The sequence below is a fragment of the Micrasema longulum genome, unplaced genomic scaffold (genome assembly GCF_059751315.1).
Source record: "Micrasema longulum isolate JH-2025_06_02 unplaced genomic scaffold, ASM5975131v1 h1tg001731l, whole genome shotgun sequence".
Lineage (NCBI taxonomy): Eukaryota > Metazoa > Arthropoda > Insecta > Trichoptera > Brachycentridae > Micrasema > Micrasema longulum.
In genome coordinates, this window is record NW_028278909.1 from 1,986 (window position 1) to 146,164 (window position 144,179).

The following is a 144,179-nucleotide window of genomic DNA, read 5'->3' on the forward strand; positions in this document are numbered from 1 at the left end:
TTTTGTGGATTCAAGTAAGCGTTTGTTTTCCTGGGTAGCTTAAATATTTACTATAATATTATGTCACACCACAGTCATATTATATCTGTCCAGTGACAAGTATTTTCATTATTTTAATAACCATTTTAAAAACATCGATATTTTATCTTTATGCAGAAGCAATCGTAAAGGTCTATAAGTTTATTAAAAAAATATATGTGAATTTTAATGGAAATTAAATTGACGGATTAAGCTTTCATAAATTTTTCTTATCAGGCGTTTAAATAAAGCGAACTTTTTATTAAGAGAAAAATAATTTTGGGTTTCATTACAATAGGATTGTAAGCATACCGTAAAAATGCTTTCAAAATGTCGAATAAAAGAAATTTAAAGATCGTATTAAAACATGTTTTATTCCGTAAAACGTGATTATAAAGACAATTTCAAGAACTTTTCACTTTGAAACTTATAATCACTTTTCCTTATCCTTCTTAACAAATTGACAAAAAAGAATTTCTTCCGTCTTTAAGCCATAAAGTATGGATTTTACGTAAAGTAAGGGATCACTTTCAAAGTTTGACTGTAACCCACAAATTTTCTAAAGCCTTATTGAAATTTTTGTATCGAGATAAAGTTATGAAATTTCAATAAGTATTTTAAAGCTAAAGCTATTCTAAATAAAACCGATTAATAATTTTGAAACAGCTCAAATCGCTGTAAAATAAATGTAACGATTCTCCCATTTCTCTAAACATGGCATTTTCTCTCAAAGTAAATCAGAATTTCTATCAACAAAACTCTTCACTCTTGGTGTGAATTTGTAAACGTTCATACATTTATCGACTTGATGCACACAAATTTGACGCTTGTGAATAAATATTGAATCTATTTGCCATGTCACAGTTGCACGTGTAATAAAACATTTGCAATATTTCTATTTCCTTGAAAATTATGTGAAAGAATGATTTTATATAAAACTTACGCCCTTTCATCTGACATGAATCGCGAAATATTTTGTTACCACCTTTCCAGTTAACAAAAATCAATCTGTAAATAACATTCTTTATATTCGGTATTTGTTTTTTTGAAATATTTATTTTTTTATTTCTATTTTGAAATTCTAATATTTTTTAATACATTTTTTTCATTTCTTCAATTTTAATTTTACATATGCATATTGTCATTATTATGTAAATTAGTAGCTTCAAAAGTGGTGTTTTTCTTCCTAGTAGGGTTTCTATGAATGTTGACTTACAATTTTACGCTGTTTAATTGTTTCGGTAACCTTATTCTATTATCACATATTTTATTTTATTTTTTGAGCGCAAGTTAATTAAAGATACTTAAAACACAATGTGTTGAGTATTTCCAAATGCTTGTAGACAGGCTGGATTTCTTCTCTAAGGTGTCATTTAGATCTAAATTTGATGCAACAGAGAAGGAAATCATAATTTATTTTACTTAATAATCCGAAAGGGTTGATAAATATTTTTTTTTTAAAAACATTTTTGTGAAAAAAATATGGAAGTCTAGACATTGACATGGCGTATAAACTATCACTCGTCGGTTATAGTGACCACTTTATACACTGTGAATAAAAAATTGACGATTTTAAGGCGTTCTCTAGTAGGTGAAATGGTTCAGCCGGATGAATCTTACCCACATGATAAAGGTTTCAGCTCTTTTACTTTACAAAAGTCAACAGGTGGAAGTGCTGAAGAAATGTAGATGTTTAAACATAGCGCTAACAAATTTCTCGTCCCAACTCAACACTGGACTTTTAATCCCATGGACTTATATGCCAAAAATGTATTACAATACAATCTGTATTTCAATAAATAAATTGGCAGAATGGTGAATATTACACAGTGTGTAAAGTGGTCACTTAAACCGGTCAGTGGCAGTTCCCTGTAAAAGTCTAGACTTTCATTTCCCTTTTTTTTAATGTTTTCCATCTTCTGTTGCAAGAAAATAAGATACGTAATATATTTTTCCATGTAATAAACGCCATATTTTGAAACTATCTAAGTATTCTTAGGCACACATATATGTAATATTTTTCAAGATTTTTGTTGCATTTACCGAAGTATTTAAATTTCAAAAGCCATTAAAAACGTATTTTTAAACGTTGACCGGGTAGCTAATACGTGAAATAGTTCAATCAGATGAATCTCACATAATTGAATTTTTCAATGCGTGCATTTTTCATAATATTCAAACTCTCGCTGATAGACGAACCACGGCTGATAAAGTGTTACTCACCAACATAATATCTGATAAAATAGATTCCCCCAAATCACAAGGTACCACAGAGACAAACGCGTTATACACAACTTTTCCACATACCTAAATGCAGAACAAATTCGTCAAAAAACGCTACGATTAACCGTATTATGGATACGTATAACACGAAATTTAACGACATAGAGATATTTACTAAAAATATTAAATTTATTAAAACTGCCATAGGCAATAAATTGTCTTTGTCCGCATTCTCCTTTCCGTTGCTCTCTATCCCTGAATAAATATAAGTTTTATAGTGAGAAGATCTTTTAATATAATTATGTATCCCCGTACTGCGGGCCAACTGTTTTGACACCTACTATTTTAAATTCAAATTATTTCTATTAAACTTGTATGTTATTCTTATTTGTGTATTATGTAGGTGCATATTATATGTATTTGTATGTTCATTTTGAATCAACGTTCGCGTATTGTCGAACCTTGTTTAATTGTTGATATTATATCGTATTTACTGCATTTTGTGGTTACCTACCGTAATCGTATTGTATTGGACTCGTCGCACATTATTCATTCAGTGTGTATCACTTTAATTTTAGAATAAAATGCTAATTTTTCAGAATACGGTTTTGAAATCTAACATACTTTTAAAAAATACAATTTATAACATTTCTTGATTTAAATTTTACCAAAAAGGTTTCAAACTTTTTACCAAGCTCTTTCTTGTTCCATTTTTAATATATTTACAAGTTTTAAACAATTATTATTTAATATTTACGCACCCTCTCCCTCACTCATTTACGCATACACACATTTACATACACATGAATACAAACGTCACACACATACAATTACGTTAACTCTTTTCTTATATATTATGTGTCATTAGATTTACAGTGGATTTTTTTCAATTGGCTTATTGTTAATATTTTTTTATGTATAGCTGTAAAAATCCCAAATAAAATAAAATAAGATAGATAAAGTAATTAATAAAGTAATCAGCTCTTTAACTTCACAAACATTAACAGAAATCTTGATAAAATATGCATATTCAACCAAATGTAGAATGAAGATATTAACCGTTTTTAAGCCATAAATATTATGTATAATAGTTGATAAAGGCATAATATTTGCGTTCTTTTACTTAACCATAATATTTTCATTTTGAAGACCATTTTCAACGAGTCTTTAATAACTCACTATTAGAAAATGGCACAAAGTTGTGGTAGAGCGACACTAGCCACGGGCACACAACCCGGTTCCACCTCAAATAATTTATTCGTCTTTGTTAGGTTATCAATACATCTCACACCGCACACCGCATCTGAGGGCGTAAGTCTCCTTTGCGGTGTTCACATACACGGAAAAATTGCTTATTAGAAAACGATATAATTACCCAAAGGAGCTCTTTTCAATCTGACAACTTTGGCATATTTGTACTGAAATATGGGTACATTAAATTGAGGACTAAGGATTTTTAACCAGTCATTGAAGAATTCATTTCCCCGATACTAATACTCGTACATATTTATTTAATTGATTCAGGAGTTGACCGGTGCATATAGCAATCAAATTGGTAGACGGGTGGTAAGGGGTACGTCGCATGAGTCACCCTCACGGCTCTGCCAATTGGCAACAATTCAAAACACTCGCTCGTTTCGAAATCTGGATTTACGTTTTATCTCTTTAAATTTTATCTTTCGCAATGAAAGTTCTCTCAACAAATGGTTTATGATTTGTTCTATGATCAGAAATATTTCATATCGTCTTTGTGTTATAAGTATGACGGAATGAAATATTTATTTTCTTGTAAATGGGAGGAAATCACTATTCGAAACCATAAATACTTCCATAAAGCCGTTGCCGAAGAAGTAAAATATAATCAAAAGGGATATTTCGTAAGTACGAGTATTAAACCTTTGTGGTCAAACATTTTATTAAATATAATTGAATAGCCGTGTTTGTGTACTACTTAGAAGCTTTTAAATGTCTATCTCGCCTCTTTTTTGGAACATATTTTTTTTTTAAAGTTAGAATGCCAATAGAAATTTATAAAAATATAAGATACATATTATAAATGCATTTCATAATGTCTAATTAGAGACTTCAACTTAGACGCTAATTCCACCATACACTTTCACTATAAATAGTAGATAGTATAATTAATATCCCGACGAGTACGTGTCAAAACCGGTAGATATAAAAAAGTCAGTAAGTATAACAAGATATTTACTAATATTTATTTTCGGGACGTTTTGTGATATATCGAGTCAACTAAATTTATTGTTTGTATGTTTCACAAAAATCAACAGTGAATGTACTTCCTCCACATACCCAAAACCGTTTTAAAGACCGTGAGTCTTCCAATCTGTTCCATTCATACAAAAAAGTAAAAAAAATTGACAATAAATATGTTACTTTTTAAAAATTTTCAATATCATATTCTGCGATTCAAACTGAGTTTAACCAAGTATTTTCACATATAGTTTGGCAAATTATATGTAGGGTTTTTATCGGATATTGTCAATCCATTATTTTAAAATTTCTTAACTCCGACGCTTTTCATACAAATCGTCAAAAGACAAATCCCATGATCATGCATGTTGCACCGCTTATTCAAAGATGATTAATTACAAACATTTCATTAGGTCACAGTGAAAAAATTGTTAGTAGGTAGGTACTACGTTTGACATTTTCAACACCAAGGGTAAGCAACACCACTGCCTTTTGATGAGATAGGACGAGACAAAATATTAGCCCAGATACATTGGTCCCTGGACAGTATAAAACAAATAATTTACCAACCATTCTTCACATTCTCACAAAGACGACAATTTCACTTGTGTCGGTTACTAAAATAGTTTATATTAACAGAACTCAACTGTTGGAAAAAAAAAATATGGATGATTTAACATAGTTAGAATGATCAATATTATACAGTATATAAAGTGGCAATTTTAACCAGCCACAAGAGAATCGTCAGCTCTATAAATGCCAAAATTTTAATATTCCTTGCACTAGTTTACACACCTTAAAGTCGTATGAACGCCAGTCAGAATCCACCCATTAATAGGGCAATTTGCTTGCTGAATACGGCTTCTGCGGATAATATTGACTTTTTTTTCTGTTCATAGGCAGTTTAGCAGCTATCTGCTTTCTATTTATTAACTTTAACGTTGCATTTATATTCTGCATTATGTGATGGGTTAAACAACCCGTAAAGTAACGCAGACTACAATTGTAAAATAAATGAATATTATCTTACAATAGATATCCCCCACATTAGCTGTTTTTTTTTTTTTTTTTTTTATATAAGCTTGAAAATGTTTTGAAACAAATTAAAAAAATAGTACAATAATGTTCTTTCAAAGTTAAAGATTGTTAATTGCTACAATGGTAATTAAACTAACGAAGTATTGTAATATTTACCAATCCTTGAAGGGCCAACACTACTGACAAACTTTAGTGGCCTCATTTTACAAAAGAAAATGTTTACAATCACGATTTTTTTAGTGACAGTGGGAAATATATTGAGCACTGGAAGAGTTAAGGTTTGGTTTCCGAATATTAAGCTCCAGGCTAGAGGTCACGGGGTTGGGTCAAGGGTGTATTGAACTTTTTTGATTTGTTGAGTGTGTCGGGTTTAGCTATTTTCTATTATAAAATGCGTCAATCGGGAAGCCTACACGATGAAAACTTTTCTTCGTTAGACTTGATCTAGATCTGCTTTTGACAAGCTGGAATTGTAAAATTTTTACTGAAAATATCTGAAACTAAAAGGTTTTTCAAATATCTATAAACAGACAAACGACTGAAAAGGAATTTTAGAAATATTGGTCCAATGTTTGTGTTATTTTGTCATTAAAACAACACAACCTTAAAAAACTTTTTTTTTTCTTATAAAAAAATGGCTCGTAATAACTCACGCAACTATCCTTTAAAAATATTCTTCTTATTAAGGAATTATTATAGTTTTAGATTTAAAAAAAAAATTAAACTCAACAAATGATCATTTAAAGTATGACTCGTCAAAATAAATATCAGTACAGGAGTAATTGTAAATCAATGTAATTTATTTGTTCAAAGCGTTTTTTTCTACCCACAAAAATGGCTTAAAATAAAGCAATAAAAACACACTCGTGATATGGAAAATAGTGTATTGCACTTTATATTGAATTTTAAAAAAGTGAGAAAATTGTGTTTGTACTTTCAGAATTTTCTTTATTTAAAAAAAATGTATACATTAAATATTTTGTATATTTATAATATTCCATAGAAAAAGTATAAATAGAATTTAACGTTATGAGCCTAAGAAAAACCTTTTTAGAGGTCACTCTGTTTCAGACTCTGTAAGATAAAGCAAAACATACTTAAACCCAAACTTTTTCGGGTAAAGAATTATTTAAAGTACCTATATTTCCAATGGCTTATGAACAGCAGAGTCACTTGTTAATATGACCGAGAGTCTTCAACGGCTTGCCGCAGAAGCTCAAGGAATCAAAAATAAAAACAGAAATAAAAATAATAATCATATACCTATAAGAACAACTAGATTTCTGCCTCGATACCGGGCTATCCAGTGAGGCAGTTAATTAGGGAATAAAATTACTTGTGAAATATATTTTTTTTTTTAAATGTAAACCAACCAACTTTGGGTTGTAATAAATTTATGTATACAAGATGTATCTGCCCATTAATTTAATTTGTAGTAGTTTGTTGTAATAGCTGTCGTTTTTTAAAATAATATCAGTAATCTCTTACTTCTGTTTTATGTACTTCATGGTTCTAACGCTCCTATATACCTGCGTGAAAAAATTCAACGCTTATCAGTTCATGGTTTACCTCTTCGTTCTAATTGTCAAAGCACTCTTTTAATACCTATCCACAATTTCTATTTCTTCTCTAACTCATATGTGGAATCATCTCACATCCACCATCAAAGATATTGCTACAGTATCTCGGTTAAAATCACGTCTCAAGAAACATCTCCTTTCTCTTCGTTAATCTCTCCTCACTCTTTTTTTTCTCTTTTTTTCCCTTTTTCCATTGAGTAATGGTATTGTTTTAAGGTAATTTATACACAAATACATTTATTTCTATTTCCAAATATATTTAGCTTTCTTCATTTTCATTTTCTATTGAATATTTTTAATTTGAATTATAAAAAAAAAAACTTTAATTTTATTGGTTGCTTGGCAGAAATTGCCATTTGGCAATAAGCTCGCCAATGTACAACAAATATCATGTTTAAAAAAAATCAATTAATAAAAAATAAAATAAATAAAGGTATTTCGAAAACATATCGATTAAATTTATTAAGTAAAATTTTTTAACAATTTTTACCAGTCTGTTTTTTGAAGATTTTTTCTTTTGGCAATAAGTCAGCAAAAGTGCATAAATCTTTTAACTCAAAGTTTGAATAAATAAAATAAAAAATTCAACAGTTTCTATTTCCATCTCCGCGCCCAGTCACGTATTTTTTGTGCACTTAAAACGTACCTGCGCACCAGAGATTATACACGTCCGCACATAGGCCCGCCCTGAGAGACGCTAAACGGCTCACAAATGTGTGAGCAGTGTACCAATTTCGTTGCCCATGCGCACACCAGCGTACTGGTGAACACGTTGGCCAACGCGTAAAGCTACCTCAAAAAGGCCAATGTGGTAAATCGCAATAAAACAGGAAAGTAATTTTTCTGCCATTCTGTGGGCATATAATAAACTGTTTGACATGTTTGAAACTAATATTAATAAAACAACATTACCGCATATGTATGTGTGTATAAAACAGTTTAATTGGTTTGTATTATTTAGTTGACATCGACCCTCCACAAAAACGTTGCCAAGAGAAAATTAAATCTGAAATTAGCCCCTTTAGATCCAAGCCACAGAATGAATGTAGTGTGTGAACACTATTGTTTTTTGATTTGTTTGCACTACGAGGCACTCCACACACAATTTTGTCTCGCAGTTTAGCAACGCTGAAGTGCTGTTTGACCTTCATGGAAAAAATATAATTTTGTAATTATTGTGCATAAAATGTTTTATGCACGAAATAAGTAAAAAAAAAAAATAAGAAAGTATTATTGTTTATAATGCGATAAAGATGTCCAAATATAATTATTAGATTTATAAAATGCTTGAAATATTCCTGTAAGTCTAGCATTGATCTGATTTTTTATTTTTTTTTGCACTACGACAAACCAGGAGGCCCAATTATAGTGATGAATTACAGCACAAAACACCGAAGCTTAAAAAAATCACTTTTTTTTTGTTCTCACCGGGAATCGAACTCGGAACCTTCCGTGCATGAATCAAGCGTCTTGACCACTACACTACGGGGGCCACCTTAATAAAATCTAATAGAAATACATGTTTATTTACAAATTTCTGTGTATGTAGTTAAATAGTCTACACGTGTTTTAAACCACATTTATTAGTATTGGTTACTAAAAAATAATATTTTTCATACTTGTATACTTCGTTATTTTAGTTTAATCTTGTTTTAGCTTTTTAAAATCAAATTTGTTTTCAAATACGAAAATTTCACATCAAACGTGATTGACAATTTAAAAGTGTCGCAAACATACAAGCATTTTTATTATTTTCATATTGAAATTTGCTCTTTTGGAAATGCGATGAAAAGATATTTGAAATTCGCTAAAACATTGATAAGTGTCAGAAAACATTCTCCAACTGTTTTCTTTTGATCCTTTGAAGCAAGCTAACATAATCGAACAGACGAATAGACGGCTTCAAGGATCAAAATGTTACCAACAGGGCTTGTAATATGATGTTCAATGTTTCATTGCAAAATTATCAAACAAGTCAAGAAGTGTATTTAATAATAATTATATTATAAATAAACATATTATTAAAAATCACAGAAAAACAGCAATTATCTACATATATAAAAGGCGATGTTCGCATATATGTCCTCGATAGACTAAATAATTACTAGACAGATTAGCGTATGTTTTTTTTAAATAATGAACTTTGCCACTGGCATTTTTATAGCTCTTAAAATCTTCAAATTTTGAGAAAAGCAGTTATGAACGTAAAAGTTTCATCAGGGCTTGTTTTGGCAAGAATGCGTATTCTAAAAATATGGGCAGTAAGTTTTTTTTTGTACATGAAAAAATATTTTACTTGAATGTTTACGAGCAACATTCATTTTCGTGAATCCCAATCAGATATTTTCCTTAAAATCTATATAAGTTTTACCCATTTATTTAATTTAACTGGATAGTTTATACCAGAGGTTCCCTAACTTTTTTGTGTCGTAGACCCCTTGCCATGTTTTTTGGTTTTTGGTAGACCCCCTACTTACCTGGTATTGATTTTTCATAAATTTCTAACTGTAGTGAAGTTTAGTGTTAAAAATTTAAAGTTATGACAAATGTTAAGTTTTATGCATTTATTAATTGAATTTAAATTAAAACTACTCTAAATAAAATTTTGTATAAAATAAACTAAGAAATAAGTCAATGTTTTTAGTGGGAAGGATGAACCTGATGCTTTAATAATAAATTATCAACATTTGGCGTCAATTTTGTCTAGTTTAATCTTAAATCTCCTCGGCCAATGACGTCCAGTCTGTTTCTTTTTTCGTTAGGAGATTGGTAACAGCGCTGAACCCCCTTGTTACTAGGTATGACGATGGAAAAGAAATTAAAAAATTCCTCGCTATATTTCATAATACAGGATAAGTAACGGGTATGTTTTTTTGCAGCGAGAAGTACAGAAGTACTATCAGTGTATGTTGAGATCCACTATCGGGACCCCTATTTTCATTTCATGGACCCCCATTTTTTTTTTCTTTCTTGCAGGTTGTCATAGACCCCTGGGGGTCGATATAGACCACTTTGGGAATCACTGGTTTATACTGATAAATCAATACTAACTGGCATTAAATACATTTTGAAAATCGAATTTTTATATAAAGCGCACCCCTGTTGGTAAAAGTGTTTGACATTTGCAAAAATAATTCCTAATTTAAGTATTAATTATTTAAAGTTATAGGATTTAATAATAAACAAGTACCTGGGTACCTACTTTAAAAAAATAATAATAACCAAATTTTTTTTACGTGTATCCAAACGGTTTTTACATGCTTTCAAGACACAATCAGGCATTTTGGTTTTGAATCAAATATCAAACTCACGTCAAAACCTGGCTGGCGATTTAGGAACGACAAAATACGCGATGGGCATTACTCATCGTTTGGGCATGAATTAAGTGTCATAATTTTAGAGGGCTCAAAGTGCATTATGTATATTAATAGATAATTGGTTTAATTTTAAAGAACCTTACTTGTTTCATTTATCACGAAAAACTATTATGAAGCAAAGTTTTGTATTTATCTTAAGAGGAAACGCAGTATGATTTTTCTTCATACTAAAGTATTTCCGTATCTCTTATTTGGATTATAGCTCTAGAACATTTTTTTTGTGCACACTATAGATATTTACTATTTGCGTACCCCTATTGGTTTGTTTTTTTTGTTGATAAATTGTTTATTATGGGAACTAAAACCATCTAAAATGGCGTAAAAACGCCCTGTTTTATCTGCTGTCTTTGTTAACAAATATGATCACTATTTTTGAAAAACGCAAAACGCACCCATACAGAAAATTTCATTCTGATACTCCGTCTAAAAAAATAACAAAACCGGTTCTGTTTTCTCGAAACGTCGAGTTTGTCTATTTTATTATTAATATTTTAAGCGTTACGTTGTGGTCAAATATTTTACCTACTGTTGTTAAATACGTAACTACTTACCGGACTTTCCTACGTCTATCGGATTTGAGACGTACCCGTCTCATTCGGGACACCAATTTAACCTAATAATAAATAATCAGTTGTTGCACAAAAATTTATAAACCAACAGGACATGCATTTTAATTAGCAATCCTTACATGCCCTGATTAGGTTATGAAAATATTTTATGTTGTAGAATAAATAGTTGAGAAAAGAGGGAGGCGATAAAGGTAGTGGCCTGAGTATAATTGATATAGGGTGACAATTATAATGAAACATCGTTAAATGACCTATATTGAAAGGTTGTTTAATTGTTGATTACAGGAATATTATTTTTTAAAGTTTTTCGAATGTAAAATGTATGTCCATATTATTCACTTTTTACCCTTTATTATTTGTATGTTAAGATTTTAACTCCTGCATCTTTATTTATTTATTTATTAATTTACACGCCCTCCGGGCTTTTCATATATTAGAAATTACATTCAAGTGCAGCAGTGAAACATAAATATGTAAATTTAGTTAAAATTAAAGATAACATAAGAAAAGTTAAAAAATACAATAATAAGTAAAAATCAGGAAATGTACCAACATAGGTATAGGGTACATAGAAAAATATTTAATAAATTTACATATGAAAACATACACACATACATATAAGTTTATACATTATTATAGAGATACATGAGAAAAAAAAAGTAAATAAAGTACAATATAAAGAAATTTTATACAAACTAATTTATAACCTTTTGAATGCTTAACCTATATTTATATAAAGACAGACGAAATATATCAACTTCACCATACTTATTACCTAGCCGATGTAGTCTAGGTATTGGTGAATTTTAATAATAATTGTGACTGCCAGGAGATTCAAAAAATAACGTTAGCTGTCGAGTATTTCGAACTGGTACTTTTAAGCTGATAACACTAGTTAATTCTGGGACGTCCAATACGCCATTTGCTATTTTATATAAATTTGATAAATCATTTATAATTCTTATTTTACAAAGAGTTGACATATTTAGTGTACATAATAAATTATCGCAATTAATATTTTCAGTGGGTATATTACGTTTGTAATTGATGAATCTAAGGTTGTACTCTTTCTTACTTTAAAATATGAACATTGTAATAAGGTGACCAAATTGTTGAATTGAATTCTGAATTACTTCTAACCAAGGCGGTAAATAGCAATTCGAGGGTAGCGATGGAATTAAAATCCTTTACAGTTCCCTGCAAATATCCAAGACATTTCATAGCCTTATTATTGATGGTATTAATGTGAGGAATAAATGTCAATTTTTCGTCAAAAACTATTTCCAAATCTTTTATTTGTGTAACTCTTCCCAGATTGATATTATTAATGTTGTAATCGAATGTTATGGGTTTTTTACTTCTTGTAAATGATATTAGACAACACTTGTCGACATTTAAGTAAAGTTCATTTTTCTGGCACCAGTTGTTCAGCCTTACCAAATTAGACTGAAGAGCTCCACAATCGGTATCAGAGGTAACAGTTTTTGAAATTTTAAGATCGTTGGCAAAGAGAAGAACGTCTACTTTCTCAAATATCGACACAATGTCGTTAATAAACAAAGAAAACAGTACTGGTCCCAGGTGGGAGCTATTATTAATTGATTAGGTGATTTACAAATTCGGAGACATTGTTAGTGTGACGAAAGACGGGTGCGTCTCGAAACCGGTAGACATAGACAAGTCGGTAAGTGATTAAATACAAATATTTAATAACATTAAGTTATCTATTTTAGTTAGGCATAAAAGGTCGGACATGCTGTTGTCTTTTTCACACATTATTGGGGAAACATCTGCAAAACAGTGACAAAAAAACAATTTCCAAATACCAATTCATCAAAAACTTATGTAATTCGAAACACAAAAATAAAAATGTGTATTGTACATATTTAATTTGAACTAAATTTAATCTTTTTTAATTTTTTTTAAAATTTTTTTTTTGTTTTCTTACAATAAACATAATAATAAAACACAGTTTTAAAAAATAAAGCATAATTACATATTAACGAAATACATATTAATAGAGAAATAGTTAGCAAAATCCCACAAAGGCATGGCCTGTTCGTGGGTATACAAGAAAATGTTAATGAATTTCTGCTCCTATAATAAACAATGGACAGTTATAATATTTTTGTATAACATACGAAAGAAAAAATAAAGTATTCTGTAAAAGATAATATGTTTTTTTTACAGATATTAAAAAAGGAAATAAAAAATATTAAAAAAAAACACAAAAATATTCCTTATTATTAAAGGGCAACAAAATAAATCATAGAAAAAAAGAGTTCATATTTTTATTTTGAATCCAGGATAGTGCATGTTTTTAAAAGAAGGAAAACTTTTAAAGTTTGGAATCAATGAAATATTATCACTAAAAAAAGAATTAAAAATTTTAGGGCCTATAAAATATTCATGTCTTTGTGCGAGCCTCGTTTTACAATGTGGTATTTCTAACACACGATTCCTTCTTTGACTTGATCTATTTGAATTATTTGTAAATAAATGTTGGTTCTTAAATATATATTTTAAACATTGAAAACAATATATTGATACATTGATATCAAACTTTCGATTGTGTTCATCTGTTTATAGGTATATAAAAAGCAATGTTTGTATGTTTATCCGCGATAGACTACATAATTACTGGATCGATTTACGTGCGGTTTTTAGCAAAATGATGAGCTTTGTCATTGGTATATTTATATCTAGAACCATCCGAAAACCCATAAAAACGTCCAGTTTTATCAACAGGTTTCAAGCGCACGGTACACAAATATGATAATATTTTTTTAAAAAACACAAAACGCACTAATACAAAAAATTACATTCTGATACACTGTTTTAAAAAAGTAACAAAATCGGTTCAGTTTTGAGGTGCGGAAAATAGGTCCGCAAACCGTCGATTTTGTCTATTTTAGTTAGGCAAAAATGGTTCGAAATGCAGTCGTCTTTTTTGCATAGCATCGGGGAGGCAGGTTCAAGATAGTGACAAGAAAACGCTGTTCAAACATCTATTTCTTCAAATTCCCTGTGATTGCATATCCTCACAATTTATGTAATCTAAAACACAAAAATAATCATGTATATATATGTAAGATTAACTACTTGAGGGTTTGGTTGTAGTTTCTACCCCTGTTAGAGATTTACAGAGAAGACACGACGTTGCTGTTTAATGCGTATTTATTACATGGCGAATAAGATTCAGCGCTTGGTTGTGTAGCACGAGCGTAGCGGCGATGATAAGTAGAAGTAACTGCACTTGAACTACATGCTGGAGCTGAGTGAACTGCACTGATCTTGTTGGGCTAATTGAACGAGCTGACTGACGTTGGCTACGTCCTCTGGTCTTTTTATAGACGACGTTCCTTAGTAGTTCATTTCTTCATGGTAGGGACGATGTGAATGTACTGTAGAACGATGCCCTCCGATTTCGTGTGAAATACTCAGAGTTGCATTTTACGAATGTATTAGATTCGATATAAAATGGTGACATTGCATCGTCGGTCATTAGTCTATTTTAGGTGAACTCATTTAACACGTGTGTGTCATCGACTATGGACTATGGACCCCACATATACATATCTAATTTTAACTAAATACAAAAATTAATATCAATCTTTTGATTGTGTTCATTCAATATAAATATACGAGTATGTTCTCAAAACTAGCAATACCAGAGCATTGCGTTCAGCTCGTTCTGTATAAAACAATTATCACACTTGCCAAAATAAAATAATAAAAAAGTCCTAAATTGTAATATTAAAAAATATATATTTATAATCATAGGAAATACCGTATACTTTTTCGTGATTTATATTTTATACTGTAAATATTTACAAATTAAAAATAAACCCAAAATTGTAACACGTAACTCCCCTATATGTCCACACTATGTTTTTTTCTTCTACGAGAATGGAAAACGTTAATATAAATAGATGTTTTAAATTTATATTTAATTTTTTTAATTGTAATATAACATACCATATTTTTTTATGAATAAATAAATTTAAAAAAAGTTTAGTATTGAAAAACCACCTATAAGTTTTTCATCGAAAATCGATCGCATTAACTAGTACGCCAAGCGAATTAATCTCCATTGGAATCCCGTTTCAATATTTTTAAGCCGAAAGTACCTATCAATTAAAAAAAACATTCTGATCCTATTAATTTTACATTGGACAGAACTGTATTTTTCATTCCGCTATGATCTGAAAATAATAACTAAGCTAAGGGTAAGCATATTATTTATGGTGTAAGTTTTAGAGCTTCTTATAGGTCGTGGGTGGCCAAAGCGTCGACCGATGTCAACCGGTCGATCGCGTAGCCATTCCTAGTCGTCCGCCTGTCAATTTTATGTAGGAATTTAGGTACTTTTTGAAGAAAAATATTTGTAGAAAAATAAAAACCTTTTTTTTTTGGATCCACTGTACAATGCGAATTCATATTTTATACAATAAATGCAATATAAAAAAACATTGTTCCCGTTTGACAGATGACTATTTGACAGCATAAGCTATAAGAAGCTCTGAACCAAATAATGATAAGCTCACAAAGTGGTTACTTTGGCCACCCAAATGTATTTATTTTACTAAAACCAACAATTTAATCACCTATTCATTGAAATATTTTCTATAAATAAAATAAATAAAACAACGTTTTTAACCACTACTTTTTAACCACTAATTTAAATTAGTGGTTAAAAACATAGTTGTTTTATTTATGTTATTATAATGTAAATATATTTAAAATTAAATGTAAAAAGTATATATGTGAAAAATATAAGGTAGTATATAGTGTAAATAGTGAATATAATTAATGAAAATGTACATATGAAACAGATAATATTATAAATTAGGATACTAAGTGTATAATAGTGATAAATTATGTTAGAATAAGTATAGATGTAAATATTATGTTGTAAATATATATTAGCCTATGTTACATAGAACTAAATAAATAAATAATAAAAAAATTAAAAAATAACCACAAAGTTAGTGCTTCAAATATAAACTTTATAAATATTTTCTATTAGAAATAATAGCAATTTCAATTTTATTTATTCATATATATGTACATTACAAAATTAAATATCCATATTTATACATATGGAAATAACTAAAATAATAACGTAAAATTAGGTACGTATAAAAATAACACATGGGTATATATATCCAGAGAATAATATGTTAAAAATTGAGAAAATCTTGTGACGAAAAACTTCTTCAGAGACGTGAAAAATGTATATGTCCAAAGTAATATTGTTCAACAAAGAGATTGTCCTTCCAACCGGCATAACCATTGGAGGGTTGGTTCTGTATATTGGAACGTGAAACAGTCTACGCTGACGCTGTCTAAGGTAATTATCCGGAACATAAAAGCTAATGCTCCGCATACTTTCAGGATTGTCAATAATACAGGGCAACAATCGAAAGAAGTTAGTAGTTTAATACACATTCCTTCTGGTCTTCAAACTGCTGTAACCGAGCATACCCTCGAGGAACTTAGTGAGATAAAGCTATGAATAATATGTATCGAAACTGAAGAAATTTTTTTTGAACCCTCTCCACCATAAGAGAGTACTTCAACTCATACGGTCCCCAAATCATCAAGCCACTCTTGAGTCTACTTCGCACCAACGAGTTTTAAAGTATTCTCAGTACTCGTGTATTACCAAAAACCCTGGCAGTAGGCAAAACGAATCCTTCAAGGAACTACTACAAACTGTTTTAATCTGATCATAAAATGTCAGGGAACTCACAAAAGCGATGCCTAGATCTTTAACCTTCGAAGTCCGCATGAGATTCTGTTCATTCATTCCATAGCGGAAAAAAAGCGTTTTGTGGGCCCTGGTGAAAGACATAACTGAGCATTTTGAAATATTGAACAATAATTTATTTTGTCTACTCCATTCAGATACGTTTATTATATCCACCTGGAGAGTAGGAAAATCATCAAAAGTTTTAATAAAAATAGTATACCCGCTCTTTTTAACATTAAATAGACCCGAATTTGTTTAAAAAAAACCATTAACAATTTAAAATGGGGCAGTATCACGCACTTACCACACTGCATTTATGCCTACCTTTTTTATTTCCTTAACAGCTTCAAAAAAATCATTTATCGTATCATTATATTCACTTATTTTAGATTAGATAGAATATCGTATTAATTTATTTCGAAAGTGTAATTTAATTTATAATTTTGCTGTTGGTAGATAAAAAAATGTTTTCCAGTACGGGTAGGCAGTGAGAAAAGTGGTAAATATTTTTAGACGTTTTTCCGCCATAGATCCGCTTTATATATCTAAACCAACGCAGAACTCTTTTCCTAATGTTGTCGATAATGTTTATATCAGCCTAAGATTATGCACGGATCTCTACAGTTGTATTAATCACATAAAATTACTAATAACGAGAATAATCGTGTTTCTAGTTAAACAGATTTTCAAAATAGTAAGCTAAAAAGCCTTCAAACAAGTGAATAAATCAATTATTTCGAGTCATTCAACAAATCAAACGTGATTGAAGGTTGCAAATGGCATCAAACACCTGTTATTATTCGATTTCCTCGTCTCGTTCATTAACTATTAATGCGTTGATTGTGTAATTAATGGGAGAGTGCAATAGTAATCTCGTGCAGTAAACGTGGACATAATGATAGCTTGAAAACCCAAATTGATGACCTCCATTTCGTACTTTCATTTTGATTAGGGACCTTACTCTAACCAGAAAACGGGAATACGAGATGTAAATAGGACAATTTGTGGTTTTGAATATAACGACGTTCGCACTCGATTTCTGTTCGCGCGATAATGATTGCTATGGGTACTTCAAAGGAGGATCTATTGAAGTGGTCTGAACGATTCAAAGTAATAATTAAAATCATTATTTTGAAGTGTAAGGTTTATTTAACATTGGATCAGAGATACATACGTATAAACAAACTTTTATAACCACAAAAAATATTTTTTTAAAACAAATTTTCAATCAACAGTATGTGAAGAGTCCACTTAAACCAGCCAATGACAGGTCATTAGCCCTGTAAATGCCTAGACTTCCATACTTCCGTTTTGAAAAAATTTCCTTCTTTGTTGCATCAAATTTAGATCTAAATAACTCCCTGGGGAGGAAATTCAACCTTTCTACAAACATTTGGACACACTCAAACCATTGTTGATTACATTAAATTAATTTTACATTGAACAGAACTGTATTTTTTATCCCGCTGTGTTCTGAAAATAATAACTAAGCTTAGGGTTAGCATATTTATGGTGTTAGTTTTATAGCTTCTTATTGGTCATAGGTGGCCAAAGCGTTGACCGATGTCAACCGGTCGACCGCGCAACCATTCCTAGTCGTCCGCCTGTCAATTTTAAATGTTAATTTAGGTACTTTTTGAAGAAAAATATTTTCTTGTGATAAGTTTTTTTGGATCCACTTTTCAATGCAAGTTCACAGTTTATACTATGAATGCTATAAAAAAAACATTGCTCCCGTTTGACAGATGACTGTTTGACAGCATAAGCTATAAAAAGCTCTGAACCAAATAATGATAAACTCACAAAGTGGTTACTTTGGCCACCCAAATATACTGGTTATACTAAAACTAACAATTTAATCACCTTTTTATTTGAATAAACACTAAAAACACTGGTTAAACATTGTTTATAAATTTAATGGTGGTATCTAGCTCCTTTTGTTTTTTTTGTGTCCAACTTTTTCGATTTTTTTTTATTTATTAATGTAATATTTCTAGAGTTATTTTGTTTATTCTGACTGCTTTATTTTTAATATTGTTACCTACGGTGAAAAATGTTAAAATCAACGGAATATAACCTAAAGATAAATATATTCGATAAAACCTTGCACATAACAAAAGCAAGGTTCAAATAATTTTCAACTACAAAAAAAAAAAAAAAAAACTAAGTTGTAAAAGAAGAAGTATAAAAATTGAAAAATTGTTTTCAGGAGTTGCCTAGTTGGTTCAGCCGGATGAACCTCACCCACATGATAAAGGTTTTGGCTCTTTTACTTCACAAAAGCCAACAGATAGACGAGTTGAGGAAATGTGGATGTTTAAACATAAGCAGAATGGTGAATGTTACAGTTTATAAAATAGCCACTTTAACCAGCCAATGACAGGTCATAGGTCCCGTTACTGCCTAGACTTCCATATTACCATCTCAAAATGTTTTCCCTCTTGGCAAATAAAAATGTTTTAAAAAATTTCCTTACATTTTTGGTATGATCCTTTATATTGCTAATATTATATTCTATTAATACACATCTTTTCTTCTTTTTTTCCACGTCCACTTCTAAGTGGAGCATATGGAAATAACCAGACGGCTCTAGACTATCGCTAACCAGTACTCTCGTCTCTTCTCACGTCAATCTCGCGGCCCTAAGTTCCGCCAAATACAGCCAATAAATTGTCGTTGACGGCCTTCCAAGACAGGAAAATAGAGATACTTGTAAAGAAAAAAAGGTTAACCGTTAATATGCAGGATTTTTCTTCGTGAGTTGGAGGTGCTTAAAAGACACGAGGCTGGTGTTTAATGCTTGTTTTTAGCATTTTTTTTATTTTTTTTTTATTTATTTATTTACATCTTTTATAAAAAATACAATTTTACGTTTACTTTGCCTAGCAAACAATGGTAGATACCCCGTTTCAAGCTAGGCAATATACATTCTAATATATGATAATAGTTAACAAATTAATAGAGAGCACAGACTTATAAAATGTAAACTTACTCGTAAACACATTTTGATACATATACATACACACATACACATATATACACATATATATATACACACATATAAACACATGTACATACACACACACGTACATACACCCATGCGCATACACATACATACATTCATAAAACATAGACAATTTATTTATAATGCGAAACTTCATGATTGCCATCTGTATATATATTTTTAAAAATTATTAATTATTTTTATATTTTATTTTCGACATCCAGTAAGGATCTCCAATCCATGGTACGCATCAACCTTTCTGACTCCCTACGACCAATGAGATGAAAGAGCGAGGTCAACACCTTCCGCAACTTGACAACACTCCTGTCTTTCCACGATTCTGGCAAAATGTTATTGACCTTTTTGCCTACGTAATAGTGTTGTCTCGATGCCAGAACAGTGTTGACCCCTTCACTTAGTATCAGATCCCTATTAGAGTATCTTGTATTATGGTTGTGGTTGACGCTTGGGTAAATGTCTCTACTTATGTGTGTTTCCACTACCATTCTCAATATATATTGTTTAATAATATACAGTACTCTGAATTCTTTGAAGAGCAAGTCACTTGGATAAAGAAATGTTTCTTATTTAATTACCCGGATTAAAGATTTCTGTGCAATTGCTACCGGTTCAAGGGCGGTTTTTGTGCAAGCCCCAGCCAATTAGACCGTAAGTCAACACAGAATTTGCCAGTTTTTTACATACAATATAATACATAATTCAGTTTCCTTATATGAAATATTGCAATATTATATATCAAATATTGAAAATATATTTATAATGTTTGTTATATATTTATGTAAACAAAACTTTATGGTCTTATTTTTAATCGTCGCGGCGTATATAAATCTACTGAAAAAAATATTAAATAAAAAAAAATCGTGAAGGCTTGATTAGGTACAAAAACACAAACAAAACGTTTAATACTTTATTTTAACCAAACCCGAACCTTTTTCCATTTTAAAACATGATTGATGTTCTTTTTAAATAATAATAATTATCATTAAGTATCTTTATAACATAATCTCTTTTAAATCATGTTGAAGTTATATGGACGGGCATTAAATTATTATCTACCGCCTCCATTGGAAAATATTTTCAAGCACTGTACTCCTGTTGGCGAAGTATTAGCCATATTTAAATGAAGCCGAAGGGTTTAAGTTAAATCATCGAATGGCCATGGATCGAGCCTTCAGTTTGACCTATATCCGTAGCAAGCATACTGCCGGGTTATTGAGCACGTTCAATGTGTAACTTATTTCCTTCACTCAAATCGTGACTTTGATAAATGATCCAAATAGATAAATAAATCTGAGCTTTCTGCGTTATAATATAACGTGTTATGTTTGTTAAGATGATGCGGCATTATTGGGCAAAGATAATTAAGTAGATACATCCATTGGCGATGGAAAGCATTTCCCGGCCAATAACCTCCTACTCTTGCAGAGCAATTATCCCTTAGACAACACCTAGAAACTACAGGCCACTTGACTGGTTTGATTTATTACGCAATCGTGATTAAATTCCTTTGTTACGTCATCGCTGTATACACATCCACAACAATGTATCAAATCTTTTGTGTCGATTCCTGAGGCTTATTTATTGGCCATTGGTAATTTTCTTCGAAACGAAGTCTATTCATTCCGCCCTTTTTCATCGTTCATTGTTCAAAAATTTAAGTCCCGGAGTGTCTACTCTTTTGCGATCTTTATTGTTGTTTTTGATTACTTAAGGAAAAAATGTCCCAAATTGTTATTTTGGTAATTGTTTATTGACCTTCAACACTATTTTACTTTTGATCGAATATTATCATGAATAGGAAATGAAGTATTAAAAGTACGCTGATGGTAGATACAATTTATTAAACTAATCCTTTAATTCCCTTCACTTTCTTATGTTTATGTTACATATTTATATTAACATATTACAACAGAGATGAAGAACATTTAAGAGAAGGTTATTTAGAAGTCTAGGCATCTACAGGGCTTATGACCTGTCAATGGCTGGTTTAAGTGGCCACTTTACACACTGTGCAACATTCACCATTCTGCCCATATTTGAACATCTATATTCCTTCAATTCTTTCATCTGTTGATGTTTGTGAAGTTAAAGAGCTGAAACCTTTATTTATGCGGGTGAGATTCATCTAATTGAATTATTTCTCCTACATACTAGGCAACGCCTTAAAATGCTATTTTTTCAATTTCTATACTTCTTCATGGACCAGGTGGATTTATCAAGAATATTTTGAATATAAACAGCTCCTCAGGGAGTCGAATTCAGTCCTTGTATACAAAAATTTGGAAAAACTCAAAATATTGTTGACATATTTATATTATGATAACTATGTACTCTAGGCTAAATTTTGGTACAAAAAAAGAAATTTGCACGCTTGCAATTTAGCAAAAAGTATATACTTATTACCTGTTTTTAGCAATAAATAAAAAGTATTAAATATTTTCTTCCTTTATATATTCCAGATAATATTTTATCAAAAACCTTATGGCCTTATGGCCTTTCCACAAACCATGAAAATATACTACTGCACTATGAGGAAAAAAAATATTTACCAAATAATCTGTTTTGTAATTCACATGCTAAATATTAGTTTTTCAAAAATAAAGCTTTTTATTCTAATTTTTTTAGAAATATTTTATCGTGAAAAGTATTGAAAAGCAGAATCAATTAACAAGCTTGATTTTAAATAAAAATTTTATTTATATTATTTTCTATTTACTGAAACTTTAATGCTTCGTAGTATGAAAATGGAACATAAACTGTATTCTAATAAAGGTTTTTCGTTTATTTGTGAGGTAAATTATTTATGTTGGTAATCTCTCAACTTCAGAATAAATCATGTTTATGTTTCTAACAAGCTAAGAGATTTTGAACAATTTGATTGCACTGTACAGCCGTAAATCTTCTTCAGTTCAGAACTTTTTGTTTGAGTAGTGAAACTAACCTGATAACAGTTTAGAAGCCCCTATAACACGAAGTTGACGATAAGCTTATTCCACAGTATGCAAATGTACAAATTTTCTAAATTGTGATGATGTTTTCGTAATAAAATGTATATTCAAAAGTGACGACCATATCAATAAGGCTCATGTCACCCTATATAAAAAGAGTTAAATGCCAGAAATATATCACAGAGCGATTTTGATAAATGCAGCGCCTGATCTAACGCGATTTGGCACCCCGTCACTTAATCAAAAGGGATGGAAATATACACTTTTACATATTTTTGAAAAACATTTCCTTTCCGCACCTGATGGTACATAGAATACTCATTGGTACACCAATCACAGCGTTTCTTGATCATTTTTGTCACATAAAGGAAACATGAAGAGTCTTACACTTCAGGTGCCAGTCCAGGGACGATGAAATATTCAAGTGTTAAAACACCTTTTAACATAAATTTTTCATATCAACCATATCGAGAATTAAACTCGAGACCTCCGGATGGCAGGAAAACGAGCTGACCACTTCACCACGAGTCCGATAAAATAAATAAATACAATCTTATTGTTCTCATTTCCTTTGTACACACGTGATTGGTTCTTTGGGCCAAATGATTCTATCGTAAGTCCGGCTCTGCCTGTTGGATAAAAAATACTATTTTGTGTGTGAAATAGAACCAAAATCCTGGACCAGTCAACGGTTATTTCAGAAAAAAATCCTGAAAAAGGAAATCGAATGGAGAAAAGTTCGCCACGTATTGCTCTCATTTACTACTGTAATTGAATTAGTTTTGTAGTCATTTCGGCAAATTATTGATCATGTCCAATCAGTTAAATCACAGCCTGTAAAAAAATTATTTCCCCCTGTCTCAATCCAATGAAGTGCATATTTTGTACTTCTGGATTACCTTCTTTCAGCATAAAGATGCTAAGTTTACCAGATTACAGAGTGCTCCTTCGGAAAGCTTTTCTCGTTCGGCAACGGGCAACTTTTTTGTATATGTGGGCACCGCCAAGAAGACTTATGTGCTCAGATGCGGTATGTGGTATGCGGTATGTGGTGGGCATGTTGTGATTGAGTAAGTACTGAAGTGCAAGAAATTCAAATGAAAACATGATGAACAGTACTGAAAATAAAATCCCAGATCTAATCAAACCCTTATCCACAACCGAATGTGTAAAGAGCACCGTATTGGTAAAACAAATTCAGCGAATCTCAATCATCCATTACAAAAAGGTAAGGTGATCACCCTTACACTTCAAGTACCAGTTCAGGAACAGTGAAATCATGCATTGTAAAACTACCAATACACTGTTCCCTCGCAATATTTTTTTACTACCCTTAAATTTAAAATTATTAAAAATACAATTAAAGTTAACGATAGGTATTATAATATGAAATGTTATATATTTACTCTTTTTACCATTTTATTGTAGTCTACATTAACTTTGTGGTCAAACATTGTATCACATTTTAGTAAATAAATAATTATATATAGCCACTTACCGACGTTTATTTGTCTACCGGTTTTAAGACGTACCCGTCTCTTTGTCAGGACACTAATTACTATGTGTGATCTATCAGGATCTTGTTTTTTTTATTTTAAGCAATTACTACTACGATAAAGTTGTATAGCGTAATTAGTATTCTGACGAGAAGACGAGTGGGTCTAGAAACCGGTAGACATAGAAGAATCGGTAAGTGGCTATTTACTTGTACAATTATTTACATACATTAAAAAAAATATCATAGTAAAATTATTTTGCCGCGGATTCGCTAAATATCTTAGCGACTCGAGAAATTCGCACCTTGCCGCAAATCCACTGTTTAAATTAATCGAATTAAGCTAACCTAGTGCGCCATTATGGTGCGCTGATTCCCGGCCCGGGCAAGCGCCATTGTGAGATGATGGATTGCGCTAAGTTAGCCGGTGATTGCGCCTGAGGTATGCGCCATTAGTGTTTATTACTTCTGTGTTATGCAGCTTACGGTGACGTACCCATAAATATTTCCTCAGAGCGAGAATTCCAGCCAACAATGGACTGCCTCGGTACAGGGGCTGAGAACTGGAACTAGGAACTGGAACTAGGAACTGGAAACTTGACTGTCTGTACCGGCGGATGTTATTATATTAACCGGAAATTAGGTGTTATGAAATCATTTCTAGAAAATGTCATGAATCCCATTTACTCTCTCACTAAATTTATTCCTTTTTGTTATTATTTTGTTTATATTCGCATTTTTTTCAATGAAAGATAAATACTTCCTACTATTAATACTTAAAACATTTAGCAAGACGTCAAACATTACAAAATATCCTCTCCAGCATTTCTGTGCTGCGTTACTCTTTTATTCCGTAGCCAAGACAACTGCTTATTAATGAACTCGCCGTAGTAATTCCTGGGAAATGATAACCAGAGTGGTTTCCCGTTACCTTCTCTGGTAGATTTTAATGTTGGGGTTACTTTCCCTTAGCTGGTTAGTTTTGGTTTGGAGGCGCTAGAAACTCGGCTTTCATCCTCTCGTTATCTGCTGAGATCATAATGTTATAAGTGTGATCTCATTGCTCAGGGTTCGCAACGTGGACGCTAACGAGTTGGACTAGTCAGGATTGTTGCCGGTAAAATGCAACTGGTCGTTCCTAGTATTTTCAAGAATCACACCCTCCATAAAGATGTGCTTCACTGCAATCCTACTGACAGTTCGATCCCTGAAAATTAAATGTAAAAAATATGTGGTTTTTTTTTCAAATTTATGTACATATAAAAAAAAAACTTTAATGAAAATTTTAAAACGAATTTTATGTCACAGCACGAGTATTATGCTCTATTAGAGAGGTAAAAGCATTAAGTTTATAATGTCAAAATATAATATGTAAATCTAAAAAAAATAATCATGTTAAAATGAACAAAGATAATAAAAAGTAAAGTCAAGAATACAATATATTTAAGAAAGAAGTGAAAAATTACATCTTTAATTTTTTTTTATGTAACACCAATTTAAAACATCGTTTATATCTTTTTTGTATTTTTTTTATATTATCCTAAAAATATTATGAATTAAAATAAAATAAACTATTGTTAGACGTCACTTCCTATTATGTACACAAGAATAATTTATTTCTTTTACGTAATGGGAAACGTTAATGTAAATATATGTATTTGATAAATGTAAAAAATTGTATTTGGTTGTAATATTGTATTTTTATTTGTTTTTAATAAAAAAAATTAAAAATAATATATATAATTAAAACTTGTTTTATTAAATATAAAGTTTTTAACAATAAGCAAAAATACAGATTATTATTAAGTAGATAGGCACCGACATATTTTGTTTGTTCTATTTATAAGAAGTATGACAACCTAATGATGTTTTCTTTAAAAGTACTGGTGCGCTGGCCTACATAAAGGTCGTAAAAATGAAAATGTTTTCCTAGTGGTTCTCTGAATACTGATTTTCCTCCCTTTATTGCATTGTCAGCATCCCCTAGCTTTATCTACCAAAGGCTTTTTTACAAAAAAATATTCCTTGCACTGGCATCCTAACATTTATTATCATTTGTAGAATTGTAAAAGCTGTTGTGTTTTTTCTAAGCGAAAGACATTTCAACCCTTTTTTGTAACAGTTCAGTGCTTTGAGGGGTCTAGAGGAATCGGCAATTGATAAATGGATGGCGGTCGAGCTTCGTTGAAACCTTAACTGGCACTCGTTACTAGTAGATAAATGAAACGAATGGTAAAAAAACGGACCAATAATAATAAAACGTTTTAAATCAAATAAAGTATAATGGCAGTCGAATCATCCTACATGAATACTAGAAGCTCAGCATTTGTCTGTTTTTTTGCAAATGATACGTGTCCTCAGAGCCTTAAGTATGAAGAATTAAACAAGTCTATATGTTCTCATCTTATGTTTTGTTTTTACTTACTGCTTAGCGAAAATCAAAAATATTGAATTCCATGTATTTACTTATTTTACTGTAAATAGGAACTGAATTAGAATTTCACCCACATCAATAACAGTTCTATCACTATTATTTTACAAATAACAACAGAAAAAGCGAGTAATTTTACAATATATAAAGATATCACTCAAACCAGCCATTGAAAAATCATACGCCCTTTAAATACCGAGACCTTCACTTCCCTATCTTCAAAACATTTCTCATCTCTGTTGTAAAATGACTTTATAATTTTTTTTTTATTTTAATATTTGCTTTTTTATGATTTTCCCAGATATTTCAATTGCGGAGGCCATTTTCGACGAGTTGTAACGAGAATCGAACCTGGAAACTTCTGTGGGTAAGTCAAGCGTCTTAACCACTACATTATAGAGGCCACTAAAGCTGCGGTAGAATGGGGTTCAAACCATAGACCTCTAATCTTTGAGTTCGCGACACTAGCCACGCGATCACAACCCGATTAAATTAAAAACATGTAAAAACTAGTCGGTATTATAACTTGCTTATAGAAAGGATTTATTTATCCTTATTTATTTATTAATAGATATTTTGTCATTTAATTATAACACAATTGTTGGAAAATTGTATTAGTTAATAAGCAATTACTTTAACTCAATGCATGCGGGTTTAAGATTCAAACATTACTGTCAATTCAAAATTACATATTTTCGTTTACCTAAATTTTTACTGGGCTTTTTCCAATTTACATAACAAAAATTAATCACTTTGTGTTATGAAAATGCTAAACGGAACATTTGACTGAAAATTATTATCATCGCCAACGGGCAGATTGTCATAAGCACAGCAAGATAATGAAAATAACCTCACATTAGCTGGCAACCAACGAAAGCCTGAATATTTATTAGCCGTGATGCCAGTGTATAACGGCTACGCTAATACGGCCTACCCGTTACGGCTAACGGCCGATGGTACACGGTTTCAGTGTTCAGCGTCACGAGGATAGCGGCGTGGCCACGTGTTACTAAGCGACAGGTGACTTTAACGTGAATTCTAATTCCACTGACTCAATATTGTCTTTAAACCGATAGTATACAAAGATACAATACACGTAACAGCGTAACATCAAAAGCAATAAAAGTACCATCAAAATTAAACAGAAATGACAAATGAATACGTGCGTAGAATAAAATGTTAATTATTGTTTGCGTAACAATTCAGAAAACGATTGTACTTGCGAAACAATTTTTATTTGAAATTATCGTAACGAGTTGTAGAAACGAATTTAATTATTTTTTCCACGTAATCTTTTTCCATCAATATTTGAGGCTCGACACGCAAAGCGCGCGATTTTCAACCTGACGCCCTTAATGTGTTCGCTTTCGCCGGAAGTATGTATAGGTAGACGAAAATGGAGTAATCACTCTTAAAGAACGCGGTTGGTTTCGGGTATTATGACGTCACATAAACAGGAATCACGGGCTCGCAGCGCTGCTCGGGATCATTATACAGAATAATTCATAGTACGGGAAACCGTTTGGGAACACATGTAAACCCGTGTAATTTTTACCGACAAAATACACACATAATAAAAGACGCTGTTTTCCAACCTCGATTTGAATCCACGTTTCATAATTTCGCGTCAGGTGCGCTCTAAAGGGCTGTAAGCGCCGTTAATGCCGGCAGTATCAGTGCTACTAACGATATTTTATATTACGCTCGTGTTAATGATGTTTTTGGATTAAAATCTAACGAGATCCTCTTTCAATGATGCTCCGCTAAATTTACGGAAGGAATATTTTCAATTCCCCTTGAAATTCAAATAAATATTTTTAATCAAGTTGGATTTGAAAGTTATGGTGATTGTACTTAGCGATTATAATTGTCCATTTATCGGAATATCCCATAGTCATCTGATAGATCAATTGCAAATTCAAAAGTGGATTACGGTAAAAATGAATACCTTCATATCATAGAACATAAACTACTAGGGATTTAACATTTGTTTGAATATCAAATCAAGTTCTCTCGACCTCCGACATTCCAATTAATATTTTCAAATAATAAAAAATATTTACAAATGCGAGTAGGTTTATATTTATACTTTTATTTTGTGTAAGAGTCGACATGTATGTACCTAATACCAACATATAGATTTTGTTTTAAAGTTGTGTAAGTTAGTTCAACAAACATAATGTTATATTTAAGAAAATTTTAATAAAAAAGGTCTTGTTTCAATCGAATTATTATCACAGAGTTAAAAAAACATTTTAGAAATAGAAATATGGAAGTCTAGAAATTAAGCGGCCTCCATGGTGAAGTGGTCAAGATGCTTGACTCACACTCGGAAGGTTCCAGGTTTGATTCTCGGTGAGATTTTTCCTTAGCCTGGGTGTTCTATCATGCCTCCTGGCCTGTTGTGGTGCAAAAAAATAATGTAATTTTAAAAGTGTTACTAGGCTTATGATCTGTCAATGGATTGTTTAAATGGCCGCTTAATACACTGTTTAATATTCACAATTTTGCCTATGTTTTAACATCCTTATTTCTTCGATTCTTCCATCTGTTGATTTTTGTGAAGTTAAAGAGCTATAATCTTTATTTGTGTGAGTGAGGTCTTATTTCTTAAGTATTCAGTGCCGAGTTTCTATTTTTTCATAACACTTATTACCTACAAATTAAAATTAATTTAATATTTTTTTAATTCACTAATTGTATGATGTTATTGTCAGTCGTGGTACGAAATAAAGTTTTGCTCTTTGTCGTCAACTCTTCCTTCCCAGTTATGTGCAGCTAGCAGCTTGTACACATTACATCTAATAACATTAATATCTCTATAATATTTTAAATATTAGCTAACTTTTTTCGGTATTTCTCCGTTATACATGTACGTGTCAATTGAAATGATTTATTACTATGTATATTGTTAAATAAATTCAACATAAAAGATTACTGAATATATGGTTGTGTTGAGCACTCTGTACGTTTCACTCTCGATGCTATAGGTATATTCGCGAGCGAGAGAGACAAATTCACGCGTAACGCAGGCTAGGAGCAAAGTACCCTGTATCACAGTACGCCAGTTTTGCACGGTTGCTTTCGAGCCTTTTTTAAAAGCGGTATCTATGTTTACTCTGCAAACGCTAGCCAATTGTTTTTTTTTAATATATTTAGCAATTAGATTTTTTTAAATATCGTTTTTAACTTTCAATATAAAAGATTTAAGCAACTGTCCATGAATATTCCATTTTTTTGTTTTAAAATCTATATTTTTTTCCATAAGTATTGACTACACAGCACCTTGATACCTGAATGTTTTTGGTACAGTAAGGTTCAGGTTAAAAAGCTTTCGTTTCTTAAGAGGTAAACTCATCATTGTTTAAAGAATATTGCCTTAAATAGATAACAGTGACTTAGAATAAGCCAAAAGGTGTAAAAGGGAAATCGTTTTAAATTTGTCTCTTAGTTTGACAGAAATAGCTACTGTATCGTCAGCCAATCTGTGTAATCTGTTGCTTTAGACGGCGCCAAATTGAAAGATACTGTTTCGAATGAACGGGAAAATTTTATGTACGAGATCAAGAAACAAAGCAGGAAGGATTGAGAATATTTTACGAATAAATTTATTAATTTTATTTGGGCTGTATAAATTGTAACAATTCGAGACAATATGTATATTGTTTGGGTGATCCCGTGTTAGTTTTATTATTTTCGAAGTTTTAGCTACCATTGCAGAAAAAATAGAAAAACCTGTACAAGAATAACAGAATATTTTTTTTATTTCAATTCATTCATATTACCATTTTCTATATACAAAGACAACGCGCGACGGGCTGAAATTAAACTCAATGTGGTTCGCGACTCTTTATACTACAAAAATTATGCAGAATGTGCCAGTGGCGAATGATGATTTTAATTACAGGTAAGCTATAAAAAATATCATACATTTGTACCTATATAGGAGGTACATGTAAGTAATTTATACTATAAATTAATATTATATACTGTGGTTCTGTGTGATACAACAACTCTCATCCATGAAATCAACTCAAACGATGTAATTTCGTGATTTATTATATTATATAGATATATTATCCATTATTTTAATAAAAATAAAATATAATACATATATAAAAAAATAAATAAAAAATACCACTAAGAAGTCAATCGATATTAGGTATTTAATTGAAATGTCAACTGGACGCATTGTTCTAGTAATTACTAGTGTTAAAAACGGCCGCGTGGAGTGCTTTGTGTCCTGCAATATGACTCATGAAAGTAATTATGGTTTTGTGTCAAAAGTATCATCTCAAAGAAAAATAGTCCTTAAGAAACAATGTTTGAAATACTGTTTTCTAATCAAAAATCTTCAAATAATTTGTGTAATCTGCGAGTTTAATTTATGAGAAAAAACCCGCACTGGGGTTAATACATTCAAAATATAGTATTCTTATTTGTTTGAAAAAATAAGCTGGAATAATCCGGTAGTTTCTCAACTCACCGCAGGATTTGGGCGCGTTTTATTAAAATCTATATTTATATTAGGATAAAAATACAAACGATAGAAATGATTTAAAATAAATGGTAATTATTTATTTGTTTTTCTGTAAATTAAGTTACAATAAAACATTATTATGGTTAGTCAAATATAATGGTAAGCTGTGCATAATCGCTTCTATTTACGGTTTGCCCCTGGAATGTGCCTACTGTCTACTGCGACATGGTGCAAATTACTGTTATATTTTTTCTACCGAACGCACAATTTTTCTTGATGATGGCTCCTGCAATGGTAGCCGAAACGGACACGGGATTACCCAAAAAATTTGCATAGAGGCTGATAATAGTGACCTTCAAAATCTATGCACCAATTCAAGACAAGCTGTGTAATTATGAGGATACGTAGGCAGACTTTTCTTCATACAAACGTATTCCTGTATTCTACTATCGATTATGACACCAGAGCGATACGTTTTAACACATATCCTCCATCAACGTGTCCCTATTTTTTGTTTTAAATAAATAATAAAAATAGCATGATCGTCATTATTTTTTATATCTCTTTACAAATACATATGTATGGTTAATTTGTTTACTTATTGCCACTGGCAACCTCTTACAGTCTAACAAAAAAAAAGAATATTAAATATAAAACATAATGTTTGAGAATTCAAAATGATAAATTTAAACAGTTAAAAATCTAGTTCTTACAATATTTACATTGAATACATATACATTCACTCCGCTGCATCTTCCAAACATTCCTTAATACCTAAGTAACATTTATAAAAATGCTATTGTAAACATTTTTCATACAATTTACTTCTTTTATTGTTTTTGGAAGCTTATTATGCATTTTTTACGGCCATGCATCTTTTATCATTTCGGCTTTGAACTAATGTTTTTTTCATTAACGAAATTTTATTTGCATTTATTCCTGGTGTTGTGATTATAACTTTTTTCCTGCTAAGTAACATATTTAGGTTGATTTGACAATAACACTAAAGCTAGGGTTTCCTAGGAGAGCGGTGCCCGTATTTTAACGGCCGTAGTGAACGGTGATGCAGTGGACAGCCGTCGTAACGTCAACTAGAGAGTGGTTTCCTAGGGAAACGGTGTTAAATGGTGTTGATAACACCGTTTTCCTAGGAAACCACACTCTAGTCACCGTTACGACGGCTGTCCACTGCATCACCGTTCACTATGGCCGTTAAAATACGGGCACCGCTGTCCTAGGAAACCCTAGCTTAAGTTCCAAAGTATAAAGTCCCGCAAATCAGCATTATCTTTTATGTAAAAAAAGAAATACGCAAATTGTAAAAAAACAAATAAATAATAACAATAATTTTCCTTTTTAAAAAATGGCTATAATAGAAACTGGAAGCATAAAATAAATCTTAAAAGTTCCCAGTTTTATCTGCCGTCTTCGGATGCACGATAAACAAACATGATAACTATTGTTGGAAAAAACTAAACTCGCCAATACAGTATTTTTTTTCTAAAGAACAGTCGTTTAAAATAGTCGTAATGGGCTAAGTTTCCGTGTGCGGAAAACAGGAATGCGAGATTTCGATTTTGCCGATTTTATTTATACATTATCAGTCAGCACAGCATTCTCAAAGGTATTTGCAAGAGAATGACAAGAAAACTATATTAAAATACGTATTCATCAAATTATCTTTGCCACCGCATATCCTCTTAAAAGGACTCAGTAATCGTGTATTTTGCCTTAGGTTTCGAATTACATAAATTATTCAACTTGTCTTCTATTTCCCATACACACATTCTTGAATTCTAACCTACGTCATTGATGCGATAATCTGAATAAATACGCTAGAGAAAATATTAATTACACGCGTGAAACAACTCTGCAAACATTTTGTTTGTATTTTCCTAGATTGAAATACGTATAATTCTGAAGAAAATTATCAAAATCCCATTGCGTTCCGCGGTGCGATACTTCTATCTCTCTTTTTTTGTAAGAGAGACTAGATCGAGGACACGTAACTGCAACTTTATTCTCAAAATACTGATAAACGCTTTGCTTCTAGTACGTAGTACAAACAGTTCAATACAGTTTTCTTCCTTTTCATTTTTTCCAGTTTTTTTCATAATACAGATTTTTCATTTATATTTTATGCGAAATAGGAAACAACCATATAATTATAATAAACAAGAAAGCGCGTAGAATCATGTTTGCATACATCGCACTGTGTCCGAAAATCTTGCAACCCGCCTGCGCATGCGTGAATTAGTCGCGTAATGTTACCAGACTGCGAACAATTTATTATCATAACACAAATATAACATAACTTTATGTTACGTTTTACGACAAAAAATATTTTACTGGCTGGACTATAAAAAAACATGTACTTTTATCAGGCATACCTATAAAAACATTAATTAGTCGTATGGTAATAAAATAAATTAATACCGTTTGATATTTTGCTATAGTTTATTTAAAGAAAGCCGGGCAAAAAAATTGACTACCCTGGCAATACTTACCAGGGCTCCCGATCGTGCACAAAATACATTGAACTCGGGACCTCAAAAATAGTAGGCGAACGTGTGAACCACTACACTACGGGGCGAACATATCTTAACTCGATTTCCTTATTCAAGATTTTGACCTGATAGTCGCCATCAAGTCAAAAGCACTCGTTTAGGATTCCGGTTCTATTTCACACATAGAACTGTATTCTTAATCCCGGATGCAGATAAAATAATAAATCGGGTTCCTGGGTAATTAATGCGGTTTCGTGGCTAGTGGTGTGGACTCAGGGATCAGAGGTCCAAGGTTCGGACCCCACTCTATCCTAACTTAATTTTTATTTTCCAATAATGAGTAATTTACACTTCGTTGAAAATGGCTCCAAGTATTTAAATATTTGGGTTAATCATGAGAACACAGATATTTCCTTAAAAAAAGGATATGGTAATATCAATAAGTACATACACATTTTGCACATACTTGAAACAGCAATATTTCAAGTAAGTTTAAATGCGTAGACATACATAAGCTTTGACTCTGAAGAGATTCTGCTAAACAATAAACAATTTTTAGCTACAAAAAGGGATAGTTTAACAATGAAAGGGTCGATAAAATACAAACATTTTTCGTAATAATACTGTTTTAAGCTGTTTGGACATGTGTTTTACAATATAAAAACACGGTGAGTAAAAATGTTTATTTCTCTTCTTTACCACATTATGTGAACATTGCCAAACGTTTCCTGGAGACGCTATCGCCAGCCAGCATTTTCGTCTCTTCCAACATCAATCCCGCTTATCTAGGTTTCACCAAATAAAGCCGAAATGTACAAAATGTTTACTCACGGCATTCAATCTAATTTTATTTTTAATTTTTATCATCAAATCTAGGTTTCGACTGATAAAAAAATAAATAAAAATATTCACCTTGCACCCTGCCATTTTTCCGGGAGTAAATTTGGGTTATCTTTTTGTATCCAGTTATGTATCAATAGTCGGGGAATGTTATGGAATCTCTTAAAATCACCCCAGTATTTGCGTGAATCTCCCTTAGCCTCCGGCATTTTATTACAACTTACATATTACGATGTGCTAAAAGCCAAGCAACCCTCACTTGGAAAGCATTCCACAAATTACTCCCTGCAATATTATGTCTTGCTCAATTTTTATGCGAAATTGTGAGTTTGAAAATTTTCCTGGAATTCTCGGAGCTTGGGAAATTTGCCGTTGAAAAATTGAGATCTTACAAAAAAAGATCAGGCGTTAATGATTCCTTGCAATAAAAGGTAAGAAAGGAAAAGTTTTAATAAAATAATAAATGTGCGTTCCTTGATAATGAACTTGAAATATTTTTTTGTTTTTCTTAGCAACTCCCATTTTAATGTGCTGGTAAAATATTTTTCTGGCCTGAAACATTCCAAGGTAATAAAATAAATATAAAACTTTTATTATATTTTCATAATATTTCAACTTATAACTTTTTAAATAAATTTAAATAATTTACAATTTTTTAATTTAAAAACTATTTTTTATATGTTAAAGGAGATAAAAACATCGATAGATAAGAGCATCAATTTCAATAAACAAGAGACTTTAAACAAAGTCAATCCAAAAACAAAGATAAATTTCAGTGTAGAATCATCTTCAAAATTTACAGTTTACATTCAACCTGCCAAAAATTAAACATAGGACCTCAAACATTATAAATGAACGCCCTAACCCCTTCAATAAGGATTTATATGCACTCAATTATCTTTTTCACGACTTTTATCCATCAAATTGAAAACACTTGTCCGGGATTCTGGTTCTATTCCACGCACAACACTTCTTCTTCATCCACCGGACACATAATTAAATAACAATAATCAAAAACAAATTTTAAATGCCCGTATTTGTCATTTATTTGAGTAAATGGTTCTCGGCGGCTTATTCTTTATAAAATAATAATACGTGACCAACTATATTAAATTAATTTGTGAAAAATTTTCATTGTCTTCACGAATTCAACTATTTTTTTTATTGATAAAATCAAAACTGATCGAGTTGTGGTCCTGTGGCTAGTGTCTCGGACTGAAGGACCAAAGGTCTGTGGTTCAAATCCCTTTCTACCCCAACTTCATTCCATTTTCTAATAGTGAGTCATTTACAACTCGTTGAAAATGGCCCTCAAAATGAAATATTTGGGTAAATCATAAGAACGCAAATATTTATTTTTTTGAATATAACATTTGATTACACTTATAAATTCAGATGAAATCATTTCATTGAGTTTATTTTCAATGGTTCTATGAATATTTTAATTAAGTATTTGAATGTGATTGTGTATTAGCGTTATTTATTATTATTGTTAAGTTTTAAAAAAATCATGTATAATATTTTACTTTGAATTATGTTAGTAAATTTTTTTTGGAAGCTCAAATTCTTGTAAGTTCAATATATACATAAACATCAAATATTAGTTTGTGAGCAAAATATAAAATTGATAAAAATGTTAAAATATGCATCTATGTACATTTTTTAAACAGGCATATATCCAATAAATTTCCAAACAGAAGACACAAAACATTTAGCAATATATTTAGTAACAAAGATAATTTATTTTAAAGGAGTTTCCAGATCCCAAGGATTTTAAATTTCTAATCAACTTTGAATTCTTGGTACAAGTGAGTGGTAACCAATATTTTTGTAGATTAGAAAAAAAATGTTTGGTGATGTTGTGTTGATCAACTTGCTACTACGAACGATTATTACTAGCCCTATGAAATGAATATTTTAAAACAATACACTGCGTCACCTTATCACGTCAATACATTTGATTAATATTTTATTGCTGAAGGAATAAAAATGTATTTCTTTCATTTTATTCGCGTACCTAATTGAAATATATTCAATTTTAACTTTTTAGTAATTAATCATCATTATAATTTCCCTATCCATGTTGCAGCATCATCATCATCATCATTCCATTTCCATGCATTGGTACACCAATTGCAACGTTTTTTGATCATCTTGTTATATAAAGGTAAGATGATTAGTCTTCCTCATCAGGTACCAATCCAGAGACTATGAAATATTCTAGTGTGAAAACACCCTTTTTAAAACAAATATTTCATACCAACCATGTAGGGAATCGAACCCGAAACCCCTTGCATAGCAGGCAAACGCGCTGACCATTACACCACAAGGCTGACGATGCTGCATAGGGTACTGCATTGGCACTCCAACTATAGCATATCTAGATTATTTTTCTTACATGGAAGGTTAGGTGATCAGTCTTACGCTTCGGGCGCCTGTCCGGAAACATTAAAATATCGCGGTGCAGAACCATCAACTAATATTTCACGTCTACACTGCCAGTTATCAAACCCAGGACCACAAGGATGGTAGACGAACGCGCCAAACACTACATATCGAGGATTTTTCTTCGCCCGATTTTCTTATTCAGGATTTTAACCCTAGCGTACCCATCGAGTCAAAAACGCTCTTTCAATAGTTTAACTTATTATTTGTAACTTAGCTATTTTATTACGTAATTATAATAAAAAACTGTACTTTGTTTTTTGCAGAAAATATAATTATTCGATTAAACATACCAATGGATTGTTTTTTTTAATAAGTTATTTTAAATTCTTAAAGTTTTATCTACGGGTAAAATTAATAAATCAGCAAAATACTTTTTTTTATAATCAGCCATAATCAGAAAACGTATTGCTTTTGATCGCTTTTCACATTTTTAAATTCTAAAATAATTTTCATCATATTTACGTAGGTAATGCCTTAATTCGGGAAACTTCAGAATGATTTAATCCACGAATTAAACTTAAAAGGTCTTTTGGGTTTGTAGTTTAAAGGCATAGGAACCGAAATATTCCCATTTAACAATAGCTAAGCACAGCTGAATTTACCCTGAAAACGATATCATATTTTAAGAAGAATACCAGTAAAGTTTTCGCCAAGTTTTAAACAATATTCGCCAATAACTTTTGGGTGCGCTGTGTTGACTATAAATTCGCCCATGTACTTTTATGAATTTCAGCTATATTTTATGACATTGAAAATAATAAATACGCTCTTATATAGTTTTCTGTGTCCAGGCGGATGAAAAATACAGTTCAGTCTGTGAAATAGAATCCTGGAGGTGCGATTTAGACTGAATGGCTACTCTCAGATAAAAATCTTACAAACAAAAATCTAATGGTGATAAATTTGCTTTGTAGTATAGTGGTTGGTGCGTTTGTCAACTATGCTTGAGGTTTCATTTACTTGAAGCGTTAAACTATATCACCTAACCTTCATGAATCGGGTTGTGGTTCCTTGGCTAGTCTTGGAGACTCATGGATTAGAGATCCGAGGTTCAAACGCCACTCTATCCCAACTTAATTTCCATTTTCTAATAGCATGTTATTAACAACTTGTTGAAAATGGGCTCAAAATTAAAATATTTTGGTTAATCGTAAGAACACAGTTTTTATTAAAAAAATAATATTATTGAAATACGATTAATTTTGTTATTTTAACCAGTGCCATATGCACCACTAAATGGGAAAAAAGAAACAACAAAATGCATGTAAATTCAGTTATTCCTTATTTTAAATTAAATACTGTCAAAATATGAATTAAGCTCAATTTTTTGTTGAAATTGGTCCTCCAAATAAAAAAAAATGCTTTAGCTTACGGGATTGAATTTAAATGCAAACGCTTATTATAACAGCCCTTTTTAATTTGGTGTAAGGTAGTTTTTATGCTATGGTGATGATTGCAAGTATTTTTATATTAATTCAGATATGTTTTTTTTTCTAACGAGCCATATTAATATTAATATAATATTTCAAATTGATGGGACACCATTGCGCCTTTCGTACTTTAGTCTATTATCATCATTTCCCGACACTGTCTCATGTCATTTTCTAGACACCAAAGTAATATCAAACTCTACGCCAGCAGTGACCAACATTTGAAATACGCCCGTTATTATCGATAAACAAGGGTCGTTAATTCGCATCAGTCGTGAAAAAGTTTAAAATACCCAATATTTTGTGAATAATAAGTGAATTTACGGTAAAACATGTAAAAAAACGCTATTTAATGTGAATTTTATGTATAAAACATAGAAATTTTCGTACATTGAAATCTAAATAAATAAAAAAATAAACGAGACCTACCCTTTTCTGAATTCCATCTGGTAGAATAGATGTATCTCTTATAGATCCTGTTTTAGATAATTAATATGAAATGTAAATAAAATATAATTGATACGTTTATATAAAAATCCATGTCAAAAGATCTTCCTCTCAAAATACAAGTTTTTACACTATTGGAGATGTGGAGACGGTATTTTTAAATATGTTTATACAAAACATTTGTAATTTAACACTACGTTTTTTCAACAATTTTTCTCAGTAAAAAAAATATTTATTGAAAATGAGTATGAATGTAATACCTTAATTACAAAATACGAATAACCCGCTAAGTCTCTATTTTAGGGGTTTATCAGCAGGTGGAAATGGAAGGGAGAGAAAATATGGAAGGAAGTTATAAAAATTACAGCACAAAATCCAAACTAATTGAGAACAAAATCTTTCTTCGATTTCTGTCTTGTAACTAGCGGGAATCGAACCCGTGACGCTAGATTCACAGTTAGTCGTCTAACTAACTGCGCCATGGCGCGGTGCGGCGCCTACCAATATATGAGTATTTGACATAAGTTATAAATAAAAAATACTTGGTACACTTCCACATATTTATTTAATCAATTGGCGCCTCTAATGGGCATCTCGTACGTTTTGTACAGTGTAAGTGCTTGACCATAGTGGCGAGCGTTTGATGACGCGGTGAACTCAAGTATATGGTAACAAGTATAGTGTCAATGGCGAGCGCGCGGGCGCAGCAAGGAGCCGCGTACCGCGCGCCAAATCTTTTACCAATCTTAGGTTCAAATCTCACTTTACCACAACTCGATCTCTATTTTTCCAGCACTAGTTATTCACGACTTTTAGAAAATGGTCTGAAAATGTAAATATTTGAATAAATATTTAGAATATTGATTTATTTGTTGATATTTTTTGATAAAACTCCATAGTTAATGATTTTGATATAATTATAAATTAGATTAGATTAGAGGCAAGTTTTTTTAATACACGGTATTCGCCCCACATAGCAGTTTTATTATTTTTTTAAATTTAAAGCCTGTTTTGAGACTCATCGATTACTTGAAAAAAAAACTTTTCAAATTTCGCTAAAAATTGGCTTAAAATAATGTCAGTCTTAATATATAAAACATATTTTTTTCGTGTATATAATGATTTATATGAGGTGCTAATCAAATTACATTACAATCAGGTTAAGTTGTAAGGAGTTGGTTGTTAAAACAAAGATTGTTAACGCAATCTGACACAAACCGCTGATGGCAAATGTTTTAGGCTGATGTTGTGTTTTTATAAACCGGTCTCAAATTAAAAAGTAGAAATTGAAAAATGTATTTTCGAATTATTTTGTAGGTCGGTTAAAATAAAATTCACATTGCAAAGATTGTCTATCTCTTCCTCAGCCCACGACAGCTACCCTCCTTACCCATTAGGGTTGGTTCCGTTATAAAAATTGACAAATTATTTCACATCAAGGAAATTTTTCACAATTATCCGTTGTCATTCTACCGAGAAAATTCTACAAGAATGAAAATGTCGTTTAGCAACACTAATGTATATTTATTGACACTTTTATAAAGATTTACGGAAACGATAATTGCGAAGACTTTTAGAAGATTTTCTTTGGGTTTTCTGATAAAGACAAATCTTTGTTCTAGGTTTTATCTTTATAATATAATGTTTCAGTACTTCCTTAAAAAAATATCATTCTCAAGGTGTTATTTATGTATACGTATTAAAACATTTTAAATCTGTGATTAATTTTGATTTCAAAAACAAACAAACCCTCACGCTGTTTTTCCGTGGGTAGACAGAAACGATAGAACACCACTTTAGTATGTCTTTAAAGTCCTTTCCTCAACATGTATACTACGTTTTATGCATGTATGATGATTATTGTGACTACTTCTTGAATAAGATAAATAATCATTGGAAAAATATTTGGAAGATTCTATTTTCAAAATTATTGTTGTGCTCATAGAGATATGTTGGCATAATAATACAATTAAATTATTACAAAAAATCAAAATCTAATCCTTAACCTTAACACCAATTACGTACGCAACAATATATATTATACAATTTTCTCACCTACACAACACTATGAAACGAGAATGTAGGTAATACGTGATTTTATTTGTATTGATATTGTTATTATTGCGGATATGGAGAGTGAAGAGTGGTGTATGGAGTGATGTATGTAAAATGTGGTGTTTATACTATGCGTATTATGTTAGTAGGTTCAATATTTATTTATTTATTTACGGTTCCATGAACCTTTTACATAATTACAATAAATCTAGTGAAAAAAAAACAACAAAAAATAACATAATATTAAAAGAAGAACAAAAACATCGAGAAAAGTATACAATGGTAAACAGTATTTAAATATAAAAAAGAAATTTTACATCTGTAATAAATATAAATATTTACATTTATAAAAGAAAGGTAAACAAAAACAAATAGCAGTTTTAAAAAAAAAAGAAGAAAAGAAAAAAAAATAAAGTGCTTTAAAAGGAAAGTTAAATAGTTTACTTCATGGTTTATATAAATATTGATATTAAACAATAATAAATTTAAAAAATAGTTTTACATACAAGAGTAAAGACTTAAAACAAAAGTGAAGAACTAATCAAATTTTAATTTTAAATTGTTAATCCTTTTTCCAAACACAGGATTTGATCATAAGCAGCGTGGTATAAAATAAATCTAAATCATTACTGTATTAATTTGCAAGTCACTGAATGCGAATAATCGACGAATTCAATGAATAATTAGTATCATAATGATGACTGTAAAACAAAAAATTAAGTCTTGTTGGTCTATGTGGAATACAAAAGTTTTTTAAATTTAACAGTTTGGGGCAATCTATTTTATCATTATATTTATATCATTATATTTATATCAATGAGAATCTGCTAACGTTTGTAGCAAAGAGTTGATTAATTAAATAAGTCTAAATCTTACATCATTTTCTTATATTAAAAAATTACTAATTGCTTCTCCTAATAGAGAATTCTAAGTTGTTTTGGTGTTGCATTTGTCGTTGTTCATTATTGCAATTTGTCGAGTGTGACATAAGAAAGTATTTAAATTAATTTTAGACAGCAAAACGGCACAATTAATTTAATTATTAAGTAAATTATAAATAAATGATTGATTAGCAATCATCGCCGTTTGTGAAGGCAAGGTAAATTTAGATTACTAAAGCTTTTTCGTTTTTTCTTGATTACAAATGATGCCATTAGCTGAGTTACCATTTTTTTAATTAATGTACAAGTATATTATAGGTATTAATAACAAGTTTTTTTTGCACTTGGTTTGTAACCTCCTGAAATGACTTTCCATGGTATCTTGAACAACTTCCGGGACAGTCGTGTTCAAATGTCACACTTATCTTATTTGTTCTTATTTAGCTCATCTATTTGTCAGGTGTCAACCCTCTAGATATAATTAAAGGGCTTGTTCTAATAGGGTTAGTTGTCCATAAAGTTGACAGCATGAAGTAGAAAACTGCCACCCCTTATCAAAAGTGGAATACAAAGAAGATAAAGCCTTATTATCTTGACGTTACGTGTATTTTAACCTTATTAAAATACATTTCCTTTGATCAACTATGACAGACGTACTTTAATCAAGCATAAGCGATAAAATACGACCACAATAATCCTTATAAATGCCATATTTTAACTAAATTATTAAATGATCCCCTTTTCCTCAAAATATTTCATAATTCTATCATAAGACAACGTTAAAACCAGTTAATTATATGCAATATTCTTATTTATTTCAAATTTTGCAACAAATAACGCTACGATACGAAAAATTGACATGTACACATAAATTAAATTATGAAAGTGTCAGTATTATTTTTATGTTCATATCTCCAGATAGGACTTGCTAAAACATAGCAACTCGTAGTTTAAATATCATTCGTTTTAGTTCATTTCTCACTATTTAATGGGCACATTGTTTTATTGTTTTTTTACATGAAATTCAATTTTACTTTGTTTGGTCGTTGAAAAAAAAAATTGTTTGATTCGTTCTGACGTTTTGGCCACCGTTGCAGGAGCCATCTTCGGGATAAACTGTGGAATCAAATCAAACCCACACGGGATCGCATTAAAAAAACACACATATGGAGACTTCTTATTTTTTTGTTTTTCAAACAAGAATACTTCAAATATATTAAATATACACCTGATATTTTTAAGAATCAGTTTGAACAAAGCATTTACGTATATAAATTTGGGTACCATACCCCTTACTAGAATTAACTGAATGTTATTTAAGGAATACATAATTGTAATAATCCGTCAACTGCCATGAATGAAATTTAATAGTCACGACTAGATTTCGTAAGGAGCTGAGGGTAAATACATTGACAAGATGACAATGGTAATGTGTTTGGATAATCCATGACACGTGTGTACACTCTAATGTCGTTTATTGTGTGCTACCTATTCGTTCTCTGAAACTTGAAAATCCTGAGGATAAGACTTATTAATTGAGAGTTCTATTTGCGAACCCGACAAAATCCTTTCCTTTTTTTGAGTGAATAATAAAAAACTGATACAATTGTATCTTCAACTTTTTTACAATTTACATTTTTTTTATTATAACCAGTTAATATTTAAACAAACAGTTATGGGTGAGAAAATAATTATGATTGTATAGAGAAGCAATAGAAAAATAATCAATTCAATTTTCTAGATTAGCAACATTGCAATACTCATGAAGAAGTTGCCGTGTTTTCAACAAACCCAATAATTTGAATGACAGATTCTCAAAAATATTTTACATCCGTATTTTGAACTGACGAAGTAATGAAGTTATTGCTAACAATTGTATTTTGAATAAGATTTATCCAGGTTTGCAAGTAATACCCTCAATTGTTAATAGATTGTAGTTGTAGGCGTAATTGTAGACGAATTGTGGTCCCGTCCGTGGTTAGTGTCGAACCCAGCTGTACCACTTTTTTTTCCCATTTTATAAGTCGGTTCTTAAGGATTTAAATAAAATACGAATATTTATTTTTAAAAACTTAAAGGTAATTGATTTCAGCTTTGTAAGAGGCACCAATTGTGGTAGAAATCACTAGTAAAGATCACTTATTTGTAATCGACTAATTTAATTAGTCGACTTACAAATAACCGCTAGATCTTTACCTGCTGATTTCTACCACAATTGGTGCTCTTACAAAGCCTGAAATCCCATATCCAACATATCACGTGTGGCCCCACTTTGCTTATCAAAAGGTTACTTTATAATTTGTAATAAAATAAAAGGATTTACATAAATTTTAAAAACTATTCATTGTGAATTTATTACAATTAAAAGTGCACTTATTTCTTTATTTAATATATTATTAATATAAGCGAACACTGAATTTACAATTTATACATTTTTCACTTTGAGATTGACGATAATTTCGAGATGCGAAGATCTCGGATTTTTTGGTAGGTAGCGAAGTGCAAAGCTGGAAACGAGGGCGGTGCTATTATATTCTTACCCACGTCACTAATTCTCTGGGTTGCCAACTTGCCGTGTTGTTGTCTATAGATAGTTGCCGGTATATACTTCTGAGGCACAACATAGCCTTCTTTTTATAATTTTTTTATTCTTGAAATAGTACAAACATAATACACGAATTTTCTAATATTGACTTTTATCTTAATATCATTAAAATACAAACTAATTATAAACATTTCAAAACAATCACTGTACACTTGAAAGTTATTACGAAAAATATTGCAGAGATCAAAACATTTTAAACAAATTCGCCATATTACAGAAAAAAATTTCAAGAATAATTCTGAGAAAAAAAACCAGATACACAAGGGTAAAGTCGATGCTAAATTACTTTTTGCACTTGCATAGATAATGTCATAAAACTCTTTGTATTTTAACTTTGCACTTTCTTCTAAATATATATATTCTAATATTATCTATCACCTTTCGCGTATAATTTGTCCTTTCTATCAAGATTTTTTTAAACTGATATATATTATATACAAATTTGGGCATGTTTAAACCAAATTTAAAAATGAGGGACTTAACATTACAACGTTTTACAAAGAAAAAGTTATATTTTGCTCTCGGAGTAAAAGAGTATTTTTGTACAAATTTTACATGAAATTTATTTTTTGATGTAACATGCATCAGAATAAACTCTTCGCTTTGATTTCTTGTAACAATTTAATAATTCCCTAAATTATTCATAAGGCACACGTTTATTCACGTCTTGTAAACATAATGAAACTTTTTTTATAAAAATAATGAACCTATTGCATTTACAAAAGCTGAGAGGAAAACTGATCTAACAGTGTACGTTATTACGATACTCTGGTGACATAAGCCTTATTATTGATACTTAATAAAAGAAAATAAAAACCTTAAATTCATATATATATATATATACTACTCATTTAAGTATCATGTAAAGGGTTAAATAGTTTTTTATTTTTTAACAAGGTTACTTTTTGACAACGTAAGCAAACTATTAACAATGAGTTGCCATCACCATTCCTCGTATTATCAGTATTTTTTATATTTTTGACATATATTTATCTCTACATTCTTTGCTTAATAGCATAAGCCCATCATCATCAGTTTCATCTTTAATAAAACTAATTAAGGTGTAAATAAAGAAACGCATTTTCCATATTGTTTTTGGTTGGTCTTTTGAATAAGGCTTAACAAGCTTAAACGCTTGAAAGGCTTCCGTTTAATCTTCTTACAAACAATATAATACATGCACAAAGTATTAAACGCTTATGCTCCGTATTTTTGTGTTTTCATAATGCATACACTAACTGACTGTATTTTTCATATGAAAAATTAACGAACACGAAATGTGAATGCGGTTGACTTGTATAATATTATTTTGTATAATTCAGAAAATGTACAACACATTTAATTTAATTAAAATTTATAAATTAAACTTTAGGAAATAGAGATTTTTCATACAAGTGTTGCAATATATGCTAAAGTACCTAAGTTACAGTTCGATGGCAAAAAAATCAGCTTTGATTATTCTCCAAGATGATAACAGCGCACTGGAGGTTTATTCTGTCACAATTTCGTTTCGTAAGTTCGTTCGTTCGTCATTATAAATCCATCTCATTCTAACGCAATCAAAACTATATATCGCTCTCGTTCCCTTTCATACGATACGAATAAATTTACGAAACAAATTAGTTAAAGTAGAAAGCCACAGATCAGTTGGCTCGAATTATTATTATTCTGTTTTTCACATAAGTTAATTATTTGCATTTAAGAGTGGATAATTAGTGTCTTGCAAAAAAATCATGTATTATTTCAAACCTAACAAAAAGTCCGTGAATTGTTATATTTTAACTTTATTTAATATATACGCCCAAAAGGCTTTGACATGACAGGAACAAAATTAAAATTCAAACTTTTCATCGTATTACAAGTCAATATATAGCTACTTGTCTAATGAACAGTTTTTTTTTAAGTATCAAATTATATTTTGCTTTATAGATAAACCTACATAAATAAATATGCAATACTACATAAAAGTAGGTAAATACATAATAAAATTTGTTTCAGGTAAAAAAATTGTTTAGGTAAGCGAAATACAAAAAGTCGAAGTGATTTTTACCGCATTTAAATAATGCTAAAAGAATTTCAAAATAAAGTCAAAGTAAATTAAAATTATTTTAGTTTTAGCGCCTTAAGATTTTTCATTCTAAAAACTGACAATAAACGAAACATATCAATTCCTCCATACTCTTTCCTGAGCCGGCGCAGTCCAACATTTGGAGAATTTACAAATAATTATGTCTACTAGACGCCACAACAGACTGCAATCTTGTGCATTAATGTGGTACTTAGATACTTATCAGTCTCGTTAAATCAAGGACGTCCAGTGCACCAATTGACATTATATAAAAATTGATTGTAGCATTTAAAAAATATTTACTTAAAAAGGAATGACAAAAAATTAGGCAAAAAGTTAAAGTCAATCTATTATGTTGAAAAATTAAGTTTATAGTTTTAAGGGGGTGGATAGAATTTAAATCTTTAACTGTGTAATATGCCGATACAATGGTTTGTTTTTATTGCTATTTTAATATAAACTTCAATGTTACTTTCAATGGCGCGTAGCCAATTCAGAAAAAACTGTCCTGTTTTTTTTTAACTCTACCAGAAGGAAGCTTTAAACACCTTTACGTAAATGTACCTACCACCTTGAGTTGAGTAATAGGCAATTATACCATACGCCGGCAATACCCTTTCACAACGGCCCATTAAGTCGACAATGAGCTACTCGATTACTTGTAAATTAAGGAGATAAGGAGCGAGATACGTCTTCATTTACAGATTAATCGGATTTCTTGTCATTTCTTAAAGCACACTACATTCTTACACGTTAATTGCTTAAGCGATACTGACGCTAACGCGGCGCGCCCTTTGCGTCTAGATAAGCATATCAATTTATTGAACCTTGCAAGTACAATCCCTAAACGTTTTATATCTGGGAAGAGATAAAAATAGTCATTTATTATTCCTAATACATATTCCTGTAGTTCCATTATTTCTTTGTTGAAATCTGCACTGGGGAATCTCGTTAGAATCTTTTGTTAAACTGTTTTATCTTGAAATAATTTATTTGTTCTCGTTTAGGGCACCAATTCAAGCCCAACCCGCTTAATCGATCCTTGAAAAAACGGTTGGCATTAAAAATGTATTTTAGTATCTTCTTAATCGATAAATTTCTTTTCAATAAGATTCAATTCGTTCATAAAAATTGGGTTTAAGTATTTTCGTCGTCATACCTGTGTACAATGTGTTCTTATATTTCGATATTTTGGGTCATAAAATTTGTAAATATCTAGTCACAAATACAATTAACATCTTACGACAGAAATGAAGAACATTAAACAAAAGGGAATATAGAAGTCTAGGCATCCAGGGGGCTTATGACCTGTCATTGGCTAGTTTAAGTGGCCACTTAACACACTGTAACATTCACCATTCTGCCTATATGTGAACATCTTTATTCCATCGACTCTAGTATCTATTGGCGTTCGTGGAGTTACAGAACTGAAACTTTTATTATTGAGGGTGACATTCATCTGATTTAATTATTTCACCCACATACTAGGCAACGCCTGAAAATATTTTTCAATTTTCATTCTTCTTTTTGGACCAGGTGGATTCTTCAACGATGTTTTAGTTTTTCCTAATTTTCGTAGACAAGGACTGGATTCAACCCCCTAGAGAGCTATTCATATTGACAAATTACAAGAGAAATTAATAACATTTTACAGAAAGGAATATTAAAGTCTAGGCATCCACAGGGCCTATGACAAGTTATTGGCTGGTTTAAGCGGCCACTTTACACTCTGTGTAAAATTCACCGTTCTGCTTTTATTTGAATGTCTACATTTCTTCGACTCTTCCATCTGTTGCCGTTTGTGAACAGAAATTTTAAATACATCGAATGATAAAAATTAAAAAAATGATCGGTATTTCATTATGTAAATAATATTTTATGTCTTCGGGCCAGATACACCGTTAAAGAAGTAAAACTTCCTTGAAGTATATAGTAATTTTTGCGTTTTCAAAACTGACAAAATGTTTTTTGCAACAACTTGCCTTTGCTACGGCACAAACTCTATTATTTAAAGCCAGACAAAAATGAATGTAGACGCGCAAACGATTTCGGGAAATATAATAATTCTAAAATGAATCTTTGAATCGGGTTGTGGTCCCGTGGCTAGTGTCTCGGACTCACGGATCAAAGGTCCGTGGTTCGAATCCCACTCTACCCCAACTTGATTTCCATTTTCTAATAGTGAGTTATTTACAACTCGTTGAAAATGGCCCTCAAAATGAAATATTTGCGTAAATTATAAGAACGCTAATATTTCTTTTTTTAAAAAAAAAAAAAAAAAAAAACTTTTTGTTAATTTCATTTTTGAATGTGGAGAATCACTACCGCTGGTATATTAAATTTTGTAATGTCATTGCGCTAATGAGTAATAAGGAAATGGAGTAAATGGACTTACCTTTTTTAGGATTTTTTTTATTCATCTGGAAACTGCGGCACAACTCCAGAATATAATCTCTTCCTTTTCTGTCACAGGATTTTTTTATTTTTTATATAACTATAGTCATATTTTGCGATGTGTTTCGTACCAAAATCGATTTGTGATTAACATGTACTTCTTTCGAGCTTGAAGCGGACGTCAGGTGACAAGTAATAACTATTAATTGATTTTTTGAAACTTCATATAAGTGCAAAAAAGACAAGATTGAATTTGGTGAGAGAAAAGAAGACCGGTTTAGGAATTCATTTACGTTGTGACACATTATCAAAACTGCGTAACCAAAAATTCTCGAATGTACTACGTACTTACATGCGCGGGATTATTGCTGTTAAAGTTATCTTACGAACAAAAAACAAACTAGTACAATATTATTCATTGGTTAAGGTGAATTAAAAAATATACTTCAAAGTTAAGAATCCCCTTGACTGTCTTAAACTTCAAGATGATCTAAACCGTTTGACAGAATACTATTTGAAAAATCGTATTAACGTCAATGTATCAAAGTGTTTGCTTATTTCTTTTTCGCAAGGTCGACATCCTATCCCATATCATTATATATTATAAAACCAACCCGTTCAGAGAGTTGATACCCTACGCGATTTGGGTGTTATTCTTGATAGCAAACTTACATTTGAGAATCACTTAGATGACATACTGACCCGTGCACATAGAAACCTTGGTTTTGTACATCGTATATGTCAGGTATTTAAAGATATCGCGTGTATTAAAATGGTCTACTTTGCTCATGTTCGCAGTTTGCTCGAGTATGCTTCTTCTGTTTGGTCTCCACAATATGTCACACATAAAGGAAAGTTCGAGAAAATTCAATGGACATTTCTTAGACATCTTAACTGGAGATGCAGGTATACCGATCTCAATTATATGTCTTCCTGCAAAAACACCACTTGCTTACTTTAGAAGATCGCCGTCTACTGTTGGACATGGGGGTGCTTCATGACATATTTAGTGGACGCCTTGATAGTCCGGCTCTTTTCTCGGAGTTATCATTAAATGTCCCCGGCTACCGCACCCGTCACACGTCGAGCTCTCTATTTCATCTGCCAGCAGTTCGTACGAACTATGCCCAGAACTCTCCACTTATACGTTTTGTTAGTGAATATAATTAGAACTTTCCCCTTATTGATCCATTTGATTGTAAAAAAATAACATTTAAAATGCGCGTCTTAAAACATACTTTTTTGTCTTATACTTAGTTTCAATAATAAAGTCTTATTTTATCTTATTTTATATTATTTTATCTCTAATTCTTAATATTTTTTATATATTTATATTTTCGACACTTGACACTTGTGCAATATTTACACACATGTCCACCCTCATTCCAATATAACACCCACCCTCTCACTCACTTACACTCACACAAACACACTAGTATGTATTGTACGTGTATTTAATGTATTTCTGTGGATATCTGTCATTGGTTTTATTCTCTGTATATGTTATTTGTTGTATTTTTGTAAAATGTATTACTGTTGATATCCCCAATAAATAAAATAAAATTTTTAAAAAATCCAATTTAAGAACTGTTTATAATCAGTGGCCTAATAGACTTTGTACAAAAAATATAATGGAAAATTAACTGGTCAACACATTCATTTTACAAAGTCAAATACTTCAAAGTTATGATATCCTCATTTTTTAAATGAATTTATATGTTTGGTTATTTACACCAAACAATCATTTTTATATTAGTCAAATAAATATGGCTGGTACGTAAATAAAATTTAAAAAAAATCCAATTTAAGAACTGTTTATAATCAGTGGCCTAATAGACTTTGTACAAAAAATATAATGGAAAATTAACTGGTCAACACATTCATTTTACAAAGTCAAATACTTCAAAGTTATGATATCCTCATTTTTTAAATGAATTTATATGTTTGGTTATTTACACCAAACAATCATTTTTATATTAGTCAAATTAATATGGCTGGTACGTAATAAAAATTGAAAGTAAAATATATTAGCATTAAGGATATAATAGAGTAACTTCAGGTACTACAATTAAAAACAAAAAAAACAAAGCATACAATAAAGTTGAAATGAGAATTTAACTTTTTAGATATTAAGTATGTAATAGTTTTTAAAAATGTCATGACATGAATCCAGTTTTTAAGTTTTTCCATAGTTAATGTAATTTACGATAATACAGCATGTACTTGTATCGTTAATAAAAAATATATTAGAATGAAACATCATGAAACAAGAGTTTTAATGGTTTTATTTAGTTCTGTAAAATATTAGATTTTTCGGAAATTTTCCTGAGAAAGCACACTGTTTTTTGCACCATTATACTTCCTTCTAATGTTTTTCTGCGCAACTTAGTAAAAGTAAAATTCCATATAGAGAATATGTAGCTGTTACTTAAAGGATTTGCTTTTAGCTACTTTTTGTTGAATCGAACGCTTTAGTCTCGGAATGGATTTCTACATATTTGCTCCAAATGTTTACTCTTCACATATTAAAGTGGTACTTAAATCATTTTTTTACGTAAATAAATCAAAGAAACGTTTTAATTTTTCAGCGCTGTAATTAAAAAATTTAGTTTCGTTAAAAGTACTCGTAACCCAATCATCATCATCATCAGCCTTCTCGTGTCCAATGGTGAACAAAGACCTCCGCCATTAGATCTCCATATCTCCCAACCCTGAGCAAACCGCATCCAAGAACTTCCTGCAACCCCTCTTATGACAACAGACCACCTTACCTGAAGCCGACACTTCTGCCTGTTCTGGGGCGTCATTCCAGGAATTTCGTAGTTCACCCAGAGAACTCGTAACTCAATGTCATTCAACAATAAGGAGGTTGAGATGTTTAATTTTAAAAATAATTATAATTGACTATTAAACTAAGCAAAAAAAATATTTTACGTATAAACAAATAATGTTTTTTATAGAGAAGGGAATATAGATGTCTAGGCATCCATCCACAAGGCTTATCACCTTTGATTGGTTGGTTTAAGTGGCCACTTCACACACTATGTAACATTCACCATTCTGCCTATATTTGAAATTATAACTTCGAAATTTCTCCGCCGTGACGCCAAGTAGACAAAAGTGAGCATTTTCAGCACCGCCTTTTATTCGCGTTCAATCGAAGCAATAAAGCTGCCAATGCTACCTGTGACATTTATTATTGTAAAAAATTAAGGAGAATATTTTGAGTTTGAACAAATTTTTGTAGACAAGGACTGGATTCAACCCCCTGGGGAGCTGTTTATATTAACATTTTACAACAGAGATGAAGAACATTTAAGAGAAGGTTATTTAGAAGTCTAGGCATCTACAGGGCTTATGACCTGTCAATTCTTGTATACAAAAATTTGGACAAACTCAAAATATTGTTAATAAATAACCTGGTCCATGAAGAAGTATAGAAATTTAAAAAATAACATTTCAGGCGTTGCCTAGTATGTAGGTGAAATAATTCAATTAGATGAATCTCACCCGCATAAATAAAGGTTTCAGCTCTTTAACTTCACAAACATCAACAGATAAAAGAAGAGAAGGAATATAGATGTTCAAATATAGGCAGAATAGTGAATGTTAAACAGTGTGTAAAGTGGCCACTTAAACCAGCCATTGACAGGTCATAAGCCCTGCAGATGCCTAGACTTCTAAATAACCTTCTTTTAAATGTTCTTCATCTGTGTTGTATTATGCTAAAATTAAGGAGAATACATTATTGACTGATTTCTTACATTTTTTGAAATGTGTCTAGTTGTTCTGTTTATTTGAAAAAAAATGGACGCAATTTATGTTAAAACTTTTGAGTATATATAATCTAAGGCTAAAACCTTAAAATTGACGAAAATCTATGTACACTAAGTTTTGTTGTCGATTTGTAGTGTGTTTTTTTTTTGCTATTATTTTAATTTTATTATTTAAACGACATGTTTAACATTTTCAGTTGAGTCTTCTCCTAATATCGATAAATTTTCCATTTATACTTCAGATATAATAAACTTAACATACAAAGTTTGTTTTGCTAATTTATTAATGATCAAATTACTAACTGCTGTTTATAATATATATAATTATCTTATCCGCACCAAATGGTGTAAGGGCACATGGTGAATTGGTTTAAAACGTGCACCGTTGGCTGTCGCATCTTTTTTACTACAAAATCTCATATTTACTAAAATTAAAAATCATTATTGAAATTTGTTTTTGCCACATAATGCAGAACAAAATGAGTAAGGGAAATGAAATAGTTTGCGTGACAGCAAATTGCTAAATTAAGTGCCGTTTCGATATCTGCTCACAACAAGCGAGTGGCGTTTTATTTTATTCTTCATGGTTGGACACGGACCAAACATGGTGGAAAATTAGCCAACACTTTTAATTTAAACGCAGGGCGTGAGAATGCTACACCCTTTCCATTCTATACCATTCACCCTCCCATTAGCTTAAGTATACATACCTGGTAAATAAAATAAAATGTTATATTAGGTGTGATCTTATTATGTTTTTGCTTTCTTAATATGGGGGAATTGGCTCTGCGCTATTCACCCATTTTACTGGAATAAAAATGATTATTATTAAATTAATCTAAATATTACATTTTTGGGGTTGTTAATTTTATGGTAAAAATATGGCGTTCGTCAGAAGTCAGTGTGAAACAGAATCCTAAATGAGTTTGTTTGACTCGATAGCTGCTTTTAGGTTAAAGTCCAGAAAAAGGAAATCTAGTCGAAAAACGTCCGCCATATAGTTCTGTGGTTGTCGTGTTCAGACAGTCAATGATAGATCACAAACCTTGTAAATGCCAAGTCTTCCATGTTCCCTTCTCAAATATGATCTTTCTCTTGCAACCTACATAAGTCAGAAAAATTACAATACAAAACAATAAAAAATACGTTTTTCTTTCAAATTTATTTTCATTTTAAAAAATCTCACATTAATTTGAATGCTTGACCACAGAGTTAATGCTTTGAAAATAAATAATATAATATTATTAAGTGTTCATCGTGTTGTTTATATATTAATTTAATAAAAATAATAAATATTCATTTTTAATTTTTTCTCAACTGTAATTTTTCAAGTAGTCAAGTAAGTCATTGTAGTGTTATGAGTCCATTGTATAGTATTTTTAACCGTCCATTTAAAACATTTAAGTTTGTAAGTGAAAATTATTGATGGAAGTTCTTTGTAGTTTATTTTATAAATAAAATACGGGTGATACTTTAATCCACAAATTTGGAATATCCAGTGACCGGTTTCATCGTTTTCGCGACATCTTCGAGACTGGTATCTTTATTAAGAAGTTTAATGTATTTATACAAAACAGAGGTAAGGATAGATAATCCAAAATAATATGAAAGTAAATTAAATAAAGCTATTTTTATATTAAGGATCATTATCAATTTTTTTTTTTGGGTTAACTAATGAGTTGATATAATGCTATTTTAATGCGTTTAATATTTCATTGTATTTTTAGTATCCCATCATTCGTGAGTGTGATTTTTGTCAATTATATCCTAAAAGTCATAAACTAGACAAACTAGAAATTCTCGAAATTAATAGATTAAAAAATAAACCCGACGTATAAAAACTAAATGAACAGATAAGACACGTGCATTCTCCATTACTTTACCCATAGTAATATATTTTTACTAGTGACTTTTTACCTTTTGTTTTTCAGAAATCATAATTGACAAAAATCACACTCATGAAAGATGGGACATTAAAAAAAAAAAAACACTTTAACTCATTAAAATAGCATTATACCAACTCATTAGTTAACCCAAAAAAAATGATAATAATCCTTAAGATAAAAATAACTTTATAAAATTTACTTTCATATAATTTTGAATTATCTATCCTTACCTCTGTTTTTTTATAAATACATTAAACTTCTTAATAAAGATACCAGTCTCGAAAATGTCGCAAAAGCGATGAAACCGGTCATCCTTTTAAACTAAAGAAATACCAATGATAGGTGGTACGTCCGATGTTTAGATAAATAATCAGTTTGACGTGAAATATTTCCTTCGCTCGTTATTTTCCTCGGCGTCTCAGGGGAGTACTTAGGCATTGACATGGTCCATTTTTAGGGCAAAAAGTATAGCTTCGTTGTTGTATTAATGGTCAGTCGACAGGTTTTGAAGGCACCATGGAATAAATTGCATCACTGGGAGTCATTAGACGTCAAAGTTAACAGAATTCGTTTACATAAATGATGACACCCGAGCAATGGTGCAAAATAAATACAGTTTTATTTTAAAACATAATATGAGTGCAAAACGCTTAAAATTTGGTAAGGTATCCAAAATAAAACACTTTTATTTTATTTTATTCTTCTTTTTTTTTTAAATTTATGTGTTGCGTTTTGTCTCGTTAGAAAATTATCAAACTAACTTAATTATTTACAAAGTTTCCTTACATACTAACAATAATTGCTGTTTATACTCGATAACGTATACGCTGCATTTAGTGTACCAATGCAGTGCCCTATGCACCGTCGGGTTTGGATGGGAATGATGATGATGATGACTTACTTTTTTTTATATTTTGTTTAAGGGAAGAACCCGCTAAGCCTTTATTTTGGGTCTTGTCAGCAGGTGGGATTGAGGGGATATGGAAGGAGGTAATGAAAAATACACCACAATACCCAGACCAATTAAAAAAAAAAACTTTCTTTGATTTTGTTCTTGCAACTGGCGGTAATCGAATCCGCGACGCCAGTTTCACAGTTGACCGTCTAACCAACTGCGCCATGGCGCCTGTTATCACATTGTTTATTTTTGTGAAGTAATAATTATTTATTATTTTTTGTTCATGAAATTGCATAAACCACTTTTGTTTTAAGTTCATAAATTTTAAAAATCCAAAAAGAATAATAAGCTCAGCCTCTATTTTAGAGGCTAGTCAAGTGGGAAAGATGTGCTATAGAAGGAGGTTATGAAAATACACCACAATACCCCGACCAATTGAGAAAACAATATTTCTTTTAAAAAAATCTTTCAACTGGCAGGAATCGAATCAGCGACGCCAGTTTCACAGTTGGCCGTCTAATTAACTGTGACACAGCGTCTTTTTTATTATTATGAGAAATTGTACTTACACAACAACAATTCCACGCTATTATGAAGGAGAAACTTAATATTATTGAGTGTATTTCAAGATGATGTCAAGTAAAAATGAAAGCAAGGAAATCTCAACAAAGACGTAAAGTGTGAATTTTTAACTAATGCACTAATTGTATACTATGTAAAAATGGTAATTTAGTATAAGTGACAATCGCCATGAATTACTTTAATATGTATGTTTAGCTTTATTTCGGTTATTAATATAACAATCCTTTTAGGCTCAATAATAATAAGATGAAAATATAGATATTTTATTTTTGTATTTTTTTAAATAAATGAGACACCCCCAATAAAGTCCTTACTTTATGAAAAAAAGTCTCAGCTACCCAGGAAATCCACTCTGATAACTTATTTCCTTCTAATTCTTGAGATTATGTAAGAAAATGTGCTTCGGTTATCTTTCCGTTTTCCAAGCCTATGTGATAAACACACTTTTTTACTCCAACTCTGGGGTAACAAACTTTTTTATCTAGTCATAAAAACATAATACAAGAAACATTATTCCGCTTCTTCCACTCCAGTTTCCTTAACGCGCAGTAAAGATGATTTTCGATTTTTTTAAATGGGGAAATGCATGTAAGAAAGGTCATAAAAAGTTCGGTTTATTTTGTTTTTAGTATTTTAATGGGAAGGGGGGTTAGTATTCTTAATCAAACCCGGTAATAAGGTTCACTTTAGACTGAAAAATCAAATAATTATAAATAAATGAAAATTCTTGAAAATCATCGGCTGTGCATTTTTAAAAAAAAAATTTTAAAGTTAATTCTTGTTAAAAATAGCAGGTTTATATTTTTTCCATAAATAACATTTTTACTTATTTTATTGTCGGTTTTATTATGTTAAAAGTACACTGCACTAATAATTTGACTAAATTTTACTTTCATAAAATATAATTATAACATTTCTACATTTTTCAACAAAAATAAATTTTCGTTATGAAATTTTTAATTTCTTTAATTTAATTATTTTTTTCACAGTTAGTTGATTATGTTTTTAGATACTTAATATATATACATATATATATATAAATGCAAAACGAACTCTCTCTCTAAACACGAGTTTTCGCTCTATTAGAAAGGTAGAAACGTTATTATTAATTATAAATATACCAACCATTTTGTAATTTTATACTTATTATGTCAAGATTTTTTAAAATAAATATATTTTTTTTATTTTAAAAAAAATGTTGATTTTTATTATGTACGATAACATTCTTAAAGTGCCTACATAAATATCTAATTTGTTTTGTTTTTACTTTTTTTTAATATTTGAAATCGATATTGTAATCATAAACGTTTCATGTAGTTTGAGTAAGTTTACAAATATTCATCCCACACACCATTCATAAGGTTTTACTTTTTTTTATCCTTACATTTCTACTAGGTGGAAGATTAAATTCAATGTTCCTCTTGATTACGCAATGTAACAACTGTCTTTAAGTATAATAATAAAGTTGCATGTTTGCTTGTACCTTTGTAAGTGTTTTTATCAAACAATTAAACCAGGAACTATCCAAAGAATTTTTTTAAAAAGTGCACATTCATTTCCTTGGAGAATCATAACAGTTTTACAAAAAAAATATTTTGAACATTTTTTCTTTTGTTGTAGTGGAATATTTCTTTGTTATTGTTTTAAACAATACAGAAAAAATGGCATGAAATCATAATTGTACATTTGGTAAAATAAAAATTTCATACCGAACATTAAACGAACGATAAACAAACATTTCTGATTTGTCTACACGTTATTATACCAAAGTTGTATGAAATTTGTAAAAATATTATTATTTTCCTCTTAACATGATTAGTTAAATGTGTTTACCGATGTAAAGTGCTTTTCAGTCTAGCTATCGGGATCGCAAGAAAATGGATTACTTTTCATGAATATTTTTTGTTAAATATTTCAAAAGATTTATCATGTGATGGCGTGAATTGCATTTCCGAAGCCATGCCACACTTTTTTATGTTTATATCAAGAACAATTTTTAACTATTTTTGTCAAATATGTTAATTAATAGTGCAAATCAATTCAAAAATGTATGTTTATATTATAGCCATTTTTAACATGTCAAAAAAGTGGGATTCAATCCTGGATCTTGCTACACTTTCATGCACCAAACCCTGATTTATAATAATGAATAGAGCTGGTGTGTAATGTTCTCCTGTTATTGAAGACAAAGCAAATATTTTTTCCGAAAGGAAATGAGAATAATTAGAAAATAAACATTGAAAAATAAAAACAAATCCTGAACATCATTTTGTAATTAAACAAAAGTAGTCATGAAATATTTGGAAAAGCTGAAATTAAATTGAATTTGTTTATGTTAACGCTACACATACGAGATTCTTGATAACATATTTTCTAAATTGAAACAGGCAAACAACCCGCAGTGAATATCACCCCTTCAGATTAATATCGTGTCATTCCGGCGGCATCAACAATTTCAGTCAACCCCCTGTCAATGAACAATTTTAATATTAGGAATTCTTGTCTCGATCTAATTCCCTTTTCGAATTCTGTCGCCAATCTCACCCGGGGTGGGAGATCCCGCGGGAACAAGTGGCTTGATAAATTATTTAATTTGAACTAAAATCGCCGGAATACCACCAAGCGAGCATGTACTACGCAAGTTTAGGCGTGTGTGAGTGCCAATTTGTTTGGATTCTGCGAACACTGTCAATTGTAGGGGTAAATTGTCTAAGTAAAAGTATAGTTAACGACCCTCGGCTTTGTAGCAGCCACGTTAGAGGGAAAGAAGAGAAAACTATTACTCTCCTGAGAGTTAATCTACTAGTTTGGAATAAAATACCGGAGAGGTACAAACACAATATTTCTTCTGTTTTAAGCTTCCATATATTTCCACTAACACGTTCATAAAACTCACTGATACTTGTGAATTAGTGAATATAGATGATTGGAAGTTAGAAAATGCACGGCAGAAAATGGTGAAGTAATATTTTACTCCGGTAATAATAATAATTATCTTTGTGAATAAAGAAGTTAGCGATGAAGTAAATTTTTTTGTACAATTATCAGAAAGACTAATGTTTCTGCAGATAAGTTGTACTACTGATAAAAAATTTTATTCAAGCACATGCTTCTACTGCAGATAAAAAAAATAAAGTCGAAGAAGAGTTTTATCAGCAGATATCTGAAATGTTAAAACTTATTGAAAGACATGATTTTACATAAAAATGGGTAATTTTAACGCCAAAATAGAAAAAAAGTAAGTGGAAAATATATCAGAGACTTTGGTTCGGGAACCCACAATGACAGAAGTAACTGGCTTGTAAAATACTGTTAATAAACTGAACTAGTTGTTCTCAATACTATGTTTAAATTACTATCTAGAAGACTACATACTTGGACATCTCCTCTCGATGATACAAACAATAATATAGTCAGAAACTTAATAAACTATTAAATGATAAACGAGAGATTCAAAAACTGTGTGAAACCAGTAAAAACATATCCTGGTACAGAATATATAATAAATGCGAGTTAAATTTGAGCGAAATACAATTTGGTTTGAGGAATGAATATGGTATAAGAGCAGTTCTTTTCTGCATTCAATTGCTTGTTGAAAAATGCCGCGACATAAACGTAAATGTGTACGCATGTTTTTTAGAGTATGCTAAATCATTTGATAAATTACGGTTCCAATAACTTCAAATTAAAAAAAAAAATAACAACCTGAATGCAAGACGCTTTGAAGAACGTTACCGTGTCAATCATCTGGACAGATGTAGTTTTTATATCTTGGTTTATTGTAATCGTATGAGAGATTTGTACCATGCATCAGTCGGCGGTTTTGAGTTGGTTTATGTAAAAAGAGCCTCATTACAACAACTTTATTTATATTATTATATATAAATTATTTTATCTTTATTTGAATCTCTATTGGTCTAACCCAGCATTTAACATAAATACATAAACTAGCATACATTATTCAAACCTGCTGACTTCGGTACGGTACAAATTCCTCATACAACTACAACACTCTACCGCATTCAATCTGAAAGGCAGTAAAAAACTACGAACTTTAATGCGCTCTAAAGTATTGATTTACTCTTTAAATCAATAATCACACACTCGCTATATTTTTAGGGAATTAAAAACATTTGTATGAGCATGCGTCAATATGAAAAAAGTTCACAGTTTTTTTTTTTTTTTTTTTTCACAGTTAAAAACCAAAAATTTAATGACTATAAAAAGCCGTGAAAATATTTTCGTATTTGTAATGATCATTTATCAATTAATGAGTTGCATATCAATATAGATTATAAGTTTATTAATTAAATTTTCGTAATGGCTTTGGGTGGTTTTACTACGTGAGCTTTATTTTTTTTACGTATTTATATATTTTTAATTGAAAAAATATTTTTGACGAACATTTTTTTATTTGCGGGCTTTTTCTAGGGTGAAATACGTTTTAATGAAAATAAACTCAGGTTTTCAAATAATGATATTAATATTTATTTTTTCTCAAACACAATCGATATCAATTAATCAATTTAGTGACGTTAAATTCGTGAAATTTTCGCAAGTAAATATTAGGTATCCGCTGGCTATTGAGTTTCTATCTGGTATCCGGCCGCATAGTAAAATTAGGCTAGATAGGCCGCATACCGGATAGTAACCAGATATCCATTTAATCTCCAATTTAAACCGCTTGAAAGTAATTTAATTTCACTGTTATCCTCCCGAAATTGGAAAACATTTCAAAGAACTGAAGCCGCCTGTCACAATGCAGATTTACGTTTATAATTTTGACTCACGGCCTGCCGTGGCGTTTTTAAATAATTTCAGCAATACATCAATTAATTTTTCAGTTTGGTTACAATTAATACTAGCTCGACATTTGTTCATGTTCATAGGATACTTCATTGAAACTCCAAATACAGCGTACTATGAGCATTTGTAACATTAAGTAAAGTGATTACATTGAATACCTTGAGCATCTGTAACAACACAGTAAAGAGGTACCCGTCTAAATACAGTGAAATATTGGAGTGTTCATTTTTTATTTACAGTTGGGCAGGCCACATACTGCGGTTACCTACTGAGAGCCTTGACTATGCTTGCCTGCTTTACAAGGCACGTCCTTGACGTCCGCCGCTGACTGCTCCTCGGTTGTTCATGTCGGACCTACGGGATGCAAATCTGACTGCACAGGAGCTGGCAGTGGATGATGGTTCTTTGTGAACACCATATGCTCCAACCAGAAAGCGGACATGAAATGATGAAGATGACGTTTACTTTAAATTTGACGAAATTAGGATTGATTATCTGGAATACGTTTTATTTAATCGCGTTTTTAAGGTAGACTTTTAAAAGTTTGATAGCTTTTATCTTCAGTGCCTTCTTTATACTTTCATCCATCAAGTAATAATAATCATCCCAAATAATGTTCATGAATAAAGGTTTAATTAATTCGGAATGAGGTTTTAATATCTTCCACTAGGGGGCCAGAAAAAAGTTTAAAGGGTTCTAAGTTATTTTTATGGCATATTCGGACCCACCCCTGATAGGGGAGAATAGGATGGGGTATCATAAACTCTATTCCTTAGGGTGATAGGGTTGGCCTAGAAGTCCGGTTGAATGGGGTGGTTTATATGATTTTTTTCCGCAATCGCGACCCCAAGCTGATCTACATATTTCTTATTCTATTCCCGTTTTTATTTTTAAAAGTTTGCAGAAAAATATTAAACCAAATAATATTATGACTGCATTTCATTTTTGTTTATTAATTTATTGCCAATAAACGTTTGAGTTCACATTTAGGGGATCTTTATAACACTATAGCATTTGACATTCACATTCATTTAACAATCTCTTAGAAGGCTCAGCCCGTTCTAAGAAGAAAATCTATTTTTAAATTAATCATATATTGTTTTTAAATCGATTTGCGATAACAGTTAATAAAAATATGTAAATTACTGGAATATAAAAAATCAGTTACCAAAATATAAGACATACATATTTGATAATACAAATATGAATAATTATAATACATTAAAAACGCATTGTGTAATTTTGAGGTTTGTACTATAATATTAAACAAGCAAGCAACTTAGGGGAGTCCGCCTCGTGGTCCAACGATCAGTGCATTTATCTAGTATACAAGAGGACTCGGGTTTAATTTCCGGTAAGGTTGACATGAAATATCTGAACTGGAACCAGAAGAGTAAGACTGATTATCTTACCTAAATGTAAATAAAATTATCAAGATACGCTGTAGTTGGTTGCAGAAAAAATGATATCTTGAAGGTGAGACGGTGGATTTGGCTTTAAAACGTGGTGTAGATAATTCAGAAGAGCCTTGACCCAAGTAGACTATTTTTCACACCTGGAGGCTCCCGCAAGCGTTTAATTTTTGCTAGAAAAATAATTTGTATTATTTGAAAATACGGTAGACATAAAACTACCATAGTTGCATATGGATATGGTGCAACAAAATGAAACAATTGTTTTATATAATGATTTTTTGACAAAAATATACCCATCTTTAAGCAAGCCTACTGAAAAATTAACAAACATGTAGTATTTATTGAATCGGCGTTAATTTTGTGAAAAAATATGATTATTTTATTTAGACCAAGTCTTTTTTTTCAAGACTGCTTGAGTTTATTTTGAGGCACTTTGAGTTTCGGAAAGCACAGATCTTTCCATTTACAGGTGTTATATAAACTAAATGTAAATATGTAGAAACTAACAATATAGGGACTTATAACTGAGGTGGGCAATGCTAATAAAGGATGAGGGAAGTACAAATAACGGAAATATTGCAAGTAATGGTTAGAATTACATCCAATACCTTCTTCAAATTCACCGATCACATAATGATATCGAACCATTATTTTTAGTGACAAGAAATTAAACTCCCTGTTCTATTACAAGTAAAGGCCAAGATAAGAATAGCTTACATAATCTTGAAATAAAAAAAAACGAAAAGACAACGATAATAATATGATATTTTAAAACCCTTCACCATTACTTATAATTATCTGATTATTGTAGGCAACTGAAATGTCTCAAAATTTGACAGCAAAGAGACTATCACTCCCTCTCACTTCTATTTAATGTACTTCATAGTCCTAACGCTCCTATATACCTGCGTGAAAAAATTCAACGCTTATCAGTTCATGGTTTACCTCTTCGTTCTAATGCTCAAGGCACTCTCTTATTATCCATCCACAATTCCTTTTTCTTATCTTACTCATATAGTGTCCATGCGGCTCGACTGTGGAATCATCTCCCATGCACCATCAAAGATGTTACTGCATTATCTCTGTTTAAATCACGTCTGAAGAAACATCTCCTTTCTCTTCCTTAATCTCTCCCCCTTACTTTTTCCTATATTTTCCCTTTTCCCATTGAGTAATAGTTTTAGATTTAAGGTAGTTTATAAACAAATACGTTTATTTCTATTTTTATATATCTTTAGCTCTGAAATCTTTATTTTCTATTGAATATGTTCTGTAACTTGAATTATAAAAAAATTAAACTTTTATTTTATTGGTTGGTTGGAAGAAATTTCCATCAAACTAACTTTGAAGGTTGAATTTGAGTTAAGGAAAGATATAACTCTTAGTTTGATAACGTCCAAGATGAAACACGTCACATTTTACACTTTTGTATATATATATATAAATATATATATTTTTTAAAAAGTATAATTAAATCCGATAAGAGTATTTTATTTTGAATACCTTACCAAATTATTTATGTTAAAACAATAATTTCTCGCGTGCGTCCAAATGCAATGAAAAATATTTTCAGACGTTGCCTAGTAGGTGGATTGGTTCAGCCGGATGAATCTCATCCACATCAATAAAGGTTAAGGTCTCTTACTTCTTAAAGTCAACAGAAAAAAGAGTTGAGGAAATGTGAATGTTTGAACATAAGCAGAATGGTAAATGTTACACAGTTTGTAAATTAGCCACATAAACCAGCCAATAAGAGGTCTCTCTCTCTGTAGCTACAAATTTAGATATTTATGTTTAGTTTATAATAACACTTGTACATAGAATTAAGAATAGTCCAGAAACCGCAGATGAGTATCAAACAGAAGGCGACTAAACTACTCATAAATGAGTAGTTTTACGTTTGGACCCATTAGTTTCTTTGTAGGCTTCGCTCAGTACGCAACTCCTGCTTTGAATTCAACTATGCCGTGTTGTGTCCTTTTAAAGTGTAGAAATACCGCTAGGATCTTGAAGAAACAGAATAGGATCACATTTATGTGTAATCAGCAAATTAATGTGTAAGTAGCAAATACATTACTTCAAAATTGTTTTTTTTTTGCATCTTTCAGATTGTCGAAGAAAACAAAATGAACGTTTCGTTTGTGTTGCTACTTTGATCATCTAATGAGAGAAGTAATGAAAATTGAACCTCGTATTAAACAACTATGTGGTGAACATTTGACTGACATTATCTTTAAAACATGAAATATTATTTAACATGATATAAAAATATCCATTTTATGTCAAATAAAATTTGTTTTATATTTAAAATTTAGCGGCCATTTATTCAATTACTCTTATTAAATGACCCTTTACTTATCTACAATGTTGTGTCAATCAACATTTCCGCGTGCACAATAAAATTTTAGAGAAATTAACAGATTGCTTTTTTCTCTTACATTTAAGCTATAATCATATTTTTTCCCATCGTGCAACATTACGCGGCGACATCATGAATGCGCGCAGCAAAAGTGAGGCATAGTGTAGGAATTTTCAGACACAGTCCGATTTATGAAAATATGATTTCACGCTCCTTCTGGACTATTTATAATTCTATGCACTTGTAGATGGAAAGATCTGTGCTTTTCAATACTAGTGCTGCTTCAGAAAAACACACGTGGCCTTAAAACAATGTGTTTTTTTCAACATAATTAATAAACGCTATGACGTTTATTTAATAGATACCGCATTTCTTATTATTTTTATGAAGCATACTCAAACATGAAAATGAAAGAATAAAGAATGAAATTGAAAGAATAAAAAATGAAAATGAAAGAATAAAGAATGAAAATTTCATAATATCATAATAGTAGAACTTCGGCAACTTTGACAATTCAGACATGACAAACTTGCAGAGAAGTAATTATGTTAAATTTTGCCGTACAATGCAAAGATCATGTCGTATTGTATATTAACGTATATTCTATTTATCATAACCGCAGTGCAGTATGGGCCATCGGTGCCGCATTGTTCAACTCACACTCAAACTTGCCACCAATCGAAGCATTCAATGCCACTTTGTAATAGTGGAAAGCCTGTTGTACCCAGAAAATCGCGCCTCGCACTGAAAAGAAATAGAGGGTGGGTGGTTTTTTGCAGGGTGCCCGATAGGTAACGACTTACTGCGCCTTGGACTACACGAGGACGGAGGTACGATTGTGTACCACCTATGCGAGTCCAAAAGTTTTCTATTGAATTTCTGGCATGCTAAGAGCACTTCCGTACAATATTGCATTCTTCCGCTCTATTTTTACCTCAAAGAAAACTATTATTCGTTGCCGGTATTTAATATTAAATAAAAAATATTTAAAAAAAATAATTTTTTCACGCTTTCTTAAATAGCTCTCAATATTTGCGTATCATCGAGAAAATCATTTTTTTTTTTTTTAATAAAAAATAAATATTTTTATTCTTACGCTTTTATCATCATCATCGTTTGCTTTCTAAGCTGAATAGGTCACTGCATTGGTACACGAATCGCAGCTTATCTTGATCATTTTTGTTATATGAAGGTAGGATGATCAATCTCACGCTTCAGGTACCAGTCTAGTGACTATAAAATATTCTAGTATGAAAACACTTTTTTCAATAAATATTTGATATCCATGTTAAGAATCGAACCCGAGATTTCTTGCATGGTAGGCAAATGCGCCGGCCATTACACCACGAAGTCGATCTTATGCTTTACCCAAATATTTCATTTTGATGCCCATTTTCAACGAGTTGTAAATAACTCACTGTTCGAAAATGGGAATCAAGTTGTGTGGTTCGAACCATGGACCTTAGATCCGTTAGTCCGAAACACTAGCCACAGGACCACAACCCGATTCAAACCGTGTTTCAAACAATGAGATAACCGAGATGTCTTAAATTATCTTAAAAGCAAAACATAATATTCAATATTTTAAAACTTATAATGTATATAACATCATCATCATCTATGACATTTATTGAACACATTTTATTATTTTATTTTATATTTTAGGATTTGTTCTGCGTACTGCCGGGGTTTTCGAAAATACCCGCGTACTGAGAACTCTTTACAACTCCTTGGTGCGAAGTAGACTCAAGATTGGCTCGATGATTTGAGGGCCACAACTGAAGTACTCTCTTATGATAGAGAAAATCCAAAAGAAGTTTCTGAGATATCTCTACATGAGAGAGTGCGGGTATTATCCTTGGCTCTACCCGACCGAGTTTCTCCAGGGTATGCTTGGCTACAACAGTTAAGAGACTAGAAGGAATGTGTATTTGACTACACATTTTTATCGATTGTTGCGCGGTATGATCGATAATTCCATTGGTTTGTATGTTCCTGATAATTACCTAAGACAGGGTCAGTATAGATTGTTTCATATTACGATATTCAGGACCAACCTGCCTATGGTCATGCCTGTTGGAAGAGCTACCGCTATGCTGAACAATATCGCTCTGGATATTGATCTGTTCCATGTATCCGAAGGGGTTTTCTGGAGCTGGATTCTCCTACTACTTTCACATGAGTCTCTTTCGTGAATTTTTTTTCTTTTTTATAATATGTTCGTATTGAATATATTTTTGTCATGTATATGTTATATTTAAAAAAAATTAATTGAATTTAATTTAATTGAATCATCATCATCATTCCATGTCCGTTTTTAGTTGGAGCATATGGTCTCCACAAAGGGCCTACCAAGTCATGTTCGCGTCCCATAGTTCGGACATAAACTGCCGATGAATCGTCTGTAACAATGAACACCACAAAACGAGCATTGCAAAAACAATAAAATAAATCTTTGTTTAACCGTAACATTTTTTTTCACAAAACCTGGATTTTATTTGCATTTACTAAATTTGCTAACTTACTTTCGTATCTCAAACTGATCAGATATACCTACATTTTTATTTTCTAAATATATTTTTTCTAAAACATGTACGCCTCCATTTGTTTGCGAGTGATTTTGCTAAATAAAAATAATTTAATACAGAAACATGCAGTTGAAATGCGAATTAGTGGTAAAACTGTGTACGATAGATGCACAAATGTAAAGATCCGTACATTATGTAAGGCTGAGATGAGAATTATCGAAACAATCAAGAAAGGAGCTCTGCGCTGGTTTGGACATGCAGAACGAATGAACAGCGAAAGAACGGCTAAGAATATTTACGATGCGAATGTTGATGGATGCAGAAATAGAGGAAGACCGAGAAAGACATGGCATGACCAAATCCAACAAATACTTAAAGATGGACATGTCAAAAGTCGGAATAATCGGCGCGCGTGCATGAGAAGATGTATGAATGTAGAGGAAGCGAGATCTGTATGCAAAGATAGAGTGTTGTGGCGTTCTATCCTCTCTGCCTACCCTTACGGGGAAACGGCGTGATGGTTTGTTTGTTTGTTTTGTTTTGCTTGGAGAGTGACTTACACTGTTATGGTGATTTAGTAATTTGAAGTTATACAGGGTGTTCATTAAACCCTGTCACATCCGAAACCACGATGATCAGTATGAGCAAGAAGACACATGACCAAATCCAACAAATACTTCAAGATGGACATGTCAAAAGTCGGAATAATCAGCGCGCGTGCATGAGAAGATGTATGAATGTAGAGGAAGCGAGATCTGTATGTAAAGATAGAGTGATGTGGCGTTCTATCCTCTCTGCCTACCCTCGTCAATCTTCCCAGCACAGTTAGTCAATTCAAAAGAAAAAAGAAAACAACATTATTACTTAATCGCATCGCCTCGGATGTCGACATATTTCACGACAGTGGGCCTTCCCTTAGAAAAGCACTTTCTAACTTTTAATTTTTCTTTTTACATTTTGTTATATTATTTTAATAACATAACTATCTACTGTAATTCGTGATCTATTATTGTATTTAGAATGAATTGGGTCTTTTTTCTGTAATGTTCTAAATATCTGAATTAATAAATAAATGAAATAAATAAAATGAAATGAATCACACGATTGTGTCACTCGATTGGTCTATTTCTAAACTTACTTATTTAATCTAGTTAATGCCTTGTTTCTATCTTAAAAAATACTCAACCATTTCAAACTAAAATATTGCTCGGTAAAAGGGGTTTGCATTGTTTAAATTGTAAATTTTATTTGCACATAATATGTGCAAATGTTTTTTGGTCTCGTGTTTTCTTTACAGTTCGTTTGGAGATACTCCTCAAAGAGGACATTTTATTCCCTTAGCAAAGACATTTACATAATGAGAAAATTATTTTCAATACCGCTTCGGATTCCCGCTTTAGCCACACCTGGTACTTAAAATTAATTAGCAAGGACGCTCTTCGGATAAAAAAACTCGTTAAATTTTTTCTTACCATCTGCTCCCTCTGAGATGACAAATCTCACTCCGTTCTTATTTATATCCGAATTTTTTCATTAACCCCTTTTCTCAAATTGAATTTATCTTTTTTTGATGGTATAATTTCTGTATTCTTTTAAGAGAGAGCTGTTAAGAATTATTCCAAGCTAATTAAGGTTTTTTGGTAGGTGGTAATCTTCACGGTAAATTATTTATTTTTGGCCTTCGCAACTAAATATTTGCCAAGCGAATTAAATATTTTGAAACTTTTTTCCTCACGTTAAAATTCTGAATATAAACTATTTTTTTTGTTGTAAATAACTCAAATAAAGCCTGATTTGAGATATTACACTCATAATAAATACTTAAAAAATATTTATTTAACTTTAATATTTCAGAAATATATTGAACTTCTAAAAAAATATCAAAAAATGTTTTATTTATATTAAAGCATTAAGTTTGTGGTCAAACATTTTACTAACTATTATTAAATACTTGTATATAATCACTTGCTGACTTTTCCATGTCTACCGGTTCCGAGACGCAATTGTCTCTTCGTCAGGACGCTAATAAATGCATGGATTGCCTACTTAAAATATGTGGTTTCAAATCGGCATATTGATTTCATATTTTTGTGTAACAACTATGATGAACGTGTATACCTAATGGGTTTTGCATGTTAGTTAAATTGTTGTCCTGACGAAGAGACGGGTAGACAAAGAAAAGTCAGTAAGTGGTTATTTACAAATATTTATTAACATTAAGTTTAATGTTTTGTTTGGTAATAAAAATTCCAATCAACTTATAAAATGAAACGAGTTATTTTATTTTTAAAACAAATACGAGAAAAATAAAATTTTAAGAAATATTCAAAAATAGAACTAGAAATATTTTGAGTAGGTGCGAAGGTTTTCACGGTCACGGTTATCAATATGTTTTTTTTATGGATGATACCGTGTGTGTTGAATTTGTTCCGACGTTTCGGCTACCATTGCTGAAGCTATCTTCAGGGTTAACTGAGTCAACTCAACTGAGTCACTCAGTTCACCCTGAAGATGGCTCCTGCAATGGTAGCCAAAACGTCGGAACAAATCCAAACTTATACTACTTTCATACAAACTAATAAACAAATACAAACTAATACCAGTTTTGGGATTTTTAGTATTATTCAATTAAAATCTATAACCTACTTCCACTGTCTATTAAAACAATTATTAACGAGAAAATGTTTAAAAAGGCTATAAAAAAATGGATAGTGGAGCTAGGTAGAAGTAAAATGGATTGTCTCATTCGCTAAAACCAATATTGAATCAACCGCTCCACAAGTGTATACCTAATGTTAGGTTTTTGTTGTTTTCATTGAGCGTTTTGTAATTTAAATAGTAAAGATGTACGATATACCTAGTTTTTTAAAACTGTGAATATTTGGTTAATTATCTCTGTTTTTTTAGTTGGTCTTATTTTTTTATTCTCTAATCTAAAAACATTTCTAAAAAGTATATTGTTAAGTGTCCTCGGCACGGGTAACCCCTGTGAAAACACATTATTTTTATTATTAGTTATAGTTTGTTAGAGAAAAATATGAATAAATAAATAAATAAAATCCAACACACACGGTTTCATCCAAAAATGAAACATCTAGAAATATGTGCCAGTAAAATAATTAATATCGATTGTCGTCTTTAATTGGAAAAGCAAATAAAGAGAAAGGAGATGTTTCGTCTTACGTGACTTAAACAGAGATACTGTAAAAATATCCTTGATATTGGATGGGAGATGATTCTACAGTTTAGGCGCATGGACACAATGTGGGTTATACAAGAAAGATAGGTTATTGATGGGATTTTGTCTTTGAATAGTAGAATAATATTTTTTTAACTCTCTTTGAACACGGTTACATACCCATTTTAGACCGCCAAAGTTTTCTTATTCTTCTTTTCCACATCCGCTCCTAAGTGGAGCATGTGGACATCACCAGTTGGCTCTAGGAGACCCTATCGCCACCCAGCACTCTCGCTTCATCCCACGTCAATCTAATGCTTCTTCTCCGGTTAATCCAATGCCCCTTAGTTCCTCCGAATAAAGTCGAAAGATCGTCATCGGCGCGGCGGCCTTCCAGGACGGCGCGAGCCCGCAGGATTAAAGAAGAGGCATATTGGGTTTAGGCTCTCTTGAGACATGCGCAGCACGTGTCTAAGATAGGTCTACCACCGCATCCTCAAGACGCTCGTTATAGGAAGCTGCTGCGTTCGTTCTCGGACTTCAATGTTTGTTATGAAAACGAACCACTTTTTATCCAATATTCTCACTTAGCACGTACTGTCAAAACTTAGAAGTTTGGTGTTCTGAGCTTTGGTAAGGTGCCAAGATTCGCAATCATATAGGAGTACTAGCATTATACAATATTTGAATAATTGGCATTTCGTTTTGACCGAGTATAGATCAGAGTTTCAGACAAAGCGTATCATGTTAAAAGTTGCGGCAGAAATTCCTACGGCGCGGCGATTCCAAAGTTATCTTATATTAACGTAATAATTTCATTAGTATATTATGAAACAAATAAATTAAATTAAATTAAAAAATATCATTTCAGCAATCGAGGGTGAAAAAAATTAATATGAAGATATTTATATGGATGTCTAGGCATTCAGAGGGCTTTATTTGTTATTGTTAAAGTTTTTACTTGATACATTGTGTATACACTTTATACGCCATTTGCTTATCTGTAAATATAGATTTTTATGAAGTAAAAGATCTCAAACCTTGATTGATGTGAGGAAGATATATCTGGCTGAATTTAACCTATCAGACAACATCTGGAAAATTGTTTCAATTGATATTCTTCTTCCTTTATCAGTTAGTTTTATCGATAATATTTTAAGTATGTCTAAATGTTTGTAGACTAATTGTTTTTTTTTCCCTTGGAAGTTGTCAAGATTTTCATTTTTGAGAAGAGAATACATGTAGCAAAATGTAAATATCTTTAAATGAGCACTGCGAAGTAGACTTATACATATTAAATTTACTCGATTTCCTTATTACGAAAGTTTACCTGGGAATAGCAATAATGGCATGTGAAGTTAAAACGAGGGCATACGCAGTCAGTCTAAATAAGCAGTGAATACTTTTGAAGATGAAGATGCTAAAAAAGATAGTATGTAAAGCTCAAAGAAATCATGACAGAAATACCAGAATAAGAGCTATTGAGTAGACAGTAAAAGAGGGACTGGTACGGTCATGTCCAAAGAATAGACACCACCAAACTCCCTTTTTTATTGGGAATATCAACAGTAATACATGTAACAAAAATATAACAAATAAAATATACAGAGAATAAAATCAATGACAGATATCCACAGAAATACATTAAATACACGTACAATACATACTAGTGTGTTTGTGTGAGTGTAAGTGAGTGAGAGGGTGGGTGAGTGGGTGTTATATTGGAATGAGGGTGGACATGTGTGTAAATATTGCACTAATGTCAAGTGTCGAAAATATAAATAAACATAAAATATTTAGAATTAGAGATAAAATAAAAGAAATAAAATAAAATAACATAAGATTAAATAAGACAAAATAAGACTTTATTATTGAAACTTATATTGTACTACATAATCAGCTTCATGGGAATCGTCTTCGAGGAAACCTCTCAAAAGATAAAAAAAAAAAAAAAAATCACCTCATAGGAGGAGGAACCCCCAGAAAAACAGACCTCATGGTCTTCAGCATGGATTAAGAAGAAAAATAAATGTTTTTTTTAAGAAATTTATAAATAAATACTATAGGTAGTATTGTCTTGTTCTTTTATACTAGTACATTACACTCTTGTATGTAATATATTTAACTATGATCGAGCGTGGTCAAATGCATTGAAGTCATTGTTCCGTTGGGGTCGATAAGGGCTTAACTAGACTAAGATCCGATGGTATGTTTAGGATTAGGCATTATTCGTGTACGATAAACACAGTCATAATGTAACAATATGATATGTTCAAATGTGGATTATAGATGATCATACTATCCGTTATATTATATCATCATCATCTTTCCCTTTCCACACCTAAGGGTGAATAGGGCACTGCATTGGTATACGAATCGCAGCGTATCTTGATCATCTTCGTTTCATGAAGGTAATATGATCCGTCATACGCTTCAGGTACCAGTCCAGGGACTATAAAATATTCTGGTGCGTAAACACCTATTCAAATAAATATTTCACATCAACCATGTCGGGAATCGAACCCGAGACCTCTTGCATGGCAGGTTAACGCGCTGACATGGTTGATGTTATATTATAAACCCATCAAATATCATCATCATCATCATTGTGCATAGTGCATTGTATTGACACTTCAAGTATAGGGTACCTCGATTATTTTTGTTACATTGAGTGTAATTCATTAAAATTGGTAGTTTATATTTGTATCTTATTTTAAAACTTTATTAATAATTTCAAGAACTCGTTAGCGTTATTTAGACATATGATAAGGTCAAATCATGTCATTTCTTGTCTTTTTAATGAAAAAATTAATTTTACATAAACGAAATACGTGGTTGTATTAATAAATAATGAATAGTTTATTAAACAACTTTTCATCAGCACAATAACATCATCGTTTGATACAGTTTTTTATATCTAGAGGCAGGATTATATTGTTTTCGTGTGTTGTGAATTGGTGTGTTGGAGAACCATCTGGTGCGTATTGCGTATATGGATATTTTATGGGTAGAATTGCATTGCTCTCGTGTGTGTTGTATCGAGGAGCAACTCCACAATATACAATTTATTTCTACCTTTAGATACAAAAAAATGTATCAAACGATGATGTACGAGTAATTATGTTCATGATAAGTATTTGAATAAATTGTTCATTATTTATTAATTCAACCACGTTTTACAGTTGGTGAAAAACCACTTAAATAAATATGCCAACTAAATTCAGATCATGACTGTTAACCTTTTCTGTGCCATTTGGTATTGTTATCGCAGTGCCCAGCGAGCCGTGAAATTTTAGGCAATTTTTAGAAACTCTCATTTGAACCGCTGTCGTGTTGATAATTATATCACTTCCTCGTATTCTAGTGTTTCATCAAACTTCCAACAAATATCTTCGAGTGTACAAAATCCAAATTCGTTCGCAATATTTAACATCGAAGCGTAAATAGCGTATTAAGGCAAGCGGCTTTACGTGCTATTTTTATATGGCCGGCTCTCCGAGCTTGGAATCGGAGAGCGCATTAACGCGCTTATGACACTCAACCGGTTTAATAAACCCAATTATTTATTTTACTTTTATTTTTATTTATTACGGAAAAACAACAGTTAACAAAACAAAATATAAAAAATAGTACATACAACCAGTTAAAGTTTTTCACAAATATAATGAGAGAACATAGAAAAGAGAAAAATAATATATTAAATAAGACATGAGAAAAAAAAGAGCTCGCAAGAAGGTTAAAGGATGAGGAAATAGAGTGGAGGAGAGGAATTTGTATAATGTAGTTGACCAATGAAAAATTTGATATTATAATAAAATAATCATAATTAAAGGAACATAAACTTGTTACACACTGACAAATGTTTCATTTTACACTGTTTATTATACACTTAAACAAAATCAGAAAGTTAGTACTTTCAACATTAATTTTTAAATTCATTGTTTAATCATATCGGTAAATATTTTTTTAAACGTATAACCTCTTTATTTAATATTATGAACATTAAAAAAGGTTACACAAAACCAACACCTTGATTGTTTATGTTCGTTTCACTTCCATTCTGAAAATTTTCACGAGGCATAATTAAAACTAATTTTTAAATTAAGAGGGTATCTTTGTTTTCGGAACCCATCCTTTGAGCAACGCAACGTGACAAACAAAGGATAAATATCCAGGTACATTTCAACGAAAAATGTTTTATGGATAACGAATTTAACTGGCAGATATATAATGTTGCCAATTTGGAATTCAGTTTGTGTCTCTCGCTCATGACGATAACGAAGAATGACTCCCTACCTAGATTTAATAACAAGGGTCAAAGTAGCGATTATTATGCAATACTCGTAAAAATAAAAGGGTATCTAATAATTAAATCGGCCAGTTTGTTAACGAAATATAACGGAGATGGATATTGAAACATCGCAACATATTGTTATATTACAGCGTTTATGGTTTCAGATATGGTAAGAAATACGGTAACTTGTTATTTTTATAATAACGCAGTGAACTAAATATTCAAATTATTTTTTTCCTTTCTTCTTTGTATGTTTTATCTAATAAGCTTTACCATAAATAGAGGTTACGCCCTCACTATGAGAACCCTTTGGCGTTTTTTAATCCCAAAATACGATTCAAGCACGTAATATTTATAGTTTTTCTAAATTTTGCCCCAATATTTTTATTCAGAAAAGAAAAAAAACGGTTTTTACAAAATAGTATTGTTTTATTTCATATTTTTGATTGCAGTTTAATTAAACTTACGAGTAATCGTGAGATCTTGTAAGAAAATTTCACGGTATCTAGCAAAAATATGAAATAATCGCTATATTATTTATCAAATGAAATGCAACTTATCAACTTTTTTGCTTATAAAATGGCAACTGACAGAGCTGAACACGTGACTGGACAGTAAAAAATAGCTTAAACTCACACAAAACAAGGATGTAAAATTTTTAACTAATATTTCAATTCTGGCGGCCATTTTAAACGAGTTGCAAATAACTCACTATTTGAAAATGGGAACTAAGTAGTAGAGCGGGGTGCGAACCTTAGACCTCTGATCCGTGAGTCCGTTACACTAGCCACGGAACCACAACCCGGTTTTATATTGAATATATTGAAAGGAATATTTAAGAATATCGAAAGTAAACTCGAAAAGGCTTATGTCATTTTTTTTCATTGCATACGTATATGTTCCATTAATTTTCAAGCAATTCCGCAATTTTTTAACCATAATTGTGATTTGTAAATCCAAATAAATCTACAATGAATTCAAATATTTAATAAACCTCTACATAAATAAATTATATTTAAACAAATTTGAACGTTTTTTTTTTTTTTTAATAGTTATTGAAATATAAGACACTAATATTTTTACGATCTAAAAAAAATAATATTTGTGCAAAATAGTAAATTTACCCAAGTAAAAATTGATCTCTTCATGTACAAGTTTTAGTTGAAACCTTTAAATACAATGTAGATATTTTTTATACAAGAACAAAGTTTTGTGTATTTTTTTAATGATCCTAGGTTAACGGTACTTGAAACACTTTCAATAAACAATTTTATTCCGGTTAGTTTATAATATATTGAATAAATTTTACAATTATTCTACAAGAAAAAATAAATTTGCGGAGAAGGAAAGAATGCTGGATTCTTTTAATCAATCAGCCAATACACAAAGGGGAACAAACGGACAAGAAAGCTTTAAAACACTTCCGAAGGCAGTAAACATCCCTTATAGGGGTCGCACATCCTTCTCGTCAAAGAAGGCGTGATCTATTCCAATTCCTAGTCACCCTTACCTACAAACCCCGACATCAACTCAGAATTACTCAATTGATCAGTAATACAATGCCACTGTATACGAGAAAATAAAGCACATAAAACTCTTCAAGTAGGATTAATGTTAAGAATCAAGTGGTCAGTGGTATTTTTTAAAGTGCCGCTATCCTTTGCATATTATCTTCTTGTTATAGCAAAATCGTTTTTTTTTTCAGAACGTTTCTGGCAATAAGTAATAAACTTTTAAAAAACTTTATGCTATTGGTGTTTTTTTAGAATCCATTTTTTTTTGTGTATTTTTTGTGGCAATTCGGTCCAACAGTGAAGAAATGTAAAGTTTGAAGTTATGTTACATAACAGTTTGTCCGGTATTACTTTACAATAATTCTATCTAGGCTCCAAGCTACATGAAAATCATAAAATCAAATTATATAATCTTTTAAAATTAAGTTTAATGGGTTTTTATTTAATAACATAATTCTTAAATATCGTCGTATTTAAAAAAAATGTTTTAACAAGATTTGAATAAAAATATTGTTTTTGTTTGGCCGGGTAATGTAAAAAAAAGATTTTTTTTTTCTAAAAAACACTCTTTGAAAAATTGGTTTATATTTAAATCTCAAAAAACTTTTTAGGTGGTTAAATCGAATAATATTATCTACATGTAAATAAACTTATGTAAAATATTAATTAAAAATACAAGTGGGCATGGCAATTAATATACAGGCTTTAAAATTTCATGGCGGCAAATGTATCAATTTAACCATGCATACATATACATAAAATAAATAAATAAATTGCGGCTTCAAAAAATAAGCTTTCTTCTTAAAAGGTAACACTTATATGTGAAATTCGTTTGTTCAAGCAAGTGCGAAATCCCTACTGGGTTAAACTTGATGAGCGTTGGGGCCATTGAAGCGCCGTCCATCACCGGAAGTGGGCGTCGGCGTCTCCGGAAGTATCCCCCCCTCCTCGTGCGGTCCGTCAGATTAAGGTGACCGGCGCTGTTTTATTGGCCTCTAAACCCGCGATAAATCGTCCACGAAACAAAATAAGGCCACTGTCACTGACACTTTCCCGCGCTTTACGTACGCTTCGCCCTTTGACACGGGTTTTTGGCGGAAAACAAAATACCTACCCCCAAGTACCTACCTGCCACCCCTAACTGAAGAATACACCGCCTATCTACTACCCCATACCTTTTGTATGCACAACTCTACATGATACAATTTACGTTCGTCTTTTATCTTCGCAGCAACATACCCGACCATATTCCACTTATAATATTTTCTATGTAAAGCACTTTCTATATGTCATCTTCCCTTACTATTTTGATGTATTGTTTGAGCGTAGGTTTTGTTTGTTTTTGCAGAACGTATAATAGCATTACGAATTATCTCAATTTTCTTTTTTAAGGATAACGCATGCTTTTCTGCCTTAAGTGCCCTTAGCTATTATTTGCGACTTGGGGTGAACGAGTTACAACAAATGTACGTATTTTGATATAAAAAATACACAGTAAAGATATTTGTTTTCGCTTTGATATTGTGCCGTTAATTTTTTTTTTTAGATAAACTATTAACCTCTTTTGAACTTATTAAACTTTTTTAAAAATTCCTTTTTTCGAAAAATATAAAAAAAGTTATTTACTTACTTTATACAAACATTATTGTGTATTAGACGGAAGGGAATATACATGTGGCTACTAAGTAGCCAATCAATGACAGGTCATAAGCCTTGAAGATGCCTTGACTTCTATATTCCATTCTTTCAAATGTTCTTCGTATATATTGTAATATGTTAATATGTACAGTCTTCTAAGAAGTTGAATCGAGGCCTTGTCTGCAAAATCCACCGAGTCCAAGTAGAAGTATGAAAAATATCTTTTTTACAGGCGTTGCTGAGTATGTAGGTAAAATAATTTAATCAGATGAATCTCACCATCATCAATAAACGTTTTAGTTTTTTGACTTCATCAACATCAACAGATAAAAGAATTGAAGGAACATAGATGTTAATAGGTAGGCAGAATGATCAATGTTACACAGTGCGTAATGTAGCTATTTTAACCAGTAAATAACAGGTTATAAGGCCGGCACATGCCTAGACCTGTATATTTCCTTATTTAAAGTATTCATCTCTGTTATAATATGTTAATATTAATAGCTTTCTAGGGGATTGAATCCAGCCCTTGTCTACGAAAATTTGGTCAAACTCGAAACATTGTTAATAATGTAGCAGTTGACGTATTGTGAATTATTTAGTAACATCGATGGTGATATATTAAAAAAAAACATTATTAAATTAAAAAATTACTTTACTCTTGTTAATTCTTTTCATTAAAAAAAAAGTTTTGAATTTCGGTAGATTTTGCAGAACCTAAAATTTGTTGCTTTTATTGGAGCGTAATAATTATACGCCGTGGAAGCGGATAATCAGAAAATTATTTTTCATAAAATATCCATTTGAATATCGCTTACATTAAAATATAATCATTAGAAGCCCACCTATCGAATTTAAATATGGAAACTGAAAAATTACCATTAATTCGCAATTACGATGCAGTATATTCACGCACACGGACACCGGTGCTCATTGTTATTCCTAATATTTCCACGGCTCCTGATAAAGCCAGAAAGTTGGGCGAATTTATTTATTTATCCAACTTTTTCAACTTTCTCCGGACCGCCAGCAACTTTCCTGTTTAAGTTTATCAGAAAAAAATATCCCCTCACCTTGCCATAGAGATTGCGCTAGTGGTGGAGGAGTGTACGAGGCTGGAGATTCAATTCAAGTTACCCTAGATTCAGTTTGCCCGGAATCTTTTCAGAACCGATAATTGTTTTAGACTCATTCGTGCATTTGCTATTTCTTATATACTACAACGTATTCTTTAGGAACAGAAAATCTACTTTAAAGCTTGTCTCAAAAACTAAATCATGATTTTTTGTTTTATTTCTCGCTTTAATTTCACTTCTTTTCCAAATCTACTAACACTTACTTTTTTCATGTGATGTTTTTTTTGCCTAATAAACTTTTAAAAATTGTTGCACATTCTAAACAATATCTTTTTTTTATTTTTTATTTTTTATTTTGTCTTAAAATAGTACAAACACAATAAATGAATGTTCTTATATTAACTTATATTTATTCATAACTAAAACATATACTTATTATTAACATTTCTAAACAATAAACGTACGCTTAAAAAGAAAACTTCATAAAGCTATTACGAATAAGATTACTTTTTAAAAAATAACATGTCTGCTAAACACTTGTTTTTTTAACAGACATTTGAAAAAAATAATAATTGTTTGCTCTCTTATTTCTAATGGTATTTCCTTAAAATATAAATGTACAGCTTGGTGCATCAACGAGTTCTGTGTATTTGTTTTCCTTCGAAATGGTAGTCTTACTTCATGTTTATTTCTTGTTTTATATACGTGTTCACATTGATTGGAAAAAACCTTTTGAGTCAACTCTTTTGAGGTAAAACCATATATCATTTTATGAACAAAAAACATTACATTAAAATATGTTAGTTGGAAATACTGTCATAATTTTTGCTTGTTTTAGCATCAACTTTATTCAAGTGTATTTATTTTTTCTCAAAATTACTCTCATGGCCCTATTCTTCAGAACGGTAAGTTTATTTTTTTCCCCTTCAGTTGCCAAAAACAAAATACTACTACAATATTTTTTATGAGTTTAATAAATTATATGATGATATATGTAGTTAAATAAATGATATGATGAAGCTAAGTGCGAGCTACTAACTACTATGTATGATAATTTATTTTGGAGATTTATACCTCTAAACATTATTTGATTTTCGTTTTTAAAAATTGTAATCATAAAAATATTGGTGTGTTAAGAACAACTGTTTCTGTTCACACGAAACTTTTTAACATATGATTGATGACTGTTAATTATTGATATTTTATTTATTAGAACTCGACAGTGGTGCGGTGGTGTAAGTGGCTGAAGAAACCACTTATTTACTAATAGTTGAGAGAACACTAAAAAAATGTCTTCGTTACGTCTACATGAGAGAGTATGGATACTACCCAGTGCAGTTTCCTTCATTGTTTCTTTAAGTATGCTCGGTATCACAAGTTTGCGGGCCAGAAAGAGCATTGCCGCGCTTACGATAGCCTTTAAACTTTTAAACGATTTTAGAGCGAATAAAATTAAATGTACCGAGCAACTATTTAAGAGCTAGGCAACACAGACCACTTGTTCTTCCAGAATGCAGGACCAATTGATGCCTGTGGGGAGAATGATCGATCTGTTGAACAGCCTACCGTGAGAAGTGGATCTGTTCCATACTGGGATTACCAGTTTTAGACTTTTTTTCTCTAACTACGTATTATAATGTGTATGAGTTACTCGTTCATCTTTAATTACTATTGTTTTTATAGACCTTAATAATCTTTTGTGCTTTTTTTAACACGTTTTGTAATTACCGAATTATATAATTGAAGTACATTGTAATTGGCAGTAGGGCTGGTTTGTACATTTCAATAAATAAATAAATAAGACTTTTATATTTTTAAATGTAGATCGTGTATTAACAATACGAATATCGTGAATATAGTACATTGACTTAAAATGATTACTTAACTAGCATAACTAGCTCTTGGACTCATAGAGTTTGGAATACGTTATTATTATATTTTTTTGTATTATGTATGTATTTGTATGAATAAATAAATAAATTTAAATTCATCTTTTACTGTCTTATTTTCCGAAAATAGTCTAGAAAAAATTGAATTCAGCACTTTTCGGTCATCTCATCATCTCTTTTTTTATTAACACTGCGAAACTTTCTGAATAAGAATCCAATTAAAGGCATTTTTGCCATACCAAATGGATACCATACACGATATTATTTATTAAACTTATTCTACCAGCAGCTTATTGAAATAGTTAAAATACAACTTAAAAATCCGTCATAAAATTCAAGATATGGAAATTAAAATACAGCATATTATGTTTGTTTCTGTTTATTCATTTTTATTTTCAATAGTTTTTTTTACGTTTCGTCGATGTCGTTGTTTAAAGCAATAATTGATAAACTGCGCTGTAGGGAAATAAGCCCAGAACCTGTGTAGTTTAGTGTTTCTCCAAGGAACTAGCGGGCTGAGTCTGGATGGGGTGGGATGTGTAACTTTAGAGTTCTTGTTGGTTGCTTTAATAATGTTGTTAGCTCGGGCACGGTTTGAGTACACGCCCAAGTTTTGCTTTTAACTACTTCTACGCCTTCTAAATTTATATACTGAGCTATATTTTCATCTTTTTGCTCTTCTTATATCGCCTTGAGCTTTGACCAACTGTGCACTTTGCGCGGACATATGACTTAATTTATTAACTGCAAATAATCTGCAAGGCAGACAAGATTTTTTTAGCACTTATTAATTGTTATTTAAATTTATTTCAACAGAAAGAGAAAACATTTTTCAGAAGGAAATATGGAAGTCTAGACATTTACAGGGCTTATGACCTGTCATTGGCTGGTTAAGTGGCCACTTTACACACTGTGTAACATTCACCATTCTACCCATGTTTGAACATCCACATTTCCTCAACTATTTCATTTGTTGACTTTCGTGAAGTAAAAGAGCTGAAACATTTATCACGTGGGTGAGATTCATCAGGTTGAGCCAAATCATCTACTAGGCAACGCCTGAAAACAATTTTCCAATTTTTATACTTCTTCTTTTACCAGGTAGTTAATTCAACAATGTTTAAGTATGTCCAAATGCTTGTAGTCTACCTAGGGAGGAAAATCAGCCAGTCTGCAAGCATTTGGACATACTTATTTATTCGTGTTATATTATACCACTATCAAAGGTTGTTTTTTATGGTTGTTGTTTTTATATATTATTTGTTCAGTAAGAATCGAATAAGCTACAGATTCACATGTTTCAATATCTTTACTATATCACAAATACATATTTTTAACGGTGGTTTTTCTAAATTCCAATTGCATAATGTAATAAGGTCAAAAAATCAATATGTAAATTCAAAATTCATTTAATGAATTGAATGTTTTAATTTGAATTCATATGAACTATTTACAGATTATTCACAAGTATGTAGGTACTTTTTTTTATATTCTTCAATATCACTGTAATTTTCGGATGACATAACTTTAAAAAAAGTCATTTCGTTAATTAAGATTATTACACATAAGTTCATTTTACATTTCAGTGAAAAAAATATAAATGCATTCAATGGACTAGGGTTTTTATTCGATTGATGAAGAATCAGTTGTCAGTTTTAGCTGACATTTAATCAATCCTGCAATAAATGCAACTCTTTTCTATCATTTCTTCTCTTTTTCTAGTAAATTTTTAGTGGTTTCCTGTTATATTAACGCACACCTAAGTCGTGGAAGTGACCATTGATAATAATAATAACAGGAGCCTCTGACCAAGCAAAGAATGAAACAGGATTTCTTGTCAGTTGATAGTAGAATTAGTGTAAACGCTTTTCTCTATCCTTTAACTGAAGTGTCTTGAGAGGTTAATGAAGATAAATCCATCAGGCTTACGAAGAAAAATAAAACCGGAGACCCAGTAGGAGTTTTAAATTTCACGTCATCCTAATAGAGACAGATCTTACTCCCTCCTTTCAAATTAACATGTATTTATTATGAATTACTACAATGTTTCATTTAGCGCAGTGAATAATGTTAATTTCCGTATTAGTGCGAACATTCCCTACATAAAAATGAACGAAAAAATAGTTTGTTCTTTTAATCTCGGTCTCATTTTACTTTATTATTTTTTTCTAACTGATTTCCTTATATTGTTTTTGCATAGCTCGTTATAATTAACTTTATTTTTTCCCAGTCCCTGCCTAAAAAGTAAAATAAAATTTCGATTACTTAACTAATAGTAATCTTGAATTTGTACTTAAAAAACATACTGTTAACATGTTGATGGTAAAAAAAATATCCGACAAAAAACTAAGAAGTTTGGTCAAAAACTTTTATAAAAAATATAATTATCATATTATCAAACAACATTTTATTTTTTAAAAACAACTGCCTTGTTTTAGAGACTTAACAGCAGTTAATAAAGAGAGGATATGGAGAGACATTGTGAAAAATGCTCGACAAAACCCCTACCAGATGAGAAAATACCTTTTTTGATTATTTTTTTCTTGCAACTGGCGAAAATCAAACTGACGAAGCCAGTTTCACTGTTAGCCTTCTAACAAAATACGGCATGACCCCTGCTAATTGGCGATAAATTGCTTATTGATACACTGTGTTATATCTCAAATTATTCTTTAAAAATGTTGAAATCATTAAAAAATCTAATTCATGCCCACGAGTTTTCAAAACACACGAATTATCCAACACGTCTTTTAGTTAAGAAGATATTAACCAAACATCTGAATGTACACTTATTTTTTCATTATCCTGATGTTTTTTGTAAATATTTTTTGATACACTTCCATAATTAATCTCGTGGTGGTCTCCGTGGTGTAGTGGTCAAGACGCTTGACTCACACACGGAAGGTTCCGGGTTCGATTCCCGGTGATTATACAAAAATTAAAATGTGATTTTTCTCAAGCCTGGGTGTTATGTGATGTAATTCACCATTGTAATTGGGCCTCCTGGCCTGTTGTGGTGCAAATAATAATGATAATAATAATAATAATGATTAAGATAAAATTGTGAACAAAACCTCTAGGTTTAATTTCACTTTTATTTCATAAACACTAGATTAAAAACTAAGGGCTCCCTGTCTGTTCCCCGAATTACAAATTACTTCGGAGAGCGAACATTAAATTGCGTTGTTCCAAGATTGTTCAATGATCTCCCACAAACCATCATTAACATGAAAAATCTTCAAATGAAAAAAGAAGAACTGAAGAAATATCTTCTAGATACTTTATAGTGCCTGTTTATAAATAAATCTGTAAAATATAAATAAAATAAATGTAATATAAACCTGTCATAAAAAAAAAGTGTCAAACTGAAACTAAGAAGTCATATTGATAAATTGATATTAATTTTAAATCATTGTTAAATTTCCTTTAAATTTATTTGATTTTCGTTTTTTGTACTCAAAATCAAATTTTAACTCAATAAATAACAAAATTTTTGTAATTTTTCAAACTCATCAATTTCAAAATAGCAATTATTGTTAGTTTTATCGCTTTCTTGTGATGCGGTTAGCGTACATTTATAAGGATAACCGACAAGATTGCATATATTTATGGTCAAAGTAAGTCATCAAAAGGATCAAAAGTTTCAAGCACCTGAGAGTATAAGTTACGAAATATGGCAGCTTAAAAAAAAAGATGAGAGTACAGCTAGGATTAGCAGACGCCGCATTCAACGGTATAAAATCTGAAGATCGTATATTTATTCAGGGAAAACCAAACACCGTTTACATAATTCCTGCATAACACCTATTCTCATGTACGGATGTGAATCGTGGCACCTCACTTGGGCTCAAAACAGCAAAATGTTGAGTTTTGAGAATATGTGTCACAGAAGAATCTCAGGTGTGCATTGGTTTGAATTTATGTGAAATGAAAAAATAAGAGAACTCTGGTGAGAACTATCACTAAGCAGAGACAAAACGGTTAGCTGGGCCATATATTGCGGATGCCTCTTAAAAGCCTTAACCACGCTAGCGTACTTTACAAGGCATCAGGTTTTTGTACAGGAGTTCAGCTGCTGACTGTTCATCGGCAGTTTATGGCAAAACTAGGGGACGCGAACTTAACTTAGGAGAATGCAAAGGAACTGACAGCAGATGTGCATGGAGGCTTATTGTGGACACTATATTTTCCAACAAAAAAAAGAATATTGAATCATCTAGTGCCTTTCCGGGTCCTCCCGACGTTGGCGATCACTACAGCAAAAGCATATGTATCTGTCCTGCGCTATTTTTATATTTTGCAGCCAGGACGACTGCTTATTGATGTACTCGCCTTAGTAATTCCTGGGAAAAGATGACCAGAGTGGTTATCCGTTTCCTTCTCTGGTGGATTTTACTATCAGGGTTACCTTCCTTTAGGTGGTTGGTTTTGGTTTTGAGGCGCCAAAAACTCGCCTCTCATTCTCTCGTTATCTGCTGTGATCACCGTTATAAGTGTGATCCCATTGCCCAGGGTTCGCGACGTGGACGCTAACTAGTTAGACTAGTCAGTAGTGCTGCCGGCAACTGGGCGTTTGCAGCATTTTATAGAATCGCATCCTCCAGCAAGATGCGACTACTACTGCGACCTTACTGACAGTTCAAACCCTATCGACCATTGAATATTGATGATTTTTTTTTTACGGACAAAATATGATTTCTTTAAGATGTAATAAAAAATAAAGTGTTATGTTTAAAGTTTAAACGAACACGTGTATTTTTACCGTAATTTTATTTCCCAACTCCATTTTCTTATCTCTTATACCCTTAACTTTTCAATTGTTTCCACTTTAGGCACTGTCACACTTTTTACTTTTAAGTCGATCCCTTTTCTAGCAGAATTTCCCCTCGTTCGGAATTCAAATAAGTATCTCATGGAATCCGTCACGTGCGTAATTTTATTGTCTTTTTGACACTTATTGCATGTTTCATCGCAAATGCTAGAATTGTGCTAACACCACTGTGCTCGGGAGATTAAATCCACCAAATCCATTCACTTCGCAAATTAGGTACGCACTTTATCCTTTTCCAGAAAACCTGTTCGGAAATCAAACATAGAAAGTATCATTCTACTAAAAAAAACATCTTATTAGATTGTGTATAAAAAAGTATCGATTAAATATTTTTTTTCTTTATTTTTTTCTATTTGTCATATTTCAAAATCTAATGGTCGAATTCGAAATAAAATGTTCATAATATATAAACAAAACAAACAAACCATCACGCCGTTTTCCCGTTGCGGTAGACAGAGAGGATAGAACGCCATATCAATCTAACTTTACATACAGACCTAGCTTCCTCTACATTCATACATCTTCCCATGCACGCATGCCGATTATTCCTACTCTTGACATCTTCAAGTATTTAATGAACTTGATCGTGCCATGTCTTTCTCGGTCTTCCTTGCTTTCTGCATCCATCAACATTCGCATCGTATATCCTTTTAGCCGTTTTTCGTTGTCCATTATTAACCTTTTTTTATTTTGCTATTTTATTCTGTCATTTTTTTTTCGGTGATACCAAGCTGTCTTAAAAATGTATGTTTGGTGGGTTTTTTACTTGAATTCAGAATGTTATTTTAACTTGCATTTTTTAAGCTTTTGCAACAGGTTGTTTTTATTCCACCATTACTGAAAATAATTTCTAACATTTTAACGTGAAAAATGCACCTTTCATCATATTTATCAATCCTCTTTTTTCCTAGATCCTTTCTCTTTCCCCTAGCGATTTCATTATCTGATCCCATGTCCAGTGCATTCCTTATTTCATCAAATAAATGCGCCGTAATAATTTTTAACAAATCCATCTTTTATGTATCTGGCCGTAATAGCTTTAAAATTTAGTTAGTACAAATCTTGACCAACTAACACCAATCTTTTGTTCGGCTCGAATATATTTCTTAGGGCTTTACACATAAACTTGGTATAAAGTTACGTCTAGGTATAGTGGAAAATACGGGTGGTAATCCCATCTTTATTCTACCACTATGCTTAAGCTTAACTTTTTACTAGATTTTAAGTAAGGTTTTTATGGTAAAAAAACCCCCTAATGATTTTTTTTTCAAATGAATAAAACAAGAGGACACAACAAAAAAAATACAACAAATTAGTCAATAATGTTTTCCTTAATTATTTACAAGAAATTTGTCAATAATTCATTGCATCTTTTTCGTAAACTGGTCAAATATCGCGAGTAGATTTGGCAGATTTATTCATTCGATTGAACGAGAAAAAAATACGGTGTCGAAAATGCTCACTTTCGTCTAGTTGACATTTCATTATCAAGTATTGTTACAAAATAATAACATTTTCTTTCGAATATCCTTTACGATTTTAACATTAACAAATTACAACAGGGATGGAGAATGCCTTAAATAAGAGAATACGGAAGTCTAGGCAATTACAGGGATTTTGACCTGTCATTGGCTGGTTTAAGTAGCCAATTTACACACTGCGTAACATTCACCATTTTGCCTTTGCTTCAACATCCATATTCTTCAATTCTTCCATTTTATGATTTAAGTGAACTTAAAGAGTCTTTGACTTTACGATTTGGTTTTTATTTTGGTACTCATTTTTAAATTTGGAAAAAATGGACACACCTTATGTTAACACCTAATATAATGAATTTTGAAAAAAAAATCAGTAAAATATTTTTTAATTTATTTATACTTTTAATTCAATACGTTACATGTTTTCACCCTTTTTATCTGCCTATAAATCCAACACCTATAACATTTGTAAGTACAGACCCTGACCAACTTACACAATTTTTATCTGGTTGTTAGTTAGATGAAATATATTTTTATAGCAATATGCCGGCCAACGTTAAAATATCCCAATGTCGGTCTTGTGGTGTAGTGGTAAGCGCTTTTGCGTACCTTGCATGAAATATTTATTATACAATAGAATACTTCATAGTCCCTGGACTGGCACCTGAAGCGTAAGACTTATCATCTTACTCTTAGAAACTCTGCGATTGGTGTACGAATGCAATGTTCTATGCACCATATGTTGCGGAAAGGAAATGATGATGATAATGATATTTGAATAATATATTGTAAAAAAAAGAATTAATAAGTTTGGTAAAAAATGTTGATGTTTTATTTCCCGGTTATTCTATTCAAGCCCCCCCTCCGCTAGCACCTTTTACACCCCCACTTCCCGTGTCAATGTCAGGTCTCGACATCCACACAAACACCATCTAAGTTTTCTACTCCTGGTTATGTTTGTGGAGCACGCTTAATGCGTTAAGTTTTCGATAGCGCAAGTTTTTCTAATGGTGCGGGAATCTTTTCCAAGACTTTTTAAATAATGTTTCAATAATTTCTGATGCTTCGCTCTTGATATAAGTATTTAAACTCGTCACTTTCTTATTAAAACTAAGCAGAAAAGAAACCAAAACGAAATCTTGATTATAACTTTAATCATTAAAAAAAGTTTTGCAGTTGTTCTTTTTGCAATGCATCTACAAGAGAGTGATAAAAATACTAACTTCAATTACCCGTTCGTTAAAATTCCTACCTACCGCATTTCTCAGTAAATTATATGATTTTATCATTTCAAAACATTTTTATTTAAAACTACGCCTTTAAAAAAACTGCAATAGTATATTTTATAAAAATAGATTTCTGGTAAGAAAAATATTCATTATTTATTAATATTATCTATTATTTATTTAAGTCATATAAAAAAAATATTTTTCAATGTATTATACAAATCAATTACATTCTCAGGAGTTTCTACAACTCAATTCGGGACTTCAATAATATCAAGATTTTTTTTAAAAGGCACATATTATAAAGAACAACAAAGAAACAAAGCAAGTTAAGCACCTTCATAACTAAATATTACACAACAATACATAAACCAAGAACCTTTCCTTACACAAACAATAAACAATATTACTCATACTTATGTAAAAGCGCGTTCAAGAATGGAGAAGTGATAAAGTCAGAAGTGAATGGAAAAAAGATAATGTGGTTAATATCACAATTCTACGCAGACGCAACCATAGTAACAGTGGCAATTCTTGGGTATTAGAATATTATATTTTTTAATATCTATCTTTTTGATATTTATTTTTGAAAGTCTCGAGCCACAGCGTCCACAACTCCAAAGTAAGGGAACAAACAAGTAAAGCCTTAGCAGCATATGGATGCCTAAGAAATGTCGTATGGTACGATAAGCACATGCGAATTGGAAGCAAGATTTGGATAAACAAAACGTGAGTCAGACCAATCATGGTGTACGCGATAGAGACTTGGATAGATACAGCAAGATCAAAATATAAAAATAACTAACCAGCTGCTCAGAACGTGAGATATGAAAGTACTAAGGGCAATCACAGGGAAAACCCTAAGGGTTAGAATCTGGAGTCAAGAAGTTAGACGGACTCGCGATACCCAGGGCATAGTAGATAGATTCTGGATAGATTACGTCAATAGAATGGACGGCTTCAAAATTCCAAAAATACAACCAAAATATAAATACTTTTCGACTAGCAGATAGCAGACTAAATGTAAATAAAATTGATATTTACTAAAATACTGGGTATTTAACAATTTTTCAAATCTATTTAATGAAAGTAAACATAACAGAAAAGTTGGTTAAGAAAAATCTTATTTTTTGTTTTTTTCAAAAAAATAAAAACATTTTTCGTCATTCGTTTTGAGTTATTTAAAAAAAAAATCGTCAATAAGTGGTTTAAATAGTTCAGTCCACACCCTTTTCAGTGGATTTATGTTTTTCATTTTATTGGGGAAAATGTTTTGATTTAATATTTAATCATACATTTAATTTTTAGTAAAATTTTAGTGTTGTAGAATGGCCTACATAAATATAAAAAGTTTGCAAAAAACATTTTTTTTTATCAATTATATAAATTGTATATTTTTGACATTTTAATAATCTTTTTTTCTTATAACTGAAATCTTATTTTTATTTATTTATTTATACTTTAGAATTTAAATATTTACAAGCAAAATATCATTATTTTGTTCTCTATAAAATAAATGATTAATTTATGCCGTAGTTACAATTCAATTTATTTTCTAACACTTGTAACTACTTAGATTATTTGTTTATTACTTTTGCACCACAAATACTATTTTAGATTGATGAATTACAATACAGAAAACCAATGCTAAAGAAAAATCACATTTTTCGCTATCGAATGTTGTTATGATCCATAGTTTTTTTTTGTAAAAAGAGGAATACTAGAGTTCTTATTATTTATTCAAATATTTAAATTTTCAGACCATTTCCTCAAAATCGTAAATAAATTGTTCTGGAAAATGGAAATCGAGTTGTGGTAGAGTGGGACTTTAACCTGAGACTTTTGGTCCTTGAGTCCACAATACTACCACGGGACTACAACTCAGTTCTTAAATTATGTTTACCTAGCTATTTTTGTACTCACATATTTCATTTTATTTATTTATTCACATTTATTGATAAGTATGTTTGTATTGAAAGGACCTGTAATTTTGGATTTAAATCAGATGAGGTATTTGTATAAGTAAATCAGTAACATTCTGATTAACGTTCTCAATTCGTTACCCTGTTAACACGCACACAATATTTTCTTGACAAAGGAAAAATCACCCCTGTTTCGAGGGCGAGCAGTTTCTAAATAAACCTGATCTTCCCATAATAACATATTTTTTTCTTTCTTTTCAGATTTTAACCAGAATAAAACGGCCGTAATAATTCTTTGCCATTGTACTATGAGGATGGCCAACGTTGATTCACATGGCCAGGAAAACAGCGAAAAGAAGATTTTCACTTAGTGGATAGTATAAAAACACGCAAGCACACGAGTGCCAAACCCTTAAGCAAGCTACATGAAAAAGAAAACGTAAATCGCCAAACCGTTTGCCATAGATTAAATATAATAAAAATAATACTGCTTTAAGTGTCTTAAAATCAACCAACTTCTTGGCTTAAAAAAAGATTCATGCATTTGGTAGCATTTATTGTCACTAAGTCGAGGCATCAAGACTTCGTCTCTATTCGGAAAGACGCATTAGAGCACCCGATAGATAAGGCAAAAAGCAAGTGTGGGTGCCATATGCTCCATTTTAGGACCAGATACGGAAAATTAAAACCAAACGAGGTTCACTCATTTAAATCAGTAATACCTGTTGTGTAATATTTCAATTACCTTAACGCTAAAGATACCTTATTTATTTTTTGCCAATATCCTCCATTTTGATTCTCAAGTATTAAGTTTACCATATATTATTTTTTTTCTTGATGAGATGGATTTACAATAGCAACCAACTAGAGTTTTTTGTTCACATAAAAAGCGTAATATTTCATTTTGCTATTACAAGCCTCCCCATGATTCTTGCCGATGCGAAACTGTCAAACCAGGGTAGAAAAAAATACTGGTCGTATAAAAAAACCTTGGCAATTAAATTGTCAAAAAAAATAAATTATTTGCTTTTAAAGAAGTCCATTTCATTACGTTTTATGACAAAAGAAAAATAAGTTTAATTAATGATATCAAACAAAGTGGGTGCAATATATAAACATGTTTTGTTTATTCATAAAGATACATATTACAAAAAAAAACGTATCTCCAACTTTTTGAGGCCAAGAACCCTGTGTTGAGTTGGGTTACAACAAAATAGAAAGTGAAAGCATGCATCTTATTAAAGAATACTCCAAATAAAAATTATTAGTGGAGATAAATCAGTTACTATGCAACCTTTCGGGCACTGAGTTGTTGCACCAAATCCAGTCTCTTTCATTTGTAGCATGTAAATAATTTTACAGCTCTACGTTTCTAGGACCTAAAAAAAGAAATATTTAATGTGCATATTACGGAAGCACATAATTTTAATTGAAAAAGTGTCAAGTCAAAATGGAACATAACTTGAGTGTTGTAATAGAATATTTCCGGACAAGTTTTTTAGTTGTAAATATATCGTGATATCAAGAAAAGTGGTCAAAATGACAAATTTAGCTTTATTTTAGTGGCGTACATACTTGTCAGCATGAAGCGGAGAACTCTGCCGACTGTGCGTGAGGAGAAAGTGTCTCGCCCAGGAGAGTGGGTTATCTATGGCCTAGTGGGGTTCGTGTCCGTGGCGTGCTACGCTAACGGCACGTCAGGAGACTTCGTGCATGACGACATCCCCGCCATCACCATGAACAAGGATGTGCTAGCCCAGAACCCACTCAGCCACGTGTTCAAGAACGACTTCTGGGGCACTCCCATGGCAGACGTCAACAGCCACAAGTCCTACAGACCCCTGACTACTTTAACATTCAGGTATGTTTAAAAAAAATATTTGTTAGTTTAAGAACCGTTCGTGAATTTATTGTTGTATGAATTTGGATTGACAATAATAAATCATAATACTTAAAAACATAAAAAGGGTATTGAGCGTCTCTAGTACTGTATACGTAATGTTTTGTTGTATTTTTCTATTCATATTTTTTCTTAGAGTTTTTATGTCTAAATCTTTTTTTTTTCTTTCTTTTATTTAGGAAACATACAGTACAGTTACAAAATTTAATATCTTACACAATTAGCCTTCACTCTAATGGACCAGTGAAGTTTCCATATTATAAAGCAATTATATGTAAGGTCAATTATGAAAGTTTAAAAAAGAGAAGGAAAAAAAAACATTAATGAAAGTTGTTTAAAAGTTAAAATTTAAGGAAAAAAAGATATTTTAAAGTGTGTACTTTGTTGTGGGTATTTGATAATGGAAATAATATCAAAAATGAAGAAAATTTGTCAGAGTAATTAAAAGTTAAGAATTGAAATAAAGAATGAAAAACATGCTCAGATGTAAAAAAAAATAAAATAGTAATAACATTTTTCATCCTTTATCTTATTAAATTTCATTTTCAATTTCTTTTAGCTATTGACCTTTGGAGTCATTATTGTGACGATTTGTTTTTTGTTAAAAAAAAATACCACATTGTTAAATAATAAAAAAACATCGTCAATTATCTGTTAATTCATGCGATAAACACAAAACAATACTAACCCAGTTTTTGCTGCTTTTCTTTACAAATTTAATTATTCGAATTCCACAATTTTATTTAAAAAAAAAAAAATCTTATCACAACAAAAAAAAAAACCACTCATAATGCAAAGATAACATAACGAATATGTAAGAAAGTATTCACATTTATTTAAATTGAAACAATTTGTAATTTTTACCACATAAGATTTAAATATTTTTTAGTATAACTTGTTTCAGGTATTCTGAATAACCCATCATCAGGTGTAAATATAAACTGCACTAAAGTATAAAAACATATTAGTATTGATAGGGTAAGGTTAAAGGAGCAAAGCAATGTGTGGTGGAGGGAGGGGGGTTTTCCTAAATATTACTAAATTTAAAATGTTTTTCCACGAAGTAAATGCTGAAACAATAAATAATATTAAGCATCTACTTAATGAATAAACAACGTTTTTTTAACGAAAAATAATAAAGTGTTTTGATTGTATTTCTAAGAAAAGTGGTTATCGCGTGTATTAAAAAACGCTGTAAGAACTTTGTAAAAAAGACTGTTGACCAAGTGAAGATCCAATAAAGCGACTGGAAAAAAAAACTTAGTTCATTTCCCATCCGGGGCCATGTTTTATCATGACAATGATTGCAATGCGAAAAAACACACCACTTGTATGAGCTTCCCTGCTTCGCAAAATACAAAAGGACTTATTGCGCCGTCCTGGGAGCAATCTTCTCGCAGTCAAAGAACAGGGCCAAATAAAAGTTTAAACGAAGCTCGCCGGCCTCGGGAGGATCTTATGCTTCCATCCACAACTTTGTTTCGCCTTCAATTCATTTGGACCGTACGTGTGTTAGTGACAAGGCAGCTCCTTAAATGGACTTTTACAGCTGTGTTGTCTCAGAACGCTACCAGTTATAAAACTTTTACAAACACGTTGTTTTTTTGATCGCTACAAATCTAAGACAACATTCTCCACAAAAAATTGAAACAAGTTTTTTAGAAAACGTACACTTGACTCTTATGTTTTTGGTTACTTGAAATACATAATATTTTTTTTTACAAATAAATAAACGTCATTTCTACAAAATGAATATCAAATTAATCATAGATAGAAAATAATAAACATTTGAGCCTTTTATAATAAAAATAATGTTTGTAACACTACAATATCGAGATTTTACTGACAAAATGCATAAATTCATTAAAACAAGTTCCGAGATAAAAACATTTGAATCTTTTATATTCTTTGAACGCATTGTTTCTCCAGCAATTTTCCTTTATTTTAATTTTTTCTAAAGCTTTGAGAGGGGAATATTTTTTCTGAGCAAAGCATAAAATTGGAAATCTACATATTGAGCACCTATATTTAAAAATATTTGTAATATATAAAAACTATATTATTTTTTTTAAATACACATCAAAGCATCATATTCTCAAATATTACAAAAGAGATGAAAAACCTTTTACAGAAGGTAATATAGAAGTCTAGGCATCTACAGGGCATATGACCTGTCATTTGCTGGTTTCAGTGGCCACTTTCCACACTGTCTAACATTCACCATTCTGCCCATATTTAAACATCTATTTTCCTTAATTTTTTTTATCTGTTTATGTTTTTGAAGTTAAAGAGCTGAAACCTTTATTTGTGTTGGTGAGATTCATTGAATTGAATTATTTCAAGTACATACTAGGCAAAGCCTGATAATCTTATTTTTTTCAATTTCTATACTTCTTCATGGACCAGTTCTTCTATATTACCACCTCTAAAATGTTCGTCGTCTCTGTTGTAATATGTTAATATATACAGATCTCCAGGGAGTTGAATCCAGCCGTTATCCACAAAAATTTGGACAAACTCAAAATATTGCATCGTATACTGTTTTCAGCTGGTCATTGTTCGTTGAAATTATTTTATCTTCCTCAACCAATTGATTTTATTTAAATAATAATGACCCATAACTTTCGATTACTTTTCAAAATATATAAATATTTCAATTATTTTACAACTTTTCACACCGTGCTATTTTACCGTGCTATATATACTTACAAAATAAAATAAATAACAAATAGTGAGATAAAATAATTTGATTGTTAAATTTAGTTTGATAGAAAACGTCAAGCTGAACAGGACAACAAATCACAATCGCACTTTCCGCGTGACTGATTTTTATCCAATTAGGTAACCGCAATCAATGACGCACCCGAAAGTTTGCCTTAATTTTCCCAAGCGAGCTTTCATTTATTCCACATCAACCTACCAATGATTTACAGTACAAAGACATAATTTCGTTTAACTTACATTTTCTATCTGAATACAGAAATTTAATAATACAATAAAACATTAAAATCCTGTTTATATGTTTTTTTTCTGTGGCAATTTTTTTCAAAGTTCTGGCTTGGGTCTTAGATAACAAAATATTTCATTTATTTTTATACTTGAGCAGTTTTAGAAAACCAAAAAAAACGTTGTCATTTTAATAAAAAAAACATAAAGGAAGATATTCATATCATGTTATTTCTATAAAAAAACACACTTCTAAATAATTACTTTTACAATAACACAGATTACCTTCAATATTCAGTCAGTATTGTTTATTTATTTACTTTTGTTTTGCGTTGTTACAGTTTCAAACAAAAAAAATATTCTCACTAGGATAGCCCGTGCAAGAGTCACACAATATATAATATGTTCATATATATATTTTAATATGGAAATAATATGTATAATAATATAATAATGTATATAATAGTATTAATAATATGTATAATATGTACATATATATATTTTAACATATATTTTAATATGGAAACTTCACTGGTCCATTAGAAATAAGTCCAATTGTGTAAAATATTAAACTTTGTAACTGTACTGTATGTTTCCTGAATAAAAGAAAAAAAAAAAAAAAAAAAATATATATATATATATATATATATATTTTTTTAAATAAATGAATTCCAGAAAACCGTTTAAGTTCAGAACAAAATTTTCAACATACATATTAAAATACGTTCACCAGACGAAAAAGACAGGAACTAAATAGTTTGTACAGTTCATTTAAATTGTTTGTATACTTTGCTTAAGTGTGCTTGACAGAACGTTCTCAAATAAAATATCGTAGTGTGCCTACTAACGCAATTCAAATGTGTATGTTTACTCAGTGCGCTAACAATATAGTAGGCTCATTTAGCATGCGAACAAACCATACGATTACTCGAAACCCGCATTTGATTTCAAGTTATTCAATTCAATTTTTTTTTTTTTAAGTTTTATTCATTTTAACAAATAAGTAACTCAAATAATTGTATTTTTGTTCCCGCAAAGCCGAAGCTTGTCTGCGGGTTACATTACATTTATTTTTATTTAAATTTTTAAGTAAGTACATAGTTTAATAATAATTAATGAATAAAATATATTTATACACTTAAGTTTCACTTGCTGTTTAATAATTTTTTGACTATTTTTTTTAATGAAATTAGGTTTTTTTCTTCACGATTTTCAGCTGGTATTAAATTGTACAGTTTTGGTACTACACTACCCATTGTTCTGTCACCATAGTAGTTTTTATGTCGTGGTACCATCAGCTGCTGTGCCGATACTTGTCGGGTCATGATCTGGTGGTTTATTTTGGATTTAAAATTGCAATCGAGGAAATGATCTGTCATTATCTTATACTGACACTGTTTTTTGATTGGCAAAACGTTAACAAAATCAAATAATATTTTATTGTTGTCTTTTGCCTCATTCTTTATTTTTACAGGTAGGATAATTTTTAAAATTTGTACCTGTAAGTTCAAGACTCTATCCGTATAAGATTTAAAACATCATCCCCATATTCTTAATCCATATTGAATAATTGGGTCAACTAGCCCCAAGTAAACTAGTCTCAGCACTGGGTATGGTATGTATGGTTTTAAATGGTACATGTTAAGTAGGCAAACTCTTAAATTAAAAAAGTATGATCTGAATCAATTACATTTTTTTATCGATTTAAATTATTCTACTGTTTATTTGTTTGCAAGAATTGCCTTTGTATTATTGCCATGCCATATTTTTTTGACGTCATTGTAAATTAGAAAACTTAAGCTTTATTTACTCTACAATCGGTTAGGTCATTCAGTTTTGCATGATTTTATTTACAAAAGTTTTCTAAGTTATTGCCTATAGCTTATAGGGGGTATTTACCGCTAGAATCATCCACACGCGAGAAGGAAATTTGATGTAATTTCTTTGAACCGCAAAGTGGATGCCACGTATTTCGGAACAGGTGAAACGAATTTTCATTTTTGTAGTGCTTCCATCTAATATGTTTGTGTCGTACGGAATATTTTGTCTCCAGAAAACCAGATTCCTTAAAGGAATTCCTACCTTTCTTCCTCTGCAGTCTCATTCTTCTTTATTCTGCCTTTTCCTGGAATTGCTCCTTCCTAAAGCACGTTACGGCAGACGAACAATTTAACTAATGCAGTTGGTAAAGGAAAAAACTGGGACAGTGTAATTATATTACCAGCTTTAAAAAGATTTATGAAGCGGGCATAATTTATTCTAGTGAGAAAAAAAACGAATTAAGTAACGCTTTAACTCCGTCAATCTAAGCTAATTATTGTAACGTTTTTGTTGTTATAATATTTAATATTTAACTCTGTAGTTTTTTTTACTACGAGTACATTGATATTTTAGAGTCAAAGATTTAGAACATTTTAGTTTCCTTCGTCTTTAATAATATTTTACCTTGTTTTTGTTCTTGGCAAAATTATTTTTTTGTTTACTGTACTAGCGATACGATAACGTACTTTGTATCATTAATTTTCATAAAATTTGTTAATTTAAACCTGTTGAGCAAAAAAAACGACAATATTGACTTTTTAAACATTTCACTTTTTTTTTTTTTTTTTTTTTATTTATAAATTTATTGCAAAAAAATAATGAACATACTCATAACAGAGAATCTATATAAAACTAATTAATGTAAAATGAAAACGGAGTGTACTTTGTTTAGGATAGTCTCCATCTTACATGGCACAGCCTGTTCCAAGGTGGAGATTTTCTATCTTTAGAGCAAAAGTAGTCCTATACTAATAAAACAATAACCTAACAAAGAAAAACTAAAACTACTTTATTATAAATGCCTAGCTTATCAAATGTACAAAATTAAAAATCATTAATATACAAATATAAAGTATATATATGTTACTTAAACATACATAATATAGTATAATATATAATAAAACAAATATAAAGCAAGGAAATACTTAAAAATATCAATAACTCAGGTGCAAGTAGTCCTTATATTATTATTTTTTTTGAGAAAACGAATTTGGTACTTAATATAACAAAAATAAAATAATACAAAAACGATATTCATTCATTTCCAATATCAATTTTGTTAAATGAATGTCAAATAATGAGCGGACTTCTTTAACAAGGGACAAAACAATGACAAAAAATATTTTCTGGCAAAAATATTTTCTGACTTTATTTACGTTGAATACGATTTTTGGTAAAATTTATTATGACATATTACTCTTTTACAAAATGAAAGTCTGGGCGTTTTGTAAGCAGGTTTTCCCGCCATATTGTCTGTTTTGGGTGCCGATTCCGGAGAGAGAAAAACAAAGCTAGGTGGTTCTGAATGGTTTCGCCTCGCTTTTCTCTTTCCCTCCTCTCTTCACTCCGCTCCATCTATCTCTTTCCCACTCCGAGTCCTCTTTACATCTCGACAGTGAAGTGATGCGCTATGAATATAGCGTACCTACAGATTGTTTTATTTCATTTTATTTTTTCTTTGGGGCATATCTTTACCGGAATTTTCAAATTCATTACGACTAATGGACATTCAAATGTCTACCGTCATTTTCTTACATTTTTTAAAGTAAATAGGAATAACTGTATTTATAAACAAAAGTTCCATTACTGTTCTTTTTTGTAATTTTGTTATTTTTCCTTATTTTGAAACATTTTCAGTACCAATTTTTCGCGTGTTTATGAAACAAACGCGTTTTTTTTATATCTATTGAAATAAGCAATATTTATGTGACGATTAAAGTCAATAAATGAAACATTAACACATATGTGAGAAAACAGTCTGATACTCCAAGCATACTGCTTCTATTATTTGGAATCCCTAATATCAGGTATATGGTGATATATAAATAACCTCGAAAGGATACAAACAAATATACATTTGATAAAATCCACATTTAATTTTTCTTTTTTAATGCAATTCAAACTCTAGAGTAGGGGAGACCGAGGAGGGTTATAACAATTTTTACATTACCAACTATATCTCAGCCAAAAATAGCTCTGCCTCTATGAATTTTAAATTTCAACATTAACAATTTTACACACTATAAAATCTTGAAAAAAAATACGTAAAAATAATCAGGGTCAATGAAAAAACTGAAACAACTCCCCGCGTTACAACTCTCCTAGTACCAAAGGTTGAAAGTTGAAAGGTTGAAGTAAGTTGTAACAGTTAAATATTTGGGGATTATAAATAAAGAAACTTAATTAAAACTATACTATTTTTTAATAAAATAAACTTAAAAATAAAAATACACGTAAAATAAATTAAACTGCTGTAATCAACCGTTGGTATATTATGTTTATCACTAAAAATAAATCGGTTAAGGTTTATCTTATAGTCATAATAAATTAGTGACATCGTTCATAATGGTTAGTTTTAGGTAAAATATTTTTTGTAATTTTTTTGAACATTTTCAATAAACTCTGCAGTACAATTTAGTGCTCCAATTTTTATCAAATTTTCTAGTAGAGTCGGAGTTCCTCATTATAACAGATTGTATGTTTTTTTTTTTTTATAAAGCGAAAGAGTGAAATGTAGTTAATATTGAATGATGATGCGGCATTTTTGAGACTCTGCCTCCTTAAGTCACCTTAAGTTTTGTTAGCCATACCCCAATATCACTTTTTTTTTTTACATATTGATTAAGCATTCTGAAAAACAATCAACAATTTCGTGTTAAAATTCACACCACAAAACATTACAGCCGAGAAAATAGATTAAAGAGGCCAAAAAATCACGCCATGTTTGGAAAAAATGTCTCTTAACTTCAAAACTAGTGACGAGTTATAAAAAACAATATCACGCTTTGAAATTTGAATAATTAGTGTATATTAAAAATAATGTCACGTCGGCGTTTTTTTTTTTTTTAATAAAAATAAATATTTGAGTTCTTATGATTTAACGAAATAACAACAAGCCATCAATGTATTAGTCAAAAACTTGCTTTTTGTTTTTTTTTCGTTCAGATGTCGTATACACCCAACCAGTCCCTGTAGACTGCTGTTGCTTACTTCATCATGTGGCGCATTAAAAACACAATAAATGCGCGATGTTGCCAGTTTTCCATCAATCACAGAGTTCTTGAAATTGCCATTGTTTCAACTCTCCTCTGTTACATCCCTCCTCGGTATCCCCTAAAGAAGAGTGATTGCTGATCAATTATTCATATTTAAACTTGTGAACAATATCATAGATTTTCTTATACTTACAAATTCTTGAAAAATATATTGTACCTAACAGAACAAGATTCCATTGTGGATACCCAATATAAATTCGAGAAAGAATAATTTTTTCTATTGAGCAAGTCATTATTACAATATCGTTCACTCCGGTCAAGCAGACATGTTTCATCTCTCAATCAGTTTAATAAAATTGAAAGTTTATATGCTAAGCTGAAGAAAGACACTAGCCTTTAAGAACAGTTTCGAGATAGGGGTGAGCGTTTTAATTGTACGTACGTTTAAATTGTAATATGACAACTTTCAAAGTAATATGTGGAGCAACCAGTATAACTTTATGTTATTTCTAGAAAGGTAAACTTACTTTACAGACAATATGATAAATTGGATGATAATATAGGTCCATTTAAATACCGCCATCAGTAATTTAATTATATTTTGCGTTGAAAAAACATTTACACTGTCACATATTTACTATACCTTGCCTAAAGCCATTGTGTAATGTAGGCAATTTAGAAAAGTAAACGCAATTCCCAAAATATATTTATTCAACGTCCCAAACGCATTAATGTTTAATTTACCTTTATTGTATAGGAGTTAAAAATTTAATGAGAATCGGGAAAGGGGTTTATACGGTTTACATAAGATTGTTAGATTCGCATCACAATATTCTTATATGGTTTTATTCAACAAATTTACATATTTTTAATTAAGAAAAAGTAAGCCCTTAAACACACATTAATTTGCATTTTTATAAAAATAATGTTTATTTATGTAAAAATATTCTCAATCCTATCCTCCATCCATTTCAAGAATGCGGTTTGTAATTCTTGTTAATAAGTAAAAATAATCGAGTAGAAATTTTCATAACATTTGAAATAATATGTTTGTTTGTAATAAATACTGATTTCTACCTTCTAGTTAGTTTGGGCGCAATTGGCAGAGTATTGAACGTTGCAAATCAAATTTCGTAAGCCTTATAAATTCCTAGAATATTGTATTCCCTTTTTAATTTTTTTCCTTCCGTTATACAGCCAAAAAGTAGCTTTTTGTCAAAAATCACAAAATAAACTATTTTTTTTCCAAAGTGCAAATACCTTTTACAAATATTTTTTGTACATAATATTGTATTTCGCACATCAATGAGATATATATATAAAAAAACACAATTAAAGAATTGAAAAACTAAACTTGAATTTACAAAATATTATATTTATCTAAAACTACAAAATAAAGATAACTTTTAAGAAAAAAAAAGAGAAAGGAGGACTCAAAAAGTAATAATTAATTTATATGGTTTCACAAAAGAATGAGAATTATAATAGTAATAGAAAATTGGAATAGCGAATTAAGCTCTCAAGGACAAAATCTATTTTCAAAAGAGAGTTTCACTACTGGATCTACCTTAGGGGTGGGTGATTAGAGTGAGAGAATCCTTGATGGTTTTTCAAATATTTGAGAAGTTTCTTTCAATTTTATTTTTTCATCTACTTCAAATGCTTTTTCATTGTATTGTTTTTTATTTTATATGTTAATAAAATAAAACATGCTATGAATTTTTTTATGATGTTTTTGTTCTGTATAATATATATGGTGATTTGTATATTGTAAAAGTATTATGCGTATATTCGTCCCTACTTAACACAAGATTTTATTTCCATGAAGTCGGGATTTGTGTCTCAATAAATGTTACATAAATACATGGCGAATAAAATAAATAATGAACGTTGAAAATACGCTATGTAATTAACGGTATTAACATAAAACATTTAGTTATTACTAAGAACGTAAGTACTTACTGGTGTATTTTTCATTACCTCTTTCCATATCCCCTCTATCTTACCTGTTGACAAGCATCTTTATAGGAGCTTGGTGAAAACACAAATTCAATTAAATAGTTGCACTGAAATGTTTCATCAGTAGTTCCTTATACTCGTATGATAGAAATTGCAACTGAAATACGTCTCCTAAATCAGAGTTTTTATATATATATTTTTTTTTTTTTTTTTTTTATCAATATTCCTACAGAGATGAGGTAGGATAGAAGAGAGTTTTTATAGCCTAGAGCATGTAGCCGATTAAATATCGCGTATGTTTTTATTTTTTTTTCGTATTCTCCAATAACTTTGGAATAATTTGATATATAGAAATTAACCGTAAAAAATATATTTCAGTGTGAAAAACGATATAATGTTTTAAAGGTTTTGTCAAGCTATAATATACAGCCCTAATTTTCATTTTCCATAGCCATTTGGAATACGCATCTCAGATATAAAACCCCCGGTATGCCATATATACAACTAGAATAGAAAATGTTCAAAACAAATTTATAAAGTACCTAAAATACAAAACCGGTATTTCTTATGTATCAACTCTCGCTGCCTCCACCTACCATGGAATCACTTCTCTATAGTACCACAGTGTGTGCGGACCGACTACTGCTTCACAAAATTATGACAGGAATAGTTGACTGTACAGAACTACTACAGAATTTGTAGGCGGTACCACCTGTTTCATGTACCAATAAGTTAAAAATCGTATGTTAAAAATCCTATTTTTCGTAGGACTTTTTCAGTGTACAATACAAAATTTAAAGACATGGACTACATGAACATCACTGTCAGATTTAAAATTAACACTAAAAATGCATTTTGTAACTTAGCAGACATTATAATAATAAATATGTACATCTCCCTTCCCCTTCCTATCCCCTCTTCATGCATCCTCGTCCTAATCCAACCCAATTTACAAGACCTTACTGTTCTTTTAAAAAAAAACTTAGATTATTAAAAAATATATACGAGTACATGAAAATAACATTTTTATATGTATAAACTTATATGTATTTCTATAACATGTAATATATTTTCTTTACTTTGTATACTTTGTGGAAATCTGTTATTGGTTCTGAGTTTAAACAGTATATATGTTTGTTTACTATAAATATGTATGTAGAACTGTTTGTTTCCCAAATAAAGTTAAAAAAAAAAACACAATATCTAGAGATATAAGTAAAATCCAAGTGTGGATATGCTATACATGGGTTTTCTGCTTGAAAAATAATTTAAACACTGTTTTAAGTAATAAAATAAATAAAAAAACTTTGTTTTTAACCACTAATTTTCATTTTTCACCGACCGGTTTCAAAGCAAACAAGTTTCTTTGTCAAGGTTTACGTAACTAATGAATTGATTCCTTTTTATTTTATTTCTATCATGAATAACCACAAAGTTAGTGCTTCAAATACAACAATATTTGAGTTTGTCCAAATGTTCATAGACAAAAGACTGGATTTCACCCCCTTGGTGGTCATTAAGATTAAAAAATTACAACAGGGATGGAGAATACCTTAAATAAGGGAATATGGAAGTCAAGGCATTTACAGGGCTTATGACCTGTCATTGGCTCTTTAACTTCACTAAAATCAACAGATGGAAGAATTGAAGAAATATGGATGTTCAAACATAGGCAAAATGGTGAATGTTACACAGTGTGTAAAGTGGCCACTTAAACCAGCCAATGACAGGTCATAAGCCCTGTAAATGCCTTGACTTCCATATTCCCTTATTAAAGGTATTCTCTATCCCTGTTGTAATTTGTTAAACTTCAAATATAAACTTTAAATGTTTTAAGTATTTAAATGTATCAAATCTGAAAATATGACTTTTGCAAATAACTGCTATTTTGCTGATGAGGACAATATAGTTCACATACTGAAACAGAGATATGGAACATTTAAGAAAAGTGAACATTTTTAAAAATTTGTATTTATTTAAATTTCTTTGTTTTTTTACAATATACATAAGAGGTAAAACAGAGCATACAAAAAAAGGTAATTATATAGCAATGAAATACATTTAAACAGTAAAAATAGTAAGCGAAAAATCCCACAAAGGCATGGCCTGTTTGTGAGTATACAAGAAATGTTTATGAATGTTTTTATTATATATTTTTATCGTAATTAAAAAAGAAAATACAAAATGTTTTTAAAAAAACATAAAAATATTCCCTATTATTAAAGGTCAATATAATATATCATAGAAAAAAGAGTTAACATCTTCAATTTGAATCCAGGATAGTGCGTGTTTTTAAAAAGAAGGAAGATTTTGAATGTTTGGGATCAATGAAATTTTATCAGTAAAAAAAGAATTAAAATATTTTGGGCCTATAAAATATGCATGTCTTTACAATGTGGTATTTCTAACACACAATTCCTTCTTTAACTTGATCTATTTGAATTACTTGTAAATACATTTTGGTTCTTTAATGTACACAATATTAAACAATATTTTTGTCTTATATCTAAAAGTTTAACTTCTTGGAACAATCGGAAAGAGAGAAAGGTGCGATTCTTGTGAAGCATTATTTTTAAGATAAATTTTTGATCAGTTTTTAATGTTCTTATATGGTTGTTATAAGCTCCCTTAATCCAATTATTTCATAGGAAAGCAATGGCTGTACAAGTGCATAATATACCATTTCAATAGTATTTAGCTTGGCGTAAATACTTAACCGTTTCAGCACAAAGGTTATATATCTCAGTTTATTAACAATTATTTCAAGATGATTAGTCCATTTAAGTTGAAGTTAATGATTACTCCCAGGTATTTAATGCACCTTTCAGACATTATTTTTTAACATTTATTACATAATGTCAAGATTACAATGTTTATTACAAAATATTAAATTAAGAGACGAAGAAGGGGAAGATAATTTTGAGTTATAAAATATAATAAACAGTGTTTTATTACAATTAAGCGAGAGCAGATTTCGATCTTACCACTCCTTGATAATAATTATACATATACTGTTTTTTTTTAAGTATTATCTCAGGTATCACTTTGTACAATTATTGCAGTTTTATCTGCGTAAGAAACTAATTTACCAAGGACAGCTATATTACAAAGATCATTAATATAAATAAGAAACAACAAAGGGGCATGAACCGTTCCTTGTGGGACTCCGTGTATAACAGTCTTCGTATTACTAACATTAATTTCGATCCTAGTCTATCTGCTAAGTAACAAGGATGTAGAGGCATTTACAGAGCTTACGAGCTCCTATTTCTAGGTGTAAGTGGCCATTTTACACACTGAGCAAAATTCACCATTATTATTCCTATGCTTGAATATTCGTATTTCTTTATTTTTCCAACTGATATTTTTTTGTAAAGTTAAAAATCTTTAACCCTTATTGGTATGGGAGAAATTCATCTGGTTGAATTATTTCAGTCACATAAAAAAAAAACAAATCAAATAATTAAGGAAATGTGGATTTTAAAACAATAGCAAATCGGTGAATATTACAAAGTGTGTTAAATGGCTACTAAAACCGATCAATGACCGATCATAAGCCCTGCAAATGCTTAAATTTCCATGTTTGCTGCTCAAAATATTTTTCTCTCTTGATTACAATATTTACAGTTATTTCACTTTATGTATTTATTCATATATTTAGAACATTACAGAAAAAAGACCCAAGTCATTCTAAATACAATAATAGATCACAAATTACCGTAGATAGTTATGTTAACAAAATGTAAAAAGAAAAATTAAAAGTTAGAAAGTGCTTTCCTAAGGGAAGGCCCACTGTCGTGAAATATGTCGACATCCGAGGCGATGCGATTAAGTAGCAAGATTGCTCTACCAAGTTATGTTAGTTAGTTATGTGTGTGTGTGTGAAATATAACAAGAACCCGAGTCAAGTGTATTCGACTCCGTAGCTGGAAATCGAGTGAAACTAATTCTGCCACGTAGTGTAGTGGTTGGCACGTTTGCCTAGCATGCTTGAAATCCCATGTTCGATTTCTAGCAGGGTCGAAGCGAAATATTTGTTTTTAAGTTGTTTTTACACTGCAAATCTTCAATTTCCTTTAACTGGGGCTGGAAGCATGATTATCTTACCTTCCTTATGACGAAAACGATATATATACACTTCAATTGGAATTACAATGCATTGCGTCATACACCACTGGTAGGGTGGGTCGATAATTTTTTTTCTGAATTTCGAAGTGAAAGGAGTCTAAAAAGTCGCCTTCTAGATTACTGGGAATGCAAATATAAAAAAAAAAATATTTGATACTATTTTTGGCCCTCAACCAGAGCTTGAAGTTTTTGAAAAAGTCTATTTTTTGCGCTAAACCGGCTGTCATTCCGTATTTAAGTAAGAAAATCAGTCCAATTAAATTTTATAATGTGCATTAAACCTTATTAAATAAGCATCTAAGGGCATGATTTGCACTTTGTTTTTTAATAAATGGGTAGCATTGTTTTAATGAGCCATTGTTTTCGTTAATATTCGCCGGGCCGTCAACGGAATCAGTTGCGCGAAGTGTAAACTTTTTGCATTTCGGTAGTTTTAAAACGTGTTCGAATCTGTAATGTGATTAAGTTATATCTTTACTAACAAAATAATAATTTTATCAATATAGATAGATAACAGAATGTTCAGACAGTGATAAAATTCAAACCTCGGTTGAGGGCCAAAAGTAGTATGGAATATTTTTTTGAATAATTTTTACGTTAAATGTGATCCAAAACGCAACTTTTTAGACCCCTTTCACTTTCATGTCTAATAAAATAAAAAACTTTATTCATCATCAGCCCACTCTAACCACTGAGTGCGGATAGGGAAATAATGATGATAAATCCCCAGGAAGTGAAAACAAGCCTTGTCTACAAACATTTGGTCAAACTCGAACTATTGTTTAAGTCCAATATATATATCTTTCGAAATACAACTCAGTTGGGAGTTTCGCCCTTAACACTCTAAAACCTGCATTAATTTTGACAATTATAAAAAATATTCAATACGAGAGATTTATTTGTTTTTTTTTCCTTATAGTAATGACGTTGTTGTTACATTAGTTTAAACATACATTAGGTTTTAAACGATGTTTTTCATTAGTATGCAAAATACATACAAGTTACAAATATCTACTTAAATCTATTTTACCAAATAACAAATAACAATTTTAACGAAAACATATACATAACGTTTCGTGACGAAATTATTTTAAGTATGCACTTCGTCACGCGGGTTGCACTTGCAACACCCAGCCATTTTTTTTTCTAAGGCAAGAAATTTGAGCTATCCGAGAACGGGTAGTCGACACGTTTCTTTTAGGTCGGAGTTTGTGAACCAAACGAGAGCGGTCCTCGGACGCTGCACAAAACCTTTTATATTTAAAGAACCCAATTATGGGTGAGCTTATTTAAATCAGTATTTCAACTTCTGATAATCACCATTGCAATATAACGTTTATTATATTTGTATTTTTAACAGGTTCCTTATTCTACCTTAACCTTTTTTAGAACATTTTCTGTCGCAAATGTAGAAGTGCGGCGTTTAAGAGGTTATTTTTGATATTAAATAATACTAGAATTTCATTTTCAATTTCAACGATTATGCTAGACTCGTTTAACCGTTTCGTTGCTTTTAGTTTGGCAAACATGTTACATATATTTAAAATATTTTGACATTGACGCCACGATTATCAGCTTTCACGAGGTTTACTGATGGTTTGAAAGACAAAAATGGGCGAGCCGTGAAACAATATCTACTTTTTTTTCAAGTTGAACAACCCTGCATGATAATTAATTCAAACGAGTTGCAAAATTAAGTTTTTGGACCAATTTACAACAAAAATATTTAAGTAGTTTAAATTTTGTCAGCCTCGTGGTGTAGTGGTCAGCACATTGGCCTACCATACAAGAAGTCTCGGGTCTTTCCTGATATAGTTGACATTAAATACTTATTTAAAAAGACGCTTTTACGCTAGAATATTTCATAGTCTGTGGACTGGCACCTGAAGCGTTATACTGATCTTACCTTCATGCAACAAAAATGATCAAGATACGCTGCAATTGGTTTACAAATGCAGTTCCCTATGCACCACAAGGTGCGGAAAGGGAATGCGGATGATGATGATGAGTTTCAATTCAGGATTCATCGTTCTTGCGTAAACAGAAAAAATGGATTTACAATTAAACATCCGAATAAAATCGAATAATACCGAATAAAACGGACAAAATAGACGTCATAAAGAAGATTGTCAGCAATTAAAAAACAAAAACGTGTTTATTATTTAATTTAGTTTGGGAAAAATAAAATAACGTAGTGTTTATTTTGACATAAATGCGGACTTAATGGGTTACCTCAGCTAGAATTTGATTTTGATTTCGATATTCAGCTAAATATGATAGCTTTCGAGTACTGTTTAAACACAACCCGTATTCAGAACTGCTCGCGAATTTAACGAGACTTGTGGGTGTCCTTCGCCTGAAGTTTCCATCGATATCAACTCGGTCGCCGTTTGGACGACAGCGCTCATTATGCGGAAATCTCCCCTTTTTAAATATGTCAAATAAATTCAGCACTATCTTGTTTTAGTGTACGGCAGATAAACCCACGGCCCTACTTGCTAACCCACCTCCAGCGGAATTTTCTCCAGCAATCTCTAGTTAAACGACAAGTAAAAAGGAAAACCAGTGAATAAGAATAGATCTACCCGTTATCGTGCATACTTGCAGAATTTGATTTTACTACATGTTTAAACTGAGTTAAACTAAGTAATCTAATAACCATATATTACAGAAATAAAACGCAAACGAATCGTTGTTAATGTGTATAAATATACCTACTGAATTTATCAACGCAATAAATAATAAAATTAATGCATATAAACATTGTTTTATTTCAACAAGATTATTATAAAAACAACAATAATTTTTAATAACCCAATAACAGTCTACACATAATCTGATTTATATTCAAAATAGTATTTGAAACAATATTAAAAATAATTTGAAAATTCGCTGTCTTTTTGCTTATTATAACGATATTTATAAATAAAAATAAAACCGTACCAGAAAAATAAAATATGTATTTAAACCGAACGAATAGGGGTGGAAAAATATTTTGGTAAAAATAATTTTTAATTTGAGTTGTATTCTTCCCTGGGAAAACCGTTCCGAGAAAAATATATATTACAATTCCAGTTTCGTTTTTGTTTTATTCATTTTTCTATAAAGAATTATATTTTTTTTACTTTTTATCTAATTATAAAATGAACAATTGATTTTTAGTTTAAATATCTATTTTAAAAAAATCTCAACTAGGCGTAGTAAGCTTGGATGACCATATTTTTAGGTTAATTGAATTTCCATCTATGAATATATTTTTTACTTTCTGCTTGAATTTGGAGTATTTGGATATGTCCCGAACATTTTTAATACTATTAAAGGATATGCATGTAGGTAGATGTATTTTAAACATCTTATGTTTTCTTTATGTGTAAGTTGTTAAATTAATTTTGTAAATACATTTATTTAAATATCATTTATCTGAAATACGTTTTTATCGTTATTTTTATGATAAACTACAATTATTTTAAAAAGAATTCATATTTATTTTTCGATATTAGCGTAATATAATAATTTTGATGGCACTGAGTGAGTAATATTGATCGTTTTAGTTAATATTATAATATTGCAATTTACTATGCAGTTAATAAAAATAATGTACACAAAGCGTTAAGGATTTAAGTTGGTATTTAAAAGAGACATTTGAAATGCTAAATAATTTATTTTGGTGGAAAGTAAAAACAATTCATACAATTTTATTACATTGATGTTCAGAGTGAACATAAATGTTTTACCTTAAATATTTCATTCTTGTATTTGGTAAAAAGTGTGGTATCATCTGCAAATCTGAGGTTGTTGATTAGTCAACCACCAATTTTGAATTTTCCTTTCCAGCCTTCTAGTGCTTTTGTCATTATGTACTCCCCGTACAAGTTCAATAGAGATAGAGACAGAATACATCCTTGACAGACTCCCTTTTCTGTGCTGAAACTTGCTGACATGGAGTTGCCCACGTTCACTTTAGCTGTGTTGTTCACAAATTAATTTTAATTAGTGATATAAAGTGAGTTGTAACTCCCATATCTCTAAGGGTTTTCCATAAGCACTTCCACCGCACGCAGTCAAATGCCTTCTTGTAGTCTTTAAAACACATGAAGATTGGGGTATTAAATTCTCTGCTTTTTTTCGATAACCTTTCGTAAATTCATTGTCTGTTTACGAGTGACTTTACCGCTTAAAAATCTTATTTCTTCAGCTAGAATCTGTAAGTCAGTAAAATTATTTTAGACTTTTCTTGATTATGTATGTAAAGCATTATTTTACTTGTGGGGGATATGAGAAACAATGTGAGATAATTATCATATTTTCTTGTACGTCCATTTTTATGCAGAAGAATAAATAAAGTCAGTCCACTCTTTAGGTCATAAACCGCTCCTCTATATTTTGTTGCGGATAATATGCAAAATCTCTTTCTTTTTTGGGTCCAAGTGCCTTTAAACTTCAGCTGGTATTTCATCTGGCCCGGGGGCCTTGTTATTCTTGAGTTTTCTAATTTCTATTTTTACTTCCTCTATCATAATGTTAGGCTTCATTCCATCAATATCCCAATTTGTTTCTGCTAGTGTTTCCGTTCTTGCATCCTTGTATAAATTTTTACAATAATCTTTCCAGGTTTCCTTAACCTTATCAAGTTCAGTGTTAAAGTGACCAATTTTATCTTCCATAGCGCATGATTTGAGTATAAACTCTCTTGCTTATTGTTTAAATTTGGTTCGCATTTCTTTAGCATTCGCTGCTCTTCAATAAATTTCTAAGTCTTTTTTTCTAAATCTATAAGCCAAGGATTGTGTTTTTTATTAGTAAGGTTGGGACTATTAAGAACCCGCAACCCCAGTTTTACAGCTAGCTGTTTAACTAACTACGCTACGGCGCATTTAAAAAAAATAAAATATTTCCTACTAGTTAATTAGTTTTTTTAAAATTATTAGCTGATTTAAAAAAAATAAAGTGACCTTTCAAGACAGCGTGCTGTTTAATTATGTATTTAATAATTCAATTAACTATTTCTTAAATTTTAAGGAATAAACATTTTCAAAAACTTTCAATTATTCTACAAATTTCTTACCCTTTCATTCCTTTATTTGCAGCTTAGGGAGCATATTACACAGTAACTCTACTAATGCAATTAAAAGCACTCTTTTAAAATAAAAATTTGTATCGACTTTATCGAGAAACCAACCTTAGACCTCACACAAAATATTTAAATACTTTTTTAAACACGATAAAAATCTGATTAAATTATTTTATGAGAAAAAGCCTTAAAAAAAATCCTGCTGAGTATCGAAATTCAAGATTGATAGATTCTTTATTTCAAATTTAAACAAAGCCGAGAAATTTTCGCAACTTTAACGAACAAAAAGATTTTGCGTAGTATTTGTATATTCAATATAATATTCTCTTTGCGTTTTATTCCAGTTGCTGGCTTAGAACAAAGTAGCCTTACGAAAACATTAACCGTCGCAAATTCAGTTGTTGAACATTTCTTACTTCACTAGTATTGGCCTATACAGAAATATATGCAGACTAGATGTTACTTAAGGAAACTTAGGTGGAATGTTTGCTGTTACTCTAATTTAAACTTTCCATTGTTATATCTTTGCTCTACTTAAATAATGCAAACAAATTTATCAGGTAATTACAAACTTGAACAATAATAGCTTATTTTGAATCATGCGCTACAAATTGGGTACTTGTGTTTTACAAGAACTTTTTTTATCAAGTATCTATTAAGAGGTTTCGAAAGAAATTGAATTGGTTTTGCTGAAGCAAAAATGTTTTATAAAATCTATTGTAAGAAAAACCTTATCGGTGGGTATCTTGTTAATTTGAAACTCTTTGAAAACCTATATTATTAGTTTCTGTGGAAAAGATTTTTCTCAATTACTTTTTAAATTATTCATTTCAAAGCAAAATGAATAATTTGTTTGCAACTGAAACGCTTTAATGTATTTTTTTGGTGAATCAGTGCGTTTTAGTTGGTACAACACACAATTATTTTTTTTGTTACAGACTTCATTATAGAATTGTTGTATTTTTGAGATTTATAAAATGTTGTTATAAATTGAAATTTATTTGCAGATATTGTTTTTATTGAAAACATTTATTCTAATACTTACTCATGGAAATAAAATATGCAATCAATATAGAAAAGATGAAAGCAATTTCTTGACGAAGGTGTAAAAAATATATTTAAAACATGGTAACGAAAAATAATATTCGAGAAAGTAAGTTTGGTCATGTGAAATAAATGGATCATAAAAGTTTATATTTCAATGGTTAATGTACGCAGGACAAAATCAGCCAAGAAAGACTTGACATAATTTTTCTTTTTTACTTTTATTCACAAAAAATAACAAAAGTCGTTTAAAAAAATGTAGAATAATGTTAGACACTAGGACTATATAATAATATAGACGTTTGTGTCATTTTATTTTATCTGACTACTTCTACGGGGAAATATCAAGATGTTAACAGGACGCGAGAAGTACTCGTAGATACATGTAAAAATATGGAGTGATAAGTACAGTGTAACATTTACCATTTTTCCTATGCATAAAATTCATTTTTTTCTCAATTCCTATAAGTTAAGCTACTACCTAAAAACATTACATAATAAATAATTCATTAAATTAATCTTCACGTCCTTTTCTAAATATATTTCAATTGTGATTTATATGATATTCTTTCTTATTCTTTCTTTCATTACTCGGTTATATTAATTTTAAAAAAATCTAGATAGAACCGCCAATGATTCTTATTTAGGATAAGTGCTTATTATAAAGTAGTAACTGACTGATAATGAAAAAAGTAAAATTAAATTTAGAGAAATAAAACTTATACTTTATTTTTTGATACACTCACTTTATTTTTACCAACTAGTTTCGGTAACCAACTGTTACCTTCTTCAGGGTATTTTTATAACAAATAAGTTATAAATAATAAGTTATTAAAATACCCTGAAGAAAGAGTGTATCAAAAAACAAAGTATAAGTTTTATTTCTCCAAATTTAACTATAAATGATATACAAAGTCATTGCAGAAAATATTAAAAATACGAAAAAAGTAGTTTATACAAATTTTTACTCATCAAAAAATTGTTTGAAAAACGTTTTCTTTCATTATGCATTAAAACATTATTTGGAAAGAAGGATGCCAGCTTTTTATGTTCACTGAGGCATTTTAATATTATGTATTATGAAGAAAGAAATTTTACAAAGAAAACTCTCTCCGTCTTAGGACGAGAAAGGTTACACTCGGTAATGTAAACTCGTTGGGAGAGTTGCGTACAGCACAATTTTGCATGCTTTGGCTTATAGTTAAAAGTTCTCAAACTAAGGGCTTAGAAAATATTGCAGAGCGGTTATATGAATAAGCTTAAAAGTTTCAGTCTATCTTTACCGAACGAAACAGATTTTATAAAAATTTTGAACACACATCTAACTTTTAATTTAGACTTCTTATCTTTTTTTTATTTCAAATCCAGCATTCATTATCATTTTATTTTCGTTACATAATAGAAACAATTATTTTTGAAGTAAGATTTTTTATTATTTTATATTCGACGAGTAAAATTTACTTGTTAAAACAGTTGAAACCGGAAATTGGTTAAGTTTCCTAAAAGGAAGAATCTCGAAATCTCAGAATCGTGGTAATCTATAAGTGCAAAAGCACTAACTTATTTGTTCATACAGATTATGACATATTATTTAGCTTGACAAAAGTTTTAATTTAGATAACGGCAAACTTATTGGCATAGGAAATATGGAGGCTTCTACGTTGTTTTTTCCTCCACATATCCAAAAATCAAAGACCGAGGGTTTTTTGGTTAGTTTTGATGGTATAAATAAAATCCAATTTTATAATGGCTTTCGACTTTCCATTAACTGGGTTAATGATTATTTTGGGCATTATAAAATTAACTATAGAGTTGTTACTCACTGTGTAAAGTAATCAAAATCATCCAGTGAATAGTCATTTAGGTTTTTAAATATAAAATTGATTTACATAGATTTTGATGAATCTATTAGAGGATAAAATCCACTGCACATGTATCACAATTTCGTATGGCACATAAAACTGGTATATGTTGAATTTCATTAAGATTTCAAATGTTATGTATCTCACTCAAGTATAACGTTTGTTTATTTAAAATAAGAAAATCAGTTTTACGCTTCAGATGTCTGTCCACAAACTGATGAATGAAATGAATGCTTTAGTACAATCGAACCCAATACCCGAACCAATGACTAATCTACACTAGTTTTCTTTTTTAAGACTTTTTTTACACCACAACAGACTAGAAGACGCAAATACAGTGACAAATTACATCACAGGACACCCAAGCTTAAGAAAATTCACATGGGATTACAGGGAATCGAACCCGGAGCCTACTTAGAACTCTCAAATACGCAAATCCAAAACATGTTGCCGTTTAATAATCAGTCATCATCATCATTATCTTATTCGCACCAAGTGGTGCATAGGGTACTGTATTTGAATACCAAATACAGCTTTTCTTGATCATCTGTTACATGAAGCTAAGGTGATCAGTCTTACGCTTCAGGTGCCTGTCAAGGGACAGTGAAATGTTGCAATGTAGAATCCTCTTTAAATTTTACATTTGGAAATGCCATTTTATCAATAATTCTCTGACATTAATCAGTCGGTCTATCGCAAGTGCGCTTTGATGAATCGGTATTTGAATATAGTTTTTCGGTGTCTCACAGATGTTTTCCCGCATACCGTACGAAAAAGATAACTGCAAGTCGGACTGATTATGCCTAACTAAGGTCGACAAAACTGATGTCTCGTTTTCTCACTCTTTGCACTCCAAAACTAAACTGATTTATTTTTTAACCTTTCACAAACTGTGTGGAAAAATTCTCTCTTGTTGCTGTAGAATAACCTACGGTTACCTTGAATTATTTTTTGCAACGTCGGTTTTTTGTTGCAACATCACAGGAACAGGCGAGTCCATGAAAAAAAGGTACAGTTTGGGAATATTCAACTCAAAGGCTCCTCAGAACATATTGTTCCAGCATCACCTCCGTTGATAGCAATGGTAATCCCTCGAAACAAAATATTCAAAAGCGCTTTGCTTACTAAAATGTATTCAAAACATTTACATTTGTATGAGGTGTATTTACTTGCCACCTTTTTCGTTACATCCTTTTAAATTTAAGAGATTGCAAAAGCCCATTAAATGTTGTAACAAAACGTCTTTAGTAAATGACACATTGTGCTACCTACAACGAAATTTGCCGTAAACCTTAACTCAAAAGAGTAATTAAAATGAATATTTTTTTGAGATTTTATACATCATCAATATAACCTTACCCGCACCTGATGGTGCATAAGGCACTGTACAGGTACACAAAATGGTGATTTTTTTTATTGGCGATTTAAAAAGTGTTTATTAATTTTTACCATTATATAGTCGGCCTCGTGGCGTAGTGGTTAGCGCGTTTGCGTATCATGCAAAAAGTCTCGGGTTTGATTCCCGACATGGTTAACATGAAATATGTTTTTCCACTAGAATATTTCATTGTCCCTGGACTGGTACTTGAAGCGTAAGACTGATCATCTAACCTTTGTGTTACAAAAAACTGACCAGGAAACTCTGCGATTGGTGTACCAATGCAGTGCCTTATACACCATTAGGTGGGGAAACGTAATGATGATGATGTTGATTTTCAAATAATATATTGTAAAAATTATAATTAGTTTTGGTACAAATGTTGATGTTTTATTATATGCGAATGGCGATGACGACATACACCTAAGTACATAATATATAAGTAATATGATTATAAATGGCTGTTTTTTTTCCATGGTTTATTAAAAATCAACTCAAACAACACTTATTATTCACTTCGCGATAAACGTAGTTTTATTCTACACTATTTTAATACTATCTATATGGCAGCTGTCCAACTTTTTTTTTATTTTTTTTATTTATTTATCAAAAGCATACAAAAATTAACTTATAAATTATTAAGTCCTACTAAACTGCATAAAATGCTGTTCGTCAGCAGGTGCTTATAGTTAAGTTCTAATGTATATACATAATCTTATTTCTTAAATTCTATAAACATATACCAACTCTTATTTCTATGGAAAAAAAGAAAAATATATACATCGAAAATAAAAAATTGTCCAAATAAAAAAGAAAAACACAAAAAAACCTTAACATAAGAAAAAACTTTCTAAAAGCCAGATTCTCAGCCGAAATCTTTCTCTTGAGCCAGATAAGTTTTTATGATTGTTTATATTTAATGGGAGCATATTATACATTTTTAGTATATTGTACTCTAGTGTTCTTTTCCCGTATTTATTATTAAATTTAGGGAGAACTAGTCCATCTACACTAGCGAACTGGGTATTATATACATGCTCTATATTCAGATAGAGACGCATGCTGAGAAACCAGCTTGGACCATAATAAAGCTCTAACGGATAAAATATTTATACAATAAGGATATTGGAATATCGTGTCGCTGACGGTACAATTTTTTTTCAAATTATAATTTGATCATTGAATTTGGTAAGTTCTGTACAAGGTTTACTGTTTGTATTACTGAAAAAGCTCATGAGGTTAAAACGTATCTTATAATTGATTCTGAGACAAATAAATTATTCTAAAAGTACTATCGGGGACATAATATTTCAATATATACATTTTATCAACTATTAATCTAAGTCTATTACACAATTTTTGTACATGAGCATCCCATTTAAAATGGCAATCGATAGTTTATCCTAAATAAACATACTCACTTATATTTTCTAATATTTCACAATTGCAGGATTGCATAATATTCTGATGGGTACAGTGAAAATCGTGAGAAATTATACAGGGCTCTATATCAAATTCGGAATTTTGTTATCTAATTTAAAGACGATGGTGAAGTATCACTTATTTTTACGACTAAGAAAAACCGCTTTTTCGGTGACTGATAGTCCTATACGGGACCAACATAGTCGGTCACATTTTTCACACGTCTAGGTAGTGTAGGGGGCTCCAGTAGGTAGCTGCCTTTCTCGCTATCTTTAAAGCTTCAGACTTTCCAGCCAGAGGTCGCCGTGTGCCGCTTTTTCCTTCTTTACAGTTTTCTCCGCACATCTCTATGCCTGGCGAGATCTTCTTAATGATCAGCGTCGATGTATAAAGTCTTTGTTCCGGGTTTACAAACATTTTTAAATCGCAATTGCTGACCACCAAGAGATCTTTTGGAAAGCTCTCCGTACATAATATCTTTCGGTATTCGGCGATCCTCCATTTGACTCACATGACCGAGCCATTGCAGGCGTATTTCTTCTAAGATATTATAGTAAGCGGTTTATAATCACTTTTTTGGATGATTCACCCCTGGTACATTATATTTAATTTGTCACATAAAGGTTTGGTAATTGGTCTGAAACAGTGCAGTTAGAAACCACTTTTGATAATAAAATGCTGACCTTACTGGGAAACAAACTAGGGACCTCAAGCAAGCAAAGCTAGATTTCCCTCTTTGATAAAAGGTTTTCAAATAAAACATTCTACTAAAACAAACTAAATGTGTATGTTTACTAGGTTCATTGACAAGTGGTATCGCGTTAACGTAGGTCATTACATTTTAAAACGCGATGTACGCAAATGATTTAAGGAAGTAAATTTAATTTGTCAATATTTAAAAAAAAGTGGTTCCATGTAAAACACCGTTTACTTAGTTTTTGTATGCATTGATTTTGTCAACCTTTTAAACTTGTGGTCAAATATTCTTCAAAAATCTGTAAAAAACGTTTTCCAAGGTTAAACTGATACTAAATTTATGTATGAATAGAAAGGGCAAAATTTAACCTTTTCAACCCTTTCTTTTTCTGCTTAGTGCAATTCTAACCCAACGAAACTGTTTACTTATGTCCCTCTACACAAGTCATTACTGAGAGGCGGTTAAGGGATGAATACAGGGAAACGGGCAAAGGCCTCCTTATTCAACCTTTTTGACATAAAATCCAGAAAGATAGTGTTGAGTAACATGATATAAAGAGGAACATTAAAACCTGTTTCCTCACGTTGCTCTTTTACTAAAAAGGTGTGAATCGGATTGTTGTCTTGTGGTAATGTCGAAGTCTCGCGGCTCAGAGGTTTAAAAATTGAACTCTGATCTAAAATAACTTGATTTTTGTTTACTAGTATACCTATGCATTTACAGAAACGGTGTTAAAATTAAAGAAATAATTTTAAAAAAAGTTTTTTTTTTAATTGGGAAGGTACTCACGCGCAAATAATATTCATTTGTTTTATATGCAGAATAACATATGATACGATATATATTTTCTGATCAATTTATTTGGAAACTTATTGATATTTTTTTTTACGACTTTCTATTGAGATATTTAAAAAATGCTTACCAACATTTTTTTTCTTTTCGTTTTCTGCCTTCTTTCCAAACCCTCTCTTTTTGTACGTGAGTTGATGTCATTTTTTCCGTATAATATTTATTTAATTTTTTTAATGTTTTTTTTTTGTTTTTTTTTTGGCTTAAGAGTACGTAATAATAAACAAATTTATAAGTTATAAGCGTGATACGATAAATCACATTATTTTTTACATAGATACCCAACGCGTTTAGATTCATTAAATGAACATTTATTTTCAATGTAAATTTGACTTGGTAAATGAAGCATTTAGTAAGTATTTGTTTGGTGTTTGAAAATAAATACTAGACAGAATTTTTTTATGCTGTAGGAGACAGTTCCTTTCTTGGTAAATTAAAAAAATATGTGTATACCGCAAAATGTTTGTTCTAGTAATTTTTTATTTATTTTGCCATTAAAATGGCTACATACATACATACTAAAAACTACAAATTAAAAATGAAAATATTAACGAAAAATGAAAAACTATTTTTCAACTTGTTTTCAATTTTAAATAATTTGTGTTTTAGTCAAGTATATATAATTTTAATATTTTTATCTTTGAATGAAAAACAAATGGTTTATAGTCATATAGTTTTTAATCATATGTACATTAACTTATAATGTTTGTAACTAGCTGTTACATCTACCTCTATAAAAATATTTTAAAAACTGCTGACAAGCTGGGCCCTGATTACTATGAGAAGTTAAAAGTTTTCTTTGACTGTCTATAAATTGAAGTTTATAAACGAAATTTTGTATATTTTTATGAAAATTCGAAATGTTTTCGTCGGTAACCTGCAATTAAATGTATCGAGAATGCATAAAAAAAATTATGCATTTTTTAATTTTCATACGGAAAACATATTTTACTTTATTTATAAAATTGAAGATAACTGTTGACTTTTTATTATAATACGGGCCCTAGTCTCACGGTTTAGGGGTTTTTCAAATTTTTTTGTATGCTTTTTGTTTCTCACCAATTATTGATTAATAATTTTAAATTACAAGTTAAACTTCGGCCCGCGATATAATTTAAATATCATATTTGGTTTAAAATGATAATAGTTAAAAAATATTCTTACACATTCTTCTCGCTTCGTATTTATTGATTCAGGCGATGCCGACGGTACGATTTTGTGGGAATTCGAGCACATTCGTATGAAAAAAGTTTGAACCAAATCGTATAATAGAATGAGTTCGCCACCAAATATCTTTTATGACACGAAAACGATTTTAAGCTCTGGAATACAGATTGAACTCGATGCTTTTAATATTATTCTGCTGGGAACTAAGCGGGTAATAATAGGTACTGGAAAATGAATAGGTAATTTGAAACTCGTTATTCCTTGTTCGGAAAATTTTATGACATGCACGCGACAAATATAAAACGGAGTACGTTTTTAAGAAAGAAATATGAAAGTTAAGGCATTTACAGGGATTAAAACATGTCACTGTGTTACATTCTTCTTCTTTTTTATTGTTCCACATCCACTTTTAGACGGAGCATGTGGACATCTCCAGACGCTTCCAGGAGACTTATTCGCCAGTCATCACTCTCGCCTCTACGCACGTCATCCCACGTCCTACAGTTCTAGCGAATAAAGCCGAAAGATTGTCATCGGCGGTGTTCCAGGATGATGCGGCGAGAGCCTGCAAGTGCAAAGAAAAAGTTTATTGGATAAATAGGTCTTATTCTGTAATAATTATTTTCTTAAATACATTCGTATCGTATGAGTGAGAACGAGAGCGAAACACGATTTTGATTGCTTTATAGTGAAATGAATATATGAGAAACGAACCAACTTACGAAACAAAATTGTGACAGAATACGGGTTAAGGTTCTCTTGAGGCATGCGCAAGACGTGTTCAAGGCAGGTTCACCGCCGCATCCTCAAAACGCTTATTATTGGAGGCTGCCACATCCGTTCTCGGACTTTTGCAGTCACCATTATACATATGTTTGAACATCCATATTCCCTCAATTGTTCCATCAGTTGATTTAACAAGTCAAGGGGCTGAAACCTTTATTCATATGGGTGATATTCATCGCACTTAATGATTTTTACATAGTGTGCAAATTGGCCAATTTAGCCAGTCAACGAAAGGTTATAAGCTCTGTAAATGCCAAGACTTTCACATTCCCTAGTCAAATATGTTATTTATCTTCGTTGTAGTATTTAATTCTTAACAAGTCCCTGAGGTGCAATCTAGTCCTTGTCTTGAAACATTTTGATAAGCTTAAGTTAAAAAAATATTATAGAAATAATATAAGAGTGATACTTTAATCCACAAATTTGGGATGTGGATTAATGTATCACTCGTCTTTTATTTCTACAATAAATTACAATTAACTTCCATCAAGAATTTTCACTTTCAAACTAAAATGTTCAAGTAAAAATATTTCGCAGCCATTTTTTTTTGCGTAATTCTTTTTAAAAAAATATTTTTTTTAAATCTGTTTCTTTATTTAAAGCATTAACTTTTTGGTCAAACAATTTAATCAACAAAACTAAATATTTTTATACAAAACCTTAACGACTTTTTCATGTCGGTTTCTTGACGTACGTGTCCTTAAGCCTTCACACTAATGATGCCAGCATGTAAATCCAACAATACACCTTCACAATAGCAGTTGCACATAAATTAAAAACCATCTTGCTTAAAGGACACATGCTATTACGTGTTATTTATTTTTTGTTCCAATACTTTTGTAAAAAAAATCGGTACTAAATTATTAGTATTTTTATAAGGTGTTAATATAAGTTGTGCCTTCTTTTTTTTCAAATGAGGAGACTTCAAAAAAAATTAATTACAATTAATTACTCAATAACGTATTCTCCAAAATTATTTGACAAAAAATAAGTGAATAATTCAAAGCATCTCCTCCGTTTGCTGCTCAAATATCGCGAGCAGCTTTGGCACATTTAATCCCTCTATTAAAAAGAAGGCGGTATCGAAAATGCTCACTTTCGCATACTTGAAAGACTTGTAATCAATTAAATTAAAATTTGTATATAACGCAAAAGCAAATAAAACATCTAACAGAGCAGAACGGTTTCTTTCGAATGACGAATAATCTTTACCACTTTATTTTAATTTTGGTGCTCACATTTAAATTCTAAAAAAACGGACACAATTTATGTGAAACCTAATATGATACATTTTGTAAAATATCGGTTAAATATTTTTTTATTTATATATACTCTAACTTCAATACGTAACATGTATTCACCCTTTTTATCTACCTATTTATCGAACTGTTTGTAGGACTGATTAGTAGGCTAATTTATAGTGATTTGTATCTAATGATTTATAGGCCTCGTGGTGTAATGGTCAGCGCATTTGCCTACCATGCAAGAGGTCTCGAGTAGGATTCCCGGCATGGTTGATATAAAATATGTATTTAAAAGGGTGTTCTCACACTAAAATATTTTATAGTTCCTGGACTGGTGCATGAAGCGTAAAACTTGTCACCTTACCCTTATGTAAGAAAAATGATCAAGATACGCTACAATACCTATGTACCATAAGGTGTGGAAAGGGAATAATGATGATGATTAATCTAACAGCTTTAACATTTGTAAGTGCAGACCTTGACCAATTTTTTCTGTTTTGTCTGTTTTAGTTGGTTAGAAGATATTTTTAAAGCAGTATGGCGTCCAATATTCAAATAATATATTGTAAAAAAACATATAGTTCGTAAAAGCAAACAAAATCTTGAGTCTGCTTTCTTCCTTCCTCTACCAGTTCTATGTTTCACTTTTATGCATAAGTGTTTGGACAAAAATGTTGTTGCGCCCTGCCAGTCTAGCTTCAAATACGTCGTTTCTTTTGGTGACCGCGTACATTATATTTTTAACATCTTTTTCTACTATTTTATCCCTTAAAAACACGCTTCTCAGATACACCTATAATTTTATTATTATTTAAGCAGTTATTTATTTAACAGTTTCAAAATATACAGAGGTTCTCTGTTTCAGGTTCCACCTAGCTAGAAAATTACCGTATTAAGGCAGGATCTTCTTTTGTATTTTTTCACGTATTTTTTATTATTAAATGATGCTTAAAAAAATCAAATAATAATAATAAAGAAAAAAAAAGGAAAAATGAATATAAATTAGAAAACTAACCGTTAATAATTAAAGTTGAAGCAAAAGTAAAAATAAGAAAATATATCATTAATAATTAGAAAATAAGACATGAATGTTTATTAGAAAACATACCAATAATAATGAAAATTGAATCCAACAATGTTTGATTCTGTCCAAATGCTTGCAGACTGGCTGGATTTCCTCCCTAGGAAGTTGTTCATATTTAAATTTATTTCAACAGAGAGGGAAAAAGTTTTTGAGAAGGGAATATGGAAGTCTAGTCATTTACAGGGCTTATGACCTGTCGTTGGCTAGTTTAAATGGCCACTTTACACACTGTGTAACATTCACCATTCTCTCCATGTTTGAACATCCAAATTTCCTCAACTCTTCCATCTGTTGAATTTGTGAAGTAAAAGAGCTAAAACTTTTATCACGTGGGTGAGATTCATCCGGCTGAGCCAAATCACCTACAAGGTAACGCCTGAAAACAATTTTCCAATTTTTATACTTCTTCTTTTACTAGACTTCCATATTCCCTTCTCAAAAATTGTTTCCCTCTCTGTTGAAATAAATTTAAAATTGAATCCATTTATGATAAAAAAATGGAATCTTAGTATCAATACAAATAAAAATAAGAAAATTAAAACATGCATAAATTACGTAAGACGAAAAATAAAAATAACGTTTAGTATAGAATTTATGGATCCGTTAATTATAGCCACATTAAAATTGTTACGATTTTATTTATTTTCAGTTAGTTCATCGATTTACATCTGATTTTGAAAAAAGTGTAATGAAATGGTGTGATTTTCTCAGGACTGGCCCATAGTTTTCGTAAATAACGGTTACGGGGTTGAACCATCTCTCCTCCCCTTCTGGTCCCCGGGGATCGGGAAATGAGGGTGCGAAAAAAGTTTCGCCCGAGAAAGTTATATGACGCCGTTACACCACGCGTAATGACGGTAAGAGGAGGGACGACATCTTGATAACTGCGGAGCCTGGTACATGAGATATAAACCGACTACATCTCAAATTCTGATCCGTCACCCGAAAAAAATCGACTGAAAGTTAGTTGCGTCTAACTTTTAGCTAGGGAGCGCTCTTTTTCCACGTTTTTCTACGCTACAGCAGTAATTTCTCGAAAACGACCACGTTTGGAAATATATCTAACATATTTCATCCAAAATATTTCGAGTTTATCCAAATCTTTGACGCCAAGTTCTGGAGTTTTACAATAACTGAATTTTTAAATATATAACCCCCTTAGATAAATATGCCATTGAACTGAACGGCTGGGCTGTTCATTAAATGCCAGCTTCGTTGATTAAATGTTTTACGAAACGGTTGAACGTCGCGTAACCTCTTTCTTTTTAAAAACACAATAATATTTTTTTAAATATTTATTTCATTATGTAAAGTTAAGTTAAGTTTAAGTAAGTTAGGATAGGTTGGATTTAGTTTAATAATAATAAAAATAAACGTTTTTTTACTAAACTTAACCCTATTCTATCCTATCCAAACCCGGCGGCTTTTTATTCAGCCGTTTCAATAGGGCCAGCATTTAACCAGCCAATACGTTGAACGTTGAGTTATTTCACTTTATTCAACTAACGTTCTAGTCATTCAGTTGAGTGGCTGATTTAACTATTTGGCGGTGACTTATACATCGACAAAAATGAGAAAGTTACGGCCGGCCAATTTGCTGGCTAAAGTAATCACTTTACATACCTCATTTATTCAATGTTTGAACTTCAATATTATATTTTCTATTTGTAGAAACCTATATGAGGAATACGTACTATGTAAGTTTTAAAATTTTCAAAAGATGGAAATTTAAATTAATAAATAATTTTTCACGTTACATCGATATAAATTCATCGCTTGAACCCGCCAATTATTGCTGATCAATACTTATATTTCTATATATCATCATTTTGTTATCTGCACCCACTTATCTTCACTTAATTTCCCATTTCAGGATTTTAACCATAAAGTAGCCATCGAGTCAAAAACGCTAGTCCAGATTTTTGGTTTTTTTTCGCACACACGCAGAATTGTATTCTCAATTCGCCCGGACACGGGCATAAATTTTCTGAAAAAATGTTAAGCAATTTAAATAATTAATACGTGTGTCAATATTTCTTTAAGGAAATTAATCTCGATCCGGCTTTGAAAATACGTTAAAAATTTAATAATAAAATAGAATGTCTTAGCTGGTATCAAAAACCAAAAATTTTTCACAGAAATTTCATTTTTCTATCCTGTTTCACGCTGCCGTATATCAAAGCTTGTGGTATTTTATTTATTCTATGTCAACAAAATGAGCATTCTTATGGTAGAGTTATGCTTGCATCATCTGAAAAATGACTCTATTTCTTTTGACATATGACCGGATTTTCTCCACAACAATGGATACATTTGTAGGCGAAAGGAAATCTTACTACGACAAGTAAACTGGATACTGACTACTCTTGGGATTGAAAAAGTCCTGAATAAAATATCTATGGAATTGTTATTTATATCTGCCATTCATATGTACGACATCTATCGAGTCATATTTCAACTCTTTTATTCTGATATATGTGATGATACAAATTTACCTGATTTTATTCACATTTTTATTTACAAGTATATTATTTTTAAGATTCAACATGTATCTTTGGACATTAAAGAACCTAGTACCAAAGTCGAACAATCGCCATTTTTTCAAAATGTGTTTTTGATTGCTTATAATAGAAAAAGCGCTGTTCCTAACAGATAACTTTAGGTACAAAAGTAAAGATACATATCAAAAACGGCCATTTACTCACCACTTTTGCATCAAAAATGCACATTTCAAACACTTTAAACCCTAAAGTGTCATGGCGGCCGTTACTTCGTCATCTTTTGACATATTTTGACAGTTCAAAATCAACCGCCAAAGTTGATAGTGTCTGTCATTTTTAGAGCTTAGATAGAGTGTAAGTTACTAGTAAGACATAAAATAACATCGTATTTCTTTACATTGAATATAACCCTCCCTTTATTACAGTTTGTAAAAACTTGACCATAGTAAACGTGGGTTTTGAAAACAAACTACTCGTTTTAGTTTCAAAAACGTAGAAAGGCATTTTTAAAACGTATTTCCTTTATTTAAACAATATTTGTATTAGATATTTTAAGTGCACAAAATCATTTTTTATTCATTTATTTTATGAAGGCACAAAAATGAATTTTATATTGGTTTCTTAAACATCCTAAAAAGAAAATCATCTCTTCTGAAAAATTATCAAAATGGCCATTGTCCATTTTGATACTTAGGTCCTAGTCATATTTAGTCATAATTATAAAAGATAAGATTTTTTTATCAATGGTAATTATCATTACTGACTCCTATTTTTATATTATTACATGAAATATTTATTGCTGCACTCTTTATTAAAAATATTGTACTTTTAGTTTTGTACGAATTAGTGCGAGCGTTAAGCTATTCTTTATTTTTTAAAGATGGCTTTTCTACTGCAATACAATTATAACCCACATAACTTCGTATTCTACATAAAGTTATTGTCAATATCAGTCGTATTACTCGTTACGTTCACTGAATTGTACGGGTTTTTGTAGATTTGGAAAATATGTGAAATATTTCAACTAAGATGTTGGAGAACTAATATTTTATAATGATTCAGCACCATGTCATGTTTTTATGAAGTTGTTGAACTGTTTCAAGAACGATGGGGTAATCTTTTACGCGCCTGAAAACTCACCAGATATTAATCCTTGGGCTAGAGGCTAGATTTCTTAAAATACATGTAAAGTTATAGCTGCAAACAAGTAAAGCTATAGTTCAGGCATGTTGACATGTCTTTTATTGAATAACATTTAAATACAGATGTTTATATAGCCCAGGCTTGAAAAAAGTCACATTTTAATGATTCTCATCTTATTGGGAGTCGAACCCGGAATCCTCCGTACGTAAAGCAAGCATCTTAGTCATTTTACTACAGGTGGTGCCAATATGTTGATGTCATTACTTGTATAAATAAATACTCTTAGCCTTAGCGATTTACAACGTTTTTTCTATGTTTTTTGTATTTGCCACTACTGACGTATAAAACAACCTTGAAAGCACGGACAATTATCACATTAAATAACGAGAAGAATAAAACTTGGCCAACGCTGCATACAAAGAGAAAACCAAGAACGATGGTTCAACCCCTTGGAATAACGAGGTTCCAAGTAACCATTTCAGTTGATTTGAGTTTCCGAGTGACAACAGTTCCATCTGCAATAGTATTAATCCAGTCTGTACTTACTAGCACCCTCTGATGAATACGAAAGGAATAAGAAAATTTTAAAAGTTTTAACGCTTTCCGTTTTTCAATACAATTGCTGAACCTAAGTTAAATAAAAAAACGACTTATTTATATTTGTAATAGTTTGCATTAAAGTAATATAGGTAGCGTTCATACATAGTAGTATAAGAGATAAAATTGAACTCTGCACACATACTAAAGAAGCTTCCCTGAATATAGTTGATTTTGCAATTGGTCATTTTCACTTCAATTCTTGCGATATTTTAAGTTTTATAAAAAGTTCATTTTTTGTCAACTTTTTTTCCTCAACAAAAGCTGTTTTATTGCTCTTCAAAATTATAATCCGGGTCCGGATTATCATTAATAAACTAAAGCGTAGCTGCTACAAAGATTAACCACCGACATTTTAATACGCCTGTATTTAAGATTATAATACAAGGTTTATGATACGTAAAATGACAACCCCGTTTCGGCAATGTAATATCATGTTCTATGTCATATATTACACAATGGTATTTACCACACACGTCACTGATTACATTTTCTAAAATTATTACTAGATTAAATATAAAGATATCGATGGTTAGTAAAAGGTTATCAATATTTTTTAAAAGAAATCAAAAAATACTTGAGTTTTTATTGTTAACCGAAATATAATTTTTTTTATGCATTTGTAAATAATTTGTATTGTAAAAATAAAAATCAAGTTATGGTAGGTTGGGATTTGAACCTCGGACCTTTGATCCGTGTGTCTACAACACTACCATAGGACCATAATCCAGTTTGATATTTGAAACAACACGTTTTAGTAATATTTTACGTAAAGATCTACGACCGGATCCAGTACTAGATCTTTTTTTTTTTTATTGGTTTACATATTTATTATTGCTTATTGCATTTTCTAATATGTACACGAAAATAAAAAGTTTATTAAACCGCTTAATACAAATAAACATACAAATTATTGTAGCATGAAAATTATTTTATTTTATTTTATTTTTATTTTATTAACATAAAAGGCAAATCTGCCTTTTACAAAAATTTATAATACTAACATATTTGGCTTAATATATATATTTTTTTAAACATAACCAAATCAATAGCCGTCATTGAGTTTTTCACATACTAAATAAATTATTTCAACTACTTTGTTTAATGTAAAGAGTAAATTAATTGATTAGTCGTAAAATTGATCTCAAAGGATTAACAGATCAGTAAATAACTTTTACAAATGAATTTGTAAAAATGTTTTTTCTTAGAGTACCTTAGTTCATTTTTTTTAATGTCAAAACATGCCGTTATTAGTCTCCAAAACTAAAATTAAAATAGAGAGAAAATAGGAGTCACACTTTAGATTTAAATCATCTTATGAACTTTTTCAAGGATGGTGAATGGTAGTTATATTTATTTATTCATGCATTTCATAATATACACAGTTTTTTGTTCACTTTGTCTAGCTGTATGAAACAGTACTTGGTATAAGGTTATGATTGTAACATAAAAATTATTTTATTTTATTTTATTTTTATTTCATTAACATAAACGGCAAATCTGCCTTTTACAAAAATTTATAATACTAACATATTTGGGTTAATATTTTTAGTTTTTTAAAAACACAACCTAAAATTTATTAAAAAAAATAAACCTAAAAATTATACAGTATATTCAGTTGAAAGTTTAAAAAATAAAACATTTTACAGTAATACATCAAGAAAATAATAAGTACTGTTTCATACAGCTGGACAAAGTGAACAAAAAACTGTATATATTATGAAATGCATGAATAAATAAATATACATTTTTTTATTTTTTTTTACATTTTTTTTCTCACCACAACAGGCCAAGAGGCCTAATTGCAGTGGTGAATTACATCACAGAGCACCCAGGCTTGAGAAAAACCACATTTTAATTTTTGTGTTCTCACCGGGAATCGAACCCGGAACCTTCCGTGTGTGAGTCAAGCGTCTTGACCACTACACCACGGAGGCCGCCATATATATTTACAATTCACCATCTTTGAAAAAGTTCATAAGATGATTTTAATCTAAAGTGTGACTCCTATTTTCTCTTTATTTTAATTTTAGTTTTGGAGACTAATAACGGCATGTTTTGACAAAAAAAAAATGAACTAAGGTACTCTAAGAAAAAACATTTTTACAAATTCATTTGTAAAAGTTATTTTTCTGATATGTTAATCCTTTGAGATCAATTTTACGACTAATCAATTAATTCAATCTTTACATTAAACAAAGCAGTTGAAATAATTTATTTAGTATGTGAAATACTCAATGACGGCTATTGATTTTCCATAAACAAAATATAATAGTTATTTGAGCAAAGCTAAATATTTATAGCTTGAACAACTACAAATCGGACCGACAGGAATGTTATTTCAATTTGAGTTTTAAATGTAAAACTTTAAGACGCATAAAATCCCATTTATAAAAGACTTTCCGTATTGAGACGTTTTCTTTAAGAATAAAACGCCCTTACAATTTTTATCGTTCAATGAAAAAATACAAATGTTTAATATCATATTCTGTTCCATGCGTCAGAACTCACTCTCATTTTATTCATTTTTGGAGCTCAACTGAAAACAAATTGTGTGATATTACTACCCTTCTTCTCCTACCTCTGGATTCACTACGTTACAGGGGAGATGCTGATAAGTAATAGCTATTTGAGGCCACACGTTCATGTCAAAAATGCGTTAAGGCTGTGAGTCTTTCGGAGACGTGGGGTGAGATCTTAAACTTTCCACCCCTCTTGGGAATGTTTATTACTAAGGGGTGTTTAGATTTTTTATTTTTTCATCTTCATCCTGGGAATACACTTCGTAAGCGACACATTAGTGAAGCGCGTGACTCGCTATATGTCTCGGCGATTTAATATTTTATTTTCTTTAATATTTCTTGAAGTTGTTTTTCAGTTCACCGCAATTGAGACGATTCTAATGAGCCAACAGCTCAAATTTTCAAATAATATGTTTTTTGTAAATTTCACTCAGAATTCATGACACACCGAGTTCGTTGTAAATACAATTTGAATATTTTATTTTCATCGAATTTTGAAGTATTTATATTAAAATGTCAAGACGCTTTATTATTTGGTTCACTTAACAAAGATCGTAATGAAGACTGTGCATTTGTAAATAAATTACTAGATTAAAAACCTAATTAAATTTAATAAAAATTATAAAAAATCTGCTTGGTGTAACACTTTGAATAAAAAAATTAACTAACAATCCATCACGCTGTTTCCCTATAGGGATAGGTAGAGAGTATAAAGCTTCGCATCACAATGGGCTTTACTTATAATCCTTGTATAACGTTACGCCTAGGTATAGGGAGAAAAGAAGAATGGGAATACCACAAAATTATTCTAACACTTTATTCTACCACAAAGTGGTAGAATAAGGGTGGTATTCCTATCCGGATTCTACCAGTGTAGGTAGGCGTGACTTTATGCCTAGCTTATGAGTAAGGCCTTCTGTCTTTGCATACATCTCTCGTTTCCCATAGATTCATACATCTTCTTGTGCACGCTCGCTGATCTTTTCGACTTTTGGTAGTCCATCTTGAGCATTTGTTAGATATGGTCATGCCATAACTTTTTTGGTCTTCCTCGATTTCTGCATTCATTAAAATTTGGATTGTTAACCTTTTATGCCGTTTTTTTGGAGTCCATTCGCTCCACATGTACAAACCAAAGCAGAACTCCTTTCTTGATGTTGTTGATCTCTTTTCCCAGTTTATAATGTAATTTGTCCAAACATTCGCCTTAAAGATAGCATTGAGCCTATTTTCGTCCTTATTTTTCCTATAAAGTTCACTTAAATACATAAAACTCCGTACCGGGACTCCATTTGCTAATTTGAGGAAGGAGAAAAATTATAATAATATTTTTATAAAAAGGAAAAATGAGTAATGTTACGAGTGTCTAATTTAATTTCATGAACTCTTAAATTTTTATACGTGTCATTGCTTTCTTTGCTAAATAAGTTAAAACTAAAACGAATAGTTTTTTTTTTTCTAAACGGGACAGAACAGCTGACCCAAAGGGATTTGTTCTGTATAATTACAGAGAGAAACAATTTCATTTTTCCAATCTTTCGTTTGGAAGCGTTCGCAATTTTAATACTAGACTTATTTAATTGCTGTAAGTTCTCGTTACAGCCAACCTCATCTACAAGATTTTTTCTTCTTAAGGATGGCTTACGTTCACAATGGTAATGAGCTGAGGCATAATTATCTCTGATATATTTATGAATGTATAGTACTAGTACACCCTACTTTCCAACAAACGTAGCCGGGAGAACATTAAGTCTCTCCAGCGTTAATAATGCCCTTGTATGCGGCTATTTTTGCTCATTTGAATAGAAAATATGCAAACAAAAACATTGGCAATAACAATAAAAACTTATTATGTTTCCTGAGACTTAGCAAACAATAAACCCAACACTGATTTATATGCTATGAACGTAAATATGTTAGCCGATTGTGGTTAATGATTGCGGAAATTATTTGTGCGAATACAAATAAAGAGCTAATTAAGAAGACATACAATTTGCAGTAACTAATTTAGAAGGACAGAACCACATTCGTTTTTAAAAAATAAAAAAAAGCCACTTGATGTTGATTATATTGGTCAAACCCGGATAAAATACGTTTAGAAATATAAGAAAATGGTCAATTTCTTAAAATACACCTCCAGGCAAGTAAAGAAACTATGTTCTGTGCGTGAAATAGAACTGTAATCCTGGATGAGTGTTTTCAACTGGAAGGCTGGTGTAAGGTTAAAATCCTGAATAAGGAAATCGAATGGAAATAAGTCCGCCTCACTGTGCAGTGATTGCCACGTTTGCCTATCATTCTTGAAGTTTGGGGTTCGGTTCCTGGCAGGGTGAATACGAATTTTTGATTTTGACGGATTTTAATCTACAATATTTCATTGTTCCTAGATTGGCACCTGAAGCGTAATATTGATCATTTTATCTACATGTGACAGATGATCGAACAATTCTGAATTTGGTTTATCAACGCAGTACTCTATGCACCACTGGGTGTGGGAAAGGGGGATAAAAATGATAATGATAACAAACGATTTAGTTTAGTAAAGAGTTTGTTTTTAATGTATGCTGGATTATAAAAAATACGCGTTTTCGAAATAAAAAAAAGAGTATACGCTTAGAGTATTTCCATCTGTACTCTAAGAGTATAAGTGGAATGTTTTTATGTTCGTTACTGTATTTTAATTTAAATGGTACCGGATATAAAGGATGAATGTCAGTTTTTGTGTTCTAAACTAATAATGGCATCTGACGGCAGTTCACATTTCTGTTGAATAAAATTTGCGTTTTAGGCTATACTTTCCAAGATTACCTGAACAAGATAAAACAAAGATGCCGGGAATAAAGGATGGATGTCAGTTAAATATAGAAAATAAAACGATAAATTAATTATAATGAAAATCTTTTTTGATTATAAAACAGTATAGACTTTTTACATTAAGCAAGTTCTGTTAGATTTATAAGTTTATTTAAATATCCAATAGGTTTGAAAACTTAAAAGCGTTCTTTCTCAAAACTTAACTGTTAGACATTTATTCTTTACCCTTCATTTTCCAATTAAAGGGCGTAGATATTTTTTAGGTATGAACACTTTTACTGCTGTGTACATTGAACACAATTTAAAATTAAAACGTTCTTTCAAATACTTACAAACGAATATAATAGTAAGCTCATTTGGCGGTCATTTATAAAGCGCGAGTTCAATTTCCACGACGAAAAGTATTTGGTGTGTTCTTTTACTTTTATATCTTATTGTTTCTGAATAAACGCTCAAAATTTAATATTTTTTCACTTGCCTGTTTAAAACGAATCACAGAAATACGCTGCGATTGGAGTGTACTTTTGTAATCCGAACAAATCAATTCAGTTTTATTTGCGCCATTAGGTGTGGATAGCGATAAAAATAGGAAAAATAACTTATTTATTTGATAACTTGTTCTTTTCTACAATTTCAGTTATACGTTGTCGGGTTTATTGACTCACGGTAATTTCTCCAACCAACATCTCATAATTAATATCATGTATTTTTATTTTCAATACTTATGCGAGAAAAAAAAACTAATTAAAATGCCCAGAACAAGCAATATATGTATTTAAATAAATCAACTTTATACTCTTCTTCAATAAGAAATATGAAATATTGAGAGCAAGGGGGGAGTATTAATTGAAGAGATCGTAACAAATTTTCTTCACACGTGATTTGAACTTAGTTAATGTAGAAATATATTGATCCATGCCCCATGAACAGAAGACAGTATATGCATTTGTAAAGGAGGAAATATGGATACGAATTTCATTAAGAGGGTGTTTTAAGTATGTGTTCATAGAAGTAAGCTTCGATCTGATCATTTTAATGTTCATTTTTTTTACTTATGCCGAACGTCAAAAAATTGTTATTACCAAACGTTAAGTAATAATAGTCTATAGATATTATTGATTTTGCCAACAGTAAAAAAAAATCATAACATGCGTTATTCCTAGGCACGCTTAAAACCCAGCAATTATTTATTATCGGGTAACATCAAGTAATTAAATTTTTGCGCAAAATCAGATTAATCCAAGCAAATACGCTATAAAGTGAATTAAAATACATGGTAAAAGCAAAAAATTTAAAAGCAGTTACAAAAATTATAAATTCAAAAAATTACATATGAGAATGGAAATATTTTATTTTGAAGTAAAACATGAAATTACAACAAAAAAAACTAATACTGTCAAATTCTGATTGCATATTCCGATTTATCAGGCAAGATAACATATGGATCAGCAATTCGTGCATCAAAATCATTGTCAATCAGTGCAATCGATGCAGAAATAAGATGACTTATATATGCACAGCTGTGGAACCGGCAATACGATCCGATACTTAAAATTTACGTGGCACCTGGAACCGCATGGAAACTAGAACCTTTATAGGGATAAAGAGGTAACTTGCTCCGAGTATAGACTACCTATGGAAGGTGGTGGACCATATTCAGGAGCCAAAGTTAGCGCGGTAAGAGGCTTGCGGGCAAATTGTAACGTGTGAGGTGTGCTTAAAGTTCCCAAGTATGTGCACCGCTTGTGTTTACATACCCAATATCGACTATGCACTTTGCTTCTTTGGCCGTAATTATTTTTAAGTAACTACTGTTGATTAATAATGCTAAAATTTTCGAGTACCGGCGTAATAAATACAGGTATAATTTTAAAGTATCTAACGCCTGCCAAATAAATGCTTCGTAATACATACACGATCATTAAGGACAAGTCTTTTTAAAATTATTTTATTGTGAACAATTATCTTAATTGTATTCATTTATTAAACGAACAAATAAATGTAATTTTAACATGAAGTTTCTTTGACTGACTACCTCTGTTCTAAGACTTTTTCAAAAACACACTATCTTAATATTCAAAACACAACATTGTGATATGTTTAAATTTGTAAAAAAAAACCTGATTTTAGACCATTAAAACCTTTTATTTTATTTTTAAACACTAAAACAAAAAAATACCTACAGTTGTTTCACCTCGTTTTTCATTTTTGAACGAATGGTACCTTTTTTGAAAACGCCCTAACATGACGGAACAATTGTCCGATTAACGCAAGAACACGTGTTTGCCATCTATCAGCATCAACTTAACAGACTCTTCGCGACTAGTTTCAACAAGGAATGCCAGAAACCTATTAAGCTTGAGGCTCTCACAACTTTTCTACGGTTCCGGCATTATTTTTTTATAGTTTTTGTCATGTGTACAAGAATTGTCTCAGAGCTAAAAAAATTCTAACCATTTGTTGAGATATCATATCGCTATTAAACTCCGAGTTTCATAACGATTAGGAACTGTTCGGTGTGTATCTTCGTTTATATGCGTGACCATCACTGCCATCAGTAAATATTGCTGTCTGATCAAGCACTGAAAACGCATTGCATGATAAATCTCTCTTAATATATGTAAGGATTTTTAAGAATGGTCCATGGTAAATAAAATTAAACAAAATTTAATTATAAATGCAAGGACCTAAGTTGACTCCTCTTGGTTGTCATACCTTCACCAAGACGGTATAGTTAAAGATATTTTTTCCTGATTACGAAGATACACTACCGACCATTATTTATCTTTAAATTTTGGGTTGTATGGTCAACCAGACTCTAAAAATGATTAAAACTTGTAAAATACATTGTAAAATTATTTTTGAATTACAAAAAAAAAATATATGTTTTATTTATCATTTCTTAAACTAAAACACATTCCTATTGTTTTGTAGATTTGATTATTCAATATCTTCACAATTGTACTATTATTTCAGTTTTACATTTCTATGACTGGTTGCTTTCTACATAACTATGTTTAATTCAGCTATATTGACATATATAGAAGCATCTAGCCGTCCGGTTTGAAAATTCACGGTAATTATAGCGCATGCGTAAGACCACGTAACCTTTGAACAATTTTGAATAAAATATTGCCAGTATGAATAGAAAAATTATCATTTCTTTTTCACATTTCTGCACGTATCGACAAATCGATAAAAAAGGCTTTGTAATACGTAGGTGGATAAAAATAGAACAAAAGTAAAGCGTGCTGTCTTAGAAACTGTCAAAAGTCGTATTAAAATCATGTTCAAGCCAGCATTTGTTGCTTTCATTTCGATTTTTCTTTATGGTTTTGCTCTGCTTTTTACTACGGCAGCCAGAATAAAATACGATAGAGGAATACTTCAATTTTATTTTACCATTGAATGCGGAGTAAAGTTTCGGCGATGTTTTTTATTTTATTTGATGATTTGACGTTTAAGATGACGTAATGAAAATAAGTATCGACAGGCACATAGAGCATACCGAAGTAGAAAGAGATATTACATCAGTTAATTATGCCGTCTCAGTATACGAGTATACCGATAAAGATAGCGTTTGTAATTGGGGTTCGGGATGCGCCTGATTATCATAAATACAGAGCAAATAACGCAATTCGCTTCAGGTGCAACTAATTATCCAATATTAACGTATAAACATAGCTTTAAATGAATATTTAAGTTGGAGTTCATTTTTTGGTTAATATTTAGTATTTAGTGGTTTCAAACTAATAGTGAATTATTTACAACTCGTCGAAAAGGGCAAAAGAACTCAAATATTTATTTGTACGAAAAAACAAAAGCTTTTGTTGAATACATTTTAACTAAAAAAACTGCAAAAAAGAAAAAGTTTTTATTGTTATTATTAAATTTCATAATATGAAAACTCATCTGATTCAAAATTACTTAATAATAAACATTTGAAAATTTACTCCTCTAAAATGACGCGTTTTAAAACAAAAGTAAACATTTTCTTCGTTTTAATATTACTTACAATAACTTTTAATGTATTTAGTTATTTTTACAAATAATATCAAACGTTCTAATAGCAAGAAAAAAAATAACTTTTTAAATAAATTTCGATATATTGCTGTACCAATCATAAGTTATAATTATTACAAGAAAGTATTCATTTTTGCTTTAATTACTATTTTATCATTTACTAGAGCGCTAAATTTGTACTCCAAATACAAGGTGAACAGGGTGATCTTTCAGGTGCCAGTTCAAGGACAATGAGATATTTTACAGTAAACCCCCATTTTTAGTACAAATATTTCATGTAGACTTTGACTCTAATCAAACTTAGAACCCTCAAGAACCTACGTCCAATGAGCCAAACACTACGCTACGAGATTTAAATCCATTCTTGTTTCGTTTTTAGAATTTTTATTAGTAGATTGAAAGCCCTAACTTTATCGGAATAATATTTCTATAGGTAGAACTGAATTTTTTACCAGGAAGCTCCTTTTATTGTCGTGAATCACAGCACAAAACACGCAAGCTTGAGAAACATCTTGCTTATTTTTTGTGTTCTCAACAAAAATCGAACCCGGAGCCTTCCGTGCGCGAATCAAGCACCTTAGCCATTATACCGCGGAGATCGCCTATATTTTCCAGGGGCCTAGATAAATAAATTTAGAAATAACGTTCAGAGTATGGGAAGACGATTTTTAAGACAGTTTATGATTATTTAACAGGAAATTAACGTTCCAATCATAAATTATTGAGGCTTAAAGTGGTCTAAAAGTCTAACGTACGAGTGGGTTTAGTACTCTCCTTGAACTACGTTGAATCTGGTTGTATTTTTTTAAGCTTTCTTCACCTTAGCCCTTATAAAGGGGATAACATTTTTGAGAATAACCTTAAAAATATGTATAATATATTTCTAACAATAAAAAAACCTTTCAAGCCATTAAATAACAACTTTCAACCCTTCAAAATATAAATTCGTGTTAAATAAACTAGATTACCAACTATATATAAATTATATGCAAAAAAATAGGTTTGGAAAACCAACTTTGTGGGGTTATTTATTATGCGATTAAAATAAGGCCTGCATAACACCTATTCTCCTCTATGGATGCAAATTATGGCACCTCAGTGGAGCTTAAAAGAGCAAAATTTTTAGTTTTAAGAATAGGTGTCTTATAAGAATCTTGGGTGCGCGGTTGTTTAACTTTGTGAAGAATAAAGTAATAAGAAAACGGACGCAGCAAACTCCGGTGATAACTGTCACCAAACGGAGGCGGTACGGTTGACTTAAGAGCCTTAACAACGCTTCCCTACTTTACAAGGCATCAGGTTATTGACGTCGTGGACGTCTCCTGATGACTGTTCGTCGGCAGTTCATGTCAGAACTACGGGACGAGCCGGACTTGAGAGGATGCACAGGAGCTGGCAGCTGACAGAAATGCCTGAAGAATCTTTGTCGACACTTTATGCTAGTTTTCTGTTTGCCAACTTGGGTGTGGACAAGGAATAAAGATGAATGAAAATAAAAATTACAATACCGGGTTTTAATAACTTATTGATTAATTAATTATCGACCGATTTTGGGACTTTTACGTGCTACCTTATAAAGCTTTAGTTTATAAAAAAATAATAATGTTATTTATATATTTTAGCCAAAAAACAGACTGGTCAATATAAAAATTTGACGAAATTTGTATGTGAAAAAAAAAACACTTATTTATTATTTATTATCAAATTATAGCTTGGTGAACAGATAGAGCTTGCACGTATTAACTTATTAATAATTTATTTATGTAATACAAATTATCTTTATGATAATGCATGTTGGATCTGTAAATGAGATTGAAAGGAGACCAGTAAAACATTCAGGAAAGAAAATAGTTCAAATATGACACTATTTGAGAACGGCGGTATTCAAAGTGTTAGTGTAAGTGTATCGTACAGCGACCAAGAGCGTGAATTGGTTGGCTAGAATTATATATTTTTTTAGTATTAAGGTATTTTTTATAATTCCTACTTAATTGAAAATCGTATTTCGGTGTTATGACCATATTTTATTAAATGTGCGATACACATTTTCTTTTTTTATTAGTAAAATAAAAAATAAAGTGGGGGCTCTGTCATGTTCAATGTTATTGTTAACAAACAAGTAAAACGATATAAATTAAATAACTTATTTTATTAACCAATGATGCTTCATTTAACGTTGTTATGCAGAAAACAGCTAGTCCACAATTTTGATGTTATCGGGTGCAGTAAATTCAATTATTTGTTCTGCTAAAAAACAGCCCGACCGCTTTCATACAAAAAAACAGTATTACTTAATAACCATTTGCAAATGGTGTCGACCACGAAAACGGCATGTTTTAATTTGCAGAAAATACCTACAGCGCTATAAAAATCTAGCGTTTCTTTAAAAATCTTTAAAACTGGTCAAATACATGATGAGATTTTTGTTTTTAATTAAAAAAAAACTAATATATTTATTGCTTATTATTTGTTAAAGTCAAAAACATTCCAACTGTTGCGTAAATTTGATTATTCACTCTTTTCACAAAAGTGATATTATCTCAGTTTGACTTTTTTATGGCTGGCTGCCTTCTGCATAGCTACGTTCAATTGTGTTATAAGCGTGTGTATATTAACATCCCTTACGTATTATGTTTTCTTTAACATGCTTTATTTTTATATCATTAGAATATTCACAGTATTTTCGTCTCGTGAGAAATTGTTTCCAGAATCCCATAGGTTCCTTATCATATTTCAACTCCATCTTCTTGAATCCATCCAACGAAATTTAAAATTTGATTTTCCTTATTTACAATATATTTCTCTAGAGATAAACTTCAAATAAACTTATGTATACCTGTATTTTTATTAATGTTTTACCTTTCTTACGCAGGTTTTATTCTTATAAAATTTCACGTAGGTTATTTAATTGATAACACGATATCAAACCTTTCAAGTTTTTAGGAAAAGTACTAAGACTTTTCTTAAAATTCATGAATTGATAATTACAATTGTAATTACTGTCAATAATAGCAACATAAAATTGTGTTTTAACTATTTGAGGTACTGTTTATGACTTGGCTGAAAAAATAGTGTTTTGTGTTCCTTGTTTTTTTGTTTATAGATGCTCCTACATTTCGTAAGTTTCTATTGCATTTTAAAACAATCTCTTAAAAATAAAATAAAACATTTTTAATTTTGAAAATTAGGCTGATTTTCAGAAATTTTTCATATTAATATTTTTGTTGGATTTTAAAAATATATAATGATAATTGTTATTAAATATTTTAATATAACCACTTACCGACTTTTCTATGTATTCCAGTTTTGAAACGTACCACTTTTCTCCTTTTTTTCTATCAACATAAAATATTTTCATAACCTAATCAGTGCATGTGCTTATTAAAATGCATGTTTTGTTGGTTACAAAGAAAAGTCGGTAAGTAGTTTCAGAAAAATATTTTAAAATATTTAATTAAATCTTCGACCACAAAGTGAATTATTGAAATATTAATGAAATATATTTTAATATTATGTAGGTAATGTATTTAATTTGGTAGTAAAAAAAAATAGCTTTGACCTTGAATTAAACAACTAGTAAAGTATAATAAAATATAAAATTTGCATCAGTGTTACATATAAACGTTTATTCTATTTAAAAAACACTTTAGTTTCAAAAGAGTTTTTTTAAATGTAATAAATACATTTGTGTCACATTTATATTGCCATCATGAGCAAAAAGGCGTTTCTTTGCAAAAGCCTTTTTTTAAGTATTTATCCACTGTTTTAAATCTTAAAACTGAATAATCATAAGTAAAAACTCAATATATCGATTGTTCACTACTCATAAAATCTATGTATGTCGTATCTACATTAAGTTTTTGCTTGTGGAACTCTGGATATTGTCTTATTGCTTAAAAAACTTCAAAAGTATTTATCGTTTCTCATGTATCAAATGGTTTGAAATTTCCTGTAAAAGGGCGGAGTCACAAAGTTTAGTTTTGTTGAAGGCAGTATGAAATATTACGACATGAATGAAATTACGAACAGAATACAAAAAAAACACCCTTATCTTCACAAGCTTATAACCGATGATAATATTGTTGTAACTAATGAAAAATAAATACATAAAAAACAAAGATTTTTACACCAACATTGCTCTACGCTCATTTAAATTACTTCATACCTTGTATTTTCACAGATATTAATCTGAATATTTATACTTATAATATTAAAAATCCAACACTGATTTGAGTCTACTGAACACTTTATTTTATTTTTACAAATATAAACATATAGAAATAAAAACTTCGTGACAGTTGTTCCTCCTTGTTAGGGCATTTTCAAACGAATGTGAAGATTAAATGGATTGAATGTTCTTATATAGTTATATAATCCAAGGTACTTAAGTAGAAAATAAAAATAATCTTACGAACTATAGTATGTACATAAATCATAATTGAGGGAAAAACCAATGGTTAAGGGCGAGGCTAAGTGTTCAATAGGTAATGGGGAATTTAGATATTTATATTGGAATTTCGGGAAAAATATAACAATGTAAGTATTTATTGACATACAAGTATGTATTGTGAGATAATTAATGAACTGAATCTTTATATTGAACTCAATCTATTTAAGCGTTTAAAAGAAGCTGCAGATTTCAAAATACATAGACCAATTAAATATTAACACTGCCAATGGGCCAGATGAACTAAGAAATATACCACTTAAGTTCATTAAAATATTCATAATACCTCCTTTCCTTTACGTTTTTCATCAATGCTTTGCAAAAGGAATATTTTCTAACAAATTTAAGATATCGAATATTGTACCAATTCACCAAACAGGCTCTTCAAGTAAAACTGACCATTACCAACCAATTACTTAAAAATCACAAATAACTAAAATCTTAGAAAAGTGTGTTTAAAACTAAATTATGGATTTTCTAGATCCTTGTGCTCTTTTATCACACAACCAATTCAGCTTTAATCTAGTTAAAACACAGAGGATGCAATATTCAATCTCACAAAATACATTTATTCTAGTTTAGATTCAAATAAGGAATGCCTAACAATATTTTTAGATCTTAAAAAAGCATCTGACACCGTTAACCACAGAATCTTCCAAAGTCAACTTTTTAAAATAGGTATTGAAAATCACAATATATTGTTTTTTTGAAAATAACTTAGCAAATCGATTTCAAAGCACTAAGATTGGAACAATTATAAGCTCATACTGTAATACATGGAGTCCCACAGGGAACAGTTCTTGGCCCTTATTGGTTCTTAATTTATATAAACTATATTTGTAATATTGACGTACCAGGGAAAATGTTTTCTCTTGCTGATGATACCGCAATAATTTTGCAAGATAAATCCTGGGAAGAAACTGCCATGAAAGCCAATAAATGTATTACAGTAATCAAAGTGTGGCTAGATCAGAATCTCGTTTCTCTTAATTGAGAAAAACTTTATTCTTATCTTTTACAATTCTAAATTGCCAGCTCTTTCTTCTTACAATAAAATTATGTTTTGTATTAAATACTGTCACCTTGATAGATGTTATAACTGTGAAAAAATGAAAACTAAAAAGTCGATAAAATATTTGGGAGTAACGCTATACAATCGACTTAAATGAAGTTATCAAATGGTTATAAAATTGAGATATTTGACCTATGTTTTCAAACGTTTAACTAGTTTCGTTCATCCAAACAGTAGCAAAATGGTTTATGATGCTTTTGTACAGTTTTTTTCTTTCTTATGGAATAATGGAATAAGGAGAAGCCTATAATAATCAAATTAAGCCATTTGAAACCGTACCAAAAAAATTATAAAATTATCATCATTCCCTTTACGCCCCTCATGGTGCATAGGGCCCAGCATTGGTACACCAATTGTAGCGTATTTTGATCATTTTTGTTACATGAAGGTAAAATAATCAGTCTTACGCTTTAGGTACGAGTCCAGGGAATATAAAATATTCCAGCATGAAAAAACCCTTTCAAAGAAATATTTCGTATCAATCATATCGAGAATCGAACCCGAGACCTCTTACATGGTAAGCAAACGCGCTGACCATTACACTACGAGGCCGACTAAAATTATGTGTTTAACTACTCGTAAACGAATAATTTGTACACGGTTATTAAAAGTGTAGACAAATATATATGTGCATGTGTGTCCTACTTTAAGATTTAAAAAAAAAAAACAAATATAACTCGTTTTGTAATTCTTGTATTTTTGCTCATAAAGGCTATAAGAAAGTTTATTTTCCAATAATTTATCATGAAGAGCTACAAAGTGAATGCTGATTAAATCATTAAGTCTAGTGAAGTTATAAAATCAAAACATAATGTAAACAATTTATTTTTTCTGCTTGATGTGCATATTTATTTTTAATATAAGTACACAAGTAAAAAAAAATCTTAGTCAAACGCACCATGCAAACAACCGGAATATCGTCTACGAAGAAGTCGTGAATTTTCCAATGAAACGATGATCCTATAAAAGGATATCGTCACCAGTCAACCATACATCCTGTCAAATTATTTGGCTTCTTCCGGATTAGGCAAATATCTGTCTGCTATTTTAAATAAAATCCGCCTCTACAAATATTGCTCTACACGACATATTGAATTGGCTTTCCTTTCTACGGATGCCGAAAACCTGGGCGAAAGGAAAATTTCAAATCAAAATTCTGTCCTCGAAGCCTAGACTCCATTAGAAGTGAGACTTTCCCCTTCCTACGACACCCCACCGGACTCCGTGTTACTGCCAATTTTCACATACCTATTTAGAATTTTTAAAACACCCAGCGAAATAAGATAGCGCTGGGGAATAATTCGCGACATTATTCATAGCGCGGGTGGGTTCTTGTGTAAATTTTGCGTTTTTACGGTCTTATTTGAGTTAATCGCTATCATTTCTCGCAGTAATATGGCTGACATTACTCGCGACTGAATTCGCAATCTTTCACTGCCAGCGCAATCAGGCATTAAATTCCGCCTGAGCAGTATATTAGCACACTCGATTTAATATAAGTATTAAACGCTCCTCTCAAACTGTTGCCAGCAAACGTCTGCTTGTTTCATTTTTAAACAATTAGTAAGCTTCGATGCACTCTAATAAAACAATCGTCGCCATTAGCAAACATTTCAACGAACAATAGTACCTACATAATAAAATGTAAATTTATGAATAAACAGCACACAAAGACGAACAACAATATGTATTTATTTAAATGTACAATACAGCACTACCGCCAATTACAATGTTAACTGTTGGATAATTACAAAAATATGTTTTTTTTAAAAACACAAGAGATTATTTAGGTTTAACATATTGTCTTTATATATATAATTCCTCTGTACGTATGATGTCACCGTACTTTTCCTAAACGGCTTAATCGATTTACGGGCGGTTTTAAGAGAAACATAGATCTTTGCGCTATGCGTGTTCGTAGATATTAAAACTTTCAATCGAATATGTAAAAAGAAGTTAAGAGCATAAATGTTTCATTCATTGATCGACCAGGGTTGCATTCGAGGAGAATGCATTTGCAAAAAAATGGAAAGATGTTGTTTTTTTGTGTGAAAAAAAATGTTTGTTTTTGAATGTTTACAAACAGCATTTGTTTTTTGTGGATTTCTATCAGATTGTTTCCTTAGTTTTTTTTATAATTTCCACCCATTTTTTTCTTTTTATTGGATTTTTGGTAACACTAATATAATATTAAATTCAATACATTTTTAAAAATCGTATTCCTATGTAAGTACACCCCCTTGTTGGTAAAACGACCGGAGTTTGACGTTTGCAAAAAGAATGCCATATTTAAAAAAAACATTTATTTTATGTTTTGGAATTCAACCATAAACAAATACCTAGGCACCTACTTAAATGAAATA

General features: G+C 30.8%; 1 protein-coding gene across 1 annotated transcript; it reads left to right on the plus strand.

Annotated features, from left to right (window-relative positions):
• The first annotated feature begins 26,972 nt into the window (after positions 1–26,972).
• On the plus strand, positions 26,973–92,590 carry LOC148274182 (protein O-mannosyl-transferase TMTC4-like). The gene is made up of 4 exons (XM_088237471.1): positions 26,973–27,040; positions 90,386–90,563; positions 91,501–91,985; positions 92,584–92,590. The coding sequence occupies exons 3-4, from the start codon at positions 91,708–91,710 to the stop codon at positions 92,588–92,590; spliced, it is 285 nt and encodes a 94-aa protein (XP_088093597.1). The 5' UTR covers positions 26,973–27,040; positions 90,386–90,563; positions 91,501–91,707.
• Positions 92,591–144,179: the final 51,589 nt, after the last annotated feature.

What these genes read in the sequence shown, in the direction of transcription:
- LOC148274182 (XM_088237471.1), top strand. Translation starts at nt 91,708, where the DNA reads ATGAAGCGGAGAACTCTGCCGACTGTGCGTGAGGAGAAAGTGTCTCGC.